Raw genomic sequence first — 144,179 nt, forward strand, 5'->3', positions numbered from 1 at the left:
ATGTATTAAATACATTTATATGATTGCTAAAAATTGTCAATTGGGTGTACATGTATTAAATACACCACCATGATTGTCCATTTAGTACTAATTCTACTTTTCTTAAGTATTCAGGATAAGGTTTACTTTGTGAAAGTGCAAGGATGTGTCAATCAAACGCGTCCCGAAATTCGTAGTTTTAATAATTTCCAGATAGAATTTTTATTATATTTCCGTGTTAGATCATAATAAATCAATGAATAGAATTTAAAACATGATTGTGACGTAAACTTTTTGTTTGTGTTGTCCATTCTATAGCTTAATGTTGAGCTAACTCCCCAAACAATCCATTAAGTTACCTGTAAGTGTCCATTCTTTTTAAGTCACCTGTAAGTGTCCATTCTTGAGAAGAAGTCGAAAATGTGAAAAGTTTACAGACAGATGGACAGCTAGACAGACGGACGCCAGACAAAATGTGATCAGAAAAATCACAAAATTTCTTATGTTTTCTCAGTAATGTGAATATTAGACATATCACTGTGGAAATCTGTTATTGAAAATTGATCAATAAAGAAAAACAAAAACATTGTACATGTCCAAGCATTTGAAAAAAATCTGAACTTCCTACACAAATACAAGCTCGCTTTTTTCTACTAAAATTTGGTGTTATAAGCACTTGGTATTTTTATTGTAAGACTGAGATTTGAAAAACTTTTTCAGTTCAATATTTTAAATTTTTATATCAGTCTTTAACAATTTGTTACTTATATTAAAACAATGTAAATTTCGTTACTTTTAAGCCCCATGGACCACAAAGTAAGCTATATCCGTAAATTCATTTTATCAGGTTTTATTATAACCATAAAATTTTACAAGGATTTGTTAAGAATTCTAGTGGGGATCCTGAAAAACTTCGTAATGTCCGAGTTTGTACTAAAGAAGTTTTACTGTATTGCTAAAAGGAAGCAGTTATATTATTGCTACAGGAACCAGTTATTTTTATATGTAAATCCTACCTCAGTTTTCCTTCCAAGACCCAAGTCTGATCACAGATCTAATGACAGAGTTCCCAAACTTTGTCCACAAAGAGAGAATATGTGAAAAATCCTCAAATCCAGGGCCCTTAACTCTAGGCAGGTGCTCCATCAAGTGACATATATCTGGCAACTTATAAATTTCCTAATCAACACAATTGTCCTCCTTTAATGACTTGTCTTGCAAAGAGATCAACCTCATCTCTGAGAGAAATTGTTTAAACCAGGATTCAAGCCCTGACACCCCAAACACAAGGTGCTCTTTCAAACTATCTGACCATTGTTGAAATGGATTGCCTGAGGCCACAATCCCTCAATTCATACTGACAAGCCTTCCAGCTGAATGATTGTCAATTCCTGGGAATTCTCATCACACCAAATAAGCGAGAAAGATGCTGCAGATCAGAAAAAAAAAATTGAACCCAGCATCCTGAATGACAGTGATATTTTCTTTCAGACCAAGTGAACCTCCTCAACAGCCACATAAGTACAGCAGAGTTATCTTTCCTAAAGTCTTTGGAGATCAAAAAGTAAAAAAATATACCTTTGCCACGCACACATTAAAGGGAAAAACAGGAGGTTGGTTATAGACTCAAGCTGAATGTAACACTCTAACAGTATTGCTATTTTCACCCCACTCCCTCGGATTAAAGGAGGGGGTGGGTGGGTTATTACCTACTCACTCTATTACTCTCTCTCATTAAGGCTATTTAGGGGTTTGCTAACAGTACATATCCATACAGCACTGTTCCTGTACTAATCTGTCCCTTTCTTAAACCTCCAAACTTAACTTTAAGTACAACAAAAAACTTAGAGGTGCATGGTTTATAACAAATTTATTGTTCTGCATTTTTGCTATGATACCCGCATCAAGCTATAAGCTAGCTTTAGTGTATAGCAACACATCAAGCTATTTATGTACAAAAAAACAGAAAACATGTCTGCATTGTAAAGATACTTGCATGGAAATGTCCGTTACATTTCTCTAATTAAGATAAACATATTTAATGAACCAAACACTTTAAGGGCATACACAGAGGATACTTCTTAATAAAGTAATACACCTCACGACATACAAACAAATCCATACAACTTCTCCTTCTCATCAATAAACACAAATACACAAAATTAATCAGATATAAACACAATCACGCTTGGCTAGCACTGAATTGTCACAGGATTTCATAAAAATTCAAAGACGGAAAATCCTACAGCAATATGAACACATGTGAATATATATATTCATATATATACATACATTATCACAAGTCTGTGTATATCTACAATACACAAAAAAATAGGGTTATAGTCATCTAGGATCCAGAATAATGGTAGGATATTTATGCCTCTATTCACACAATCTGTCAGGGTACACACAAGTCAGCTTAATTTTTTTATCACATTTAACAGAAAACTTTGTCATTTAAAATAACCATAACATTTTACAGAGCTCTCAATAATGATGTAGCTATATAAATGTAAAGACTCAGTGGATTTCTTTGTCAAATAAAGTTAATGTTACAGGTAGTGAATCAGGACCTAAAATGAATTCCAGTCTGACCATCACAGAGTTAAACACCTTAACATGTATTAATAATGAAGAGCACTGGACTGTATTTGTTTATTTTATATTGGTCAGAAATAAAAGTGACCTACCGGTAATAATCTGGGTCAGCCAATATCCTCTTTACTGAAACTTGAAATCAAATCTTTCAATTCCAAATATTTGTAAAAGTTGTCAGAGAAAAATAATTAATATTGTCTGGACTGTCCTACACACCATTTGAAACTGTTACTGTAAAAGTTCCTTTAGGATCTGTTTCATGAGGATCATACTAAAACTTAAAAGAGCTGGATTGATTGAACCTTCAATTTTAAGATATGGATCTGTTGGGTTTTATCTATTTGTAATAACATTAAGAGTGTGTGGAAGGACTCTCTTCAGTCTTGTGACTGGTACCATATACAGTTCCAATGGAACATTTAAACTCAACACACTACATTCTACTTCTGTTCCATACCTCTACCTTTCAAAGAAGTTAACTCCTTGCAAATCAAACCTCAGATTGAATTTGAAAGTGTGTTCTGAGTGAGAAATTTTAATTAAACTTAATTAGGACATTGTCAATGGACTGACTACTATCCAGAGGGTGGGGAGAAATCCGACTATTAAAATGTCTAAATATATAACAAGGACTTAATTTTGACCTCCATAATGACTACAGTCGTCTGACCCAGACCTTTGACCTCTGCATTAACTATCAATGGCCACAAGACAGAACCTTTGACCTCTGTAATGACCATTAGTGTTCTGAAGATACATGTTTGACCTTCAGTGATCTGAGGACAGACTTTTGACCTCCATAATGACCATCAGTGATCTGAGGACAGACTTTTGACCTCTGTAATGACTAACATAGGTGTCTCTTCCTCTCCATCTTCCAGGTTGTATATCGTTGGTTTGGATTTGGGGCTCTCAGAGGAGACTATTTTACCCGTGTTTGACATAGGTACCTCCACTACTGGGTTTGAGTTCAGTCTGTAAACAGTCATCTTCCCAGAGTCATCATATTCGTCAGCAATAATCACTTTCTCATCCTCACTGTCCATGTTGTTCAGGGCTTCACTTTTCAGAGTTGGAGAATTATTGACAACTTTACCCTCCTGTGGAGAGTAATTCCCAAGATAATCTCCTTTCTTGAACAAACTAGGAAGGTCACCAATTTCAAAACTAAAATCATCACTCATGTTAACCTCATGGATCTGCTTTCGACGATTTTTTTCTTCACGTCTCATCAAATCTTCGCAGATTTCATGTTCTTCCTCTGCATAGTCTATGTATATGTCGGGACGGCTGGATATGTTCTCTTTGGACCTGGCTAGCTCCTGACTTTTAGCCATTGATCTGACCTGCTCTGAGGACACCATTTGTATTGGTACTGGTCCATTCAAGTTGGATGCCAGGGCAGATCCTGGTGCTCTGGAGAGGAAACCAGGCCTAGTAAATGGCGAGTTTAACCGGACTGAACCTGGAACATTACCAGATGATCCAGTGGCGGCTCGACGCTCCATGGCTCGCTTTTTCAGTATGGCCGGCATGTTCTGGAAAATTTTCTTGCAGACCTTGGAGATCTTATCTAGGTGAGCTTGTAGAACCATCCAAGACATTCCTCTATCTTGTATGATAAACTCTGAAATAATTGTTTAAATCTTAAAAACTCACGCAATTTTTCCAAAGTTTTGTACAACTGTTCAACGTCGATGCACAAGTAATAGATAAGCAACAAAAATTTCCTACTTTCTTTTTTTAAAAACTGCACACGAAAACACATGCCATAACAATGTTTGTTATACAGCCTAACAGTTGACAACAGATTGTAGACTCTTAAGTCATGAATTAAATGATTGTATCTAACCTCTCAGACTCTTAAGTCATGAATTAACCGACGTAGCTAACCTTTCAGACTCTTTAGTTATGAATTAATCAATTGTAGCTGACTTTTATACTCTTAAGTCATGACTTAACACTTTGTAGCGAACCCTTCCAACTCTTTAGTCCTGTCTTAACAGATTATAGCTTACCTTTCAGACTCTTTAGTTATGACTTAACAGGTATAACTAACCTTTCAGACTCTTTAGTCATGACTTAACACATTGCAGCTAGCCCTTTCAACTCCTTACTTGTGTCTTAACAGATTATAGCTTACCTTTCAGACTCTTTAGTTTTGACTGAAGCTGTGCATTCCGTGCCTGAGTTGAGTGCTTATCATTCGTCATCAGACGACTGATTTTCTCCATGTGTTCGATCTTTTCTTTAGCCTGTCAAAGAACAAAACTCAAATTACCAGATAAACACTTTTTGGTTGATATTTTGAGGTGCTGCTTGGGAATTTAGAAATGGTTAGTACAAATCATGGAAAAATAGATAAACTTTTCAAATAATTTATGAAACTATGTTCCCCTGTACCTGTTTGACACAATGGTTTCTGAGTTGTACTTGACTGAAGACCCATACTTTACCTAATTGAGGAGTTATATTTTGGCATAAGTATCGCTGTTGACCATATTTTACCTCATTGAGGAGTTGCACTTTGGTTTAAGAATAACTAAGGATCTATTTTAAACCTTATTGAGGAGGAACACTTAAAGTTAGGAATGGTTGAGGACCTATACTTTACCTTATTGAGGAGTTGCAAATTGAGTTCAGTATGGTATTAAGAAACTTAACCTTATTAAGGATTTCTCTTGGGCTCGCTGTAGTTAGGTCCTATAATTTAAATTATTGAGGAGTTGCACTTTGGGTTTTGGTATGGTTGAGGACCTATATATATTTTACCTTACTGAGGAGCTGCACTTTGGGCTCAGTGTGGTTAAGGACCTATCTTTTACCTTATTGAGTAAGTGTACTTTGGACTCAGCATGATTTAGGACCTATACTTTACCTTATTGAGGAGCTGCACTTTGGGCTCAGTGTGGTTGAGTACCTATACTTTACCCTATTGAGGAGTTGCACTTTGAGCTCAGTATGGCTGAGGACCTATACTTTACCTTATTGAGGAGCTGCACTTTGGGTTCAGTGTGGTTGAGGACCTGTACTATACCTTATTGAGGAGCTGCACTTTGGGTTCAGTGTGGTTGAGAACCTATACTTTACCTTATTGAGTAGCTGTACTTTGGGCTCAGTGTGATTGAGGACCTGTACTATACCTTATTGAGGAGCTGAACTTTGGGCTCAGTGTGGTTGAGTACCTATACTTTACCTTATTATCTTCTTGTGGAGTTGCACTTTGGGCTCAGTATGGTTGAGGACCTACACTTTACCTTATTGAGGAGCTATTCTTTGGGCTTGGTGTGGTTGAGGACCTATACTTTACCTTATTGAGGAGCTGTACTTCGGGTTCGATGTGGTTGAGGACCTATACTTTACCTTATTGAGGAGCTGTACTTTGGGCTCGGTGTGGTTGAGGATTTGTGAGTACTTGGTATCATCTTTGTCCTCTCCATACATTGACTCAGCCAAGGCTTTAAAGGAAATCCTCATTTCCTCACGACGCTGCTTTTCCCTGTCAACAAAATATCCATAGGATAAGGCATATGCAAACAAATGACTTCTCAAGCAACTCAACAGACATTACATATCTCAAACCATCAAAACAAGAGGTGCTAGTGAAACATGACACCCAAACATTAATTTAAACTAAGACTGTCTCCACCATTAAATGTGTTATGTATATCATCCCTCATTTGAACAAAGAAATTTAAGTGTCCTTTTTCAAATTTGTTCAAGCTTATTATATAAAATTTAATTTAAAAAAAATTGATTTCTGTTATGCTTTGCTATATATTCAAAGGTAAGAAGTGACGGAGGTTTTTTTTCTTTTCTTTTTATTTTTTTATTTTTTTCATTTTTTTATTTTTTTATTAAAGTTACATCTAAGTAGAAGAGAGAAAAACGGACCTTGTTTTCTTCATCTGAATTTTTCTGGTTTTGGGGTCTGACAGCACACCCTAAAAGTAAAATAGAAAATCTCTTAGTAAAATGTTTTGTCTCGTCATTCATGAAAGATAAAAATATATGGGTGGATAAATAACTGACAAACAGAAAACATTTAATACTGTGAAACCTTGATAACCTAAAATGTTGACAATCAGAAACCTTGACCTTCACCAAGAATCTGAGATCTGGATTAAATGTCACATTGGATTCTAATCCAAAAGCAAATTCAAGAGAATATACATATCATTTAAACTCTATCAAGTACTTGAAATGTTCTCCTACAGAGAGCTGACAATTCTCACCTCTTTGAAGTGGAAATCATCTTTGAGAACATTGGAGATGGTCTTGTGGTTACTTTTACGTTTAGCGTGGGGTTTCTTGTTGATACAGTGGACATTGCAGTTCGGGTTGAAGAACTCCCACCTATTGTCCGACTGCTTCCTCAGGAGTTTGTTCATGTTGACGTCTGTCTCTGTCTCGATGTCTATCTCTTCCTGTGAAATATTTAACACAGCAATTATGGTAAAAATCTCCTGTTAGATATTTAACACAGCCATTACAGTAAAAATTGGCTATAAGGAAGTCAGAGGGATGTCAAATTTTGCTTCCTTATAAGCCAGATTCTTTATACCAATATCAGAACATAGTACCAAGTCTTCTACTGGATTCTTATACAGAAACTTATAGCTGAAATTTCCTTATCAGCTAAATTATTATAAACAGTTTTACTGTATTTTTTTGTTTTATTTATGGAATAATCTCAATTAATTTAATTATTACTTTAATGTTAACATACACAGTATATGAAACACTGAAAGGGGATTCTTTCCTTCACCATGGAACTTAGTCAATAAAAAATTCAATGAAGATATTCTATTTGTATATATTAATAAAAAATTCAATAAAGGTTTTCTATTTGCATGTATTAAGTCTAGGCTTACATCTGAGGAGTTGATAATTTCCACACAGTCCTCATTAGGGATAATAACTGCCATATCATCTGTGTCCTCCACTGTCATACACAGGTCCTCCTCACTCTCCTCAGCCTTCTCCTCGGTCCTCAATTTTTTGTTACCCTCAACTTCCTCCTGGGATAGTCTGCGCTTCACCGATAGCCCCCATTCCTTCTCTTCAGAGGTCACTCCAGTGTCTGTATCGACAGCAGCCCCTGCCTCACCGGCCTCGTTTTTGGATTTGTCCAGATGATTTGGAGTCACGTTATCTGATGCAACAGATGTGTTTCCTGATGGTTTTTTCACAGGTGAATCCAAAATATAGATAACCTCTGGTTCAGAAGGTTTTTCTGTGTTCTGTTCTACATCACTTTTGTTAACTTGTTCTTCTGCCTCTGATGTCTGATCCTCCTTTGCTTTTCCTTCATCAGTTTCTGTTTTGTCTCCCCTTTCTCCCTCAGAATCTTTCTGGTCAGCCTCGATTCCTCCAACCACTGTGGCATCCGACTCATCACTCTTATCACAGCTGGAGTCCAGGTCTGCCCCAGTGTGAAGGCCCCTATTGTCCGGACTCCCACACTCACTCTCAGATTCCACTTCCTGTGTCTTCTCCTTGTCCTCCCGATTTGAATCTTTAAGCTCCTCATCTCCGTTTATAGGATTACCTGAATTATCTGATCCAGTGGTTTTTGATTCTTCATCTTCTTTACTGCCTATAATACTTTCTTTATCAGTGGTGGAGGATGGAGTCTCCTCCTTTTTGGCTTTGGTGTCTTCTTTAACAACATCTGCTGTAATGTCTCTGTATTTACTATAAGTCTCTTTAATGGCATCAGAGAGGAGAATCTTAGCCAGAACACTCTCACTCTCTTTCACATGAGTTCCTCCTTCTGTGGATTTTTTATCCTCACTTTCACTGGTTTTTAATTTCTTTCTCTCCTCCTCTCTCTCATCATCAAGCTTTCGCTTTACAGAAACACTTTCCACATTTGATTGCTGAGGTACTTCCTCCATTTCCTTGCTGACTTCAGTACTGCTGCAATCTTCGATGACTTTACTGTTTGTGTCCTCTACCCTTTTGTTCTGGTCATTTCTCGGGTTATCACATGCCTTAAGCTTGTTCAGCAGCTTAAGATTCTGCTCATCACTGGAAACAAGCAGAATCTGATCTCCGAGTTTGGGCAGCAGTGGCCCCTGAACTTTCTCTGACATGGCCGGTACTGTACTCTGAGTGACTGTAGTGGACGCATTAGAGACATGAGCTATGTTGGTTGTGGTGGTGGACACATCCGACAGAGTATACACATTCGTTGGATTCTTTATCCCACTCACAGTTTCTGCCTGGGTCCCTGAATTCACTACAGGCGAGCTCTTTAGGACTGAGGTCATAGGACTTGGTTTCCCATACACTGGTCCAGTAAAAGGAACAAGATGGATGACTGGTTTTCCATCCTTATCCAGAATGGAGGACTGGATGATCTTCATCTGTGGCAGAACCTTTGGGATACTAGAGGGAGATGTGAAGGGGCCGAGTAATGTGACAGGGGAAGACTTGGGACCCAGAACACAAACTTTCTCTTGAACCTGAGTCATACTGAGGCTGGCAGGAGGTCGAAGGTCATGAACCTGCATAGTGTTGTTACTTACAGGCACTTTAGTTTCAGTGGAAGAAAGAACAGGTGTTGCTAGATATAATGGTTTGGCTACTACTGGTGAAGAGGAAGCTACTGTTTTGTTTTGGAGGACAGAGTGAAGAGAGACTAGGGTGGACTTGCTGACCACTGACTGGCTAGATTGTCCAGGGGACTGTTTTATCACTGATATGGATGTTACTGGTTTATCGGTGGTGACTGATGTGGTTGCAGTAATCACTGAGGTAGCAGTAACATTAATGGGGTTAGACGTTGGATGAGTTTGACTAGGAACCACTGAGGAGGTGATTATTGCACCAAGTCTGGAGAAGACCTCACTTCCTTTCACTAATGTTGAGATAATGGGAGTACTGCCTATTGGTTTCTCAGAACTCATCACTATTGTAGGAGTGGATGAGGATGTTACATAGTTCATCATTGATTTTAATGTGTGGACAGAAGGCGATCCAATGCTTGATATCACAGAGATTGAAGATTCTTGATTTTTAATGTTGCTAATTCTTGTTGATGGTACGGATGTCAGGGATGAAGTAGTGGTAGACTGAGAAGCTGTGGATGACACTGTAATGGAGTGTGATACTGTAGGGACAGCTGGAAGGACTTTGGTTACCGTCACGGTCTGGGGGGTTACCAGTCTGGCTCCACTGCTCTGTATGGTTGTTGATGAGGTGAATATCTGTAATGGGCTGTGAAGCTGTGAAGGCTTCATCTGAGTCATTTGTTGGGTAGAGATGGGGTGAAGGTGAGATCTGTCAGTGGGCGAGTTTCCATCCTTGTTGACGATGGAGCGGTTGTTGATCTGAAGTCGACTGAAGCCAGATATTCCTGTCACACCGAGACTAGATTTGTTCATTTCTCCATCACTTACAGGAGCATTCACAGGCTGTGGGGGCTTGTTTGTAATGTTTACTTTGTCTGGCAGTGAGCTTGATGTATTCTTGTTCTTTACTGTACTATCTAATGGAAGAGCCTTAAACAGTTTAGGAAAATTCAAATCCCTAGCTGAAATTCTAACTCGGATGGAGAATATTGCAGACGGCATGTTGTTCCTGACTTCAGGTGGAATGGTGGCAGGCTTGCTTGACTTAGGGAGGAATTCAATCTCAAACTCCCCGATGTGTATGAGGCAGGGCTGGGGGTAGCTATCAGCCTGACCCTCTGGCTGGTTTTTGTGGTGGATATGCCTTGAGATCCTGGAGAGTATTTTCTGTTTGTGAGGTTCCCAGTTGCTGTTGGAGAGGATTTCTAACAGTTTGACAGAATCCCCTTCTGTTGGGGGTTTGTTGCTCTTTAGGCACACCCACTGTGTTTGCCAGACAGTGTCAGTCTGAAAAGGTAAAGAAAATCAATAAAGATAATATGTTAGGCCATCCTTTAAGCATGAAACTTTGATTTACAAGACATGAATTTCAAAATAGCAGAAGAGGGCTAATAAACGTTCACAGCTAAAACAAATTTAATATAGAACCAATCTAGCTCAATCCTAGGGCTCAACACTTAAACTAAGGGAAATGGGAAAAAGAAAAGAAAAGGATGTATTCAGAATTTCTAAAGAATTGACCTAAAGAAGAGATAAATTTCCTGGAAAATAGTTACATTTTAATTCAATGTTTGTTGGTTATTTTCTAATGTGAATTTGTCTAAATGTTTCAAATTTGCATTTTGAACCTAAAATTTATCATTTGCAATTTCATAATTAACATTCAAAGATGGCTAAAACAGCATTTCCCCAGTCAAAGCACCAATTTTTGCATGAATTTTGGCCTAGAAGTCCTCCAAGGCAGACCTGCCCCTAAATCAAATTACTATATTTGATAGGTTGTGATATAAGGAGAAATCTAAATTAAAAAAATAGAAGTTGTTAAGGGCATCCATGCCCTGGAGTCGAAAGAACCCCTCTTCTGACATACTGTACAACCTATCACTTCTATTCTACGCTTCTTACATGTAGTATCCTAATATTTAGATAAAGCCTTGAAATCATCAACTGACAAGATTTGATGATCCTTGTCCTTATAGTTAGCAAAATATCAAAGTTTTCACAAAACATAATTTTAGGTCAACTTTGAAGTGACCTTGAGACCATGCCCTTTGACCCAGGGTGATCTGATCCACAATATGCATTGGTCTGATGTTTATGTGTCCAGTGCTTCTTGAGGGGGAAATTTTTGTAGTAACTATTACTTTTGTTTCGATTTCCCAAATTATCTCCCCTTGTTTAAGAGTCACATCCCTATTTTTAGTATAAATGAAGGCCCTTCAACCAAGAACACTCATGACAAATTTGACAAAAATTGGCCGAGGATTCTTGAGATATGGCCCATATACCAAAAAGTTGATGTACACCGCATAAATGGCCATACCATTATCTCTTCAATTCTTAGGCACCATCAGAGCTAATAATCAGGCAGATGGTCATGACCTTTATCAAATTTCATAGTCTTTTGATTGAAATAATTGCTTAATATGTATTAGAAAAGCAACATGGGATTTGAAATATTTTTTCAAAAATTTTCATTTACAGAATTTTTCTAAACCTGAACCTAATTTTGTTGAACTCAAGTTAAAATTGAAAGATAATTCTAAAAGGACTGGTTACAGACAAAAAGACAGATAAACACCTTAAAATCATATATGCTCTTCTGATTTCTAACTAATACAGCCAAAATTGAGCTCAATGCACATCAGTATGAATGGACTTCCTAACAGATGGACAAACAGACAGGATAAACAAAATCTATATAGTAGGGATGTCAAAATATTTATTTTCCTTAGTCGATCATTCGATTGCATTATTCGAACGATAGTCGAATATTCGGAACATTTTCTGAAAACAAAATTTTATTTCATACTTCATTGGTACATACTCAGAAACCTTTTTACTTAAATCTATTTAAAAAGTAACATCAAAATTAATGCAATGTAACGTGTGGATAGCATGATTCTATGAAATAAATTTAGAAACCTAATTCTCCAAAATTTATTATTTTCCCCGTAAATAGAATTCATAAATCGGCCTGTGCATGCAGTCGTTTTTTATTTAGTAAGCATTAAAAAATTGCCAGCCGATATTTTTAAAGCTTATTATGAAATAAAATGGAGGGGGGGAGGGGGGCTATCAAAATGTCCTCAAACAGTTTAAAATGTAAGCGCATTCTTTTAATAATTATCGATGTATCAAAACAGGTTTATTCCTTGCATTTGAGCAAACTTAAAATAACAAAAGATAATTGGTACATGGTATAAGATCAAGTCCAATTAATAATTTTACAAACAAAGCCCATTATATTGGTTGGTAATTTATTACAAAAACAACACAGGCAGTAACTGACAATTACTTCTCGAAGTAGTGAAGCACTTTTAATTGCTGTACTTTCTATACGTACATGGAAAATCTACCATTTTTTGTTGAGGAAAATCATCGACTGTCTTTGAGAAAAAAAACTGTTTCTCATTTTTTTTTTTTTTTTATGAGAATTCCATTCTATCACTCATTTATTGCATTTATTTAGTTAAAATAATATTCGAATGTCGTTTCATTATTCGATCGTCGGTCCATTCGACTGACAGTTGAATAGTCGACTATTTGTTGACATCCCTACTATATAGAGATATATCCATTCATTCCAGTGGCCAGATAAACAAATCTATAACCTCTGTAGGAATTCTTTGAGGTGTTAATAACATGTTGACTTACTTTTGGTTCTCAGTGAGTCTGTGTTGTAGTGTTTGTTATAACAGGATGACTTGCTATTGGTTTTCTGTGAGTCTGTGTTGTAGTGACTTACTTTTGGTTTTCCTGTGAGTCTGTGTTGTAGTGACTTACTATTGGTTTTCCTGTGAGTCTGTGTTGTATTGACTTACTATTGGTTTTCCTGTGAGTCTGTGTTGAAGTGACTTACTATTGGTTTTCTGTGAGTCTGTGTTGTACTGACTTACTATTGGTTTTCTGCGAGTCTGTGTTGTAGTGACTTACTATTGGTTTTCTGTGAGTCTGTGTTGTAGTGACTTACTATTGGTTTTCCTGTGAGTCTGTGTTGTAGTGACTTACTATTGGTTTTCCTGTGAGTCTGTGTTGAAGTGACTTATTATTGGTTTCCCTGTGAGTCTGTGTTATAGTGACTTACTATTGGTTTTCTGCGAGTCTGTGTTGTAGTGACTTACTATTGGTTTTCTGTGAGTCTGTGTTGTAGTGACTTACTATTGGTTTTCTGTGAGTCTGTGTTGTAGTGACTTACTATTGGTTTTCCTGTGAGTCTGTGTTGAAGTGACTTTCTATTGGTTTTCCTGTGAGTCTGTGTTGTAGTGACTTACTATTGGTATCCCTGTGAGTCTGTGTTGTAGTGACTTACTATTGGTTTTCTGTGAGTCTGTGTTGTAGTGACTTACTATTGGTTTTCCTGTGAGTCTGTGTTGTAGTGACTTACTATTGGTTTTCCTGTGAGTCTGTGTTGTAGTGACTTATTATTGGTTTCCCTGTGAGTCTGTGTTATAGTGACTTACTATTGGTTTTCTGCGAGTCTGTGTTGTAGTGACTTACTATTGGTTTTCTGTGAGTCTGTGTTGTAGTGACTTACTATTGGTTTTCTGTGAGTCTGTGTTGTAGTGACTTACTATTGGTTTTCCTGTGAGTCTGTGTTGAAGTGACTTTCTATTGGTTTTCCTGTGAGTCTGTGTTGTAGTGACTTACTATTGGTATCCCTGTGAGTCTGTGTTGTAGTGACTTACTATTGGTTTTCTGTGAGTCTGTGTTGTAGTGACTTACTATTGGTTTTCCTGTGAGTCTGTGTTGTAGTGACTTACTATTGGTTTTCTGTGAGTCTGTGTTGTAGTGACTTACTATTGGTTTTCCTGTGAGTCTGTGTTGTAGTGACTTACTATTGGTTTTCCTGTGAGTCTGTGTTGTAGTGACTTACTTTTGGTTTTCCTGTAAGTCTGTGTTGTAGTGACTTACTATTGGTTTTCTGTGAGTCTGTGTTGTAGTGTGTGTAATAACATGCTGACTTACTATCTGTTTTCTGTGAGTCTGTGTTGTAGTGACTTACTATTGGTTTTCTGTGAGTCTGTGTTGTAGTGTGTGTAATAACACCATGACTTACTATTGGTTTTCCTGTGAGTCTGTGTTGTAGTGACTTACTATTGGTTTCCTGTGAGTCTGTGTTGTAGTGACTTACTATTGGTTTTCCTGTGAGTCTGTGTTGTAGTGACTTACTATTGGTTTTCCTGTGAGTCTGTGTTGTAGTGACTTACTATTGGTTTTCCTGTGAGTCTGTGTTATAGTGACTTAACACTGGTTTCCCTGTGAGTCTGTGTTATAGTGACTTACTATTGGTTTTCTGTGAGTCTGTGTTGTAGTGACTTACTATTGGTTTTCTGTGAGTCTGTGTTGTAGTGTGTGTAATAACATGCTGACTTACTATTGGTTTCTGTGAGTCTGTGTTGTAGTGACTTACTATTGGTTTTCTGCGAGTCTGTGTTGTAGTGACTTACTATTGGTTTTCTGTGAGTCTGTGTTGTAGTGACTTACTATTGGTTTTCCTGTGAGTCTGTGTTGAAGTGACTTTCTATTGGTTTTCCTGTGAGTCTGTGTTGTAGTGACTTACTATTGGTATCCCTGTGAGTCTGTGTTGTAGTGACTTACTATTGGTTTTCTGTGAGTCTGTGTTGTAGTGTGTTTAATAACACCATGACTTACTATTGGTTTTCCTGTGAGTCTGTGTTGTAGTGACTTACTATTGGTTTCCTGTGAGTCTGTGTTGTAGTGACTTACTATTGGTTTTCCTGTGAGTCTGTGTTGTAGTGACTTACTATTGGTTTCCTGTGAGTCTGTGTTGTAGTGACTTACTATTGGTTTTCTGTGAGTCTGTGTTGTAGTGTGTGTAATAACACGATGACTGACTATTGGTTTCCCTGTGAGTCTGTGTTGTAGTGAATTATTATTGGTTTTCTGTGAGTCTGTGTTGTAGTGACTTACTATTGGTTTTCTGTGAGTCTGTGTTGTAGTGTGTGTAATAACACCATGACTTACGATTGATTTCCAAGTGAATCTGTGTTGTAGTGACTTCCTATTGGTTTTCTGTGAGTCTGTGTTGTAGTGACTTACTATTGGTTTTCCTGTGAGTCTGTGTTATAGTGACTTAACACTGGTTTCCCTGTGAGTCTGTGTTATAGTGACTTACTATTGGTTTTCTGTGAGTCTGTGTTGTAGTGACTTACTATTGGTTTTCTGTGAGTCTGTGTTGTAGTGTGTGTAATAACATGCTGACTTACTATTGGTTTCTGTGAGTCTGTGTTGTAGTGACTTACTATTGGTTTTCTGCGAGTCTGTGTTGTAGTGACTTACTATTGGTTTTCTGTGAGTCTGTGTTGTAGTGACTTACTATTGGTTTTCCTGTGAGACTGTGTTGAAGTGACTTTCTATTGGTTTTCCTGTGAGTCTGTGCTGTAGTGACTTACTTTTGGTTTTCTGTGAGTCTGTGTTGTAGTGACTTACTATTGGTTTTCCTGTGAGTCTGTGTTGTAGTGACTTACTATTGGTTTTCCTGTGAGTCTGTGTTGTAGTGACTTACTTTTGGTTTTCCTGTGAGTCTGTGTTGTAGTGACTTACTTACTATTGGTTTTCTGTGAGTATGTGTTGTAGTGACTTACTATTGGTTTTCCTGTGAGTCTGTGTTGTAGTGACTTACTATTGGTTTTCCTGTGAGTCTGTGTTGTAGTGACTTACTATTGGTTTCCTGTGAGTCTGTGTTGTAGTGACTTACTATTGTTTTTCCTGTGAGTCTGTGTTGTAGTGACTTACTATTGGTTTTCTGTGAGTCTGTGTTGTAGTGTGTGTAATAACACCATGACTTACTACTGGTTTTCCTGTGAGTCTGTGTTGTATTGACTTACTATTGGTTTTCCTGTGAGTCTGTGTTGTAGTGACTTACTTTTGGTTTTCCTGTGAGTCTGTGTTGTAGTGACTTACTATTGGTTTTCTGTGAGTCTGTGTTGTAGTGACTTACTATTGGTTTTCCTGTGAGTCTGTGTTGTAGTGACTTACTATGGGTTTTCTGTGAGTCTGTGTTGTAGTGACTTACTATTGGTTTTCCTGTGAGTCTGTGTTGTAGTGACTTACTATTGGTATCCCTGTGAGTCTGTGTTGTAGTGACTTACTATTGGTTTTCTGTGAGTCTGTGTTGTAGTGACTTACTATTGGTTTTCCTGTGAGTCTGTGTTGTAGTGACTTACTATTGGTTTCCTGTGAGTCTGTGTTGTAGTGACTTACTATTGTTTTTCCTGTGAGTCTGTGTTGTAGTGACTTACTATTGGTTTTCTGTGAGTCTGTGTTGTAGTGTGTGCAATAACACCATGACTTACTACTGGTTTTCCTGTGAGTCTGTGTTGTATTGACTTACTATTGGTTTTCCTGTGAGTCTGTGTTGTAGTGACTTACTTTTGGTTTTCCTGTGAGTCTGTGTTGTAGTGACTTACTATTGGTTTTCTGTGAGTCTGTGTTGTAGTGACTTACTATTGGTTTTCCTGTGAGTCTGTGTTGTAGTGACTTACTATGGGTTTTCTGTGAGTCTGTGTTGTAGTGACTTACTATTGGTTTTCCTGTGAGTCTGTGTTGTAGTGACTTACTATTGGTATCCCTGTGAGTCTGTGTTGTAGTGACTTACTATTGGTTTTCTGTGAGTCTGTGTTGTAGTGACTTACTATTGGTTTTCCTGTGAGTCTGTGTTGTAGTGTGTGTAATAACACCATGTCTTACTATTGGTTTTCCTGTGAGTTTATGTTGTAGTGTGTGTAATAACACGACTTACTATTGGTTTTCCTGTGAGTCTGTGTTGTAGTGCAGACAGTCCACTACTGGCCATCTGACCGCCACCCTGGGAGGGACACTGGGAGGAGACGGCCCGGCTCTGGACATGCTCCTTACCACATGTACACTTCTTAGGGTGATATCTGTCAAAATACAACTCTAATTAGTATAGACCTAATTTTTAGCACTTTGTTTTATATCTGCTGCAAGTTGAACATTACAGTCTGACATCTGAAAACTAACATTGAACTTTTGAATGTCAGTCCTTCTCTTTATATTTAAAAGCCATTTAAAAATCTTCAGCAATGTCATAATTAGTTGACTTGTGTTATTGTAATTTACTAATAGTTAATATTCAAGTAAGTATGCAGCATGAGAACAACTCACTTCTCCCTTCCCAGAATCCACTAGTTTTTGACCTACATTTGTGAATATCCTTACCCCCTTGTGTACTGGGCATCCACTCTGGCACAAGACACTACCTCCTGTATATCCTCAGCCTCCGAGTCGGACTCAAACAGCGCCATCTCACTGTCATCCACAGTCTTCTTTGACTGAGGCTGAAATTGTAAAAGATTCTACTATAACAAAAAAACAAAATAAGAACTTTTTTGAGACAAATTTTTACATTGCTTAAGGTTCTTACTGGTCAATTCAAATGATTTTAAAAATCTTTGATAAATGTAACCTGAAAACAATTTCGTACAAACAAGAAGTCTGTGAGCCAATGCTCACTAATAATACCCCCGCTCTGATGTGAATACACATGTTCAGTTTTGGACAGACACTGTGATAATCAGGAAGTTGACACTGGATTTGTACAAAAAAATTTCCAACATATGGCATGCCTAAACAAAGAGTGTGCTAAAATTTCAAGCATCTGTGATGAGTAGTTGCTGAGAAAACTGCCGCCCAAATTTGTTATGTATGGTACGGACAGGTGCACGGATAAACAGGAAGTTGACATTGGATTCATACAGAAATGAATCCCACCATATGGCATGCCTAATCAAAGAGTGTGCTAAAATTTCAAGCACCTGCAATGAGTAGTTGCTGAGAAATCTGCGACCAAAATTTGATATGTATGGTATGGACAGACGCACGATAAACAGGAGGTTGACATCAGATTCGTACAGAAATAAATCCCAACATATGGCATACCTGAACAAAGAGTGTGCTAAAATTTCAAGCATCTGTAATGAGTAGTTGCTGAGAAATCTAACCAAAATTTGCTACAGACAGAAGGACACACAAGGGTAAAACAGTATACCCCCTCTCCTTCAGAGCAGGGGTATAATAATTATTTTCATTCCATTAAAAAATACAGTATGTCACTGTTGAAAATGTAACTACATAGTTCTAATTGTAACGGAAACCATTACAGATGTTCCCCAAATGGCTCCCTATTCCCTACAAGCTTCATCTAATTAGGCAATTCTTTCATTTAATGTATCTAGACTAGACTTATCTACACTTTATTTTTCAAAGTATTTTATTGGAAAACCTATAAGTATTAGCCAATGTGATTTCAGCGATGTGCATGCATATGTTTTCTACATTTCGCACATATCTTCTTAAAGAGACTTACAATATATACATATGTGTTAGTGTAAATCTCAAATCTCATGTAAATAAGAGATGTTTGTGAAACACTTATGCCCCCCCCCCCCCCCAATAATTGGAATTTTTCTAAGTCCAAGGGGCATATCTCTGTCAAAAATTGCTTGATCATACCCAAAACAGAACCTGACCTAGATGTTTTTATGATAAATCTGTATACCAAATTTCATTTCAGTATGTGCACCCTCTGCAAAGAAAATGAACGGAAACTGTTGGCGCACCAACCAGACCAATCGACAGACAGACAGACAGCAGCCAAGCAATATGCCCTCCCCTCTTTGAAGGGGGGCATAAATATGGCTATTTAAATTTTTAGCCAATCAAATTGCAGTACATGTGCATGCATGATATTTCAAGAAATCTACATCATATGGTAGAGTCTTATAATATTTTAAATTGCAAAGTCTTTCATTGAAAAACAATTAAAGAAGTTGAGATTTTTGTGGCAGCCAATTAGAGCAACAAACATTCAACAAGAAGTCTGTGAGCCAGTGCTCACTAGTAATACCCCCGCTTTGATGTGAATGTACACAAGTTCAGCTATGGACAGATGCACGGATAAACAGGAAGTTGACATCGGATTCATACAAAAATTAATCCCACCATATGGCATGCCTAAACAAAGAATGTGCTAAAATTTCAAGCATCTGCAATCAGTAGTTGCTGAGAAAAATGCGACCAAAATTTGTTATATATGGTACGAACAGACACACGGATAAACAGGAAGTTGACATTGGATTCGTACAAAAATGATTCCCACCATATGGCATGCCTAAACAAAGAGTATGCTAAAATTTCAAGCATCTGCAATCAGTACTTGCTTAGAAAAAAGGGGCCAAAATTTGTTATGTATGGTACGGACAGACGCATGGATAAACAGGAAATTGACATCAGATTCGTACAAAAAGTATTTTCATCATATGACGTGCCTAAACAAAGAATGTGCTAAAATTTCAAGCATCTGCAATCAGAGTTGCTGAGAAAACTGCGACCAAAATTTGTTATGTATGGTACGGACAGACGCATGGATAAACAGGAAGTTGACATCAGATTCGTACAAAAATTAATCCCACCATATGGCATGCCTCAACAAAGTGTGTGTAAAATTTCAAGCATCTGCGATGAGTAGTTGCTGAGAAAACTGTGACCAAAATTTTTTTACGGACAGACAGACACACACACAGACAGACAGACGGACACAGACAGACAAACAGACAGACACACAAGGGTAAAACAGTATACCCCCCTCTCCTTCAGAGCGGGGGTATAATTATATAAAATTTCCCAAAAGTTTGGTCCTTTGAAGTTCTTTTAATACTCTGCAGTAAATATATAGGTGCATAAATCTGTAGATTATGTATAAATCAGTAAATATATACATTGTATTTATTTATCAGTAGATGTACATGTATATACAAATTAGTACATGTACATATTATACACTTATCCAACAGCTGTGAGTGGGATAGCTCTTTATCATATCCATAACCAGTGTTTGAAACTCACGGTAATCTAGTGAAAATTGTCAGCCCTGCCAAAACTCTACTAGCCCGAGAAAAAATAAGTCTTTTACACAATTGTTTTAGCGATAATTTGAATGGGGCACGATCACCACAACTTCCATCCCAAATCTATAGGCTGTCAAATTCTACCCCTTTGCTTGTTACACTTAGCTACCGATACTATTAGTTGATTTGAGAGACATTTATCAAATATATGAATTTTAATTTATGGCAAATTTCAACACACGTGCAAATCTTTTTGTCCGCAGCAAAATTTGTGAATCTCGGGTGATCGGGTGCACAGTTATTTCAAACACTGCCATAACAGGAACTTTTCCCTGAGGGATTGCCCGAAAGGAATAGTTTCTTGTCATGGTTTGAAGAAAGAGCTATCCCACTCACAGCAAATAGATAAGCATTTTATTATACCAATTTCTATTATAATTTCTGAGGGTTGGATAGCACATTCATACCCCCCGGGGATAAGTTTTGTGGGACTCTTCAGTGTTGGAGAAGTCGCCAACCAATCATATTGCAGGATATCAAAATCCAATATTGGAGTCAAAAGTTGAATTAAAATTTCCTGAGGGATGTATAGCACAAACTAAACCCCATGGTATAGCTTTGCTTTATGTGAAAATTTTCAGACTACAACAGTTATTTTACCATCTTAAGTTTAAAAAGTTTGAATAGAAAACATTTTAACAGAAATATAATAAATGTTTACATAGACCAGACCTTCAAGGCCACTGCAGCTTTACGGTACATTTCTGTCTGGATGGGTGTCGGTTTAATCTTAGGTTGAGGGATAGAGATAGTGACCGGTCCAGTCATAGGAAGACCTGGGTTGGGGACCAGGGCCAAGGTCACCTGAGGTTTTCTTGGAGGGAGCGGTGCAGCGGTGCTCACTTCTGTCTGGGGAATATTCATTACTGCAACAATAAAAAAATTAAGATTTTTATAATAAATGTTGTGCTTTTTTTTATTTAAGGCAGTTTTGTTTTGATCATGACATTTATAATTTGGTGTGCATATATAATTTAACAGACAAAATATCCCTAACCAAACATAACCTACCACTTATCAAATCCTTTTCTCACAATAAATATCCATAACCATTAGAGTATATAAATAAATAGTATCAGCTGCAGGTTAAAGACACAGGGTTTTTTTTATTAAAATCCTACTGTGGTTCTCAGAGATCAATGATGGGTTGTCTAATGACAAAAACAAAATGCTGGCATAAACATAACAAAGTTTTGCCATACAAATTTTCAATTTCATTTTCTAATCAGATCCTTGAAGTATCAGATTTTAATGAGGCAAGTTGAATTTTACTTAGTGCTTCATATTTCACTGTTGCTCAAAAAAGGCTTACTTTGGTGAATATATTCAGACAAAAGACTCAAGGATAACCCTGGGACACTTCTTGCCCGTTTTTTTTTAATAAGTGTTCAATGGTAAAATTAGGACACCTCTTACCCTGTTGTTTTGGTACGTGTTCTATGGTAAAATTAGGACACTACTTACCCTGTTGTTTTGGTACGTGTTTTATGGTAAAATTACCCTGTTGTTTTGGTACGTGTTCTATGGTAAAATTAGGACATCTCTTACCCTGTTGTTTTGGTACGTGTTTTATGGTAAAATTAGGACAACCCTTACCCTGTGTTTTGGTACGTGTTCTATGATAAAATTAGGACATCTCTTACCCTGTTTTTTTGGTACGTGTTTTATGGTAAAATTAGGACATCTCTTACCCCGTGTTTTTGGTGTGTGTTCTATGGTAAAATTAGGACAACCCTTACCCTGTTGTTTTGGTACGTGTTCTACGGTAAAATTAGGAGTTTGGTTTTCATTGGAATCCTACAAATAACAAAACTTTAATTTAGAAGTCAACACATTTATACATTCATCATGTACAGTCAAATCTCGCAGTCTCAAACTTGATGGGACCTAAAAACAAGAGGCCCAGGGGCCACATCGCTCACCTGAGCACTGTGGCCAGGAAAAAAGGAAAAATCAGTTTAGTATTGAAAAGCTTAAACGCATAAATGGTCCCAACCTACCCCTAAAAGGGAGTGGGGGGTGGGGTATGACTTGAACAAAATTAAATCTACACTGCTTACATAATTTTTTGACTGTGACTTTTTTCTCTACAAGTTTGAACTTTCACTGTGGCCCCACCCTACCTCTGGAGGTCATGATTTGAACAAATTTGAATCTACACTATCTGAGGATGCTTCCATATAAATATTACAAACCGTGGCTTTGCTGTTCTTGAGATTTTTAAAGGTTTTTCTTATATATTCCTATATAAAACTTTGAACATTCATTGTGGCCCCACCCTACCCCCGGGGGTCATGATTTAAACAAACTTGAATCTACACTACCTGAAGATGCTTTCAAAAAAATATATCCAATCAAAGCTTTGCTGTTCTTGAGAAGAAGATTTTTGAAGATTTTTCCTATGTACACCTATGTTAAACTTTGATCATCCATTGTGGCCCCACCCTTACCCTGGGGGTCATGATTTGAACAAACTTGAATCTACACCACCTGAGGATGCTTCCAATATAAATATGACCAATCATAGCTTTGCTGTTCTTGAGAAGAAGATTTTTCCTATATATTCCTATGTAAAACTTTGATCGTCCATTGTGGCCCCACCCTACCCCTGGGGGTCATGACTTGAATAAACTTGAATCTATATCACCTCAGGATGCTTCCAAATAAATATGACAAATCACAGCTTTGCTGTTCTTGAGAAGAAGATTCTTGAAGATTTTTCCTATATACGCCATGAAAACTTTGATTGTCCATTGTAGCCCCACCCTACCCCCAGGGGTCATAATTGGAACAAATTTGAATCTACACCACCTGCAGATGCTTCTATATAAATTTGACCAATCATGGCTTTGCTGTTCTTGAGAAGAAGATTTTTGAAGATTTTTCCTATATTCTCCTATGTTAAACTTTAATTTTCGTCCATTGTGGCCCCACCCTACCCCCTGATGGTCATGATTTGAACAAACTTGAACCCACACCACCTGAGGATGCTTTCAAATAAATATTACCAATCATTACTTTGCTATTCTTGAGAAGAAGATTTTTGAAGATTTTTCCTATATATTTCTATGTAAAACTTTGATCGTCCATTGAGGCCCCACCCTACCCCCGGGGGTCATGATTTGAACAAATTTGAATCTACACCACCCGAGGATGCTTCCATATAAATACGACCAATCATAGCTTTGCTGTTCTTGAGAAGAAGATTTTTGAAGATTTTTCCTGTATATTCCTATGTAAAACTTTGATCGTCCATTGTGGCCCCACCCTACCCCCCGGGGTCATGATTTGAACAAATTTGAATCTACACTACCTGACAATAATTCCATATGAGTTTCATCTTTCCTGGCCCATTGGTTCTTGAGAAGAAGATTTTTAAATAATGCCATTAATTTTTTGCTTTTTCATAATTATCTCCCCTTTGAATAGGGAGTGGCCCTTCATTTGAACAAACTTGAATCCCCTTTACCCAAGGATACTTTGTGCCAAGTTTGATTGAAATTGGCCCAGTGGTTCTGGAGAAGAAGATGAAAATGTGAAAAGTTTACGACGACGACAACGACAGACAACGGACAAATTTTGATCAGAAAAGCTCACTTGAGCCTTTGGCTCAGGTGAGCTAAAAACTTAGAGATATCCAAATGTTCAAGAAACTAGGGTATATACAATAAGAAAATTATGAAAATGGTGGTTTGGACTTTCAAATTACTTCAACAAATCCATGGTATTCGAGACATTGGAGGTGAACAAACCAAAGTTCACCTGTATTACAAATGGCTGCAGCTCATCTGAACAATTTAGTCTTCTAAAGTTTATTATGAAAATAATAATGACAAAAATTTGAGTCCTGCTGCTCATGATCAAAAACAATAAAAATTTTACGCTGGAACCTTTTTTTTAATACCAATGATAGATACAACCATGCAATGAATTTTCAAACAAAATAAATTTCTCTCACTCAGCATACCTGCTTCTTCCGTGTTCTCGTTTTCTGAGACTCAAATTTTTCACTAGCCTCGTAAACCAGCATGGCTTTACGGCTGACTGCATCCAGATTCTTGGCAAGTCGGTATGTTGATTTTCTCTGAGGTATGACTCTGAAAATTTCAAATCACAACTTACACTGCAAAATCAACAAGGAGATTGAGAACAGGGAAATATTATACAATACAGTACTATTACCCACTACATCAATACTATTGGACTCAGTAGTAAACCTACAAAGAGTACTATTACCCACTACATCAGTATTACAGGACTCGGTAGTAAACCTACATAGAGTACTATTACCCATTACATCAGTATTATTGGACTCAGTAGTAAACCTACATAGAGTACTATTACCCACTACATCAGTATTATTAGACTCGGTAGTAAACCTACATAGAGTACTATTACCCACTACATCAGTATTATTGGACTCAGTAGTAAACCTACATAGAGTACTATTACCCATTACATCAGTATTATTGGACTCAGTAGTAAACCTACATAGAGTACTATTACCCACTACATCAGTATTATTGGACTCGGTAGTAAACCTACATAGAGTACTATTACCCACTACATCAGTATTATTGGACTCAGTAGTAAACCTACATAGAGTACTATTACCCATTACATCAGTATTATTGGACTCAGTAGTAAACCTACATAGAGTACTATTACCCATTACATCAGTATTATTAGACTCGGTAGTAAACCTACATAGAGTACTATTACCCACTACATCAGTATTATTGGACTCAGTAGTAAACCTACATAGAGTACTATTACCCACTACATCAGTATTATTGGACTCAGTAGTAAACCTACATAGAGTACTATTACCCATTACATCAGTATTATTGGACTCAGTAGTAAACCTACATAGAGTACTATTACCCACTACATCAGTATTATTGGACTCAGTAGTAAACCTACATAGAGTACTATTACCCACTACATCAGTATTACAGGACTCGGTAGTAAACCTACACAGAGTACTATTACCCACTACATCAGTATTATTGGACTCAGTAGTAAACCTACATAGAGTACTATTATATAAATAGTGCACGTTTTTGAGGGTAACAGTTGAAATTGACACCCCAAGGAAAACCATTGTCAACCGACGCGTCAGCGGAGGTTGACAATGGTTTTCCGAGGGGTGTCAATTTCAACTGTTACCCTCAAAAACGTGCACTATTTATTTTATTATACTGAATGTCTTATTGATTTCGGATGTCTTAAAAAAAATTCGGAGATCGTCGTTAAGTTCACGCTTAGAAAGCTTTCAAACTCCCCGCTTCTATTTTTCTCAATAAGAAAGCTTCGGAAAAGATTTACCAACCTCTCTATTGTTTGTTTGCTATTCAAAAAGTCCTTTATCATCTAAAGTTTGCACTCGCAAGGATGTTTCGTCTGTCGTTTGTTGTTTTCAAGTAAGCTACATCGGACGCAAGCTTTTATTGAAGTCGTTTATTCGGCTTCTTTCAAACGCACAACCGACGTTTTGAGAATTCTACGGTGAATCGTACGCGCATGATTTGAACGCATGTGATATTTTTGTAATGTTACCCGTTGTCAAGTGTGTTGCTAACGCTGAGGGTAACATTACGGATTGTTAAATGCGTCTAAACCAATCAGATTTTAGTATTTAACATGAAAGTATAATAATACCCATTACATCAATATATAGGGACACAAACTCGGTAGTAAACCTACTGGGCTTTCTTCCCGGGCTTCTTTATCTGCCCGTCCTCCTGAGAGACCGGCTGACTATCCTCAGAGTTCCCTCCACTCTCCACCTTCTCTCCCGTAGAGCTTGACCTACTAGTCCGTCGCCTAGCAACAGGGTCACAGGTACACTCTATCATACACTCAGGTTTTCCACAGTGATGCTTGCTGACCTTGTCAAGGTTATCGTCACAGATACAGCCCAGTCGACAGTACTCCTTGGTACATTTCTTCTCCATGTTACTCAGGTCTGTAGTCTCTGGTGATCCACCGGAAAATTTACATAGGTGACAGATACAACCATAGCGACAACCTAAAAAAAGGTCATACAAGGTCATCACCATAGCAACTCCCTAGTGATAGCAATTGATTATAGGATTAACACAAAGGAAGAAGTTGTCATGCACTGATCACCGTGTATCACAGAGGAAAACCATCACACTTCACAGAACACAGTTATAATTACCATACAAACATCTTATATAACATTGAAATGATTGCTTCATAAAACAGGAAATGGAAACCAAGGGTACCAGTAGCTTTGGACAGGAACCAGAGAATTCCATTTTTATCATTAAACAAAATTCTTCTCATTATAAAAAGTATTTATATGGTTTTGTTCTTAAAATTATCCTAATATGTATTTTAAAAGACATATTTCAGGGTTATTCTGTAAAAATCTGATAAATAAAGTTTATATAGTCTGGACTATGCATGACTAACTACAAACTAATAGTGTGTGTGACTAAAGTTCAGTGAAGTTTCTGATTGAAATGTAAGCAACAGAAGAACATACCGCTATTGTACAACACCAAAGACTCATCTGCAATCAGAAGGGCAAATAATGCAGCAATCAAAGTTTATATTAATTAGTACAAGTCTTATATGTGAAAGAATGCTCCTAAATGCAGCAATTATTATAAGCTGAACATGCTAGCAACTCAAAAAAAAAAAAAAAAAAAAAAAAAAATCCACAAATACAGTTAAATTTTCTCTTTGTTGCTCCAGAATCTACACTTCAAATATATTTCATTTACTTTATCTGATCAAGTAAAAAATTCCAAAGTGCATTTCAATTTTTTGGACACCACCACAAAGTCAAAGAGCAGATATATATATAAATGCCACATTAGTACCAAATTTATAACTCTAAACAAACTTTCCTTTGCGACCTCTGCACAAGCAGTGAAAAATAGTTTTGAAATGTTGCCATGAACCAAATTATTATTCTTTCACCTTCAACTAAAAGAGACCTTTTGGGACAAAGGAATTGTGAGAGAAAAATCCCTACTTATATATTATACTACAAAAACTGCAAACGAAAGGAGACAAAAGGAAAGTTGGTTTAAGTACGTCAGGAACTTTGTTCACAGCAGGACTTCATAAATTTAGTTTACATATATGCTATATGAATTCCTATAACATTTAGTTGAGATACATCTCCTTAAATCTTTTTCATGTACACATCAAATGACTGTTGTATCTAAAGCCAGCTTATGCATCAGAAAAGATGAGGTGCACTGAAAAACTAACTAAAGCAGCTACAAATGAATCCCATATTTCATTACAAATATGACAAATAAAACTCTACAGTGAGAATGACAGTCAGTGTTAGTAGTGAAGGAAGAAACAAAGACTGGTGTTAGACACCTCTTACCTGGTTTATCACACATCTTGTCAAACTCCTCCCTGATTTCATTCTCCTCTGGCCTCCTATCTTTAGCCTTATCCTCTGCCTTCTCCTTGGCACCACCTTTGCTCTGCTTGTCAATCTCTGGATCCACCACTTCCTTTTTGATGGATTTGACAGCCTTGGGTTTCTTCTTTGTCTTCACAACAAACTTAGGATGGAGAGCAGACAATGCAGCATTAGCCATGCTACTGTTCAGTGTGATGATACAGAAGTAGTTTTTCTTCCTCTTCCTTTTCTTTTTGGATGGTGTATCCAATGACCCTTCTGTGGTTGTATCTCCATCTTTGTCTCCCTCCTCTGTGGGTGGGGGAGTTGGAGGTGGGGGTGGGGGCAATTTTTTTGGACTCTCTGGTTTCAACATACTTCTTAGCCTTTGTCCTCCAAGCTTCTTCAAAATATCGATATCTTCATTGTTTAGCTTTAGTTTCATCATTAGGTACTTCTTGTATTTCTCCCTTAGCTTTTTGTCCCTGAGTTTTTGTTTTTCAGTGTCTAAGATTTCATACCCCATTTCCACAAGTTCCTGACCAAAACTGTTCTCTCCATCCTGATTCTCCTCTCCCCCTTCCATGCCCTCCTCTTCTTCTGTGTGTGAAGTCAGGTCGACCTTCTCCATTCTGCTAGGATCACCTTTAGACATCCCCTTTCTGATTGTGAATACTAGATTCTTTCTCCTTTTCTTCTTCAGGTCCAGTCCCATCTGTTTGAGTTGCTCTGGATCGTGGTTCCTCAGAAGTCTCTCCTCGGTTCTCCAGTGTAACTTTCCTTTACTTGCTTTCATCTCTAGGGCTTCTCCATCAGGGCCAAACTTGTTTTTCCATCCCTTGATTTGGGTGATGTCTGATGTCTTCTTGGGAGTCTTACCTCGGACACTGCCAGGACTTTCCTGTTCCTTTGCCATCAGCTCTAGAATCAGCTCTCTCTTGAAAACTCTCTGATACTTCAGCAGTACTAGATGCATTCCCTGCAGACTCTGGTTGATCTTATACTGCTCCTTCAGAGCTTTTAACCTTGCATCCTTCTTCTGGTGAACACTATTCCTAATCTGATTCTGCTTCACTCTCAAATTCTTCATTCTAGCCATTCCTAATAAAATGCTCTCATTCCTGCCTATTTTTGTCTTTTTTTCCACCTTCACATGTGCATTTAGTGCTTCCTCATTAGCAAAGGAAGTGAATAAGACACCATCCACTTCATCAAATGAGGGCTCACATTGCTCGATCATCCCAGAGAACTCATCATATCGTTCTGGCATCTCTGTCACCTCCTCAAGCTCATCCTCTGAGTCCACGAGTCGTTCCTCTGAGTCAGTCCTCTTGATGGGTCGACTGAGCTTGACTTTTCTGTTGGTTTTTGTGTCAAGGTACTCATCCAAAACATTACTGGTGAAGGCAGACATGACATCCTGTACCTCTGTCTCAATAGTGCTCAGAACACTTAGAGGCGTGGGTTCCTTTGTGACTCGCTGGGTGGAAGTCCTAGGTACAGGGCGAGAGGAGCTCGACTTTCCATCTGGAGGAGATAATTGATTTGAGTCAGACTCTACATCCATTAACATTTGATGCTCGTCTACTGTATCCATCACCACCTCATAGTCTGAGCTCCCCTTGGTGCTATTGTGATCTCTTCTATCTTCTTTGCTGCCTGGAGATGCTCTGTTCACCAGTGACGGAGTGGACTTGGAGGGGCTTTTGATGACTTCTGATTGTTTTTTAGGACTATCACATTTATCGCTGCTCTCTGATTGTTTATTAGGACTCTCTTCCAAAGGAATGCCCAATTTCACCTGAATTTTTTCGATCACAGATTTCTCACTCTGTAATGAGAGAGACAAATTTTCGTTTGCCTTTGGAGAGACATCTCTAATATCACTATGGGCTTTTGCATCAGAACTAGATTTGTCACTTTCCGCCTTTTCTTCGTGTTTTTCTGAGCTTTCTTTCTGTCCTTTGATGTTATTTGGAGATGGGTAATCTGTCATAATCATATCAAAAATGTTACGTCTTTCCTGTGTGTCAATCATAAGTGGAACACTAGGATCAAAAGAACTGGTAGATTCTGTCGTCACTTTTCCATCCAATCTCCCGACATTCCTGATTTTGACGTGTTTCTCCTCCTTCCCAGAGGTGTCTACAGTTTTTGACGACACAGATGAAGGATGGTCACATGCTGAATCCTTCATGGTACCTTTATCTGCTAGAGAGTTCTTCTTGATTTTGATGTTTGACAAAATGGATTCCAGTTTAGCAGAAGATGGTTTTGTAGAGGTCTCTTCACTGATACTTGGTTTTGCTTTTTCTCTGGATGGTGACTTTGAGGTATGTTTTGGTGACACTTTTAAGAAGTCAGCAGAGAAGAAATCATCCACAATTTCCAGGCTTTGTGAGTTGTTGTCCACCTTCTCACTGTCTGGTTTGGAATCACTTTCATTTTTCTCATTTGAATCTTCCTTATTGGTGTCATCTTCCTCTGCCTTCAAAAGAACTTCATCAGCAAATGTAGGAAAAGTATCTGTATTAATATTGTCTTTGACTTTTGCTATCAATGAAAACAAGTCCAGAGACCTAGAACTGTTGCTGTCCACAAAATTCAGAATATCTGTGTCCTCAGATTTGGATTTACTTGAGGTTGGAGAACCTGTCGTCTCGTTTACAGATTCTAACACTTCCGGGGAGGATTTTGCTGAAGCTTTTTTCCCTTTTTCTGGAGTTTTCCTGGGTTTCTTTGGAGTTCCTGCCTTCCTCCCCTTCTTTGTCTCTTTAGTTTTCTCTACTGCGTCTTCCTCTTTGTTCTCTGTGTTACCTGTTTCCTCTATACCCTCGTCAAACTGTAGGGCTCTGATTGCTCCTGATTTTGGACTTTTGACTTTTTCTGCTCCTGACTTAGGACTTTTGACTTTTTCTGCACTTGACTTTGGACCTTTAACTTTGTCTGCTCCTGACTTTGGACTTTTGACTTTCTGAACTTTCTCTCCCTTCTTCTTTTCAGATTTCTCCACAGATTTGGGTTTTAATTTTTCTGAGACAACGCCGTCAGATTTCTTCTTCCTCTTCTTTTTTGGTTTTTCTGATGACTTCACAGATTCAGTTTCCATGTCATCCACCACACCATTAGTGAGTGGTGGGTTCATGGAGCTCTGTGCTAATAGAGATAATGGCTGCCCTTTTTGTTCATTGTCCATGACTTGAGTTTTTTCTATCACACTTTTATTTGTCTGACCTTTATTAGTCAGTAAAGAGTAGAGCTGTGAGGTCTGGCATTCACTGGATTTCTTTACTTTCTCCGGAGAATCGTGTTCTGTGGGACTTTCATCTGGAACCCCCGATGCTCCCTCTTTTTCTGCACTCCCTTTTGGAGACCGGCTCCGCCTTGGCGATTTTAATGGCAAGAGAAGAATATCATCAGAGTACCTTACGTTTGGGGCCCTGATTCTTCTACCCAATTCTTTAGAAGGTGAAAGACTTGATGGACTGTCCATTGGTTTACTCTCTCTATCTGAAGAAGAGATAGAACATCCTGAATTCTGTAGATGTGAAGAATTAGCACTGTCATTGTGGTTTGTGTAGATGTGTAACTCTTTTCCCTCTCCTGGGCTGGTCAGGCCAGTCAGAGAGAGATTCAGTGAAGATTTCCTGCTACAGGAGTCTGGAGATGGTGTATAAGAGGTAGAAATGGTTTCAATGTCTGTTGTACTAGGATCAATTTTCACCTTGGGTTTCTTTCTTTTAATTATCTGTTTCTCTGGGGTGCTATTTGTGTAGTCTCCAATAAGAGCCCCCTCCATTGACTTTGTGTTCTTTTTAGAAGGTGACCCTTTTCCTTTCTTTTTTCCTTGTTTGATGTCCTGTGTTTCAGACTTATTAATGCCATCACAGGCCAGTGCTGGGTCACTGTCTGGTTTTTTCTTTGACGATTGTTTCCCTGGAGATGACCTTGGACTCTGCCCATCTAAAACTTTCTTTTTTCCTTTGGGTTTTGGCTTTCCTGTTGAAGATGTGTTCTGTTTAACAGGGGTATCACAATAAAGATCAACACATCCTTCCTCGGCTTTCTCCATAGAAGAGTCTTTGTAAACTTTCTCTACTGGGGATTTCCTCTGCAGCCTCTTTTTCAGTTCCTCTTCAAAATTTTCTTGGAGCTGCTTTTGAATGTCTGATTGTGAATGATTCATTAGTTTATTCACATGTGAAAGTTTCACTGCTGTTATATGAATCGGTAAGGTTCTGAACACATCTTCGAGACAAACCAGCAGGGTTTTACAAGTCTTTTCCTTCGGTAGAGTTTTTAAAGCTTCACCCACACTAGGAAACACTGAGACTCTGTGATGGTCAGTATTCACACAGTTGTGGGAGCCACAGTGTACAAGGTTTTCATGGAATTTCAGATGGTGGGTTTTATGCTCGTGAGGCAGTTCCTGGTTTGTTGATTGTGGTGTAGTGGATTTCGGTTTTGATCCGTTTTGTTGCACACCATTCCTACTTGGTTCCAGTTTTATGACGGACAATAATGGTCTGTCAGTGTTACCCACCCTTTTCCCACACAAATCTGAAATAAAGAATTAAAAATAATATCATGTTACTTAACGGTTTCCATTCAAATCTCAAAATTTCAGTGAGCAAGGTATTTCAATGTTATTAACCTATATATATCCTTTTTTACACATGTCTACTTGAGCTTGACTTATCACTATGGGGCTCTATACTCTACAAAAATAAACAACTATCTAGTAACATTGAATGGAACTGTATCTGAGAGTGAAACTCATATGTATACCAATTTTTCAAATTTCTATTTTCCTTAACAAATTAATGTACTTGATTTACTTTTAAAAAAAAGTCCTAAATCTGAAGGTTTATTTGCCTTGAAATTCCCAGCCAAAGACAGAATCTTATTATTTTATCCCCCAGCCACTGACAGAATCTTATTTTATCTCCCAGCCACTGACAGAATCATACTGAGAATCAACTGTATAGGTTTTTTTTTTCCGAGCTATTTTTAACAGCTTTATAACTTTTATAGCAAGATAGTGATTCAACTTTATATCTCACTGTACTGAGATAGGTATTCAACTTTATATTTTCTGTACTGAGATAGTGATTCAACTTTATATTTTCTGTACTGAGATAGGTATTCAACTGAGATAGTGATTCAACTTTATATTTTCTGTACTGAGATAGGCATTCAACTTTATATTTTCTGTACTGAGTTAAGTATTCAACTGAGAGAGTGATTCAACTTTATATTTTCTGTACTGAGATAGGTATTCAACTTTATATTTTCTGTACTGAGATAGGTATTTAACTTTATATTTTCTGTACTGAGTTAAGTATTCAACTGAGATAGTGATTCAACTTTATATTTTCTGTACTGAGTTAAGTATTCAACTGAGAGAGTGATTCAACTTTATATTTTCTGTACTGAGATAGGTATTCAACTTTATATTTTCTGTACTGAGATAGTGATTCAACTTTATATTTTCTGTACTGAGTTAAGTATTCAACTGAGATAGTGATTCAACTTTATATTTTCTGTACTGAGATAGGTATTCAACTTTATATTTTCTGTACTGAGATAGTGATTCAACTTTATATTTTCTGTACTGAGATAGGTATTCAACTTTATATTTTCTGTACTGAGATAGGTATTCAACTTTATATTTTCTGTACTGAGATAGGCATTCAACTTTATATTTTCTGTACTGAGATAGGCATTCAACTTTATATTTTCTGTACTGAGATAGGCATTCAACTTTATATTTTCTGTACTGAGATAGTGATTCAACTTTATATTTTCTGTACTGAGATAAGTATTCAACTGAGATAGTGATTCAACTTTATATTTTCTGTACTGAGATAGGCATTCAACTTTATATTTTCTGTACTGAGATAGTGATTCAACTTTATATTTTCTGTACTGAGATAGTGATTCAACTTTATATTTTCTGTACTGAGATAGGTATTCAACTGAGATAGTGATTCAACTTTATATTTTCTGTACTGAGATAGTGATTCAACTTTATATTTTCTGTACTGAGATAGGTATTCAACTGAGATAGTGATTCAACTTTATATTTTCTGTACTGAGATAGTGATTCAACTTTATATCTCACTGTACTGAGATAGTGATTCAACTTTATATTTTCTGTACTGAGATAGTGATTCAACTTTATATTTTCTGTACTGAGATAGGCATTCAACTTTATATTTTCTGTACTGAGTTAAGTATTCAACTGAGATAGTGATTCAACTTTATATTTTCTGTACTGAGTTAAGTATTCAACTGAGATAGTGATTCAACTTTATATTTTCTGTACTGAGTTAAGTATTCAACTGAGAGAGTGATTCAACTTTATATTTTCTGTACTGAGGTAGGCATTCAACTTTATATTTTCTGTACTGAGATAGTGATTCAACTTTATATTTTCAGTACTGAGTTAAGTATTCAACTGAGAGAGTGATTCAACTTTATATTTTCTGTACTGAGATAGGTATTCAACTGAGATAGTGATTCAACTTTATATCTCACTGTACTGAGATAGGTATTCAACTTTATATTTTCTGTACTGAGATAGGTATTCAACTTTATACTTTCTGTGGGAGATAACGTTTTACCTTTATTTTTTAGTGTAAAGTATTTTAGTATATCATTTATATTTTCTGTACTGATTAAAGGGTTTACCTTTTATAACTTTGTAAGGAAGTAATGGATTACCTGTGTATTTTCTGCACTGATTAAGGGGTTTCACTCGTAGAGGAAAGGTCAAGCCATGCCTCTTAGAGGCTTGAGCCATACTTTGAAGGATTCTGTTTTCTCCATGTTTTTTCTAGATTCTGTTCACCTGTCAAGTGAAAGTATTGCATGTACTCTCTTATTCTCAAAAAATCAGTTCTTTTGCGAAAAGTGTATTTTTTTTTTTACTTAATGAGTTGACAATTACATATTTCATTCGAATTAAACTAAAAAAACAAAAAACTAAAAACAAAAATGCCAATACAGTTGAACTTTGGTATCTCAAACACTGATATCTCAAATACCATGGATATGTCGATGTGATTTGGAAGTCCCAACCATTTATTATTCAAGTATTTTACCCTTGATATCTTGAATCCTCTGATATCTCGAAGTTTTATCAAGATAACAAGGTTTGACTGTACTTGAAAACATGTTTGCATGCATCAAGTTTTTTCTCCATCTGTCTTATCTGCTCCTTATTTTGAAACTTGATTCCTTAAATTTCCTATTTTTTCTAGAGGGCAGTGATTATGATGATGAGAAATACTGTGAAATTAGTAATTTACACTGAGTTATTTACAGGGGGAGGGGTATTTTTGATGGGGTTTTTTTTTATGAGAAGACACAGAAAAATTCATGTCTTCCATAAAATGGTACAAAATTTCAAACTACAGTTCCATATGTTTCTTCAACTATAAGAGTCCTCACAACAAACATCTTTTCCTCACATCCCAATAAAAATTTGACCTCATGAAAATGAGTGATTTTATGATATGTAAAATAATTAATTACAAAAAATGAGAATATTTTCATTTTAATTTGATAATTTGTGCCCTTGTTTTCTCTACAGTATTCTTCATAAATTCTTTAATATTACAATTAAAAAAAAAAACCATTCAATCTGACAACCCCACCACCATCTATTATGGTCTCATGGGCCATAAATCAGGCTTTTTGGACAAATTGTAGCCCTGTGCCTTTCCTAATGCTTTTTCTTTTTTTTTTTTAATTTTATATACATATTCCCATATATTAAACTTTGAAACCCTTTTTTGGTCCCATCTCTGCCCCCTGGGCCATCATCTGAAGTTGAATCTATTCACCACATGAAGAAAATGTACACTGAAGTTTGGCAATGTTCAGCCTTGTAGTTCTTTAGAAGAATTTAATGATTTTTCATCTGTACACATAAATAGCTACCTTTAACTTGTGTATACATGTACATGTTTATTCCAGTAGATAAATGCATAAAGCAAGCAAAATACCCCCCCCCCCCTCCCCAATACAAAACAAACAACAACAAAATTATATAACCTGAAATGTTAGATCTATCCAAAAGATTAATTATCACTAAACTACTGCATGCACTACTCATTTAGTACCTATAAGATGCCATTAACATTCAATCAAACTGTTTTTACCCGAAGGACTAAAACACAATAAAAAAAATTCAGGGCAATAAAGATGAAATATTTCTGTTGCTTAAAAAGACATACTCTACCATTGAGGAAGTGGATTTCAGAGTTTGTATTTTCCTATTTATAGTCAAACATTTTTAATTTACTTCCTTCATTGAACCTTCTTTTTAAAATTTAAATCTATCAGACTGATAATTAAACACTACTTCATTTAAGCATGTTTTGTCTTGCAAATCTTTGGAATTTTGTTTTTAGCTTGATTACATTTAATGGAATAATTGTATTTCAAAAAAAGTTTAAACATTATGTGTTAAAAAACATATGTTGGTATTTGTAAATCAAGATAAAATCAGATGTTTCTAGAATAAAGTAAAATATAAGTTTAAAGTCTATGCTATATAATAACCTATATATCAGCACTGGCACTGTGTAGCTGACTGTCCACTATTAACAAGATTCAGTCATCAGTAATGCATAAAACCTAATGAGAGCAATGGTTCAAATTTTTTAAATGTCATTTTCACAAATTTTTTAATTCAAAGTTGCTTATTAACAGACCTCAATATCATTAGGGATGATTTGCTTCTTGGAGAGTATCAATGCCTACCAGTGTGTATGTAAAACAATAAATCTCAAGTTATTAAGCTGACAATATCTTCCTTTGTCTATTTTCTATGTTGTTTGACCCTTGACCTTTGACTCAATGACCTCCAAATCTACAAGGTCATAGAGAGAGAACCATTGTATGAAGTTTGATGTCTGCCAAGAAAGGTAATCTCAAGATATTCATCAAACAATAAATTCTTAATGTCTGGTTTGACCCTTGACCTTTGATCTTCTACTTCAAAATCAATAGGGGTCATCTACTTCCTAGGGGGAACCAATGTATAAGTATGATGTCCTATCAAGCAAAGGGTTCTGAATATATTGAATAGAGAATTTACAGTGGTACGTAATCTATTCCTCAAAGGGTACCATAGTACCAAGTTTGATGTCTGTCAAACAAAGTTCTCAAGATATTGAATGGACAATACCTTCCTGTCTAGAGAAGTTTGACCTGTGACCTGTGACCTTGTGACCTCAATTTGGACAGTGGTTGTCTACAGTAAAATACATTTCTTTGTTACATCCGTTAACTTTATATATTTTAAAACTACAGGGAAAGAAGATCACTTCGCTTTAAGGGTGAATTCATTTTAGGGGCATTTGGTATAATCATGTTTTACTGTCCCCCCTGAATGTACCAAGTTTGATGTCTGTCTAACAAAAGATTCTCAAGATATTGAGTGGACAACACTTCGTCTACAGACTGACATACCCACCAACTGACAGATGTAAAGCAATGTGCCCTGAAATCTCTTTAGTCTTAACTCTTGTCTGCCATTATTGTAGATAAAATGTCACCAAGGGGCAATTCTGGTAGTAGAATGGTATTAACTCCGTCTTAGTTTTAGTATGAATGCAATATAATCATCGATAGCAAAGACCAAAAAGAAATCTACAGCTGCATTATAATAACTAACATTAACTTATCTATTAATTAATCATTTCATGATCGATCTGTGAAGAAATCGCAGATTTTCCAGAAGCAAATGAAATCAACTGATTAATTAATGTACACAAGTACATATTACATTAATTACTGTATATATAACATACATGTACATCAAAAGAAAATGTTCTAAATTGTGACTGTAAAACCTCCAAGTGATCCTCCCAGAAGTTGTAGAGAGACAGTTTAATAACTTACACATTTGTAAACTCAGTAGTTTAAATCACTTGTTTATACTGCCATGGCATTGATAGCTGACTTCTTTTATGCATCATGTACATAGTGCCTTTACCTAAATAAAAAACTCCCATCACTTATCCCCTCCCACTCCCCACCCCTATTCTAAATAAGTGTTTCAACAGCATATTTACATTGTGTTTATAAGAATTCTGATGTGCTGGACATTTTCTTTTTTAAGGGTTGAACTATGAATTTAGGATTAGTAATCTGAGGTTTTTCTCTGTATGGTTATGTGATGGTGCTGGCATAATTATAACATACATGTTACTGAATAATGAATATGGATCTATTTACAACTTCAGCAGTGTTACACTGAGTTAAGATCATGCCAGTCATCTAACAATGAACAGGATGAGTGATTTTGTTTCACTTTCAGACTTAAACCATACATCTTTGATTTTCAAGGCACCAAACTAAATAGGGCATAATGGGTTTTTTTCCCCATTGAGGAAACTTGAAATAAGCAATGACTCTGATAACAGGAAGAATTTAACTGTATAAACCAGCATGCCAAGAAATTCACATCTCTAGGGTTGGGAAATTCAGAGCTCAAATGACCATATGAACCTGTGTTAGAAATTCACAGCTCCATTGACCATATGAACCTGCTAAATACAGTAAAAAATCTGCCATCCAAAGAAAGACAACCGTGTCCTAGTTCTATACTTAATCTTATAAAACTTAGATACTTATCATATTACACCCCCCACCCCCCAAAGCAAGAGAGATGATGTCTTGATTTTAAAACTAAACATGTTGGGGACATGGTCAAGTGGTCATTTGATGAATAACCTTTGACCCTGGCATTTTTCTCAAGTTCAAAGTGGTCTTCAACATGAACTTAAAATAGTTTATAATGCGTTTTAATCTTGGATCACAAGGGGATTTCTCTTTATTTCAGAAAGAACAGTTTCTTTAAAAAGTCAGATTATTTCTCAATTTGAGACGTAACACATAATAGGACAATTTCTCCTACTTCATTTGGTTCCACTTCCACATTTTAAACATAGGTAATCAAAGATTACGAAGCTCACCTCGACGAAGGTTATCTTTAAGTAAGGCAACATATTTTTTTTTATTTAGTGTACATCCCAAGATCAATGTCCATGCAAGTTTGGTTTAAGTACGACTTATAGTTACTTGGAAATAGACCTGTTCAAAAAAAGTTTATCCTGTTTACTAATCAAGAAAATTTTGGTTAGTTCCAACATCCAAAGTAAGTCTGGAAGTTTTCATCCTTAGATGCACCATCTATGCAAGTTTGATCATAACAGGCCATAATGTTATATAGCTACTCCAAAAAAATTATCCTGGTCACTCATCTGGAAAATGTAGGTCAGATTCAGAATCTAAAGCAAGTCTGGAAGTGACCATGCCTAGCTACATCATCCATGTATTTGGTTAAAATATGGCTAAAATTCACTCATGTAGAAAATCTAGGTCGAATCCAGCATCCGAAGCAAGTGTGGTAGTGTCCATCCCTAGATGCATCATCAATGCAAGTTTGTTCAAGGTAGAGCTTATAGTTACAAAAACTTTAACCTGGTCACTCATCTGGAAAATCTAGGTCAGATCCAGCATCTGAAGCAAGTGTGGTAGTGTCCATCCCTAAGATCCATCATCCATGCGAGTTTGGTCCAGGTAGGGCTTATAGTTACTTGGGAATGGACTTGCTCCTAAAACTTTAACCGGGACGCCGACGCTAACGCCAACACCAACACCGATGCTGGGGGTATAGCATAAGCTCATCTCGACTTTGTCGAGGTTAGCTAAAAATGTTGACTCCTCTTTATATATCCCATGTCATGCAGATTTTTTTTAAAAATTAAAGCATTGTAAAATAACTCTTCTATACAGTATGTGATGTGTCTATAGTATGTGATATGCCAAATACTGGATGCAAAACATTTCTGTGGGAAGGGGAGGGGGGTCAGTGTCAGAAGCTCCTGGCCTGGTTCATACAAAAAAAAGATCTGAGAGATAAGTTTGAATGAATGAGAAACTTACAAATTTGGCAAATTTCTAAGTTCTAAAAAATTCGGTTTCCCCACTCTCCTCATATCTATCAAATAAAAGGTTCAATTTCCCTTCTTAAAGTTTTTAAGTTTGAATAGCTTTCAAATTAGTTTATTGACAGATTCAATATCAATGTATCATTGATTTATGATTTAGAATTCTTTGATACATTATATTGATACATTACAATTATTTAACAAGGTCCATGGGCTACATTGCTCACCTGAGCACTTTGGCAAGACCAGTTCAATAGTACTTAAAAATTTAAATATATAACCCCCTCCCCCCTTTAGCATGATTTGAACAAACTTCAAACTACACTACCTGACAATGCTTCCATATAAATATGACCAATCATGGCTTTGCTGTACTTGAAAAGAAGATTTTTTAAAGATTTTTCCAATATATTCCTAGGTAAAACTTTGGTCCTCCATTTTGGCTCCACCCTACCCACGTGGGTCATGATTTGAAAAAAACTTGAATCTACGTTACCTGAAGATGCTTTCATTTAAATATGACTAATCATGGCTTTGCTGTTCTTGAGATGATTTTTCGAAATTTTTTCCTACATATTCCTGTGTAAAACTTTGATTACCTTATGTGGCCCCATCCTAGCCCCGGGGGTCCCCATTTGAACAAACTTAAATCTACACTACCTGAGGATGCTTCCACATCAAATATGACTGTTAATGGCTTTGCTATTCTTGAGAAGATTTTTAAAGATTTTTCCTATATATACCTATGTAAAACTTTGATTGCCTATTGTGGCCCCTCCCTACCCCTAGGGGGGGGGGGGGAGGGGGGTCATAATTTGAACAAACTTGAATCTATACTACCTGAGGATGCCTCTACATCAAATATGACTAATAATGGCTTTGCTTTTCTTGAGAAGATTTTTAAAGATATTTTCCCTATCTATTCCTAAGCAAAACTTTGATTGCCTAGTGTGGCCCCACTCTAGCCCAAGGGATCCTGATTTGAATAAACTTGAATCTACACTATTTTATGAAGTTGTCACATAAGTCTCATCCCTTCTGACCTGTGGTTATGAGAAGAAAAATTTTATAAGATGCCATTAAATTTTTATAATTCTGAATTATCTCCCATTAAAAGAGGGTATGACCCTTCATGTGAACAAACTTAAATCCTCTTCACCCAAGGATGCTTTGTGGTAAGTTTGGTTGAAATTGGCCCAGTGGCTCTGGAGAAGATGAAAATGTAAAAAGTTTGCAGATGACGACGCCGGACACTCTTCGATCAGAGAAGCTCACTTGAACCTTCAGCTCAGGTGAGCTCAAAACTTGACTGAAATTGTATATTATATGATCAAGTACATGTTTGAAGAATATATTCTCCAAGTCAAATTATCCTTGGCAAATGTACCTGCAAAAGTCTATTATGGCTACTTAATGCTAAAAAGCAACTAAATCTAAATATTATTTAGGTTATTTTTGAAAACATGTATAATTAATTAAAAAAAATAATAATAAAGGAGAAAATTTTAAAAAGAATTTTGCATAAAATAGAAATGTTTTGCTCAAGTTCATGTATTGTTTGAATTCAGTCTCTAATGTGTTAAATATAAAATGCCCACCAATTGCATCAATAAATTGATTTTTTTTTTTCATTAGTTTAATGATGTACATATCAAATCTTTAAAAATCTCATTTATGACAGACAATTTTCAATGATATCAAAATCATTGCTTTTCAGACAGACAAACAGACAAGGACGGAGTACTTCTACTTCCTTAGTGGACAAACACACAGACAAGTACCAGTGCTGCTTTCTTAGGACACACACAGTCAAGAACCAGTTTGTTTTTCTAGATGTTGTTTAAACCTTATTCGAAGAATAATAATATATTATTATATATATCATTATAATGAAGAATCAAAATTTAAATGATGCAAAAGTACTATGTGGTCTAACTTTATTTTATGCTTTTCTTGAAAAGCTAAAGATTTGATCTTATGTTTTATTAATAACTACATTACCTTTCATTAATTGTTAGATCTATATCAGTGAGAAATAAAATTATCTTTTATTTAAGAACAAGGAAAGATACCTTACACTGACATTTTAAAAAAAATGTCCTATTTGTTTGACACAACTTTTAATTTAAAAAAGTTTTACACTTAAAACATATCATTCAATGTTTCCCCCCTTCAAATTGTTAATCTAAGAATTAACACACTAATATAATTAAATAAATTCAATTCAAATAACAAGTTGTTACCTTCATTTAATCTGCATAAAAAACAATGACGAAATCTTCACTATTATATAATAAAATCATATTGAGTCTCCATCCACTTTTAAATTAATGAAAAATTGAGTAAGAGTCATATTTAATGTAGAGGAAGCATGATCAATCACAATACATAAAACATAATTAAGACACATATATCCAGATTCATTTAGAAAGGACAAAAGGACACAGGTTATCAATCATATTGCAATGATTATGTTTAATGGCTGCTAATTTCATGTGTGAATGAAAACAACAGAAATTAAAAGAAATGGAATGCACATGTAATGTTCAATTGATGAAGGAAGACAAAATGTAAGTTTTTAATAAATTATTTTATTAAGTATTTTTATATTTAAACATAGCTTACATATATATGCAAGTTAATGTGCTAAAACTTGAAGGATTTTCAGAAGAAAAATAAACAAAAACCCACTTCAATGTTAATAATGTAATCAAGGGCAAATGAAGGTCTATATACTAATGTAGTATCATGATTCCAAAAAATATTCATTTGATATTACCAAATTAGCTGTTTTCTTGCATTTGTCTTTCCATTTTTACAGCTTAATCTATTTTCAGATAGATATGCCAGTCCCCTATTACTTCGCGGGTTGTATGGACACGTGATTCAATATGCAACAATGATACGCACTTTAGGATTTAACATTTTCATAACACAAGATAAATCGTTTTATTTCGTATCAAAACTTTCGAAATTACAAACAAATCTATAATATTTTGATAATTAAATATCTTCTCTTTCTTTTTGCAAAATTTCAAGTCTCTGCGTGCCCTAGAAGTGGTGAAAATCGTTTAAAATATTTAGGACCGTATTGATGCATAAACGCGCCCCGATATCGTCTGTTGCTAGTGATTTCTATTCGCTTTAAATAACAGGTTTGTAGTCTTTTCTATTTGAGCTTCTAGTGTTTCGTTATTTTTCAAATACACGAGAAAAGCATAAAGCAAACATAGTACGTAAAAGCAAAGGTGCAAAGACGGTCGCAATAATTAAATAAGGAGGAAATGTATGTCCCTACTAAACTTACTTTTTTTCCGCCATCTTGTATAGAGAGAATGTGTAGCGCATTGCAGCATGGGTAAACCGAACTGGGTTCGCAAGAACACGTGGCTCATCACATGACCCGCTGAAGTAAAAATAACTTCGTTAATCATAACAAAGGTACAAGTTACTAGGAAATCTGGTTTTATTTACAAATAAAAACAAATCTACTCATCAAATGAGATTGATTTATAGATAATATCATGCTATAATCCTTATATTATTGAATCCTGCGTTTATGTTACGGTTAGCGATCAATAGATGTCGTTATTTGAAGAAATTTACGTCGATATTGGTTCGCATTAGTTTAGCAGTTCACTGCGTGACCTATATAAAGTCTGGGCTGCTTTCTCAATCTGTGACATCTTGTGTATGCAATGTATACAACATATTGAGCAGCATTACTTAACTTTTCTTAATATTACTGTATGCTTGCAAATGTTTTTTGTAAATTTTGCATACATGCATGTAACAACTAAAAACACGTGCATTCAAACAGTTCAATAGACGAATATATATACAAGTCAGTTCTGGACAGGGTCTAATAATAGATTTACTGGGTGTGCATTTTTATCTAATTAGGGTCTGCATAAAATACCGATCTAAACCAGTATCACACGCTACAAGCCAAGCACTAGTTATACATACTTCAATGTAATATGACAATGCATGTTTTATCGTAGAAAATTTGAGAAAATTGAAAGGGAGAGAAAGAATGGCAGAAAGAAAAAGTACATCCTGTTATTTGTCTCGGGCTATGAGTATCCGGATTTACTACAACTATGTACAGAACAGTAAAGGCTTGACTATATATACTACACTTTATACATATATGATAAACATAGTTCTTGATTAAATGGACGACAGCTATATATTGCATTATGTAAACTAATCTCTATGGACTTGTACATGTACAGGGGCGTAGCTGCCTATACGCAAATACGCAAGTGCGTACACATCATTTTCAAAAAAAAAAAAAAAAAAAAAAAGGAGAGAGGGGGAGTATTCGAAGAAAAAATCTCCGTTCTGTACCATCCAACAAATATCTGTGTTTGTGTCATACTGTTTCGTTTGAATTTTATCACAATTATATAATAAAATTTGAATGCCTTTATTGAATCATTGCCAAATCCGAATAAATCATCCATTAATTTTTAATTGTTCTTTAATACACTGATTATTTTTTTTAAAGATCTCTTAGAAATTAAATTTCTAACACATGGTTGAATGCTCTGATCTACTAGTATATGATTTATATAACGATATTTTTTGTTAAAAATTAACTTTTAGTATACATGTACGTGTTTTTGAACGTTAAAAAAGAGTATATGATACCAATATATCGGTTAAATATTAAGCCTAACGACATGTACAATAAGATTCCAAGGAAGTATTAATTTTGCGTTAAAACAATAAATATTAATATAATGTCTTTTATTTTATAAACAAAAGCTAAATGACAATATTTATATTTTGCAAGAAAATGAATGAAATATTTGGTAAAACTCGGAGCTTCTGGGCCCTCACCAGCAGGCAAGTAGTATAGGGGGGCAGGGGGTGGCCTGCCCCTACTTATTTCCATACCTAACCTATTACTATTGAAAATGTTTATTGAAAGGGTGGTCCCCCCTTTTGTTGTAGTATAGTTAAATCATGGCAATTTGGTAATGTATTAATAAAATTTTGATTTCTGAAAGTTGGACCCCCTTCCGTTCTCTGCGTACACTTTATTTCCATGCTGGCTACGCGCCTGATGTATGTCTTTACTTATGATCCTTGATCCCCCTCTCTCTCCCATAGGCTTTCTCTCTCTCGATCGATCGATCGATCGACCGTTCAAAACGCAATGAACTTAACAGAATTTAATCGCATTTTTTCTTGTTAAAAGTAAGAAATATATCTGGCTATTTTTATGTGTGTGAAATACAGAAAAATTAGAAATCTTGTTTTTTATTTACATTTGAAATTTTGTACATGTGTTTTGGACTTGTTCAACTTGACAAGAATACACAGATGCATGCAGTTAAATATTGTTTGTTGTGGATATATATATATATATATATATATATATATAAAGCACATTTTACAACAACTCTTAAACTAACATAACTGCCCTAAGTGAAGAAATATTAATATAGAAAGCACAAAGAAATTCACTTTTATAAGGATACCCACTTCCGCCCCAGCCCGGGGTTGAACTCTCGACCTACGGAATCTGTCTCCTAGCAGTACAGGAACAGCGCGCTAGACCGCTCGGCTATCTACACGGTCATTGAGAATGGAAGTGAGATACAGTTATTTGGACATTAGTTTTATCAGAGGATCGTTACCAATACACGTTGTACTGTGTTGTAAAGTGAATTTCTTTGTGCTTTCTATATTAATATTTCTTCACTTAGGGCAGTTATGTTAGTTTAAGAGTTGTTGTAAAATGTGCTTTATAAATAAAATTAATTTCATTACAACGTGTATTGGTAACGATCCTCTGATAAAACTAATGTCCAAATAACTGTATCTCACTTCCATTCTCAATGACCGTGTAGTGTAGGACAGCGCCGCGAGAATTCCATCGACATCGAAAGCAAGTTTTTTGACTTGCCTAGATAGCCGAGCGGTCTAGCGCGCTGTTCCTGTACTGCTAGGAGACAGATTCCGCAGGTCGAGAGTTCAACCCCGGGCTGGGGCGGAAGTGGGTATCCTTATAAAAGTGAATTTCTTTGTGCTTTCTATATATATATATATATATCAAATAAGATCACTGCACATTCCCTATCCACGGGCACTTCTTAGGCAAAATAAGATCCCAACGGGACCAAGGAGAGAGAAATGTGGAGTTCCGGTCTTCCGGACAAGGATTTTACACAGAGAGGTTTTTCGACCTTGACTTTGATGCAGAGTATTGGATCAAGGTTAATGCACACTACCTACGGGTATTATATGGGTGAAGTTAAAGCCAGTTAAGACCAAGGGGTGAGAAAATATCTCCAGAAAAAGATTTTACAAAGATATTTTCTGTACTTGACCTTTCATCTGGAAAATAGGTTCAAGGTCACCATACATCCTTTACCCATGGACACTCTATGGGCGAAGTTTGAGTCTGATTGGCCAAGGGGAGAGAAAATATACTCTGAACAAGGATTTTTTATGCAAGGAAATTTTATGACCTTGATCCTTCATCTAAAAAAAAAATGGTTTAAGTTCACTGCACACCCTCTACCCACGGACACTCTATGGATGAAGTATGAGCTCAACTGGTCCGAGGGGAGGGAAAATATTCATGGGAGAATTTTACACAAGAGGTTCTTGACCTTTGATTGATTCAAGGTGGTTGCATACCCTCTACCCATGGACACAAGATGGGTAAAGTTGGAGCCTGAATGGGCCAAGGGGGAGTAAAAATATACGGCAGACGAAGATTTTTGTGCAAAGAGAATTTCTGACCTTAACCCTTTATCTAGAAAATTGGTTCAAGGGCAAGGGGAGAGAAAATATGCACCGGACAAGAATTTTACACAAGAGGTTTTTCGACTTTGATCTTTGATTGGAAAATTGGTTCAAGGTCATTGCATACCTACTACCCACTGGACACTCTATCGATGAAGTTTGAGTCTAAATGTGGGGGGGGGGGGGGGGAGGGGGAGAGAAAATGTACTCTAGCTGGACAAGAATTTTTTATGAAAAAAAAATTCTGACCTTGACCCTTTCAGAAATTGGTTTCTCTTCACTGCACACCTTCTATCAACGGACACTCTCTGGGTGAAGTACAAGTACGAGTCCAATTGGCCTAAGGGGAGAGAAAATTTAATCCAGATAAGGATTTTACACAGAGAGATTTTTCGATCTTGACCTTTGATCTAGAAAATTGATTCAAAGTAACTGCACACCCTTTTCCCATGGTCAATGGGCATGGTGAAGTGTAAACCTAGCTGGACAAAGGGGGGGGGGGGGCATACTCCGGACAAATTAAATCGGACGAAAGGATAGACTGATCACTATCGGACACTATCGGGGCCCTTATCAACATGATTGCAACAAAGACTCTTCACAAAATTTAAAAATCGATGAACATATATTCAGGTCTCTGTGTGTTCTAGAATTGTAAAAAGGAGCAGTATTTTGATTTTTGAAACATTTTGATTCTATCATTATTAACAACAACCGTTTATTGAATAAGATTTTATAAGTCCACGAATAGAAATGTATATATCTTTATGTACTTAAACATTATATTAAAATCAAGTATTTCATCAGGAGTAGTACTTTGGAAAAAAAAATGTTAAAGGCAGACTGTTAAAGGGGGGGGGGGGATGTACACTTTAATAATTGTGGAAGCTCCTCTTGTCAGTCTAGGACAGACAGAGCTAAACGAAATGTCACCTTAATATTGTTACACCATTAAACCTCCTCAATTTTATTTGTTTTTTTTTCTTACGTAGGCAAAGAATATAAATAATTTTATTTGATTTCAGTACTGCAAAGAATTCATACCAGATCCTAACCCTTCTTATGGTTTTCAATAGTCTTCAAATTGATATACCATTTTTCTGCGATTGCAAAACTTAACTTGGAATTAAATGGGCTTAATATTCCTAATAAATCCAGGAGGACCCCTTTTCTTTGAAAAGAAAAAAAAATATTTTAAAAATACAATATATTCATATGAATGTAAAATATGCATACAGTATATTCATATGAATGTAAAATATGCATAACACTTGGAAGCTTGACAGCATTGATTTTTGTTCGCATGCAAGCATCAAGATTACCAAAAATGTGCTGATTTCTCTTCCACAAAATTGTCGATTATCGTTTTAAATTTTTATAGAAATTTTCATTCCTATTCGTTGATTCGATATAGTCCTTTGAAATCGAAATGAAAGATTCTACAAAGTCCGACACATCTGTTTCAAATTTGGATATTTTACTAGAAAAAGAGGCTATTAATGATAACTAATAACCGAACTTTATGATAAACAAAATGACTTCCACTTTTCTATCGTCAACTTCCCTTACTTATGCAGCAATATACCCTTATCACCTGCATACGGGGTTCATATCGCTCAGTTGATTCGATAAGTGAGAGCATGCTCTATGTACGAACAATTTCTAAAATGAGACAAGCTATTGACAAATAAGTTGATGAAACAAGAATATCAACAGTCTCGTTTAAAGTCAGCATTTCGCAATTCTATGCTCGATACAATGACCTTGTCAGTAAATACAATCTATCATTTAGTCGAATGTTGACTTACGTTTTTCATACAAATTGTTAGGCCATCATTTTCACACTGAATTGTCTACGGATTTTTCCGTTTGCCCCATCATGACAATGGGCACATGGCAGGTGTGACCGGTCGACAGGGGATGCTTACTCCTCCATGGCGCCTGATTCCACCTCTGATGTTTTCAGAGGTCCGTGTTTTCTCTGCTCCCGATTTGTATTAATTATTTCAATGGACGTTTGAGCTTGATTAGTGTTCGTTATTTTCACTTTTTATTTTAGCTTAAAGGATAAGCCGTTGAAATAACTGACTAGTTTGCAAAGTTCCAGAATATAATCACTTCTCAGGCATTCATTAACATGCAGACAAAACTATCGTTATATTTTTGACGAATCCTGTGCTTTTAAATCTTGGGATTCATGTCAATCATATGTACATATATAAGTAATACTTTACTTGTATGTCCTTGAGCTCATGTTCTTTGGCATGAACATGTTAAAATCGCATTTTTTTTCTTTCGAACTCTTATTTCATAAATCTATTTCTGAACAGCTTTTGTAACAGTCAAAAACACCGGGAAAATTTACATAGACTGAACAAGAGACGAGACCATCAAAAGCAGTTTTACTGGCAAAATAAACAAGATGACAAATACACAGTCCATTGATCCTTTCTGCATAATAAGACACACAATAAAGAATTCAATAAAAAATAATTTTGGGGCTTAAATACTTTGTTACAAATAAATTAAGTCATGGATATACATTAGCTGGCATATACACAGCCTTTAATAAGTAAATTCCCACGCTTATAGTCATATAATGCGGGCCACACGAAAAAGTTGATTTTTTTGGCTGCGGTGTGGTCACATGACCACCATAGCTTGTGTTTTTCATCATCAAATTCGTGGTCGTCAACAGACAGCCACATAGGAGGGTGCTGAATAACCATTTGCCAAGTGACCTTTGCGCACCGATTCATGAATTTCTGGACCACCTTGTTTTCGTGTGGGTGTCGTTGTACAAATTCCGTAAATTCTAATGTCAGCTTTTCGCACATCATCTGAAAAAACATTACATTTAATATTAAAAAAAACATAAATAGTCTATTTATCGGTAACAACTATGCAGTTAAAAATTTTGGCTCCAATCTACTAAGAACTAACAAGTTAACATTATCATTTGTACATTAATATGGACAGGATATTTCGCTTACGCCAAAAATGACGTCAGAGTCAATGTCATCAAAGTGTTGCCTGAGCTGATGTCCAATGCTGTCTGTTATGTCGTCTGGTAGTCTGCTCTTCCCACTTCGCTCCCTTTCCAAATTATCGGTGATCTGAAAAACACATTTTATACTCGTACTGGAACTGCGTGCAATTCAACATGATCAAATACTTCTTATTTCTATAACATTCAATTTTTTTTTCAAACATATCTTCATCGATATACTAGTATATCGGGATAGTTAATCCCCTTTGTTAAAGAATGCAAATCTGAAAATATATATATATTTTTTTACAGACAAATAGTTAACACCCTTAATTTATTACAGATCGAATCTAATTGATATAAGCCTAACAGATCTGATAAAACGGCAGTTCTGATAATTAATGATGCTTACCACCAATGTAGGCTTTCTTAGAAGTTCTGCGATGGTGGCTTTCAGGGCATCGTACACATCCTTACAACTTTGAAAAGCTGCCTACAATAATTGGAGAATTTTAATGTATAGATTAGGATTGCTGAAAAATACTTAAACATGTTTTACTCTGTATACTGGACACTGATCAAACAAAAGAAATATTTGAATAACTGTTTTACCATGACGCATGCGCAGAGGAATTGTACTATATCCTCCTCTTCGAAGTCGGTGATTTCCTCTAGCGTCTCCTTGGCGTCCACCCATTCCTGGCTCTCTAGCGTATTGTACAGCTGGGCGATATTGGAGGGCCGACATTTCTCACTGATATTCTCCACGTGTCGATTATCTGTACGACCTATCAACGGCATCGACTTAGCTAACCTAAAATAAGTAATTAGTGAGAATGCTTAAATAACATACATAAGAGATAAAACATATCCTTTTGCATCTCAAAGAAATTCATATTACTATTAAATAAATAGGTACTGTACGTTTGCTTGAGATTCTCGCTTTCCTTCTTCGCCAGTTTAAGCTCATCCTCCATTTGCCGATAGTCCTTCAGGACCGTTTCCATGGATCTTTGGGTCGTTTCCAGGGCAATCTTGGCTCGCTTGTATTCGTCCTGCACGTTGAGCGCCACGGAGTCCATCTGTTTGATTTGTGTTTCAAGTTTTTCAACCTTGGCCTTGAGTGCTTCATTTTCCTTCTTTGTTTTGTGGAGATCTGCGATGATGACGTCCCCTGGGCCCTGAGAAGGTTTGGGGGGAATGCTCGGTCGGTCATCAGATGGCTTGCCTACCTGTTTCCGGAGTTCCTCGTTTTCACGCTTCAGTTCATCCAATTTAACCCAGAGCTGGCCCATGCCCCCGGCAGCCCTTGACCCCCTGGGAGTGCTCGTAACATTGCTCGTCGCTCGCTGATTCTCTGATATCAAACTTTCAATCAATAATTTGGCTTTCTCAAGCAAATGCCTGGTTTGAGGATCTCTCTTTTTCAGCATAAACACATTAGAAAGCCCATCACAGAAGTTCTTGGCGTCTGCGAGCAAGTCTTTCTTTTTAGACTCAACAGCCATTGTTCTTGCATAAATTAATTCTGCAAAAAAGAAAACCACTCGGACATTAGCATAGCAACACTAGGATGGCATTAGATCGCGAGCACCAGGAAATGTAGAACGTTTAATGGGCACAAAAAATCAATAGAAAAAATACTTCAAAATCTCAGCGACAGAAGCTTAGGACTACTAAGGCCTAAAACCCTCCTCCTTTATCCCCCCCAAAACAATTAGATTCAGCAATTTACCTGTATTTTGCACTGTACACAACAATAACATTACACATTTTCAAAAAATGATTTTGCATTATTTATTATTCCGAAGACTAGTTTTCAACATTACTGAGTATTGATTTCCGTAGCAACAAAATTTATACAGATGTAATTTATTCATTTAATGAAAAAGTAACCAGGATAAATAGCACAAAAAACTGTACCTTTCAAATAAATCTGTTAACTCGTAATTTCCTCATTCCTCTCCCCCTGTAAGCCTGGGTGTTTTGCGTCCTTGGGTATTATATCGCTTTTGATGACAAAAATTTGGCGTATTGTCTTTGGGACACCATTTCAAACTCACGTGTGATTCATGCTATTGATTTGGCTGTGTGTCTGGCATCCTTACCGTATTGACTCCACAGCACAACTCCATACCTTAATTCTATCGATCCCATGACTTAACAAAGGAAAATTGATGCTACTCGCTCCAGGAATTCGGTCCATAAGCATCACTGCAAAACGAATTTGCATTACGTTCAGTGTCAGGATATGCAACAAACGTACAGGTAGTATTCCCATCTCCAGAAACGGACTGTTCTGATTGTGTTGGCAAATCAACTACTGATTCAAATTTCGAACAAAAAGAAACCAAATTGCAGCCAAAATGGCGGACGAAGAAACCAAACCCACCGCTACCAAGCACAAGATTTCCGAGTCCAGTAACGAAGAGATCTGTCCAGACACCGCCGCGTCCGCAAGTCCAGAGGAGGAGTCCTACAAAATCATCGCCGCCATCGACTTCGGAACCACCTTCAGCGGGTACGCCTACGCTCTGACGTCTAACAAGGAGACCATTTACACCAATCGAAACTGGGGACAGACGCAGGGATTCCTTCTACAGAAAACACCCACGTGTCTTCTATTGAAACCCAATGGCGAGTTTGCAGCTTTTGGATTCGAAGCCGTATCCAAATACAGCGATCTGACTGAGGAAGAGGCAGCAGAACATTATTACTTTGACCGTTTCAAAATGAAACTGTATGATAACAAGGTAAGATCCTGTGGTTTAACTCTAGATTTTGGTTGATTTCCGATGTGAAGGATTCTTTTAACCTTAACACTGTATATAGTAACAAACCACTTACTGACCAGAGGTAACATAAACCTGATTAAGATTAATTCAACCACATTAGATATAAATTCAACCACATTAGATATAAATTCAACCAATTCAACCACATTAGATATAAATTCAACCACATTAGACATAAATTCAACCACATTAGATATAAATTCAACCACATTAGATATAAATTCAACAACATGTAATATAAATTCAACCACATTAGATATAAATTCAACCACATTAGATATAAATTCAACAACATTAGATATAAATTCAACAACATGTAATATAAATTCAACCACATTTGATATAAATTCGAAATAATGAGAAATCTTTCTCATTCATGAAAGCTATTATTTCAGATTCTGAGTACGGAGATAGTCGTTCAGGACGTGAACGGCAAGGAACAACTGGCAGTGGACGTATTCAGTCAATCGTTGCTCTTTATGAAGGGGCACCTGTTACGTCAGCTGGCGGGAGCTATGGGTTACGAACCGGACGCCAAGACTATTAGATGGGTCATAACTGTGCCAGCAATCTGGGACGAAAATGCTAAACAGTTTATGAGAGAAGCGGCTTACAAGGTGTGTCCAGCCATTTGATCTCAAAATCAACCGTCAATTACGCAATTACAAGTAAATACAACTGTTTTAATGTTGTTCCAGAAAATCTCAAATACACATGCAGGTATTTAGATAAACGTCTAGCATGTCAAGACACTTGTGATGTACCAAGAAAAAAAGAATGTTACACAATAACTAGATGTACACAATCGATATAAGCCATGACTTATCGCTGTAATTTTAGGGAGAACTGATAGACAATACCCATAGTAACCAACTGCTGATCGCCCTTGAACCCGAGGCTGCGTCCTTGACCTGCAGAACCATTCAGGCCAACAACTTTGTAGACAACATGGATAATCAGACGCCCAAACCAACATTTGAACCAGGAACCAAATACATAGTAGTCGACGCCGGAGGTTGGTAGAATTTACAAAAAAGTGAAAGTTAACTAGATTGATAGAAAGACTGAAATTAATCTTGTTTTTTTCTCCGACAGGTGGGACGATAGATATTGTTGCACACAAGGTGAGGAAGGACGGTAAAATTCGCGAGCTCTTCCGCGCCACGGGAGGTGCGTGGGGTGGTACCGTAATAGACCAACAGTTTATTAACCTCTTGTTTCGAATCTTTGGGGAGGAATTCATTAATGCTTTTCATTCCCAGTTCCCAAAAGACTATGTGGAATTGCTGCAAGATTTTGAAATCAAGAAACGCGGCGAGAGTGAGAGCGTGAGAGTTTCCCTTCCCTACAACTTCTGCAATTTTTCCCACGAAGGAAAATCAGTGCAAGACTGTATAAAACACTACTCAGAAAAATCGGGCCCATCAGTGAAGTTTTCTTCAGGGAAACTAGTGTTATCCTCCGAAACAGTCGACTCTCTTTTTAAAGACCCCCTTGACCAAATCAACGATCACATTGAGAACTTATTAAAACGTCCCAAACTCCGCGACCTTAACTACATTTTTCTTGTGGGAGGGTTTGCGGAGTCTGCAAAGCTACAGTCTTCCATCAAGAAAGCGTTCAGTGATAGAGTTACCGTTCTTGTGCCTGAAGAAGCGAGTTTGGCGGTTGTGAAAGGCGCCGTGGCATTCGGCTGCGATCCCAGCTCCATCTGTCAGAGGATATGTCGTTACACATACGGAGTTGGATCCTACCTGCCATTTGAGGACGGCAAGCATCGAGATGATCTGAAAGTCGTCTCAGATGAATTAGTGTTGTGTAAAAACATACTGCAGGTGTGGGCAGAGAGTGGCGAGGTTATCGGACATAATGAAGTTTGGCGGGAAACCTACACACCCATCATCACCAATCAGAGAGGGATCATATTCGAGTTTTTCAAGTCGGCGAAGAAGAACGTCCAGTACACAGACGAGGATAGCGTAGAGAAGTGTGGCTGTCTAGTGGTAGAAATGCCCGACATGACGGGGGACAAAGAGCGTGCAGTCGACCTTGAGGTCATTTTTGGCGGGACAGAGATCAAGGTCGTAGGATACGATCACACTAGCAAAACTCATCGGGAGACCTATATAGACTTCCTTACTGCTTGACACAAAGATCAGTAGACGATGTGAGCATACCAGTATCAACATGAAAACCCAAGTATAACCGGTATCAACTCAAGCCTCAAGTGTATCAAATAAGTGCTTATTCATCAATGCTTACACCAAATGTGTTCATCCTCAGCTGCTGCTTTTACTTTAAGTCAGCATTACATTCCACGAAGTAATTCACTGCCCTCTCCTTGTGAATCTTGTAATTATAGCTTTATTTGAATAAAAAATAAACAAAATATATAAATTTATTTTTTATTAGCAAAAAAATATAATATGCTTTGACAGTACTTGAAAACAGTCACAAGTTGTCCTAGCGATTTAAATGTGAATTAGCAGATACACAGATATTTGTGTAGTATATGGTTAATTGGTTACAGAAACGAAAAGTACAGAAAGCTAGTGCTGAAAATTTCACAGAATTTCAGTAGAGTGACCTCCCCTTGCCAATGAGGCAAAAACTTGGCTTCAAATGATTTGAGCAAAACATTTAACTGAGAGAGAAAACAAAAACAGGCAACTGCATGGAACTCAACATTAAAAATGTAACTAATAACTCCAACAAAAATATTTAACCAGAGAACATTCAACATTTGCTGCTACACTGTGACAATGTGAGGCTGATTCCTGTCACCAAGACAATGTATTGCTGTGTATTATAATCTGACTAGACAATTCTAATGCAAAGACTGTAACTAGAAACATGGTTATACAGATACGGAAGACGAGTGATTGAAAATTTACAGGACATAATTAACAGCACTACATATACTGGGCTTTCTACAGACTGTAATTCTAGCTAAACATTTCACAAGCTGCAATTCAGATTTAGATCATTGCACAACTCAAAATATCTTCACCTAAAATTGCACTTCTGTGTTAAAACATTGAGTAGTTGAAATAATAAAGGTTCAAAAATACTTAAACATTTATCAATATTTCACATTTCAGAGACCATCAGTTAAGATTTCCCCTGAATAACTATGTAACATTATAATTTGTTTGGACGAATGTATTTGTACTTGTTCTAGAGTCAAGTTTGAGAGATTCTGGTTGATTATGTCAATATCTGTATATACAGAGTTATCTTTCCTACTCCTTGTTAAATACAGTCTAATTTAGAGATAAAATCCAAGGCACAGAACCAGATCTAAGCTTTCATACAGGTCACATCAATTCTTACAACTTCTCACAAATTAGAAATTTCTGGAGAAAAAACAAAACTGTAACAGTAGAAGCACATTGATAGTTAACAATGAAAAGATTTTTAAACAAAAAAAATATCAATATCATATTAACACTTGTAATATTTTATAAAAGTTATATCATTTTCAAACCTACAATACTTCATGCATTCATCAGTTATTCACAGTCGTAAACAGAGTTGGTCATGTGATCACTAGTGATAAGCTACGTGCAATTTCCTGTTCTACGCAGCAAAGCCATGGCCTCCCTCTGGGATCTTCTTTACTTGTCACCTGATGCTTTCTCTAGTGCAATATCTGGAGAGAGAAAAAGTTTAACATGCATAGGAATGCCACAACAGATTACCATTTATTACTCTTGTTGTAACTGCTTCTTATAATATATATTAAATTTAAAGCAAAATAAAATCAGTTTGTTTCAAACCATCACCCAATATAATGATGAAGAGTTCTCATTTTTGGTCACCTATTCCTTCTATAATCACACAGACCTATACCCCTCATTTTGGCTCTGTCACATTTTCTGTCTCTGTCTGTCAATATGGTCCCTTCTGAATCTTTATATGTTAATATTTCCATTTCTACTTGTTTTCTCTGTGATAACTCTTTGAAAGTTGAGTTGATTTCTTGATCATTCCACCAGAATGCAAATTTCGCCAAGCGAAAGATCAGGAGCTAAGAAGGCCTAATATGCATGTAATTCTCGTGCGGCTGTCTATGTGTCTGACACAAGGAGGCCTAATATGCATGTAATTCACGTGCGGCTGTCTTTGTGTTTGACGTCAGTGGGCGGGGACTATTGAAATTGACGTAAGGCCTCGTGTAATTTAAATCTATTAATCTACATTTTTAAAATCTAAATTTACAATTTTATTTCACAATGAAATTGAAATATAAGGAATCACTGTCTAGTTAGTAGAGTATGCCAGGGAAATCAACGATAGTTGAAAACGTGGGATAATTTATGCATAACGAGCTTCGCCCATTATGCAAAATATCCCACATTTCCAACTATTGTTGATGCTCTGGCATACTCTACTAACTAGACAGTGATTCCTTAAATATGCATCCCATCATCTGAATGTATATGTCTGTTTTTGCCGTGTGTCTGTTTGTCACAATAATTATCCTAATTTGAATTGTCTATGTCTGTTTTTTGTCTGTCTTTCTGAGACAATATTTATTCTCTACAGTGTATTTAATTTTTGTCTGTGCATTGGTGTCCGTGACAATATTTACCTCTATTTAGATTGTCTGTCTTTGTTTTATTGTCTGTGTGTCTGTCTGTGTCAATATTTATTCTCTATTTACCTTGTCTATGTCTGTTTTTGTCTGTGTGTCAATATTTACCCTCTATTTAGTTTGTCTCTCTTTTATTGTGTGTATTTCTGTCTGTGACAATATTTACCCTCTATTAAGCTTGTCTATGTTTGTCTGTATGTGTGTGACAATATTTACCTTCTTTGGATGGTAACCTTGCTCTAACCTCAGTCTCTGCATGCTTTAAATCATCCTTCTTGAAATTTTCAATGCCTTTTTTATGCTCTTCTAATTTCTTCTCCATTTCAATTGCTGCAAAAGAACATAAAATAAAAATTTTCACTTATGAAATACATTATATTCAATTACAAGGAGAGAAAAGCTGAACATAGCAATGTAATGTTATGTGGCACTTAAAGGCTAGCACATGCATGTTACTGCATAAGGCAAGAGGAAAATGGTGAATTTATGGGTGTAAACCAGTATCATCAAGAAGGACCACAACCAATTTTGAGATTACCATGGAATATTATACGCTGATCATTGTGATTTCTGGAGTATTTTTACATAAACAATCAAACCTCATCATCTTGAACTTGATGGGACCAAGAAAAACTTTGGAGAAATCTGAGGATTTGAGATATCAATTTTAGAATACATAAAGAAATGGTGGTTGGAACATTCATCTCACTTAAATATATCCATAGTATTTGAGATATCAAAGTTAAAGATACTGAAGTTCAACTGTATTCAGGGATTTATCAGTACCTTCTCACGGGCCGAAATTCGGCCCCATTCCCAATTGAAAATGAGTTCAATTTTTCCCATTATGGCAGTATTTTTTCCCAATTGGTGAACAATGCTTTTATATTTAATCATCTTGGAAAAAAACTCAGTAAAATTGTCATATTGTCTGTAATTTTCCTCTATTTATCTCATTTAGCTAGTCATAAGACTGTTAGTAAACATTGCCGACTTTAATCCGAATTTCCTCCGTTTTTCTGAAAATGGTGATACTGTGTTATAATATAGATTTATTAAGTTTTGTCCACCTATTCAATTTATCTATGACAGACCTGGGGTCAATTACTTTGAAATGTAATGAATTAAATTATAATTATTTTGGAATTTTTACCATTATAATTACCATTACCATTACTCTCATTCAGAAAAGTAATTAATTAAATTACTTTGTTAATGTAATGAATTACATTACACATTACATTTTATAAGAGAAAAACATAAATTTTATGATCACACAATTTATATCCATAAATTAACTTTCTCACACTTTGTGCCCGGTTAAAATGCTTTCACTCAGGTCTGTAAGTCAGAGTGGTATTTGGATTTTGGATTCATTTATCATGTAGTTTACCAATCTACAGTTGACAAAGCAGTTGACAAAGAAAGTGGATCAGTGTTGTAGTTTTGTTCAGTCTCTGCATGATGTTAGTTCTTTTTTTTTTTAAATAAGTGATAAACATTTCATACCTTATGCTTTATGTAAAGTGATATTTAATCAACAGATAATTCTATAATTGTAAAACGAGTATGTATTAATAATTTAATTAATTTGCACTCATAATTAGCTGAGCAGGCATAATCAATGAAGATATAAATTTAACACAATCAAAGGTGATAATTACTGGTACCTAGATGTAGGGTTTGAAGTTAGAGGTGACTCTCAAGCTACCAAAAATGAATGATGGACAATATCAATACATGTATTTACATTTGGCCTTAGTTTCCATTTGTGTCTTTGAGTAGATCATAATGATCTTTTATCCTGCTTTCCAAGTCCATTTTACCAGAATGAACTTTGTGGAAAAAAAAAACCAAAACTCAAGTTGAAAAATATAGTCTGTATCTTAATTGGTAGTCATAGTATAGTACATATATTAATGTCACTTGTTTTGTGGCTATCTTTGAAACCTTATGATTTCTTTCAATATTTTTTTTCTGGCTCTCTTCAATTGATTTTAAAACTGTCTTGTCAAGAAGTTTTCTACTAAAACAATTATTTAGTATATTGTCTATCAATCACCATTGAATAAACATTTTTAAAAAATGGTAAGATATAGGATTTTAATTTTTAGACTTTAACATTATCAGTAATAAAAAAAAAAAACTCTCAATGGCTGTGCTTTGTTTAAGATTCAGAAATAAAAAGATATTAAAATACAAAATGTAATTGAAAAGTAATGGTCATTACTGACATATTTTTGAAAGTAATGCATTACAGTACAATTACTTGTAATTGAAAGATGGATCCATTGTACACCCAATTACTTTAAAAAAAATGTAATGATTACAATGAATTACCATTACACATTACCATTACCCCAAGGTCTGATCTATGAGTGAATGGTAAGAAATGTAAGCATATATTTCAGATAGAAAAATATATTTTCAATGCATTTTTACATATTAATTAAAAGGGGACTTTGAGAAAATGTGTACTTACTATAATTTTTTGCAGAGGTTTATAATCTCCAGAAACAGATTTTAATCACCTAAATTGAAATCTCATACACACACATACAACAAGTACATGTACTAATCCTAAGAGGTATAAATACTTTATACTCAGTGAAGTCAAATTTAGTTTTATTAGTCTATTATTGATAATTGATCTTGTATATGATGAAGTTAGATCATATTTAATTGTCTGTTTGGTTGCCCAAAATTAGAGTTCATGTTGAAATGTTAAATGAATTAATACACCTGAATACACATGATGTTAGCAAGATTTTAAAGTTTTTCCCAATTTCAGCAAATAGTAGTGATGGGAATCGGTAAGAATTTAATTACTGTTACTAACTAATTATTGAATATAATAATCAGGCTTTTACAAAATCTATCAATTTGGTTACTGTAAAAGCAGAAATATTTGATGGGGATCAAATTTCAATTATTTCGTTTTTAACAATTCTAAACGAAATTAAATCCCACGAAATTTTTGTTCGACTATATATTGAATAGAGCTTCTTTCGAAACAACAAAATTTAAAGCCAACAAAACCTTTTTTGAATGACAAATCAACGAAATTTTATCCTCACGAAAATTTGTGCTTCTACAGTAATTAAATGGTAAGAATGGGTAACTGACTACTTTCTGTATATTATGTATTTGTTGTTTATTTTGCTGAAAAAGAATAAAAGGATATCATCTGAGTGTTTTATTGAGTGTGTATCTGCTTTTCTTTAATTTTTCTTCATACGTTGTACAGATATAAAACTTATATCCATACCCGGGAACATGATTTGTTTCCCGGGTAAGGATACAATTGTCTGTCTGTCTGCACCATTATGATACACAAACAAGTTAATAGATAAGTTGAGGCTGGAATATTTGGCTTAAAAACTATTACGCTTGTAAAAAAAAAAATGAATAAAAATGAAAAATAGAAAATAAAAATTTTGTAATCGAGCGCTTGGATTATGCCAGCAATCGGCTGATTTTTGATTATAATCGATGATTAGAACACCACTAGCAAATAGCCGATAATATTTTCCCAATTCCCTAAAAATGGCTTTCCCAAAATAGGATGATAAATCCCTGGTATTCAATACAGCTATAATTCATGGTGCAATACTTTTTTTCATTTCAACAATAAAAAGTTCTAAGTTGAGGGGGAGTACATAATCTAAAATCAAACCTTCTGGAGGGGGGAGGGGATTTTTCTCTTTTGTTTCTGTATGTGAGAGCTGGGATTTGTCAAACTCTGATATTTCAGATCGGAGTTCTACTTCTTGCTTTTCCTGTCCAATAACTGTACAAATAGAGAGAGGTTGACATGCATCATAAAGCAAGCAAAGAACTGATAAAACAATAATAACAGGCAGAAAGAAATTATACAAAAACATTCAACCAAACACTTATAGATAACATATATCAGCAAAAAAATAAATAAATAAAATTAAATTAAAAATAGAAAAAATCTCAAGACTGCATTATAAATGATTTTTAAGAACTATACAATGCAACACAAAATAATGAACAAGGTGCCCTTATTTACCACAAGCAGATTTTAGTTTCATCATGCGACAACTTGTTAATGAGTTTATAAATCTACATAAAAAGCAAACAGTGTGTCCATTATGTCATATTATAGCACAACTATAGATGGTTACTTGTCATTATCAGTGCAAAATATCAACTGTTCAAGACAGAGATTTTTTATTAAGTCATTGATTAAAATAATTTCAAAGAAGGAAATTAGTGAAAAATCAAAAAGAAAATGATGCATTTATACTTTCATTTCAGTGAATGTTTATTGCTGGCAAAGTCAAAACATTAGAGATTATCAGTGATTAGTGTTTGGAGTTTTTAGACTCGAGTGAGCTCGACACAATGCCAGCATGCAAACCTTCGACTGGAGGTAGTGGATTTTTTTCTTGAGTTTCGATGGGAGCTAGCTGAGCTTTGTCAAACTCAGTGATCGACAAGCGAAACTCTTTTTCCCTCTTTTCTTGGCCGATAACTAATAAACACAAACAACATGCAACTTTTAAGTTTTCATCTTCAATATGAACACATTCAATAACAACATGATTATGCTATGATTATGACAGGGCTTATTTTGACATCATTTATTCATTGAAATTTTTTAAATAAAATTTTCTATTATGTTTTAAATCATTTTACTGTAGTAAATCATTATGAATCTGCAATTGAAAGACTGCTTTTAATGGGCATTTAAATGCTTAAAGAAAAACAGTAGCTGAACCCAGGATTTAATAAACAAATATGTGTTTTGGGATTCAAGAAATAGTTAAACATTGCTCATTACTTTTGGAAAATATACATGTGTATGTACACTTGTAGAACAAACTTGATTTTAAAAATAGACAACAGTATATATGTATTATAGATATGTATCAAATATACAAGGAAACTAGAAACTGAAGCACACACATACAGGGTACAAAATTCCACAAGGAAATCTTTTCAATGATGAAAGTCTATGTCATATAACCTAAAACGCACCTGTTTAAAACCTAATATCTAGGAAGTTTTATTTCTAAATCGTGTTATTCTTTTTGGGATTTTGTCAACTGTTGCACTTAAAACTGGGTTTTCCTACCCAATACGTCAACAATCTAACATTTTTATTCTTGAGTTTGAAATATAAAGAAATTCAAACAAAATAATGCAGTATATAATTACATGATGTGTGTTATTTAATATATTTGTGTACTATAGATATGATGCTGTACATTACTATATATGCTGTTTGTAACATTACTATATATGCTGTTTGTAACTTTATATATTTAGTTATCATATAAAACATGGAGGTCTTAACCTCTCCCATAGACTGTCATAGGACACAATCTCACCTAGCTTAAGAATCTCTACTAGGAAGTCATAATTGTAAGATTCCTTTGGTACTTTTCTACTGAACTCCTAAACAAATTGTTCACCTACTGGCATATTAATTTCAATAAATTGTAAATCAGGCAAAATATTTCATTACCCTGCTTACTGGATTACATGTATCAATCAATATATATTTAACGAGGTTGAACTCTGACCTCTATGTCCAAGACTATGATATGCAATATTTAAGCCAACTTGCGTGGTGTCTAACTAATATGTATTTGATGTTTATGAACACCAATCCCTATGTGTAAGATTTAAGCCTAGGGTATGCAACATTTAAGCCAGTGTATAGAGTCTAATTGATACTATGTGATAATTATGAATTTGAACCTGTGGCATCGGGTAGCGGGTTTTTCTCCTCTGTTTGTACGTGCTTTAGGTTGCCTTTTTCAAACTCCGTCAGAGATTTCCTAATGTTTACTTCTCTCTTCTCCTGCTGGATGACTGAAAAATAGAAGACAGAATTTATTGTTAAGGTCACACTAGAACTAGCAGATAAATCCGTAATAAATGGTGGTCTACAATGCAAAATTGTATATAGTAAAATCAATAGGGGAAAAAAAAAACCTGAACATTGATAACACACTAAATCACAGATGATGTAAAACTGATAACTTTAAATGTAGGGTCTCAATTCTGAAAAACATATCAATAAAACACAGGATTATTATTTATCATCATTAATGCATAGATTTTACATAAATAGAATTTACCATGACCTAGAAACATGTTTACATCAAAATTCTCTGCACTTTAAAATATTTTTATCTCTTGATTAAATCTAAATCTGCATGCCTTATAATATATGGATATAAAAATAAATAGTCAGGTTCAGACTTTGTTTATCATAGCAATATACATATATTTATGTTTCTTTTATTATTTGTACATCTGTATAGCTAATAAATTATAGATTACAATTTATTGACGTTTAATAGACAAGTGTATAGTGATATATCAGGACTCTAAGACAGAATACTATTTATTGCCGCCACATTCACTAACGCTCGGGTTTCTTAATCACCTTAGACCTCAATACATTATTGTTGGTCGTGTAGTGATGTCATCCTTATAACAAATCACTTCCTATCCTAGCTGACTTTTCTTAAGTGAATGAAATGACAAACTCTATAAGCCTATAGATGTCTCATCTCCACCACAAACTGGTTACGTGTTACAAAATATCCATACAATCATCTACCAGGAGGACATTCACCATCCATCTTAACAAAGTACAACCACAAATGCAAAAATGATTTTGTTTGAAATATACATAAATGCCCATGTTTACCTGGGCTGAAAAGATTTGAAGATATACCTAACAGCTCTGAAATACAGGTATTACAATTCAGTGGTGATTAGGAAGATTCATTTTTTTCACTGGTACCTAACAATTTCAATACATTAATAAGAAAGAAAACACCATAATCTTGATGTTTTTTTCCCTCTCCATTTCATAAATTATATATGTTTGGGATAGTTATAGTCTATAGATAAAAAAGGAATGTAACAGCTTTACCTATAACTAGAGTATATAACTTTATCCTGAATTTGCAAATTAATCAGTATTGGAATGGGTGTAACTATATATATTACACATTGTAGAACCAATTTGAAATATTATAATTAATATCATTATTATATTGGAGTTTCAGTCCTGTCACTTACTTATATATGCATCTAGATGCAGGAGAGCCATTAAATATGTACATGTATGTACATGTATCAGTCCCTAACATTTTAAAAAGAAATAAGGAAGACAAATTAAAGGACAATTGTCCTACAAAAAGAGCAGCATTGCAGAATCTGTGCTCATATAACAAATTTCTGCAAGTTTGCAATCTGTAAGAGTACACCTTGCTACATCATAGATTGTTCTTCCTGATTTTAACACATTCAAAAACAAGGAAAATCAAAAATAAATTAATAAGGAAGGTACAAGGAACTACACCAATGTAATATTCAAGTCAAAAATGCACAGAGTATGTTAAATCTAATATAAAATATCAAAAAATAAAAATTAAAAAAATTGTATGTAAAGCAAGTATAACAAAATAAAAATGAATTGTAATAAAAGTATACAAAAGAAAAAAGAAAAAAAAAAAAGAATTTCTATTGTCTAATTCTGAGTGAAAGAAACCATGTATTTTTACTACCGTGTGTCAAATCTCCATTGTAATATTTTACAATCAATTTTTTTATGATTCTGCTAATTTCATAAACCTTGAAACTATAGATCTATATACTGGTAGGTAAAGAGAAGTGCAAGTTCAAAAAGATTAATGTTCTGAGAGTGTCGGAGATTTGATAGAGAGGTTGCGGCCAGCATGCGTCAGATGGAAGCTACCTTCAGGGCTGGGTAGGGAGATTTTCTCCTCTGTGTTCGCTCTGCGTAACCTGGACTTTGGGAAGTTCTCAATTCCCTCTTTTACTTCTTTTTCTCTTTTTTCGATTGCTATGGCTACATTAGGAAATTGTCACATCAACCAATAGTTAACCAATTAGAAATAATGTTCTACTTAAGATAATGTTATACATCAGACATACTATTATAATGAAATATGAAAAAAATATCAATACTTGAAGTCATACCGGTACTACAAAAAATACTTTATGTACTTTGTCACTTGCAATTCTATTTGTGAAGCAGATGTGGTAGATTTAAGAAAGCAATGAAGCCAAGAGGATGAGGTAGGACTACAATACAATATAGAGATGCTTTGTTTTCCTTTTACTTTTTAATATAGGCCATATCCTTCCTTCTAAGTGTAGCATTGAATTCAGGATCAGTACAAGTACCTTAACAAGCCGGTATTAGTCTATATGATCTATGTATCAGCTTAGCTTTATAATCCTACTTATACCTTACATACTTAGCGTAGTTATAGGGTCACTGACCAAGTTGTTGTCTTATCCTACAGATAATCATAGTTGATTGACTGATCAAGAAAATCGGTGAAAACCCTAAAACTCTGTGTAGAGATCATAAATGGACTGGTCTGATCTGGACTTGTTCAAATAAAGGCCTGCAATTTTATACCCCATAAACCTAGAAATAGTCAAATATTGAGGGAAAGTCTGTATTTGGTAAACAAGTTTATCATCTACGCTATCACTGAGTTAAACTCCTATATCTGGCATTGAGTGTAACGACTCCTTGTTTATACACTATCCTACAAGTCTGAAACATGTCTGATAGATCCTTATGGCTAATTGGATTATAGAAAAATGTTCCATGCAGTTTATGTCTGGACCAACATTTCATCTGATTGTGATACATTAACATCTCATGGGATACTCAAAGAACAGCTAGGATTTTAAAAGAAAACTTTGCATCATGTTACATAGTGACTATATTTTCCACGATTTTAAGAATACACAATTTTTTGTACGTTTACTAAGAGCCAACTTCTGATTCATGAATTCTGACACAGTTTTTTTTTTTATTTTTTAGTTGCAAGTCCGAATAGATACCCGAACTTTCTCTAGAAAGTGCAGGTATAATAAACCATGTACTGTGTATAATGTGCAATGTGGATGCACACAAATCATCCTGCACACACTGTTGTGACTGGTGATAGGGGTACAATTGGGACTGAATACTATCTCTAGTGTGTGTACCTCTTGGTTTGTTTGTATCATCTTCTTCTGGGAAGGTTTTTTTTTTTGGGGGGGGGGGGGGGGATGAGTTAAACTTAACGTCTTGGTCAGGGAGGGATTTTTATTAAGAAAGTTTACCATTTCGGTCAAGGGTGGGGGGAGGGTTGTACCTCTTGGTTTGTTTTTTTGTGGCATTGTTGTGAATGGGCAGTAGGGGTAATTGACATAATGTAGTGTTGGCTGGGGAGGGGTTCTCATCAAGGGTGGGGGGAGGGTTGTACCTCTTGGTTTGTTTTTTTGTGGCATTGTTGTCTGGGGAATGGGCAGTAGGGGTGATTGAGTTTATGTAGTGTTGGCTGGGGAGGGGTTCTCATTAAGAAATCTTACCTTTTTGATCAGGAAGAGGGTTTTTCTCCTCAGTTTCCTGGTGCTTCAATTTGTCCTTGTCAAACTGTTCTATCCCACTCTTGAGTTCCTCCTCTGTCTTCTCCTGAGCAATAGCTGTAAATAAAACAGCTGATTAAAATCACAGGTAAAACATGATGTCATTAACGGGTAATCCAAATTACAGGTAAAATACAGATAAAATACAAGTACGCAACAGAAACTTACAACTCAGGTATCATATAAGTACTACCTGACTATAAATGAGAAAAACAGCCGACGCCAAAAAAAAGAGATGTGTTAATGGAACACTAATGCCCCTGTATGGCAGCTCATGGCAAGGTTACAATTTTTCAAAAATAGATCAAACTCCAAGGTCAGAGTCATGAGCTCAAAAAGGTTGGTAACAAAAGAAAGATCTTGTCTCAAGGAATAAACAAGTGAAATGTGAAAGCCCTAGCACCAACCATTCAAAAGTCATGGCCAAGGTTAAAGTTTTTGTGGACAGATGGACAGACCAAAAACTACTGGTATGTGCCCCCCATCTCTCTTTATGGGGGCATAAAAAAAAGGGGATGGATGGGGTGGGGGAGGAGAACATGCTTAAGATAACATCAACCAATGAATGCAATTGATAAATCTACCTCTTTCTAAAATGAACTGCATTGTTATCAATGATTCATAAAAGACAAAAATATTTCAAGCATATTCAGAGCTAATTTTTTTGTTGATTTTAAATAAAAGATTTTTCTATTTGATTCTCTACATTCATGCTGATGTTTTTTAACCTTTAAATACTGATAGATATGGGATTTGCTGTTTATCATTTTCTCCAATAGACAGTAAATTTTAATCTAACAGCTGTTACAGAACATTGACTGTATCATGCTGTCAACAACTTGTTACATTTAATATTTGCAGCTACTTAACTTACAAGAGCCAGAATGGATTCCATAATTCATATTTTTATCAGCATGGTGCTTTATTTAAACAAAAATCATAATGTATCTGGTGCTTAGAGGACTCTTATTAGCAGATGTTGAATAAAACAGGTTTTATGGTTTTGTTCAGTAAAAATAAGTCGGTGTACTCCTGGACAATTCTTTACTGAAATGATATGTTCTATGGTCACTCTGCAGTACAATCTCTATACCAGAGGACTGTATCAAAAATACAAGAAACCATCAAAAAGATTTCAACAACTTTCTATCATCATGATCTCATAAATAATATTACTTAATGTGGTCAAATATTTTTACTTGTGCAGAATTTATATGCATAAAAACTATCTGGTTTATTCCTTCTTTTTATGTCTTTCTCCTATCAATCATGCAACTCTTTCTCTCTTGTGTGTATGTATATTGTATTACATGTATATGACTATATATACATGTAAATGTATACACTGTACTTTCTTTTTGCCCCATGAGGGTCCTTAATTGGTAAATAAACAAACTGAAATTGAAATTGTGGTCAAGGTCCTTAACATTTCTTTAATTTTTTTTTTTATCTATGCATTTTTTTTTCTTGACCTTGACAAGGATTCTACAGATCCCTTTTCTCTGTCCCTCCCTTATCAAAGTGTTCTCTGTAAAGTCTGTAGATAGAAAAGGCTTCAATCACATCAAATGTAGATAGACAGACAGACAGCATTAACATAGGTCACCTGCATTTTGATGAAGACCATGATCATATACTATTGCACACCCACAAGAGGGAAACGACTGCACGTAACCAACTAAATTGATGATCTGTTCAACACTTAGAATTAGTAAATTTGTTCCCATATGTAATATAATGTTCTGGAAAGAATATGTTAATATCAGTCAATGACACTTGAAAATTACAAAATAAAAAGTATAAAAAGCTCAAGTAATCTTTTATGCAAAGAACACCCCCCTTGAGTTAGTTTTAATGGATTATTAATAATGAATGACTTCTATATAATATTTACTTATCAACACTTGTGAACTTATTAGTGTCAATATCTGACTGTACAGAACTAATGAATTTGTTAGTGTCACCTGAGTTGAACTTACAACACTAGTGAACTTGTTAGTGTTTATCTCTGGGTTTACAGCACTAGTGGACTTGTTAGTGTTTAACTCTTGGTGGATACCACTAGTGGACTTATTAGTGTTTAACTCTGGGTCTATAACACTAGTGGAATTGTTAGTGTTTAACTCTGGGTGTACAACTCTATTGGACTTGTTAGTGTTTAACTCTGGGTGTACAATTCTATTGGACTTGTTAGTGTTTAACTCTGGGTGTACAACACTAGTGAACTTGTTAGTGTTTATTTCTGGGTGTACAACACTAGTATACTTGTTCATGAGCATCTTGAAGGTTGTTACTAAGAGTGTAAAACACAAGGTTATCTTGTTAGTTTTTCCTCTGTGTACAACACTTATACACTCTTTTATTGAAATAAAACCTACTGCTGGTATCTGGAAGGACTACTTTTTCCAGTGGTTCCGTGGGTCGAAGTTCACTTTTGAGAAACTCACTAATGCTATTCAGATGTCGTTCTCGATTTTTTTCTTCTAGAAGCACTGCAAAGAATTTCGCCATGCAAGCAAGATATGAAAGCTTGAAAAGCAAAGCTTGTGTAAATACTTAATTGAAAATAAGAACAATCATTTAAAACATGCATACATGCTGACTTTATTTATATTTCCATTAATGTTTTAATAAAGTTTCCCAATTAAAATAGTTTTAATTTTTCTTTTCATTAAATGCTAATTGAGTGTTTGTGACAGAAAGAAATCCCTTTTTCATTATAAACATCACTGCATAACAGAAACAAGGCACTCAAGCACTGAAACTCTGTCCAATGTCCAGGGAAGCCTGCGGAATCATCAATGTTCATGGAGGACAATTGTTCCTGGATTTCATGGGTCATCCCCAAAAACAGCAACTTTGTATCATTTCACTGAATCTTTTGTATATATATGAGATTCCCATGAAATAACATCCCCAAGAACAAGTTAAAATTTTGATTATCTACCATCTTCGCTAGCCAAGGGTTGTTGATCCACTACTCTCCTCACAAATCCTTGGCATACGGTGCTATTAAATTTTTTTTTTTCCTCGAGTTGTGATTGGAGTTGATTGACATCGTTCGAACAATCAGCGAACTGCTTTTGTAAATGATGATATTTGCCTTTGTGATATATCTTGATTCTTTAGTCTCGGGAATGAAAAACACAAGTAAACAACAATTCATAAGATAACATGCTACTCTATAAATAGATATGGTGTCATCCAATCTTATGCTGATGTACAAATATTGTGATCAGGAATCTTATTGTAGATGTAGATTTGTACGATAAATAACAAATCAACACTGATCGATATCTTCTTGTTAATTATTCTTTAAAAACTGAAATTTTCAAATACGCCTTTTATTTTTGTCGATGACGCAATTTGTGCGTATGTTGGAAGATTCGAGATCACGTGTCCTAAACAATCCCAACTTTTGACTGCACCGTATGCCAAGGGTTTGTGAGGAGAGTAGCGGATCAGAAATCCTTGGCTAGCGAAGATGATTATCTACAAACACTGACCCCTACAAATTATAATGATTCCACAGTGGTGCTTTTTCATGTACAGTAATACCGGTACTTGTTGGTACTTGGATATAAAGAATTCTTGCTTAACATAAGGAATACTTTTCAATTCCCCATGTATTCCCCAATACAAACTTGAGAGAAAAATTGTTCATTAAGAACCCAGTTTTACTGGAAATGAAAAAGTGAAAATGAAATATTAATTACATCCCATCTTCAACTTAACTGTGGAAAAAAATCACTGTTTTAAGAAAGTCTTACAGGGGGATTGAACGTGACGAACATCATGTTTTATCCTCTTTTTTTCTCTTTAACATATTTTCTAGTAAAGTTCAAAGTATAAAACTCATACAATTAACAGAGAGTCAGTATACATTTACATATATAATTAAGCTCTCCGATAACATTCTTAACACTCTACACATATAAACTTCTATATGTGTTTACAAGGAACCTTAATCATAGAAATCAAACTGTTGTCCCCCCGATATTCCCTCTAAGCAAGTGTTACTATAGTTATAAATCAAACTCATTTTCTGACAAGGTCCATTTTGGTCTTTTCTAATGCTTGTTTTACCAACAATTAATGATTTTTTTTTTCTTAATTTTAAATTCGCTCAGATATCTTTGTATAAATAAACATTTGGATTCTTTCCAAGTTTTTAAAATAAGCGAGCTTTCATTGATACAAATGATAAAAGTTAAAACCAAATAAGGGCAGTGAACTCTGTACAAAAACATCCAGGCAATTACGCATTTTCCTAAAACAGCCTTAAGCAGTCTCTTCCTAATTGTTCAAATTCCAGGAGAATTTGTACTGATTACAACATTCTAGTCAAGAAAATCTGCTTTTTATAAGAACATAACTTGAACAGTGTTAAGACACTATAAAGAACATGTTAAAATGTTTAGGTAATACACTTGAAAGAACAAGGAAAGAAAAATATAGCTTAGAAGGGTTAAGTTTATTAGTTTAAGGAAATACATGGTCTGAATATACTTTAAGTTTTCTCAGTAACATAGAGCTGAGTACTACAAAGATAGAAAATCCTTTCTAGTACAGATGAGAATGTGCAGGCAGTGATAAAGTTCTATGTGTCTGGCTAAAGATGTGGAGAAAAGTCTCCTGTAAAAAGTCTGAGATATAACACACTACACAGTGTGAGATTAAAATCCATCACTCCAGAATACAAAACTGTTAGTTGTCACGCCTAAACTCACTACTGGGGACTGAACTCACTACTCGAGTCCGGGAGCATGACTCGCTCCCTGGTGCGAGTCCGGTGAAGCTGAAGCGAGTCAAATGTCTCCACGTGCTGAAGAAGTTCTTCATGACATTTCTCCTGCTGCAAGTCTACAGAAACAGCTTATAGCTTACTACACACACTCATTAGCAATGTACTGTACCTCTCTCAATAGCAATGTAGCTACATGTCTACAGAGATTAATACACACTCAATAGCAATATACTGTAGCTATATGTCTACAGAGATTAATACACACTCAATAGCAATGGACTGTAGCTATATGTCTACAGAGATTAATACACACTCATTAGCAATGGACTGTAGCTTCTAGTCTACAGAGACAGCTTGTAAGCTTGCTATACACTCAATAGCAATGTACTGTAGCTAAATGCTACATAATCACAACAAACCCAGTCTCATACTCATAGTTTAATACTGCTAATAGAAGATAGAGCTATAACTTACTTATAGACAATAGAATTTCAAGCTTTTAGCAACAAAATTACAAAAAACAAAATTCCACAGTGCTAAAGCTTATTTTAATAAATTTACTAAACAATTCAAGAGCAGTCATAGCTAACTTCTATAAAATCACTACCCAAAAAGCTAGCTAATAGTGAATAACAGTAGACCACTGCAGATCTGTAGCTCACCAGTCTCACAAAAACTACAAGAAGTTCTAAAATAACCCAGTCTTCTACCTAAATTTCTGTATCATAACATGTACCAGCTTCCTGTGCTTGCTACAGAATTTTTTTTATATTCAGACCCATTAGTTTAAAAACATTACTGCTCCTTCATTTAACTTTTCTAATCACTCACTATTCAATTATGACATATATAACATGTTTCAGTGAGCAGGCTGTATAGATGTAAACATGTATGCCCTATCTGCTCTAATCTGTGTAAAATATTTAACATTTAAAAAAAAAAAATAATAATTCCGAATTTTCTTCTTTATTATCATTGCCATGTTCCACGGTTGTATTTTTTTCGATCTCTTTTTTGACAGCTTACTATGGTAAGGATATATAAAATAAGATTTATGTCCTTGAAATTTTGCAGTTCGTGAGGCATAAAATGATTGAAGGGGGTCATCCATTGTCACTAGATACTAAAGTGAACAATGAATAGATATTCTCGAGTTTCACTGTAATATACAGGTCATTTAATACAATGTTAGACACAAGGATCTTAGATATGTCTCACGCCCTTTTGCCCTAGAATTACACTCTCTAATATGAAAGCGCTGTTCATATTTGGAATAGTTTTGATGCAGTACTTCTTTACATATAGGAGGTGCCAAAGGGATAAAATATGGGTTGTAAAATGAGATTTTTTTAAACTTAAATTTAAGCTTTAACTTTGGAAAAAGTTACTTTTCAGGTGAAAACAGTTGAATATACTTGTATATAGATCTACTGAATACTCAAACTATACCTTAAATGAAGAAAATATGTTATAAAGAATGCACAGTATCATTTATATTTTGCTTCTGGTATGTTTTAAATTTTCAAGTTGTTTCCTCAGTGAGACAATTCTTTTTTTCATACTGAATCTGTGTATTAAACAACATTAATAATCCACATTTTACAGATGTGTAACCACAATGGGAGCAATTAAAGATATCAGGCACTGAGTGGGCAGATATAAACAGTAAACCACAGCAGGGTCGGGGAATTTAAAACTTATCTCTGTCGAGACTCCTCAATAAACGATCTGTTGTAGAAAGACCAAGGTTATGCCTGTAGTAATCATAATTCATAATCAATACAAAACTGTACCAGGAATGTTTACAATTAATAAACATACAGGGAAATATGAATCTCCCAAATTTGAGTAAAACTGAAATTGTTAGGTTAAAAAATCTTTATAATTTCCTTAATATTTTCTTCCCCGTTTCTTTCATAGAAAAACAATTGATCTGTTTTCCTGTTCTATAAAGTGGTTAGGTTTCTATCTTACTAACCCATCAACCCCCAGATCTTCTCTGAGTGTTACTTTGTGGTATGACAGTCTATTATCTTATCAACCCATCATCCCCCAATCTTCCCTGAGTGGGTTACTTTGTGGTATGACAGTCTATTATCTTACTAACTCATCAACTTCCCAATCTTCTCTGAGTGGGTTACTTTGTGGAATGACAGTCTATTATCTTATCAACCCATCATCCCCCAATCTTCCCTGAGATGGTTACTTTGTGGTATGACAGTCTATTATCTTACTAACTCATCATCCCCCAATCTTCCCTGAGTGGGTTACTTTGTGGTATGACAGTCTATTATCTTACTAACTCATCATCCCCCAATCTTCCCTGAGTGGGTTACTTTGTGGTATGACAGTCTATTACCTTACTAACCCATCATCCCCCTATCTTCCCTGAGTGGGTTACTTTGTGGTATGACAGTCTATTATCTTACTAACTCATCAACTTCCCAATCTTCCCTGAGTGGGTTACTTTGTGGAATGACAGTCTATTATCTTATTAACCCATTATTCCCCAATCTTCCCTGGGTGGGTTACTTTGTGGTATGACAGTCTATTATCTTATTAACCCATTATTCCCCAATCTTCCCTGAGTGGGTTACTTTGTGGTATGACAGCCCATTATCTTACTAACTCATCAACTTCCCAATCTTCCCTGAGTGGGTTACTTTGTGGTTTGACAGTCCATTATCTTACTAACTCATCAACTTCCCAATCTTCCCTGAGTGGGTTACTTTGTGGTATGACAGTCTATTATCTTATTAACCCATCATCCCCCAATCTTCCCTGTGTGGGTTACTTTGTGGTATGACAGTCTATTATCTTACTAACTCGTCACCCCCCCCCCCCCCCCAATTTTCCCTGAGTGGGTTACTTTGTGGTATGACAGTCTATTATCTTACTAACCCATAATCCCCCAATCTTCCCTGAGTGGGTTACTTTGTTGTATGACAGTCTATTATCTTACTAACTCATCATCCCCTTCCCTGAGTGGGTTACTTTGTGGTATGACAGTCTATTATCTTACTAACTCATCATCCCCCAATCTTCCCTGAGTGGGTTACTTTGTGGTATGACAGTCTATTATCTTACTAACTCATCATCCCCCAATCTTCCCTGAGTGGGTTACTTTGTGGTATGACAGTCTATTATCTTACTAACTCATCATCCCCCAATCTTCCCTGAGATGGTTACTTTGTGGTATGACAGTCTATTATCTTACTAACTCATCATCCCCCAATCTTCCCTGAGTGGGTTACTTTGTGGTATGACAGTCTATTATCTTACTAACTCATCATCCCCCAATCTTCTCTGAGTGGGTTACTTTGTGGTATGACAGTCTATTATCTTATTCACTTGTCATCCCCCAATCTTCCCTATGATGTACTAGGACCCCATTGTGACTGACAGCAGGAAATCATCCAAATCTGCTTAAGTTCAGAATTAGTTTAGCAGTATTGAACTCAATATAGAAAGTTCAACTGAGAAATCTTGAAACCTCTTGATACAATTTTTAACATTGTTATATTTATAATCCACTTATGTCTTGATGTCATGCATCCTCTTACATTATTATGTTTTAATAATTCCTAGTCTCAGTATTAAATTGATCTGATAATTAATCAAAATTCATTTTTTCTTGGTCATCATAAGCTTTATTTAATGAATGGACACTCAATGACGGAGTTCTGATGTATCTGTAGAGCTATTCTCTTCAGACAAGTGTCAGGCTTGGATGTAAGCCTGTCCACTAATCTCTAAAGAGAATATAGAGCTAGTCCTGCATCACTTTCTATTGTTTACTGCTAATGTATGAATGAACTTTTTGTTGTGGCACTGGACATAGGCCCCTTAAGGTCCTCTTGCCTGGTCAGTACAGAAGAGCTCCATGTTGACAGAACATGTGCCAATCTGTGCTTTATACAATAACAACAACTCGAATCAGTCATAGACCAGCACTGAACATATATCTGGCCAGGTAAAACTGTTTATCTGGTGAGAGAGTAATTAACAATCACATGTACACCTGGATGACACAACGGACCAACCTCCTGTCAGACAGGTGAGATTCTATAGAGACAGTCCAATGTTCCTGATTCAGGTGGGAAAAGTCCCAATCAAAATAACCCCCACTCTCAATGCAAATTTCTAATTATAATGCTAGCATGCAATCCCCAATTAAAGCCCATCAAACATTCTCCAACATTTGTAATTTCTCAATCATGACATCTCTCTCCACCCCCTTAATACTGTTACATAATCACAAACTCCCTGCAAGCATTGTGCAAGACTAAGTAATGAAGATAAACTCGGGTTTAACAAACAACAACCTTGTAAGTTTGTACATGAATCAGAGAGAACATTTCTCAATCTGATATGCCTTCTCCATCATCTAATGCACAGACACTTGTCTTTTAGTTGATCTAATGCACAGACACTTGTTGCCTTAATAGATTTTATAAACAGTCTTCCACTATGAGGATCTGTCACCAAACGAAAAAAATATTTGTATTACAGCTCTCCAAGGATTGATTGGTTAACATAAGGTTACATGGCATAATGACAAATAAAAACTTTTAGTAAGATACTTAGATGTAACACTGTACTGTGGCAAATCCTTACCTTCAGCGGAGGGCAGAGGGTTCTTTTCCTCTGTTTTTACGTGGGTAAGTTGATGTTCTGCTCGCACATCTTTCAACAGTTCAGGGGCCACTTTACTTGCCATTTTTCAATTCAAGCTGACAAAAAACAATGCAAAAGAATTGAAAAGTTTTTACTCAGCAAATCCTGCTACAATAACTTCCCGTCGAATCTCAGTGAGATGAACACTGATTTTCATAAACTCACAACTTTTTGTATGAGAAATACTTCCTTGCGGTAAATCAAATTGTATTTGTCACGTCACACTAAAATAATCCAACTTTTGACAGCAGATGTATATCATGATTACATACCTAAATGTACACAGTCTATGATTCATAATCAATACACATTTAATGCACAAGGAAAATACTAAATATATGTCTGCATGAGATTAAATACGCTACGAACACCTACAACAAAAGTATTCATATTATACAATGAAATAAAATTCAAGCAAATAAAATACACTGAAATTATATTTCAAATATTAAAAAGCAAAAAGTACAATTACTTACTATTAATGTAAAAGTAGAAAATACACTCCGAAACACAACCTTGTTTTAAAAGATTATTTAAGTTTAAAGGAATGCAACAAAACAACACAACACACACAAGGGGAGGCAGTTAAATCTGGAGAACGTTGTTTACTGTCCACAGACTCTGACAGGATGTGGGTCGCGAACCCAGGTGAGTCAATGGGGCACACCACAGGGGAATTTAACCACATGTAGTACATCCTCCGACTTTAAAGGACAAGTAATCACACATCTGCCTAATTATGTCTGTCAACCCACACAATTATACAAGTTTAAATGCTCATTGCCAGATCTACTGTACGTTCAAGGCTAGTTGTCTCTGTTCTGTCTATGGAGTTAGCCTCAGTTGACAAATATCAGTGAGGGACTCTGTGTTTTAGGGATGGGGTCTGAGTCAACAAAAAGTAATACAACACATGCACCTTATCTCTGATTTAACACCGTGCACCTCTGGCCTAGTTTGGCAGCTCTTTATACTAAAATTTTCAATGGAATTTGAAAGATCAAATAACATGTCAATATAATTTGACTTCTTTTATATTTTTTTGTTTAATTAGATTATTCATTTTGTTAATCAAATTATTTAAAAAAAACAACAAAATACCATACTCACAGATCTCAATCAAACCCAAACTGATACCCCAAAGTTTGTGGGAGGGACCAGATTAAGTGTTGATGGAGATCAGATCATCCCAGAGATGTTAATTAGTAATTTTTAGAGACCCCCATTAAACATTTGTACTTGTATTTAAAAACTACACCTCTGGCCTAGTTTGGAAGCTCATTATACTACTGGGTAAAATTTTTTGATGGAGTTTGAAACATCAAATAACATGTCATTATAATTCAACTTCTTTTAATATACTTTTTTGTATATCAAATAGATCATTTTGTTAATAAAATCATTTTCAAATGAACAAAATACCATACTCATAGATCTTAATTAAACCCAAACTGATGTCTCAAAGTTTGTGAGAAGGACCAAAGTAAGTGTTGAGAAGATCCCATAGATGTTATTAAATTAGTACATTTTAGAGACCCCCACTAAAACATTTGTACTTGTATTTAAAAACTAGCAAGTGGTATACTGTTTGATTGTAATAAATTGTTCACAGGCAAAATAAATTTTTGAATACAACTTGAAGACAGTCAAGAAGAGATTAAGACTCTGGGGCTTTCAATGAAGGGTGCTACTTTTACATGACTAAGTACCTAGATGTAGTAGTACATGTAGTAGTGTTAGTAACATGAAGTACTAGAGTTGACTGCGAGGAAATCAGCAGTGACGAGGTCACTTCCTCAAGGAAATCGACCAGTTCCTGGAAATATATACTATAACCTAAAAACTATATACATGTACAAACCTACAGGGAAAACTTATATCTCAGATTTTATTTTCATTTTTACTCAACCAGGCACATACATTGACAATTTAGCCACATTGTACATAATAGGAAATAAATGATGGACTTTGAAATCAGTCTGAATTTTATATCTATAGGCATAACTGAACTGACAAAATCTCAATATGAACTTCAGATTCAATAAACCCTCATGTAAAAAGACTCAGAGCCTTTCACTTTATTTTCACCTGTAAATGAAATATAGTTCTTTTCCCTACATGATAAAATTATAAAATGTGCTAATTTCTTAAAAAATTATTCATTAAGACGAATCATTAAGAGTACATTGTACTTCATCTGAGTCATAATATAGATGTTAAAGTCAGATCGATATTTTGAAAGAAGTTTGATTACTTCTATAAACTAAGTGCTAATTTTATAAAACTACTGATAAGATACTGCCTTCTTTTCCCTGTGACAAATTAAAATGCCAGCATCTAGTGACTGAGGTAAAATAAAAATGTAAACTTGGAATGTCAAAAGTTTAATGTACCTTAGACAGACAAAAATTTCATGCAAGGGTGTACCTGCATACTTTGTTACATAGCTGACCGAAAAAGAAAATATTCTTGATGAGAAATAAAAACAAAACAAAATCCTAACATGGGTAGTTCTTTTTCATATTTAACATCAGACCTCTGAAATCACTATGTCAGGAATAAATTTATCCCAATTCCACGCAAAAAATTTTCTAGTTAGTGTGCATCCTCAGATTGATATTTATGCAAGTTTGGCTTAAGTAGGACTTCCACTTACTTGGGACTGGTTCTGCTCCAAAACATCTAACCTGTTCACTCATCCAGAAAATGTAGGAGAGATCCAGCATCGGAAGCAAATCTGGTAGTATACATGCCTAGTTGCATCATCCATGCAAGTTTAATCATAACAGGCCATATAGTTAAAGAGCTACTCCAAAAAACAGTACCCTGGTCATGCATCTAGAAAATGTAGGTCAGATCCAGGATCAAAAGCAAGTCCGTTAAAATGCATCCTTAGATACATCATCTATGCAAGCTTGGTCCAGGTAATGCTTATAGTTACTTGGGAATGGGTCTACTCCAAAAACTTTAACCTGGTCATCTGGAAAATGAAGATCAGATCCAGCATCTGAAGCAAGTGTGGTAGTGTCCATCCCTAGATGCATCATCCATGCAAGTTTGGTATAGGCAGGATGGACAGTTAATTAAGAATGGACCTGCTCCAAAAACTGTATTTTGTTCACGAATCTAGAAAATGTAGGTCAGATCCAGCATTCAAAGTTAGTCTGGTAGAATGCATCCCTAGATACATCAATGCAAGATTGGTCAAGGTACTGCTTATAGTTACTTGGAAATGGACCTGCTCCAAAAACTTTAACCTCATGGTCACTCATCTGGAAAATCTAGGTCATATCTAACATCTGAAGCAAATCTGGTAGTATCCATCCATACATGCATCATCCTGATTTCATGCAAGGTTGGCCCAGGTAGAGCCTTGATCTGTTAACTCATCCGAAAATGTAGGTCAGATCCAGCATCAGGGATTTATCAATCCTATTTTAACTACCAGTAAACAGTACCTTTTCTCTTTGGAAAAAATGTCAAAAATTCCCCTTTAAGTTATGAAAAATTTCCTGATTAAACAAACATGTAACATTTAAAATTTATTATACTTTCATGTTAAATACTAAAATCTGATTGGTTTAGATGCAGTTAACAATCCGTAATGTCACCCTCAGCATTAGCAACACACTTGACAACGGGTAACACAACGAAAATGTTACATGCGTGCAAATCATGCACGTATGGTTTACCGTATAATTCTCAAAATGTCCGTTGTGCATTTGAAAGAAGACAAATAAACTTGACGTCAATAAAAGCTTGCATCCGATGTAACTTACTTGAAAACAACAAACAACAGACGAAACATTCTTGCGAGTGCAGAAATAAGGAAACTTTAGATGATAAAGGACTCTTTGAGTATCAAACAAACAATAAAGAGGTCGGTAAATGTTTTTCAAAGCTTTCTTATTGAGAAAAATAGAAGCAGGGAATTTGAAAGCTTTCTAAACGTGAATGTACAGACGAACTTTTTTTTTGCTGACATCCTAAATCAATAAGTCATTCAGTATAATAAAATAAATGGTGCCTGTTTGGGAGGGTAACAGTTGAAATTGACATCCCTCAGAAAACTACTGTCAACCTCCGCTGACGCGTCAGTTGACAATGGTTTTCCTTGGGGTGTCAATTTCAACTGTTACCCTCCAAAACAGGCACCATTTATACAATATTAATTTATGATAGTCTAGAAATAACCCCAGATTAGCTCTCAGGATGCAGATTTTGCAACATTTATCTGAAAATTTCCATGGGGACATGCCCCTGGACTCCCATATATAGTATATTCACACCTCCATCACTTAATGTCTTTCAACAGTTCTCATTTTCCCCCATTACATGAAAAGGGTAGTCAAAAAAATCCCCAAGCATCCAGAGCAAGTCTGGTAGTATCCATCCTGAGATGCATCATCCATGTAAGTTTGGTCCAGATAGGGCTTGAAGTTAATTGGGAATGGACCTACTCCAAAAACTTAAACCTGATCACTCATCTGGAAAATGTACCGGTAGGTCTTCCCAGCATCCAAAGCAAGTCTGATAGTGTCCATCATTAGATGGATCATCCATGCAAGTTTGGTCCAGGTAGGGCTTATAGTTACTTGAATGAACTTTAACTCCAGGGATGCCAAAGCTAATGCCAACTCCGATGCCAATGCCAGGGGCATAGCATATCTCGACCTTGTTGAGGTGAGATAAAAAGGGTAAAAATAACAGTTTATGCTAATGTCAGTCAGTCAATATTATTACAAAACAGTTAATGAAATTTTATCAAGTTACTGACAAATCTTTCAAATATGTGTAAAAATGCTGAGTAACTGTCAAAGGCATTATAATGAATAGATATCTGCATAAACTGCCTTTCAGTTAGAAACAGCTTCTGTTTGAAAATGTTGATGTCTGATATGAAATTACACATCCAATACTAAATTGTATCTTAATAATGGTAAACTCAAATGAGTTATTTTTTGGTCACAGTGAGTTACCTCTCTTAGCTTTTCCCATCATTTGTAACTCAAACAAGTTATCTTTCCAAAATAGTTTCAATAAAATGATAACTTGTTCAAGTTATTTAGTGTCATTTCCCCCAAACTTCACACCCCGTGCACCAAAGGCGTTTGCTTGTGCATCAAGACAAAAACAAAAGTTTGGTTAAATTTAAACCTTGCTCAATCCAGAAAAATTGTCCAAAATCTTGGGAACACTGGGAAAAATTACTTATTTAATGATAAAAACTTGACCAAAACAATGTAAATAAAACTTCAAAATAAGAAGTAAAATGCTATTTGTCTCCACCCCCTCACCAATTTTCAAATGGAGTCTGTGCACTTCATCTTGTATTACATAATGGAATCCCAAAATGCAATTACATTTGGCAGGAAATTCCAAAAACCCCAAGAAATCTATGTCCAAGTAGGACATAAAAGTAACTTATATAAGTTATCATTAAAAAAAAAATTGTGTGTGTACAATAACTTACAAATTATTTTTCAAATAACCTGTTTCCATTAGGCCCCTGACTAATGACACAAAAAGTGATACAGGTTTACCCAACTAATGTCTATTTTTCAGAAAGTCGCTGATGATTTGAATTTCACTATATCCTTTACAATGCGGATAGTTAATTATTGTCTGTACATTGTACTGTTTTATTATGTGTAATGTTCCAGTAGGTTAAAGACCAAAAAATCTCTAAACCTAGCTGCACCTGCCATCAAGTCTCTGATGTGGAACTTATTTTAACTGTACTTTCTTAGTCCAAGTACTGCTATTGTGGCTACAGTTCTACAGACAAGTACTGCTATTGTGGCTATAGACAAGTACTGCTATTGTGGCTACAGTTCTACAGACAAGTACTGCTATTGTGGCTACAGTTCTACAGACAAGTACTGCTATTGTGGCTATAGACAAGTACTGCTATTGTGGCTATAGACAAATACTGCTATTGTGGCTATAGACAAATACTGCTATTGTGGCTACAGTTCTACAGACAAGTACTGCTATTGTGGCTATAGACAAATACTGCTATTGTGGCTACAGTTCTAGATCTACAGACAAGTACTGCTACTGTGGCTAAAGTTCTACAGACAAGTACTGCTATTGTGGCTACAGTTCTACAGACATGTACTGCTATCGTGACTATAGACAAGTACTGCTATTGTGGCTACAGATGTACTGCTATTGTGGCTACAGACAAGTACTGCTATTGTGGTTACAGACAAGTACCGTACTGCTATTGTGGCTACAGAGAAGACAAAAAGGAAAGGACCAAGCTATACAGTGGAAAAATTCTGTGCTCATCTCTCATCTGGTCATGCTCATTGTAAATGAAAATTTTTTTTTTCATTAGCTAATGTACCATCCTCGTTAAATGTGTCTCTGTTCATGACATCCATCTTTTTTTGTCAGCATGTCAGTGGAAATATCCTGATGTTATTTACTTAGCCAGGATTATCCAAAGTCAATGGAATTTCCCCTAGAACATGTTGATGGAGTAGTTGCAAGGCAAATAAACAAATTCCACTCATGAAAGTAAACAAATATAAGCAATATCTGAACAATATAGGTAAAATTCTTACCCAGCTTGACTCATTACGCTCATAGGATATAGGTTTTTCATGGAGGGACCAAGGAAAATTTATAGTAATAAAATGTTAACCTTCATCAGATATTTTTTTCCAATTTTTAAACACAGAATATGCTTATTTCCACAAGATGTTTTTCAAAAGTAGGTCAAACTCAAAGGTCAAGGTCATGAGGTCAAAAAATGTTGATACCCAAAGAATGATTTTGTAACAAGGAATATACTTTTGAAATATGAAAGCACTAGCACCAACTGTTCAGATGTTATGGACAAGCTTAAATTTTTCAAAAGTAGGTCAAACTCTAAGGTCAAGGTCATGAGGTCGAAATTGTTGGTATCCAGAGAAAGGTCTTGTCACAAAGAATACACAGGTGAAATATGAAAGCCCAAGCACCATCCATTCAAAAGTTATGGGCAAGGAAAGTTTTTGCAGACAGACACACAGACCAAAAAATCTCCTATTACAGTCATAAAAACAATTTATTGCAGATATTTTTCAAATAGTCTTATTATCATAATGCATACACAAGCTGGAAGTCAAGATGTGTTAAAATCACCATACTAAAACAGAATGTCAAAAAATGTCACTATCTACATGTACTGTATGTGGTTTTTGGAGACATCTAGATAACATCAACAATTTCTAACCAGAGGGAGTTATACCAGCTTTACTATCATCTCCAAAGTTGTCCCTGTCTCACAAATATAAGAGACACAGAAATTATTTAAGCAAAATAGTTCCATACAAAATATATTGATGTAGTAGTGTATATTTTCAGTGTAATGTTGATACAAGAAACACATTTTTATATTTACATTTGCTGTGTTTTCTACTAAGCCAACTGTGAAATTGATTTGAAAACCATTTTTGTGTATACTCACGCGTAGAAATATACACGGAGAAACTTGTGCTAAAGTGACATCACAATGAGGCTACAGAGACGTTAATAAAAATATGAAGATATAGGGCAGTGAGAAATTCAAACATTGAGTATATTTTTGGTGCATTTAAACACGTAAAATGTAAATATAAGGAATGTTTTTAAGTTTAGTGTGAGTTATTGGTGTGTAAACCACACAGACTTGCATGTAGGCTTACTTTTCATGAAGCCCTAGCACGCTTCATGAAATATACCTACGTGACAAGTCTGTGTGATTTACACACCAATAACTCACACAAAACTTAAAAACATTAATTAAAGTGTTTATTTAAAGAAAAAAATTACCCTATATTAACACTGAGATTATTGTAATTTAGACAGTAACAGAGGTGTGATTGAAGCCTGTGAAACCCTCTGGCAAGACACTGCAAAAAATAAATGTTAATCATCATATCTTAGTCTCCTTCCAACTTCCATTTTCAGCCATAAATCTGCGTCATTTCAACTTAATTTTTTCAACGTTGAAATGTCTGTTGGGATGTCCAGTGCAGACTCTTTTATAATTTTTTTAAAGTGTACCCAGAATTGTGTTGTTCTTGGACTTTAATGTTATATATCTCCGTCTAAAAGTAATATGTAACCTTTAAGAAAATAAATTTCTGTACAAAGCCTTTTTATTCGAGTACACATTTTCGTAAATCCCGCTCGCGGCGCGGGTAATGTCTTTTTTCACGGAACACGTCAATAATAAAATCTAGTGCTTTTGTGCACATGGGAATAACAAAGCTTTGCGTCAGAAATATAATTTGCTCGCTGCAAAAACATATGTCAATGGTTAAAAAATCCTTTTCAAGGAAATTTTCATGACATTACCTTCAGCTTATTTTTCCGTAAAATTTCTTCCTGTCCAACGCACTTCCTACATGCGCCTCGCTCACGCTGCTGATCAATGTCACTTGAAGGCTTTGACTGCTTGCCCCGCGAAATTTTCAATGCGAAGATACATGTATACACTCTACCATCGGCTCATACATTCAGTCTGAGAGAGTAACGAACGACAACTCTGCATGGGAGATTGGCGAAGATAACCTGAGTCAAGATCACCCCCTAATATTTGATGTTTCAAATAATGAATAAACCAAATTAGGCCTGTTTGTATGCCCCCGTAATCGATGATTCGGGGGCATATAGTTTTTGCTCTGTCCGTCCGTCTGTCTGTTTGTCCGCAAAACTAACTTGCCCATAACTTTTGATTACTTGGAGCTTTCATATTTCACATGAAAATTTCTTCTGACAAGACCTTTTTGGGGTACCAACATATTTGACCTCTTGACCTTGGTGTTTAACCCACTTTTGCAAAATTTTACCAAACTTCAACCTTGGCCATACCTTTTGAACAGTTGATGCTAGGCCTTTCGTATTTCAAAAGCCTTCTCCTTGTGACAAGACCTTTCTTTGAGTGCCAACAATTTTGACCTTGACATTGGAGTTTGACCCACTTTTAAAATACTTTAACCTTGGTCATAACTTTTGAATGGTTGGAGCTAGGGCTTTCAGATTAAACGTGTAGGCCTATTCCATATGACAAGGCTTTCCCTTGGGTACCAAAAATTTAGACCTTTTGACCTTGACCTTTATAATCTAACCCACTTTTGGAAAACTCTAACATTGGCCATAACATTTGAATGGTTGATGCTTCATGCGACAATCAAAATAAAAAGGAGCTAGAGATTAGAGTTTGATTTTAATCAGACTGTTTCTTTCAGCACCAACAATTTTGACCTTGGAGTTTGACCTACTTTTGAAAAACTCTATAACCTTGGCAATAACTTTTACACAGTTGGTGCTAGGGCTTTCATATTTCACAAGTGTATTTCTGAAGACAAGACGTTCCCTTGGATACCATTAATTTAGACCTTGACGTTTGATTTTGACCTACTTTTGAAAAACTTTAACCTTGGTAATAACTTTTGAATGGTTGTGCTAGGGCTTTCATATTTCACAGATGTACATATTCCTAATTTGACAAGACCTTTCTTTGGGTACCAACATTTTTTATCTCTTGACCTTGACCTTAGAGTTTGACTTGCATTTGAGAAAGTTTAACCTTTGCTGTGATTGAGCTGCCATACAGGGGCATCAGTGTTTCACAAAAACACCTTGGTTTTTTTTTCAATTTTCATTTGAAACCATCTTCATTTCATAGCATGAATCAAAGATCTACATGAATAACTTCTTGTAATATATATAAACATGTGAATGAAAGTATAATTATACCTGTTATTCAGTGATGACATTTAAAAAAAAAACAAGATGTGTTTGTGAAACAGCAAAGGTTAAACTTTCTCAAATGCAAATCAAATATGTTGCTACCCAAAGTAAGGTCTTGTCTCTACTCTCTAGGAATAAACCTGTAAAATATGAAAGCCCTAGCAGCAACCATTGAATAGATATGGAAAAGGTTAAAGTTTTTTTCAAAAGTATGTCAAATATCAAGGTCAGGGTCAAAATGAATGGTGCTCAAGGAAAGACCTTTTCCCAAGAAATGCGCAGGTGAAATATGAAAACTGAAGCACCAATCATCAAAAGTTATGATCAAGGTTAAAGTTTTCCAAAAGTAGGTCAAACTCCAAGGTCAAAGTTGTTGGTATCCAAAGAAAGGTCTTGTCACAAGGATTACACATGTGAAGTATGAAAGCACTAGAACCAACCGTTCAAAAGTTATGGCCAAGGTTAAAGTTTTTCAAAAATAGGTCAAACTCCTAGGTCAAGGTCAAAAAGGTCAAAGTTGTTGGTATCCAAAGGAAGGTCTTGTCACAAGGATTAAACAGGTGAAGTATGAAAGCCCTGGCACCAATTGTTCAAAAGTTATGGGTAAGGTTAAAGATTGGTGAAATTTTGCAAAACTGGGTCAAACTCCAAGGTCAAATATGGTGGTACCCAAAGAAAGGTCTTGTCACAAGGAATACATATGTGAAATATGAAAGCCACAGTACCAACCAATCAAAAGTTATGGGCAAGGTTAAAGTTTTTGCAGACAAACAGACGGACGGACAGACAGGGCAAAAACTGTATATCCCCGAATCTTCAATACAGGGGCATAAAAACCTATGTTGCACACAAAATCTTCCATAATTTGACCCACCTTTCTCCAGTTTTTAAGGGCAGACAACTCTTTCTAAAAAATTTTCACATGTAAAAATGAGAATAAACTTCATTCAAAATATATGCCATAATTATCACCCCTAATTTCAGCAACAGACTACAGCTGTATTTTTATCATGCCCCCGTATCGAAGATTTGGGGGTATATAGTTTTTGCCCTGTCCGTCCGTCTGTCTGTCTGTCCGCAAAAACTTTAACATTGCCCATAACTTTTGATTGGTTGGAGCTATGGCTTTCTTATTTCACATGTGTATTCCTTATGACAAGACCTTTCTTTGGGTACCACCATATTTGACCTTGACCTTGGAGTTTGACCCAGTTTTGCAAAATTTTTCCGAACTTTAACCTTAGCCATAACTTTTGAATGGCTGGTGCTAGGGCTTTCATATTTCATATGTGTTATCCTTGTGACAAGACCTTTCTCTGGATACCAACAACTTTGACCTTGACCTACATGTTTGACCTACTTTTGAAAAACTTTAACATTGGCCATATCTTTTGAATGGTAGGTGCTAAGGCTTTCATTTTTTCACATATGAAATCCTTGTGACAAGACATTCCTTTGGATACCAACAACTTTGACCCTTTGACCTTGGAGTTTGACCTACTTTTGGAAATCTTTAACCGTGGCCATAACTTTTGAACAGTTGGTGCAAGGGCTTTCATTTTTCACATGTGTAATCCTTGTGACGAGCCCTTCTTTTAGATACCAACAATTATAGCCCATTGACCTTGACCTTGGAGTTTGACCTACTTTTGAAAAACTTTAACCTTGGCCATGTCTTTTAAACGGTCATTGCTAGGGCTTTCATATTTCACATGTTGATTTCTTTTGAGAAGGCCTTTCCTTTGGCACCATTAATTTTGACCTTGACCTTGATGTTTGACTTACTTTTGAAAAACTTCAACCTTTTTCTTATCTTTTCAATGGTTGCTGCTAGGGCTTTCACCATTCACAGGTATATTCCTCGGTACAAGACCTTTACTTTGGGTACCAGCATATTTGATTTGCATTTGAGAAAGTTTAACCTATAAGTTGCCATATGGGGGCATCAGTGTTTCACGAACACATCTTGTTTATAATATGATCATAGTGAAAATTAAGGCTAAAATTGAACATTCTAGAAATCATATCAAATTCTTAAAAAAAATACTAATATCATACTCCCCTCCCCTTAAATAGGTTGGGGTATTTCATGATGGAATGTTACTTGTGGGTAGCCATCCCTTCTCTGCAATGCCTCTTACACCACTAAATGTAATTTAATGAATCTTTCACTGTATCGATCATCTTTATTACAAGTTTAAAAGGAAAGAAGAAAAATATACGACTGACCAGACAGGGATTCGACCCCGGGCCCCCTGAATCACTAGTCTACCAACTGAGCTATCTGGCCATCTGCAATCAAACTAGCCTCAGCACCCCATTCCTCCCTCCTTAAAGGACTTCGTTCCCAGTGACAACAACCCTGGCAGGGCTTTCACCTGTCACTTCCAGGGCATGTCAAGGCACCAAATGCAACTTGAAAGGAGAAAAATGCAATGAACCCAGGCTCCCTGAATCTCTAGTCAGGTGCTCTATCTGTCCACCAGCAATCGAATCTGGTCTGGTTCATTGCATTTTCTCCTTTAGTTACATATTTGGTGCCATGCCTTTCCTGTTACACAAAAGTTTGTGCATCCTCCCTTGTAACAAAGTATGTGTCAGGGTATATGGTTATTCAAACTCTAATCTCACTCATTACACAATTTTATGTCATAAAAAAGTTTTAGGCCTGTACACCTGCATTGCACACTTTCACTGGGATAGCAAATATTTACTGGAATACCTTGCAGTTCAGCAGAGCTGCCCTCAGCTTGGCCTAGGGTCTCTGACCATATGTAGAAAACTGTACTCATCAAGACTCCCTTAAGTCATACCAGCTGTACTCATCAGACTCCCTTAAGGTCATCCCGACATTTTTAAGTTTCTATGCTAGAAAACAGCAGCCTATACATTCTGCTGTTTCCTAGATACAGGAAGGGCACTAACCCTTTTTTTCATGGCAACTTCACATGGGTAACCTATGTTCCAGTTTCTCATTACTTTAATGAAAACAAGCAGTATCAGGTTTAATATTTTTATCAGACATAAACAAAAAAAATTCAATGGCTCCTGCATACATCATTTCATTAATACCTCTCTCTCTCTGCATCTTCTTACTACTTCTCTATGGAAGACAAGCTTTGACTATTAAATTTACTTGCCATAAAAAAGATTCAACATTCACTCAGCACAACATGGCAGCCATTTCATTTCTGCACATTAGGTTTATGAATTTTTATAGTACTCAAACATCAATTCTAACACTTTCAGATGCATAATTGTTCACTCACTCATCACATCTTAAATAATCAAAACAGGAATATAATTTCTAAAATTGTGATAAAAAAGAAAATCATTCCTTTAAATCTAGAACTAAAATCAAGCCAAGAAAAACCATTGATTAACAAGAACAGATCAACATACAGCTTCAGGAGATGTTAACCGACTCTCCGAACACAATGGATACATGCACCATAAATACACACAGGAAATAAATACTTGTCATTACATTGTCTCTATGCAAAGATACAGTGGGTATCCTCGTACAATGATCACACGAGTAATTTACAGTATGCTATACATAATCTGAAGTCAATGTAGCGGGGGGGTATAGCTCTCTGTTACACAAAGCACTATTACATTAGTTCTGGGGGGCAGTGTCACGTTACTTTGATGAGACACACAGATGAGGGGGATCATGAGGTCATTCTATGTTTGGAGGTGTCCACGATGTGACTGGGATCTTCTCCATTAACGTACTTCTGCCACATCTTTCTGTACAACACCTCCATGTTCCGGGCGTAGGTTTTACAGTTAAACAGGGGGCTTGTTATCCTTGCTTTCCAAACCTTAGCTCTCATTGCCTTTAAGCTGCAATAGGAAATTCCAACAAGTGTTAGGGAATTGAAATTTTACTAAATGCTACATATTTGTTTTTGCCTTTAATCCCCAAAAAGGTGAAAATTGGTTTACAATTACACTGCTAGAAAACTTACTAAGCTTTATCTGTGCCAAGTTTTGAGGCGATTCTGATGTAATCCTCACTTGTCCTCGCTACAAGTTCAGGACAGCCAAGCGTGGTCAGCTGCGAGGAAGCAACTCGGGAAGCCAGAGTCTCTCCTATAAATAATGAAATCTTTAATGTTTTCATATATTGATCCTCCATTACAAGCTGCAATGCTTAAAATGGTAGAAATGTCTCACCTAATAGTGTGACCATGGGAGTTCCTGCCCATAGGACATCCATGCCTGTTGTGTGGCCGTTACAGAGGGGCGTGTCCAGACAAACATCCGCTAACTGTCCTCGTCTTACATGCTCCTCCTACATAAAGTAGGCATCAATAGATTAATATAACAAAAATCCAATGATTATCTTCATCCCCATAATCCCATGTAAAATACACTTAAACTAATCCATACCATTGAAATTTATTTATTTCTATGTGAAATGTAATTTTGATAAATTTATTCTATCATTCTGAAAATTCAATTGAAGGCCATGAATTGATTCACAAAATTTTGCGAAAAAATGGACAAAAGTGAAATAATCTTTTCTTTAAATAAAGCTGAATAAATCCCTATGCAAGTGTTAAGAATGTCACAAGCTCTGTATGAAATGATGGACACCATACCTTAGGTGCTACTGGAGAAAATATGATTCGGCCGGCAGAGAGTCCAGCATTAGCCGCAGTCTGTAAAACATTGGTTTCCCCCACAGCTGGGAATCTAAGTAGCCACAGCACACCATCAGGCACCTGCTTTAAGATTTCTATCCACATGTGTAAAGTCTGTGGATCAATCTTATACAGCTGATTAAAGTTACAGTAAACGACAGCGTCCTCCGGCAGTCCGTACTGGGACCGAGCACTGATAATGATGTTCTGTGGCACCTCCTCCCCTGTAGCAGCTTTGTTGTTTGTCTAGTAATATTGAGCAAAATAAGATTAACATCACTACAAACAAAATTCTCCTAAATTAATACCATCACACAATTTCATTAATTGTCAACACTATCTACAGAGTATTTCATCTGTATTAATGATTAGTTTGCAATAAAACAAGTATCCTTGAACATATAACACTGTGCTTGAGATAAATACCTGGTTGGTGGTGACGCCATTTTGGATGATGACATCATTGATACATGAGTGTGAGAGGCCTGTCTGGGTCATTGTCTGTATAATTGGTTGTACAGGGAGAGACATGAAGTCAAAGGTCACCTGGGCGGGGCTTCCATCATTGTTATCAGTGGTCTCTCCATGTTCAGCAGTGTATGTTATAGACTGCAATAAGGATAAGCATGTTTATCAGTACACTTGAAACAAATTTCTTACTGCACAACAAATTTCCAAGATTCAAGTCGCACTTGCATAAATTCAAATCATTGAAATTTTGTATACTTATATGAACTATGACATAATCTACATATACTGACCTTGAGCTGGCCGCTCTGTTTAAGAGGTTCGAGGTTGACCCCGTTCAGAATAATGTTGTTGTCCGACACTTTTCCGTCTACTTCAATCAGAAGCTTCTCCTTCAGATGAGGAAACATTTGCATGTGGTCTCCTATAAAGAAGGTGTGGGCCATAAAGGCCAGGTTTTCTGAGTACTGATCAGCTAAGTTCAGGGGGGAGGTCACCTCATCAGTCAAGATGTAATCCATAAAAGTAGCACCACTGGTTCCAGGGTAACCTAACCACATCACCTACAAATCAAGCACACATTTACATGACATTAAAATCTGCATTAATTGGTACAATGTTAAAGGAAAAAATAGGGTTCTATGATATATAGCACTCTTTTCAAGTTAATTCACACTTTAATAATTCTTTTATTAACCATGACAAAACTCCAGGGAAGAATATATTTAATCTTGGATGACTGGGATAATGGCTATACTGACCTGAATGGGGGCAGGTCGGAGAGCAAACAGTTCATTTCTGGCTCCCTTTGTGTACCCATTCATGTTCACCAGGATGTTGATTCCATCAGCGTAGATTCTGTCCGCTGCCTTGCCATTACAGGGGATCTGGGACAGGTCTATACAATGTTCAGCCTCCGCATTGATTTTGGCACGGAAGGTGGTTCCATCATCAGGACTCAGGGAATAGCAGAAAATCTGTGATAGAGAATCAATGCTATATGCACCTGTATGTCTAATAAAGAAATAAAGACCTTGTGAAACTGAGCGATGTAGAATGACTATTTCTTGTGAACCTGTATATTTACCTCTACATTGTCTCTGTTGTGGAACCCTGGGATACTCTGCATCAGGTGAGAGGTGGGGTGATTTCCAAAGTCAGAACTAACATAACCAATCCGCAGCCTTCCCTTGGGTTCCTTCAGATCCCGGGGATGGTCATATGGAGGTTTGTGTAAAACATTTATCTGTATGAGAAAGGATACATTTAAACACTACTAACAAAATATTTCTTAAGTAATACATATAATTTATATTATCAATATCTTGTTGAGATTTTCACAAGATATTAACCCCTTCCTTATGTTTTAAAATCATTACCCCTACCCGAATTCGAATCTCTGAATGGTGAAATTACCTTTTCCAGACACAGGTTAGCATGCCTGGCTGCTATGGCCTTCCTCATTTTGTGAGACAATGGGTAGAGCATGCTGTGATGAGGGTGGACCGAGGGCAGGCGATTCTTAGCCAGCTGATCCTTCACAATGTGAACAAGTCGCTTCATCCGTGAGCTATAGTCAGTCCAGTCACACACAATCTGTGAAACACAATCAACTTCAAACTTACTGTTTATTGATTAACTATTCAGATTTATTGTATACATTCAATAAAGTATAAATTCATGGTATTAGCTAGCCTTACCCAAAATAATGTGTTCTGTGACCTACCTGGAGACAATGTGCCAAATTACAGTAGGCATCAGGAAAATCAGGCTTCAACTTTAGGGCTGTTCTGTAGGATGCAATGGCCTCTGGGATGTTACCAGAATCCTTGAATACACACAATATAAACATTTCAGTGATTCTAAAACATACAACTTATGAACCACCTACTCATATCTACTTCTGACACTTCATTGCCTTTCCCTGTATGTACCTTGTGAATGGATGCCAGATTGCTGTGGGCATCAGCAAAGGCAGGGTTAATCTGTATGGCTCTCGTGTAACACTGAAGGGCCCCCTGTATGTCCTGCATCTCTTTTAAGGTGTTTCCCATGTTAGAGTATGCATCAGCAAATGTGGGAGAAATCCTAAAAGGCAAAGAAATTTGTTGCAAACAGGAAATTTAAACAGCACATCTGCTTTTGAGAAAGCAACACAAGTTTTTGAACAATGCTGAATGCCCACCTGATTGCCTCTTTGTAATGCATGAGGGCTTCATGGAGTTTGCCCTGCTGTTGTAGCACACTGGCAAGATTAGAATGGGCTACAGCAAACTCTGGATATACCTACAAAGAAAGTCAGCCTTTATCAATTCATTTCTGACCTTATTTCTTCGATGTATTCAATCTCCCTAGTAATTAAACGAGTCAGAGGGACCAACCTCTAAAGCCTTGAGGTAGAGTCTGACAGCTTCTTCTGTATTGCCCTGCTCCCTCTTGATGTTGGCCAGATTGTTGAGGGAATCAGCATGTGTAGGGCTCAGTTTTAGGGCTGTGTTATAGCACTCCTCAGCCTCCACCACCTGACAAAATACATTATAACCACAGCATATATTTACATCCTGTGAAATCTTCAGTTTCTAATATTTGTGACACTTTCACTTCAATAGAAAGAGAAAGTTTATCATCAACATTGAAAACTGACGTGAAAATACCTCAAATTTGACTGGACATGTACTATGAAGCTTTCTGCACTATAGGTTTGAGTTGAATTTTTTTTTTTCAGAATTAAAGTAAAACATAACTTTAAGTAGAGGGGATAGAGAATGTTCCCTTATTTATAGTCTAGCTGTAAACAGTACATACCTTGCCCTTCTCTTTCAGTGCATTAGCCAGATTACAGTAAGCATCAGGGAAGTTTGGCTGCAGTTCTATGGCACGTTTGTAGGTGTCTATGGCAAGGTCAATCAATCTGAGGAACAAATCAATGTTCATTTAATACACAATAAAAAAATAATATTCTGTTGATTCTGAGCTGATTTTAAGAGATACAGATGTACTGATCATGGGATGTTAACAAATAAAGATGTAGACGTTGGTACAGATAATAAGACCTACCCCTGTTCATAATACACACAAGCCAGGTTTCCGTGTACCACGGCATGATTGGGACTCAGATTTAGTGCCCTCAGGTAAGCTGCTACAGCTCTGTCAAATATTCTAGCTTCTTTCAGTACATTTCCTAGGTTTATGTACGCATCCAGAAAGTTGGGATCTAGAGCAACAGCCTGTAATAGGAGAGAAACAGAGTATAATTACTGCTGCATTGAAACTGGCTTCACAAATCATCAAGTTTCAAATAGCTTTTTATTACAATCTTTTCTTCAATATCTACCTTTTCAAAGTGATGGATTGCTAACCAAATTTCTCCTTGTGCATTGAAAACACATCCCAAGTTACTCCATGCCACAGCAAAATTTGGCTGTGTCTCAATAGCTTTTAAATAACAAGTCTAAATAAAAGAGAAAATATTCAAAGTTAAAAGAGTGAAAAATATACTTGTTCAGCGCAACAGCATGCGCAGCAGGAGCGAACAACGCGCAAGTTCCTACAACCCATCTGAACAAAAAATAATGATTCCTGACATCTGCTTGTCATGACTATCAAGTTAAGCAACTTAACCTTTAATCATCGACTTAAAACCAGCCTTTGATAGATTTCAAGTATCTATAAATAATTAGTATAATGTCAAACTGAGATCAGAAACCATTTCTTTGAAGCAGTCATGACTACTGGACATATGACACTTCTACTCTCATTATTAATCATTCCCATAAACTCTGCCCAAGTTTGTCAACTGTTGGTTAAGTCTGGACTACTTCAAATCAAACAAGTTGTAATCGAACAACCCTTCTGACAAGTCTGCCTTGCATAATGTTATTAAATTTTTCAACCATTTACAAGAAAACAATTACTTTTGATCTTATTTTGTGACATGTCTGTCAGAAGGCTGTGTTCCGCTAGCGACCGCAGCGACAGGATCGGGGCGCGCGCAGCACTGGGTAATGGTAGAGATGGATTTTTTTAAATAGAGAAAATTTATAATTTAGATTTTTTTTCTTTTTTTTGTTCTGAAAAAGATGTCAATTTTGTTAGCACTGAGATTTTTTTTTCCAGATTTTACAGGATTTTTATTTGAGACTACATACACATGTAGCATACAATACCTCCAATTACCACTAGAACATCAAATTTTTCTGGCAATAATTACCATATAGAGTCATACCAGTTGTAGCATTTACTGCAGACATCCCCAGGAAGGAGGCGAGGCACCTCGTATACTATTACAGAAATTATAAAGAAAATGCTCAGATTAATACCAAAATAAGTAGAAATTAGTAACAAAAGAAAAACCATGTTATATCAAAATAAAACAAGATTCAATTATACATCAATATTTCTTATTCTCTTTTTTGGTGAAGATCTCAAATTCTTCACATATTTTTATCTATGCATATATTTGATTCCTAGCTAGTCCAACTCTAAAAATTTGTTTCCTCATGAAATTCTTCAAATTAAAAGCTAAAACACTGAAGACACAAATGACTTTCTACATAAAATTTGCAATATAAATACATTTCAAAACATTTCAATATTCTGGATGGTTTAGGATTATTCTTGGAACATCTTGACAGACCATGAGACACAGAAAGAGCAAGAAGAATGGGGGCTTGTATTGAAATGTTTTGCTTCTTCATGTTGGTTGCCTCTTATCGCCAGCTGCATTCAATAGCTAAGAAGATAAATATCACATTGAATTATAGTATCAGATATTTTTGCAGATATTCTGCTTCAAACTTTGTCAGTCATTGCATGGTGATCAATATATATTTTTCAATGAGAGTCATATCTTCTGAACTAATCACACATCTAAATGGAAAGAAAATTGACAAAAAAGGCTTTCATTTTGCAAATTATTTGCCACTGAAAATTGTATTTTATTTCTATTTTCTTCCTCATCTTAATCCACAGATGCAGGTTCTTATACAGCCTAAAACTTGAAAAATTAACATTTTGGGCTATTTGCAAAATGAAATGACTTCAACATTTCCTCTATGAGAGGTTTACGAATGAAAGTCATTTGTATCTACATGTCAAAAAGAAAACACAGAGAGAACCAAGGCATCTGATCAGCTGTAGAGTTCCTATTTATAGCACTGATGCAATCACTACCTTTGCCTCGTCCAGTCTTCCCAGAGCCTTCAGAAGATTTCCCAAGTCACTCCGCACACAGTAGAGATCCTGGAAAAACAAAATCATTTATTACATAAGGTCTCGAGACAAATATACTGGGTTATAATGTAGAGCTGTGACATAAACAAACATACTAGGTAGTACTGAACTGACATATGAACAAACATACTGGGTTGTACTGTAGAGCTGTGACATAGGCCTGTACGGCTTGCTCCATGTCTCCCGCTGCTACGAGGGCAGCTGCCAGGTTGATGTAGCCATCTATAAAGTCTGGCTTTAGTCTGACAGCGTGTCTGTAATTTTCAAGTGCTTCCTGAAGTTGTCCTCGCTCCTTGAATACATTTCCTAGATTGGAGTACGCTTCTGCTAGCATAGGGTTTTGTTTGATGGCAAGCTGGCTAAAGTATGCTGACCTATATCACAAGGACAGAAATTTAGTGCCATTATCAACCTTAGTAGACATTTTCTTTCAATTTGAGGAATATATTATAACACCAAATACCTTCATATAACTTTCAATGCATTTCAAATTCCTTAACCATTACAAAATGATTTTTTGATTAAATTAATTTAAGATTGATGCTTCTCTATCATACCTTTCTAGTCGCCTGCACATAAGGCTAAATTAATTTAAGATTGATGCTTCTCTATCGTACCTTTCTAGTCGCCTGCACATAAGGCTAAATTAATTTAAGATTGATGCTTCTCTATCGTACCTTTCTAGTCGCCTGCACATAAGGCTAAATTAATTTAAGATTGATGCTTCTCTATCGTACCTTTCTAGTCGCCTGCACATAAGGCTAAATTAATTTAAGATTGATGCTTCTCTATTGTACCTTTCTAGTCGCCTGCACTGGAAGTGTATGGAGCTGAGGAGGAGCAAGACCCCCGTGTTCTCTGGTTCCTGTCTCCACAGCTGCATACAGTGTTGCTCCGAGTTGTCATAATCCCCGGCCTGATACTCTTGATGGGCCAGCTCAGCCAAACCTACAAATTATCACATACTTTATCATTAACAAATAAGAGAGCAATTTCCTATATCCTGCTATAGAAATGAAAAATACCAAAAGATTATATTATTTTGCTGTTGAATCTTTACGGTGAATGTGTTTGGGAGATCAAAAATCAATACTTCTCCTTTCTTGAGAGAGGGGGAGGGGAGGGTGATGGATGTTAATCATGATTTTAATTATCCTTTGCAACCTAAATAAAAACAGGTTAGGGACAATTCCAGTACAGTCAGATCATCTCACTAAATGCATTGCAGCTTTCCATTCATGCAGAGAAAGTAATGATCACAGCTGTGTGCTGAAATCATGTGAAAAGAAATACAATGGTGAGGAGGACCTAATTCAAGTGATGCTTCAATATTGTTGGAGATGGGGCTGTTTAAAAGCAATAGCATCATATCTACTGAATTCTCATGTCTCGTAAGTTAGATCCACAAAATAAAAGTTGTAAAAGGTAAGCCTGGCCTTTCAAAATGTGCTGGTACCCAGTACTTTTACTCAACTGAAATCATGAATGTACTGCCCAAAATATTTGCTTTGTCTCTCCCCCACACGTCACAATATAAAAGCGGGGGGTTGGAGTCTGAGGAATCTCGGATTAAGGGGACCTGTTGCTGTAGTTCCCAACTAACATAGTGGGGCATGCCAATATCATCAATTCTAGCATGTCCAGATCAATTATATAGAAGCATCAAACATAATCACAACTCATACTGATTTATGTTTATTTACATATTGTTAATCCCTTACAAGCACGTGTCAAAAACATTTCTGGGGACACCAACAAACAGCAATATAGGGGCTAATTGGAGATTTTATTACAGAGATAAACTGTCCCATCCCGTTTCATTTCTCCCTCATTGCTATGTACATATGGTGGACCTAAATTTTGGTTTTCATTGGTACAGTGCTTTTTGCGCAATAAATTGTCATCAAGATCTTCAGAGTATATCTGTGGCACAACAAACAGAACTACAGTATTATCCTTACGCCAAGCAAGCACAAAGCATTGTGTGAACAAAATACTTACAAAGCAACTCACAGAATGACTAAACCAGTAAAACAGTGAAAACGGTACCTGTTGTGTCTGTGATTTGGGCCATAGTTGGCATTTCCTTTGTGGAAAATGGCGACCACAATAATCTTCTGCGTTGTTGTCGGTTTCCTCACAAGAAAATGAGCAACCTAGTGTGTTTATGCTACCTACAACAATCGGAAAGAGGTATTCCTTTTGCAAAACACATAAATATAAATAAGTTTCCTTTAAATTACAATTTTATCAAGGTTTTCCCTTCTGTGCACATGCTGTGACCCACCTTCTTCGAGGACACGAAGTCATGAATATTCAAATCGTATGACGTCAAACAATCCGATTATCGCTTTGGATCTGGCCTGGTAATATTTCATTTATGTACTATTTTATCAATATTTGCATAAACGATGTCCCATGCTAAATTATTACATCTATTCATATGCGGATAAAACTGTTTATTTTCAAAAAAGAAGGAATATTTACTGGCTTCGATCCGGAAAGATTCAATGACGTAATAATCACATGATGAATCTTTCCATATTGCCCTGTGCGCAAAGGCGAACAAGAAATGGGCGGATCTCAAGGAGGTATAACGCACATCATTTGATCCGCTCGCTATATCGCTACCTGTGTATTGTGTCAGTTAAAGCCTTGTCCCTCTCTTTGCCAACTGAAGGATTATTATATGACAGGAGTGGATTGGAGCCATACGTTGAGAAGAGGAAAATTGTTAGGTTTTTTTTAAGCTCAAGGTCTAGTAAATGAGTTTAGTCTGTCTTTTGGTGCTAAATCCATTATGACATCATAATTTAAATTTTATTTTTCCCGTATTTTACGGCTAGATAACAGAATTAAGTAGAAAATGACACATTTTCATGGAATTCAATTTGAAATCATTTCTAAAAAAGGAACCCCGATACCTATATTCAATTTAATATCATTTTAAAGAAGAGGTCAAGAAGATATGAAAAACCATTTATGAGAGACTGCAGGCAATATTGATACATTTTGTTTGTCTGAGATGGAGAAAACTCCCATTTTTTTAAAACCTGATTTTGTTCATTTTTCATTGAAAAGGGCAGTTTAAAATATGTTTTTTTTCGTTGCGTTTATCTAAAAATTATGCCCCGATACACCTCAATTTATTTAGCTACAATTGTAAAAGATTATTAAAGGAATTTGTTTCTCAAATTTGAGAAATCTGTAGGCACTCTTCATTTACTAGATCTTGACCTTAAGGACTCTCTATACACAACCACTTAAACCGTGGACCCCCCCCCCCCCAACTAATGAATATAAGTTTTTATTTTCTCGAAAATATGTGATTTCTCCGTCAATTCCATCTGTATGTCATTCTGTGTTCTTTTGTTAAGGTTTAAAAATTGGCCATATACAGTTTAATAAAAAATACACAAGGTTAGCAAACAAAAATTATAAACAAAAGAAGGATTCACACATTCAGAATGAATGTTCGCAGGGACCTCATACTAACAGGATAGGCAACTTTTTAACATCAAGAACATTTATTCTATTATATGGAATGGTACAGAAGACATTGTTTATCTGTATTTATCAAATATAGCCCCCCCCCCCTTTATTATAAGTCCAGTGGTTAAAAAATTCATTGATATTTACGTGTTAGTATTTATTCACAAATTAAGTAAGAGAACAACATTGTTTCCTGTGGATCAAACTGGCCTACACTCAAGCACTAGAATATGCCTTTATTTAACAGTGGAATAATAAATCAACAACGATATAAAGGCTTAAGCTCATAACATATTTACGTTACCGATATTTACGTTACTATGAATTAAAATTAAATTCTAAGGCTGTTTGAACAGATTTGCGGGTGAATCTTCATTATTTTAAAAACTGAGAAATACACTATTTCTTACAATGGCACTGGGGAGGAGGGGGGGGGGGGGCAAAGTGCAGAGATGCAAATGGAAGTGCAAAGGTGAAAATGTTTTACTTAATATCTTTTGCATCAGTGTGATTTGAAAATTGAATTGACATAATATTATTCACAAGTAGAATTGAATGTTTCCATCTTGAGCAATTGGTTAATTTTATACAGTTTTAGTGCAAAGCTTTAACGTTACCATTCGTAACGTAAATCTGAAACAAAAAGTTCTTAGAGTTTATTTTGCTGCTTGTTTGAACTGATAGTGTATCGTCAACTAAAAATGGTTATAAACTTAAATTGTATACCGTACTAAACATTTATAATATAAGAGGGCAAATTTTTACTAATGAAATTGCAGTTCTTTTAGAAAAAATTGGTAAAATGATATGATTGTGTCATACAACGCCTACAAATGTTAATCATATATCAATTATAATATAATTATTTATAATTTTATAATGATATTAACTAAAGTATAATTATAATACATATAAGAAGCTAGATTCGATAATTAAATTAAAAAAAGTGCTTCTTGAATAGGGACTTCAGATGTATTCACGATATCATAATCAATATTTACTTTATTAAGCTTTTTTTTTTAAATCTGGATTAATAAGCTTTAAATAACACAACAGAAAGAGACAATCTTCAGGCAACTCAGTATTATGTTACTTCTCCATATCATTATTCGTAGGAAATATAGTTCCGGAGAATTGACACTGTATTTAGAGAAGGGGGGGGGGGGGAGGTGTACCACATCAGGTAAAAAAAAAGACGGCTGTGGATGTTGGGTGCCCCAAGATATTAACGGGTCGAAATTGAATCTATTCCCATTTTATTGCTTGCAAGAAATATTAAATTGTTGTGATAGAGTGATATTTTAATTTATTTTATTAAGTGAATATTATATTATATAGTTCAGTGACTTAATATTCACGTGTATATATTTTATTTTTAGCATCGCGCAGCATTTCGTTTTCACGGAGTTTTGCGCTCACCGTTAATAAAATTAATAAAATATTACAACTTCATTTGGTTTTAATCTTTACTTATGTTCTAGAAGTTCTTACTTATCCTGAGGGTATGTAATGTTATTGGTCAGTTTTAATAACCAAGCTTGCGATTGGTTAGGGACGTTTTTCCCGCCGATCTCTTTGTGTATCGGTCAGACATCTATAGACCATTGAGAAAGTGAGATGAGTATTTTTGGTCATCATTATATACAATATTAATATTGAGACGAGACCTCAGGACAGAGACTGTAAGTTGACTTCTATTTCTTTTATCTATACTAATTCTTATTCTATACTTTCCGATAATTCATCGTCTTTGATTTTTAATGTAATTTTGTGAAGATATACTGAGTTCAACTTTATCATTATTAAATGAAGCTTAAAGTATAAATTCTTTGAGTATGTAAATAAAATATCAATTATGCAGAAGTGTATATAGAATATAATTATTGTTTAATAGGAGTCTATATATCAAGACCCGTTATTTTTATCGGGTGGCCATTGTTTGAGCCTTGATCCACAATCAGGTATACCTACAATTATTTTCTATTTATTGTGTATATATTATTGCAAATAGATTTGTGAACTATTCATTTTATTTGTAATAGTTCTATTTGGAATAGTTCGATTTATATTCTCGTTTTCAAGACGTCGATGTAAGGGAAATAACTCTTACTTTTCCATGTATTTATTTCAATGCTCAGTATAATGTGTAATACTTTTATGATCGATTATTATAAAGTAATTCATGCCTAAATTTATGAATATCATTATAAATGTAATATGGTTGTTTGTTTTCTAAATACTTATAATTTGTTATTGATATTTTCAGGGCTTTATTGATGTATTTATTTATTCAACATGACAAAATAAAATGATCGAACCTTAGACGCAGGAGTTCTTCTTTAACACCATAAGAAAACCCTGTTACATTGTGATCCTAATTTTTCCCATTAAATTTTTTGCTTAGACATAGAAGGTATATGCCTATGCTTTAATGGTACTAAAAATTCAATTCAAGTTATATGTAGACTGTATATTGCTCCATAAAATACTTGTAACATGCAATTGTAATTATTGACAAACTAGTATTTTCTTGGGGGGTGTATTTTGTTTTGTTTTTGAGTTTTATCGATAAAGTTTTAACAAGCAATTAAGCAATTTGAATTAACAGATTAAATGATGGAAAGGGGGGGGGGTGTCATAAATTGTTTTCTCTCAGATAAATCTTTTGTTTCCTTTCGTTTCAATTATGGCCCATCAACATCACATATTTTTTCTTGGTGTAAAATTAGCTTTCTAATAGCGTTCATTTCGAATGAGGTCAACAAAACATAGCATGAAGTATGAAATTCAGATTGTGATTTTTAATAACTTTACACTTACAAGTTTCATATCTCAATTCACAAAATTTGTTGACTTTTCCACAGACCGATTTGGCACTATAAATTGAGAATGCGTGATTTATTCACCCATCTCCTGTTCATGCTTCCTGGTCCCCCCACATACAAAGGACATGAAAGCTTGTTTCAGATGCTCATATATGTACATTTTGTATGCAGTATTATCTGCTTATAGCAGGGGTGTCATTGGATAGCATCCAACTCATTGTTGCCAGGATTAGAACATTAATCACCATGGACAGCAGAAGAGACAGAAATGACGTCATCATGATATCTATACAGATGGGACTGTTGTGCATGATTTTTTTTCTTTTTTTTTTTTAGAGGTAATATGCATTGTTATTTTCAAATCATAGAGATGATCATGATGTGTGCAATTGTAACTGGAACACCTTATTTATCTTTAACTGAAGTGCATTAAAATCTTCATTGTTTTTTCTATGGAGATAAAAATATGCATTATAATCTTCAAATCATACAACTGATGTGCTTCATAATTAAATTGCTCTGTAGAGTTGATCCGATCCAATATTTTCAAATTCATAAAACTAGTTGTAGAGACATCTAACATCGGTTTGTATATTTCACATATCAAAGAAATTTTTTTTCAATTACTAGTAAATTGTAAGAGAAACTGCATAGCTGATATTTGGGCGTGGTGGGAGTGCATCAAAAGGTCGCACTGTAGAACTGACATGTAGCAATGGTTGTACTGTAGGACTCAGTCGTGGAAGCAGAACTGTTGGTTCTACTGGTTGAACTGTAGAACTTAGACGTGGACGTCTATCTATGGGTTGAACTGTAGAACTGAAATGAGATCGTAAATCTACAATACCTACATCAACAATCTGACCTGTTGTTTCTGCGCGGATTTGATCCATGCTTGTCCTTTCTACCGATCAGCTTAATGGTGACCAATATTTTCTGTGATCAGTTAGTTTACTCCACCCTTTTCCAAAAGTTAACAACTATATGGTACGTAAGAGTAACACACTACGTGAATATTTTCTTTCCTCCAATTTACTTAAGTTTAGGAACCAGGCTAGTTTCGATTTCAGTGGGGTTCTAGTCAACTCGTAACCTACCCGACTCGTTAACAAGTCAGCTCGAACCCATTACCATGATTATACATAAGCTCGATTGATGAATTCATAGACTCTGTCTACGAGTTAACTCCTTCATATAACAAAATGATAATATTTATGTTACATTAAAAGTTTAAATCTAAAGTTTAGATAAGTAAGTTTAAACTTTAGATTTAAACTTTTAATGTAACATTTAACTAAATGATATTTCGATATTTTGAATGCACATTGGTATTCTGGAATATTTATTCATTTGTATAAATGAAGATTTGTTGAATAAAAACCCCAAACAATACAATTTGTCATTAATGACTTAGAACCTTGAAGGAAACAGAATTATACTCATTCAGTCATTGCAAAATTCCCATCGTTCCAACAGGGACGCACAGCATTCTTTTCTAAAGTAAGGACCAGCCTCCCCCCCCCCCCAAAAAAAAAAAAACAACGAAAAAAGCCTGAAAACACTTAAAGTTGAAAAACCTATTTCGGGAAGGAGGTGTCAAGTTACCCCCCCCCCCCCGCGCCCTGAGTTTTATGCAAGAAAACTGCAAGTTATAACAGCTGACATTAAATCTATTGATTTATTTCGTACGGAAATCTTTATGTTAATACATAAAGTCAACTCGTATCCACATACATGTACGAGGTAGGTTACGATTCAAAGAACTACGCACGGTAACTCCCGATTCCCGCCTACATTTTACAACCATTTAATTCAATATTGATGACAATTTGGCCATAAAATCTTTGTTTAATACAAAGAACAGTTCAATGGTAATTGATTAATTATTTTAATTCCAGTGCTAAATAGTAAAATATCCCTAATTCCAGCTCTTGAAATAAGGGGGGGGGGGTAGACGATATTTTCCACTGAAATCGGGCTATAAAGCATCACCATATTCTGAAATAGTCTTGGATATGAATAAATGTTTCTTAAATCTTTTCTTATGTTTTATGCATATAAAATTAAGCATATATATTAGTAAAATATAATGTTTCACTTGTAAAGCACTTGGAAATTGCTGAAAAAATAAGCATTTTTGTCGTTTTTTGTATATAAACATATGTTCCCCCCCGTGAAACACAAAAAGCTTTGGTATGAATTTGTGAAATGACAGTCCATATTACCCGTAAAAAGGAATTTTTGTTTCACGGGGGGAAAAGATGTTTTAAAAATATATTCCGTTTTCCGTTGATTTCTATATAGTGAAAAACACGAGTTTTAACAAAATTTTAGAGTTATCTCTCGTTGTTTTCCCAAAGAAGTAATGTTTTATGAAAATCCATATAAATATCAATATAAATATTAAAAATCTTTCGAATATCTTAACTTTTGAAAATTGACTTGGAGGTAGGCGGGAGAACAATACTATCGTTCGCAGTTCTTTTGCCTTTGCCCAGGGTACAATTTGAATTCGGGAGACCCGGGTTCGGTAATTCTCGTTCGCCACGCCGCGTCAAACCTAGGTAGTGAATGTTCCTAATTCGCAAAGCGCCCGGCACTAGAAGTGAAAATCACGACCGGGTCTTTAGGAGTTGGCACGATCAAGAACTCTTACTGCTCAATGGCCCTAAGTGCCGATATGGTGACGTCTCTATATGAGTGAAAAATTCTCGAATGGGACGTAAAACAACACTCATAACCCCGGGCCTTGGTTATATTTGACTTTGCCGGTTGCTTACGATCGAGTTGACGTGTTGGGTTCGAGTTAGGGTGTATCGCCTCCGGGTATAATTAATCGGGGTAAACACACACACACACACAATAATATGTTTATAACTGTCATTTTCAATGAAAAATAAAGAAAATCAATCTGGAATGTTTCCAGATTGCCTATACAGTCTCTCAGAAAACGATAATTTTTATGTTCTTGACTTCTTAAACATAATTTTAAATTGAATGCCGAGAAAAGACTCATTCTACATAAACTCAAAAATGTAAGTATATATGGTATCATTTTTAAACATTTATTTAAGAGATGAATTTAATTTTTGAGAATTCATGATGACATGAACTACGACGCTTCACGCTGGCATATGTCATATCAGGCGTGAAGCGTTGTATAGTTCATATACCTCTGAATTCCCAAAAATTAAATTCATATCTTATATTTACATTATTTTTCTGATACTTGCCACATATTTTTGTCATTCAACGATCATTAAAAAAAATGACTTCAATCACATCACAATGGATATATATATATATATATATATATATATATATATATATATATATATATATATATATATATATATATATATATATATATATATATATATATTTACTCATCCCACGGTAGTTCATGAGAACATGAACTTTTTCTAATTTGCCAAGAATCTTAAGGAAAAATATTTGGAAATGTAAATATTGAGATGTAAATACGGGTTGATACGTAATCAAATCTACCATATAAAGCCCGAATGGCTTGACTTAGCTGCAATAATATAGCCCCCTCCGATTTTTTTTAATCTGACATTTTCAGGAGAGGGCTACTATTCCACTGCATCTCCGTAATGGTGCAAATATATTTTTTTTTAGATACGGCCGACTGTTGGCAAAATAAATTATTTTTACATTCAACTTACTTCCAATAAGACGGAATTTTTATTCACCATCAATATAGCCCTTTATACGCGAAAAGCATGTAAAATAAATCTGCGTGTCTCCTCAGCAGCCATGACAGTTCTCGCGTGAAATTTAGCTTGAAATTTAGAATCACTTGATAAAGTAAATGTCGGTGTTGATAAATTTTTATGTTGTATGGTATCACTAACCATCGATAAATAAAAGCATTCCATGTGATATTTTTTCATAAACAGCGATATTTATGCTTAAAATAAGGGACATCCTAAATAGATCCGATTCCTAGATCCCGAATTCTCATTAGTTGTCAAAAATAAAATCAATCAAGGCCAGTAAACATGGCGGATAGATTCAATGGATCGTTCTGTATATTTTTGGATAAATTCATGTCTTGCATGACTAAATTTTATGAGTTCAGGTAAGATATGTTAATAAATTAAAATAGTCACTTACTGAAAATTTGAGCCGAAATCAGTGCGTGAGTGAATCACTCCCGTACTTGCACCATTACGAAGATCCTAAGGAGTTGTAGCCTTCCCCCACCCCCCAAAAAAATCTGAGAGGGCTACATTATTGCAGCTAGGCTTGACTTTTTGGGATTTGATCACATGACCAACCCAATATACATCCTGATAAAAACTGAGAATTATTGCCTTATTTCTTAAATGCATTTACTTAATTAAGATATGGCGCCATAATTAATTTAAAAATTTTTATTCTCGTACTTTACAGCTAGAATGTTATTATGTTGAAGAAAGGCGCTTTAATTCATGGAAATTCAATCTGAAATCTCTGAAAGGTAATCCCGATACCTATTCAATTTAATATTATTTTAAAGTAGAGGACAAGAACATATACAAATGACCGTTTTCCGAGATACTGTAGGCAATCTGGATACATTTGTTTGATATATAAAAATCCCCATATCTAAAACTGATTTTCTTTTTCACTGACAGTTTAAATGTTTTGTTCGTTCTGTTTATCCGACGGGGTTCTCATTAGGTTTGTTACTGTTTGTCTACAGAAATATATCAGATTGATCATATGGAGATTTTCAAGGTTCTTGGATCATTGATATTATGTTGAACCATAGACCTAAGTCTATGGTTGAACTCATTATTAGAATAAGAGGACTGTCAACTCGTAATGTAACCCATGAGATTTCGGGGTTCAAGTTGACATGGGTTATGATTTGACTTGATACCGGATCGGCGATTGCACATTTTGGTGCAATAACCACAGCGCATCTACTCGGGACTCTCCGGTGAGCACAGATTTGATCTCTCAATCGTTACTGGAAAACCCCCGAGACTTTACTTCGTAATTACTCGGCCATTTCCGCAACCATGATGTGAATTTATTATGGTGGCATATTTCTGCCACCACTTGTCAAATGTCAGATGTTTATGTTGTCAGATATTTATGTAACCCCTGTTTTCCCCAGTAAACAAGGATTTCTTGGGTTCTTTTGGAGGATTTATTTATTTTTTTTTTACATATTCAACATAAATAAACCCTGTAACAAAGAATATTAAAATCAATGCATGGCATAAACAAATATTAACAAGTAAATTTTAAAATTATATCTCTGGTCGTAATATTACACTGAACTTTCATTTCACATAATCTTTATAATTACTTACTTTATCCAGAAATAATAGAATATTACTGATATTACCAAAATATTACAAAATATGAAAAGAAATCATTACATACTTCCGATTTAGAAATTATGAATTATAAACAAAAAAAAATCAACGAATATAACTTTCAGTAACCAGAAATGAGATAAATGTATAAAAAGAGAAAATAACATGAAACAGAATTTCATGCAAATAATAAACACACATATACCCTTACCTCACATGAGGTGTAAAGGTCAAAACGTAAAATACTGCAAGGCGATGAATAATTGCATGTTTCCCTGTATAATATATATATTAGGATTTATACTTTTTTATTCTGTGTAAATAATTTTACTCAATTACTAAAATAAAGGTGTTATGAGAATTTAACGAGATTATTTAATCCTGCTCACTCTGTCGTTTTCTCATTTAAGACTATGAAAATAATAATCTGAATTATGATAAAAATGCAAATATTAAAGCTGTAATTTAAGCAACATAACATTAGACTATATTTAAAAGTTTTAACTGACTGCACTCTCACGCAATACACGTTCACGCCAAGCTTATAAGGTTATTAAATGAAATATAGGCAAATTAATATATATACTAAGTAATAAGCAAGAATACTAATAAAACAAACCTTAAATCCAAAGACCCAAACTCTAAGTTGACTAAATAAAGAAAATCTGAATGAACTTCAAAATCTGCCTCGCCCGGGAAACAACCAGCACGCGAATGAACTCACAAAACAAGATAACCAATAAGAAATCAAAACAACTTTAACAAGTCACCCGTGTCGAAAGGCCTAGCTAAATATAGCAGTTAAAACACAGACTGATTCGTATTTCTTTCAATAAGTATTTATTTTATTTGTTATTTATTTAACTGAGATAAATTCACACATACACATAATAATATTTACATATACACAAAATACACATTTTCTAAATATATACAGGATATCACATTTATATCAACTTGTCAAGATCTTTATGTCGACTTGGACAATAATCATCATGAATAGGAACTCGGTATTGCTTGGTGACCTCCCTCCCCCGCCCCCCCCCCCCAACTGAAATTGCTTCCCACGGGCCTGGATAGACAACATACTCTTTCTAAAATTCGAAGTCCTACGATCTATACGGAGAAATGCTATATACACTTTATGCATGAATTAATGATCATGTGACCGTTAAATAAAAAAAAAAAAAAAAAAAAGGCATATAGCAACTGTTCCTTCGCCAAGCGCTCGGCACTTTGAAGCATATGGGCTTGTCTTCCGGATTGTTGAATGTAAAATAAATTAACAAAATTTTGAATCTACTTTAAATTCACTTAAAAGTTGTTAAAATAAAGATTCTGACACTTTCAGTCAAGAAAAACCACGTTTTAACTGGTTCTGATCAATACATAGGGCTCACGGCGGGCGTGAACGGTCCGCAGGGGATGCTTACTCCTTCTAGGCACCCGATCCTTGTATTGATCAGACATACGGAGTACTCTGTAGTCAAATTTAGTATAAAAGCACTGACCTAACAAATGGTACCAAACAGTCAGACGACAAAATGACCTAACACTAGGTTGTATTTACAAACAAGGACGTATTATAAAGACCGTAACATTTGCAAAAAAGTTGACTTTAAAAGGGATTGTTAAAATCCTTGTCTGGTGTTCCCAGGGATGCGTGTTTTTGCCCTGTTCACGATTCGATTTGTTTATTGAATTTATGAAATTGATCACTGTTCGTTATCTTCACATTTTACATTAGCTGAAACGATGTGCGTGAAATAATTATCACACCGTGATCTTTTAAAGGAGGTGTGTATACCACGAGAGACGGTTGTTTTTGTCGCTGATACCACTTTCTAATATTTCGTATCTTTCGAGAGTTCTTGAAAAGTTTGGTTTAAAATATGGCAAGCTTCGGTGCGCTTCCCAAATTTTAAAAATAAAAATAAAATTTAGTGCTTTACATTTCCAAAGGTGCAAGTAAAAATAGCTTGATTAATTTTAATCAAGCAAACGAGCCCTGAAGACTTGAAGGCTCTGAGATGTGGCTACGTCAGGGGACAGAGCTTTCCAATCCCTGATGGTCCTGGGATAAAATGATTCTTTCTGAACTTCGGTGTTACTGGATGGAACTTGGAAGGAATGTTCTCCCATTTTACGGCTAAGTCTAGTTTATCAGTTGTTTCGATTTAATTAACTAGCCCATTTCTAATCTCTTTCTTCTCTCCTCCAGAGATTGCCAATTTAGGGTGTTCAGCATATCTCTAACCGATGAGGTGTTGTGATATCGGTTGGTCACATATCTAGCTGCACGGAGTTGGACCATCTCGATTATATATATATATCCTCTTTCAAGTACGGGTCCCAGGTAGTACTAGCATATTCTAGGGTAGGTCTTACAAGTGACTTTCTCTTTGATGTTTGCGTTTCAGTTACGTTTTAGGAAGCTAATGGTATTGTTAGCTTTCTTGCAGATATTGGATATATGTTGGTTCCATTACAGATCTGATGTAATTGATACATCTAGATATTTTGCTGTTGTTACATGTTTAAGTTGATGACCATGAAGGTTGTAATTCTTCATAATGGGTTGCTTTTTCCTAGATATAGTGAGTATATACATTGCATTTTTCTGGATGAAAACTCATTTTCCAAGTCTCTTCCCATGCTGCAAGTTGGTCGAGGTTTTGTTGTAGATAGGTTGCATCGATGTCTGATGTTATTGTTAGATATTTGTGAACCTAATATGGACAGTCGAATTCTGTTTAACACCCAAACTCAATAAATTGGTGCAATTCAAGATATTTTTTCTTCAAAAATCGACTTTTGATTATCCATCTGCTAACAACATTTTCGGATAGATTAACATATCAAGTTTGTATTCCCAAAGATTTTTCAAGTTAAGTTCATTGGTTAAGAAATTACGTCAAATTGAAATAAAGGTGTATTGTTGATCATTATTTGCTGAGAAACAAGCGTTACGTATTATATAATAGTTTTCCTTGAAGATTTTAGGATGAAACAATATAGAATATAATAAATCCTCAATGTCAAAAGCAAATCAGTCTATTTACTTTCGTGATAAGACAAAAAAGCTCAACTGTCATAATGTATTTTATGAATTAATGCAGTCAAATTGTCGTATTATATTTTTTCTTCAAATGAATTTGACACATCTCTAAAATTTTATATTTCAAATATGCCTCAAGAAAAATCAAAACTGCCCAGCGCAAATGGGAGTTCTAAATGAATAGAGGATGCATTTATAGAAACGTTAAATAAAATGTTGTTCATGAATTGTGATCTTGTTTTTATTTACACTTTCAAATGCAACAACGTTCGTATGTAACGAATGTTTCATGAGAAGTAATATTTACTGTTTTTAAGATTAATTCCAACAAAATGGACCAATTCATGAGATGTAATTTCTGTTCTACTTGTGCCATTATATTGAAAATGTCAAAAGAAATCATAATTTGAACTGCGTCATTTATATCATTGTAGACGTTGATTTTAATAACAACGAAGACTGGATTCAATTAATATAGATCTATTGCATATTCCATATGTACAGGTCATGTTATGTGTAGTTCTGTAAATAAAATATTAGCAGCTCCATACTATGCTGTCTTCACAACATTGTTTTTCTACCAATACCACAGATGACAATGAATGGACGCAGATGCTCAACATTGATGAAAATAATTTAACTAGGAATCAAATTCGAGAAGGACAGAAATTAATCAACAAATATTCAGACATCTTTTCAAAATCTGACACAGATATTGCTAACTTGTGTAACATCTGTTGAACTGTAGCATCTGGACCAAGCTGCATAATGGCTTTACTAGCTTCACTTCTGAGTGAGCGTCTTATGGCATGTCCTATCGTTGCTTCACTATATTGCGATTTAATCAAACACTCCACCTCATAGTGCCATATGTCATAGTTGTCCTCTTTCCTTCCATCTCCCATGAACACTGATATTTTCGGAACAAAATTTGAATTCTGAATAGTTGTTGTTTTGGTGGTAGATGTTGTTGCTGTTGAGCTTGTGGTGCTACTATCTGTTTCTGTTTTCACAGGCATATTTGCAACGAAGTCTCTCATCCAATCTGTAAAGTCCTGAGTAGTGTCTGCTTTAGGTTTGACCTTTAATTCCTTGAATGCTTTTGCAATATTTTCGAGTTCCTCTGTTGTTAAATCATCCGACATGTTTGTTGTTTTCTTGTAGATACTTAAGTAAACTTATAATCTAACTCTAATTGCTAAACTAACTATAGTACTAATGATAATTAAATAACTAACAAACTAACTTAACTATACCTGAAAAAAAAAATATAAGAATTATCCTGAAAAAAAAATATGTGTGATTTAAAGTCTAACTTATCTACATAATTCAAATCAAATCTCTTAACTAAGAATTTCTAAACTAAATAGCAAACCTCTTTAATTGTAGCTGTAGTCTTCGGATAGTAACGTCAAAATGCACGAAATAACGCGAAGTGCAAACAATATAAATAGCAAATGTCAAATAATAATATGGGATCAAAAATATTTTCAAATTCAGTAATGCTCAATGGTTCACACCAGTATATTCAATCTGAATCAAGTGGTTTGAAGAAGCAATCAATTACAGACAACCTTCTGCAATAATGTACCTACACATGTAGATCTTTTAACTACAGACAATTCTTTTGATCAGATGAAAATATGACTAACTTTAACCACAGACTCAAGGTCTCAATATCAACTGACAACAACAAACATTTTGATCAGATAAGCGTGGTAGGTCTTACTGTCATAAAGGTTTTGTCAATTAATAAAGTTTAGTGGTTAATATTTTACCTTAACCTCTTGTTAATCTGAAATCTCTCACACTCCCTGATCTGTGACTCTTTCTTCAAGGATATGCTCAATCAGTGTCAAAAAATGGAGGTACACACAATGATGGTGATGAATAAGGTGATGTCAATGCAAAATAAATAAATAAACATATGAATAAATAGCATGTATCAAGACAAGCACAAGTGTAAAAGATTTACAAGACTGTCAAGAGATCAGCTGATTGACAATGCACAAAATAATTCAATTAAATGTCAAATAAATATTAATTGTTCAATTCACAAAAGTGATCAATATCACCGTAATTGAATGTTCAGAAAATGTCTTTCTTAAAGTTCATTCACAGTCAAGTTCCTCGCTGCACGTAAAAATTAAAATAATTTTACCGACACATGTTTACATGGAAGCCATGATGGTTGGAATATTCTGCAGTCCGAACCCGATGATATGCGACACCAATCTTGGTCTTGGCGGATCCAACAGGCACGTGACTACTTTCCCGCCCTGGATACGTAACTGTTAGTGGTCAATGGTGGTGTCGCCCCACGTTGGGCGCCATTTGTAGACGTTGATTTTAATAACAACGAAGACTGGATTCAATTAATATAGATCTATTGCATATTCCATATGTACAGGTCATGTTATGTGTAGTTCTGTAAATAAAATATTTAACAAATAATTCACAGACAAACAAACATACACAAACATCACACAAAACACTGAATTTTCTGGCTAAGGGAAATAACTCCATTTTCCTCATAACTTTAAGGATCATCATAAAATAATCATTTCAAGCATTATATTATGCAATTCATTATCATAAAATAATTTACTTTTCACTATAAAGATATCCATTCATAGTATTCAAATGAAATTCTATTTACAACACAAATAGACATCACAATATACACAAACTTCACTAAACACAAAGCTTACCAAATATATGGTATATGAACCTGATCTTCTTGATTCTTAATTTCTCAGTCAGTCATAACTATAATAAATTATCACATAAAGTAAGTCTGACTGATTATTGGCAAAATATATTTAAAACTCATAAAAAATAATATTTTACAGTAATCTCATTCACATAACTTTCATACATCATGCTCATAATTAATAATGTTAAAATGTTAATAAACTGACCTGTTTAGTATATTTAAATTGTCCATATAAAGTCCATAAGGTCTGGTATACAAAATACACTGCTCATTCTAAGGATCTTTTTTGAATGTCTAAAAAAATTACTACAATAGTGAGCTTCTCACCAGAGTAGCCAATCAAATACCTGGGTTCACCCATGCATGAATAGCATGCTTGACTTAATGGGACACACTATGGAAAAGCCTTAGTGTAATAAATATATACAAACGCTCTTACTTATAACTATTTAAAGTATGGAAATACATTATGGACAAAAATTAAAAACAATAAGTCAATGCTGTATTTTTATTAGATAATATCTTTATTAATAAAAACACACGGTCACATCATCGTGTCATATTTTCCTTGAACTGTACTATATGTACAAACGGATAAGAGATATATGTAAAATTGTCTGTATAGACGTTTTAACAGAACCTAAAATAATGTAAATAACAATTTTTCTGATGACTTTTAGCTTGAAATCATTTAACCATCAATGGAAACTTCCTTCGTATTTCTGCTTGGGTCAATGCCAAAGTTCAACTAAAATAAAATTCTGAAACGTACGTTACTTAACATAAAATGCGAGTTTAACAGTATCAAAATTATAAGAGAGAAACAAAAAACCCTGATGTAGATTCAGAATAGAATCTCAAGCCTTTGTTTAATCAATATCATACGATTCAATCTAAAAATTTCTTTCAAAATAATTTCAATTAATGTTTTTCTTCAGAATTAATGTGTGTGTTCAATAATGCGTCTTTAGAATCAGTTTATATTAAAATTTATGCAACTTAAGCTTAAAATGATACAAATCAATCAATAAAGTTTACATTCGAACAATTAGTCATGAAAGAAATTCTGTAAATATTGTTGCAGTTTTGATATATGTTTTGTTAAAAATTTCGTAACATTCGTTACCTTCGGTAACGAATGTTTCAACCACTTTCAGGACTAATAGAGGACATTCAGGTGCAGATTGATACTGGTTGCGTAGTTGTTGTCGGTCGTTATATATAAATATTAACAGTTACATACTAATTCATTCCATTTGATTCATTGTTATTGCATTCTAGAAAACAAACTCACCAACACTGCCTAGACTTCAGAAGAAAATCATAAAAAGGCAGTACCGTACTCCGGATGTCAAACTTTGAATACTGGCGCAAAATATTTGACTACGTATATGTGCAGAAGATGTTTGAACTCATAAATCATTCTTTTTTAAGAGGTTTGGTAACGAATGTTTCGGTAACGGTTGTTTCATTTAATCATTTTCTCTTAAATAGTAAGCTAACAATAAGACATTGTTAAATCATGGTTGGAGCATGGAATACAGTTGTTGGATAGAAGAAAAAGTATCACATGTTTAACTATGATATCATTCTATTTCATCTATTAAACTAATACAACGAATGTTTCATGCCTATCCATACGCATGTAAAATAGGAAGATAGAATGTAATTTCAAAAAATTGGTAACATATACAAGGCTTTGTACCATTTATTTTTAATTTTCAAGAAGTTTACTTCAAAATAAAACGTATTCCAATCTTACAGGCATACAATACCGAATACACATACTATATTTAATGTCACAGTCCGTTTTTATTTTGTTTCTGGCGACATTGGGATATCAAATCAAAGTTTGGTAATATATTTGTGATTATGCTCAATAATTTATTAAAAGCATTTTACAAATAAATGTTTTGAAGACATATGCTATCTAATTAAAGATTCAACTGTTATTTGTACAAAAAATAGCCATTTAAGTGTAATTATTCGATGTTGGCGACAGTAACGTACGTTTCAAAAAATCACTTTATGCCAAATAAAATATCTCAATATGATTTGTTCACTTCATTTTTATATTTTTGCCTTAAAGGTTACATATTCATGCATTCATTCAAAAAGTATTTTCTTTGACATTTCATTATTTTTTTACCCTTAACCCCCAGCGACATCATTTGCACCATTTTGTTGAGCTTGAGTGTTAAACTGATAAATACACCCCGCACCCCACCCCTTATATATATATATATATATATATATATATATATATATATATATATATATATATATATATATATATATATATATATGTTTATTCACCAATCAAGGGCCCTCAGGGGGCATATACAATTATATATTAGGGATGTCAAATCGGTCAATATTTGATAATCGGTTACTCGGACGATTTTCCGATCGAGTACCCGGGTACTCGGAAAAAGTGTTTATACATGTAAAAGTTTGAGACCTGTTTACCACATCGATGTTTTCTTTCGTTTATAACATGCTATAATGCATGTACAATTTGTACATAAACATCGAGCCCAACGAAAACGATTTTTTTTGGTACTTAATTTATTTATCAAACAAACACAAAAGACATGATCAAATAATACACCAATAATTACAAATGCGTTACAGTTCTTATTTATGAAGACTATTTGGTCAACGGAAGAGAAGGACGCAACTTTGTAATGATAAGATTAGCGAGAGAGAATATCTTTGGGAACAGTGGGAATGGACTCTGTAGTGATCGCGAGTCGTATCCCAGATAGCATGCATACGTTGGGACAATGTTGGTCCAACGTAACACACTCTGTTGGCCCAACGTTGGCAAACAACGTTGGCGCAATGTCTAAGTGCACTGTGGCCCTTTGTTGGCCCAACATGTTGGCGCAATGTTGGCCCAACATAGTAATGTAATCATGTAATTGTAGGGCCAACATTGGGCCAACAATGTGTATCGCATTGTAACCGAAAGGCCAACGTTGGGCCAACGTTGTAAAAGTACATGTATATAAGGCCTACATGTATATAGTAATTGTATCTCCAACATCGGACCGACGTTGGACACGCATTCAACTTACGTGGTAAATGATTGGCTTTCAATCATAGAAGTACAACACAATTCCTGTATTTGTTTTAATTTCCATCATTCAATACAATGAATTTAATCAATGTTAGAAAATCAACTTGTTCCTCTTACTAATGTTTTAGAGAATTCAGGTCACTTTCATTAAGAAATCTAAATTATTGAATGCAATCAGCGGGGGAAAGGGATAGTTCAAATGTTTTTTGATTTTTTCCCAAGTATTTTCCACATCACTATTAATAATAATCACTTCTAAATTTCTCTAGTATAGGAATCCACTGTTTCAAACTTGTAGAATGTAGGAATGTGAATTAATTGTGCATTTTCTCCTGTCCATATATCACATTTGAATTGTCCATTTCTTTTTCCTGTCCATGCGATTGTTGTTTTTTTTATGATAGATCCATGTCTTTCAGGAAAATACTTTTACATCAAAGGCCATATGACACAGAGGATTTTTTCTCTGCCAGTTGCTATGAATGTTAAAAATACCAAACCATTAAATAAAGTATTTTTCTTACAAACAGATTAGTAAATATAAATGAACATTTTGAAACAAGTGTTATTTTTTAATAACTTCTTCAATAATTTTTACATTGTATGTAAGTTAAGTTTTAACAAAACATAAAATTCTATCAATCACACATAACAATTTTACTTACAATTCAAGGGCTAAAATAATCCATTTTCTCTTTTTTGAGTAACAAAGTATGCTTTGTTCCAGTGCGGGCGTGATAAGAAAATGACCGCTCTGAGTTTGCAAGATCTGATTAAGATGCTCGTCTCCTAGGTAACCGGCCAGTCCCCTGCTGAGCAAGTGAATTTCACCACTGACCTAATTATTTGGAGTTCTTAAACACAACACTTTAGTTCCAAGATGCTAAATATAGAATCTACAACTCTATTTATTGTGTGGAATTAAACTTCTACTTGCAGTTTTCGTACATTATTATAATCTTTAATATGATTTGATTGCTATTTTTCATAACTTGGATTCTGGTAGTATTTTTTCATTTCAATTTAAAACAAAATTAAGTGAGTAATTAAAAAGATATCTTCTCTTTTAACAGCCAGTTTATTATAATAAAATTTTGAAACTGAAATGCACCTCGGTTTGGCCAGCATTACATTCCCAGCACATAGTGACCATGTTCATGCTAACATTGGGCCAACGCTGGACCAACATAGCTGTTACCAGCTTAAATAACCATGCATCTTTTTAATGGCTTAGTAAACATTGGGCCTACAATGACCCAACGTAATACTCCCAATTTATATGCACATCGTCCTATAGTTCGCAGTACGACGATGAGACAACGTTGGACCAATGTAGAGAAAACGCATGTAACACTGGCCGAACATATACTGTATGAAAGTTGTTAAGGTTGCATATACAAACGTTGGGCCAACGCTGGGCCAACTTTAGAATCCCAACTTCCGTAGAAAGTATAGCTGAAAGCAGTGGCTTAATGTTGGACCAACGTTGGGCAAACGTAAGAATCCCAACATGGTTGGCTACTTAAGAAAAGATTGACATGGTAACATTGGTCCAACGTTGGTCCAACGTTGTCTAGCCAACGCCAACCATCGGCCAACTGTACAACCATTTACCAACGTTGGCCCAACATAGTCATGCTATCTGGGATATTATTTACGTTTGCAAAAGCTTTCTTTGTGATAACTCTGAAAGTTAAGCATGTTAATTTCTCGATATTTACAACTCCACCCGTTATGCATAAATTATTCCATGTTTCCAACTGCCGTTGATGCCCTGGTATGCACAGCAAACTAAAAAGTGATTCCTTTAATATATGGTTGTTTCCACCCTGTGCGCTTTTAAAAATTTTTTAATCTTCGATTATTTATAAATATTTATTCACTTTGAACTGTCTGGTGAATCGGTAGCGGTATTTCTATGTATGTCCGATTTCGTTTCCGTATGCTAATTGAATAATCATAAAATAATTAATAGATCATAATTAAACGATGTTCATTGAAAACAAATAATGAAAGCCATCTCAAAAATTAGGGTCACAAGAGGTGAGAACGGCTGTGTACAGTGTCCAGTGATTAATTACTGTATATACACGAACACAGCCACAGGCGATAACGGGTATTAACTGGTGTAGGTGACAGTAATTACTGTATAGACATGGACAATGCATATTTAAATCACATATTTTGGTAAGTTTTTAATAAATATATGCACTTTGAAATATGAAAAAAAATATACATCCGAGTAACCGAGTACCGATTTTAGTATTCGATACTCGGACGTTCGAGCGAGTACCCGGTTAACCGGGTACTCGTTGACATCCCTAATATATATATATATATATATATATATATATATATATATATATATATATAATATTGAGCTGGTAATTTCCAACTTTAAAGTTGCTTTTCCAACTTTAAAGTTCGTAATTCCAACTTTAATCAGGGCTTTTCCATTTTCAAAGTTGACTTTAAAGTTGGTAATTTTTAACTTTAATCTTGGCTTTTTCAACTTTAATTTGAGCTCTTCTAGCCCTTTACATTATCTTTTTTTCCTTTATTTAAATTCTTACGAACTTTATTTAAACAAAATTAATACACTGCAATAGATTGGTGAGCAATTAATCTGTGTCAATTTTTTACCTTAACCTTCCCTATGACTTAATATATAAATTCAAACTTTTAATTAAAAAAATAAAATAAAAAAAAATTATGTATGCAGGTATCAAGTGCAAAGTTTTGTTGCTGAAAATCTTATCCGGCTAGAAAAAGATACTCAGATTGTATAAATAAAAAGAATATATCTCAACATCTGTATGACCCCTCCCCCCCCCCCAATTAAAAAAGGACATAGTTAAAAAAATAACACTTTTTAAAAAGCACATTAAGTCGATGAAAAAATGGCCCCTGCATCAATACTGTTAATGTTGCCTACTTCTTTTACCACGTCCACATTACCCAGTCCCTGTCAGACATTCACTTCCGGTTTAGAAGATGGACGTGGAAGATGAAAATATTCTTGCAGGGATTTTTAAAGATTCTTTCCCAGAAAACTGGCAAGAAAACTCTGACTTTTTGCAGTACCTGAGTGAGTTAAGTTCATATGGAGTCCAAAAACTGTCACTTGAGCCCGATCATCTGGCTGAAGAAAAGAACGAGATACTGCAAGCCACGCAGAACCTGGCTTTCCAACACTATAAAACATTCATAGAGACGGCTGAATGCTCAAGGGACATTTTTAAAGATTTTCAAATTGTAGAGAAACATGTTGGAAACTTACTGGAAAAGTTGCCAAATTTCAGTGAGGAATGCAATGGTGTTATGCAGAAAGCCCAAGAAATTAATGCCAGTCGGCGGATGAATAATCTCACCCTTCAGCGACACACACAACTGCTAGAAATCCTGGAGATGCCACAACTGATGGACACGTGTGTAAGAAACGGTTATTATGAAGAAGCACTGGAACTTGCAGCTCATGTCAAACGGCTGGAGAAAAAACATGGCAGTATTTCCATCATAGGCACGATAGTAACGGAGGTGAAGGGTTCCACGCAGCTAATGCTGAAACAACTAATTCAACAGTTGCGAACCAACATTCAGCTCCCAGCTTGCTTACGTGTGATTGGTTACATTAGACGAATGGATGTCTTTACAGAAACAGAGCTAAGAATTAAGTTTCTTCAAGCAAGAAGTACTTGGTTTCAAGGAATACTGAACTCAATTTCCAGAGAAGATCCATATGTGCACATAACAAAAACAATAGAAGCCAGTCGTGTACATCTGTTTGACATCATAACGCAGTACAGGGCCATTTTTTCTGATGATGACCCACTCCTCAGTACGAAGAAGGATGACACTGTAAGTGAAGCATCTTTATTTCATGGATGGGTGGTTCACAAAATCTCTGAATTCTTGGCAATATTAGAACAGGATCTAATGATAGGAGTAGGTGAAAGACTAGACTCAGTTTTAGGGCAGTGCATGTACTTTGGATTGTCTTTTAGTCGAGTTGGAGCTGATTTTCGAGGTTTGCTTGCTCCAATATTCCAGCATGCTGCTGTCATGGGATTCAAAAACACAATGAAGGAAGCTAATAAAAGATTTGAGTTGGACATGCAGTCTTACAATCTGCTAGCGCAGACAAGTACTGTGGGCTCAGTTCCATACATTGCACAAGGGAATGAACTCTACCCTCCAGCAATCCTTTTAGATTACTCCCCTTTGGCTGTGTACTGTAACCATGTTTTGAGTGGTTTTAATGAACTGCGACTATGTGCTCCAATATCTGTCGCTCACGAGGTAGCTGAAGCTCTACAGAATTCTCTTCTGGAAGTGAACAATGTCATTCTGTCTTTTCACAGAGCTGAGGAGGCGACATTTGATAAACGGGAGCAGGAGAAATTCACCAAATTCTGTGACGTATACGGAGAGACTCTCTTACCCTATCTACAAAAATGTCTTCAGGCTTTATTTCCCCCTCAGCAGTTGTCTGCCCTTCTTGGTGTTCCTGTAAATTTACTTGATTTAAAAACTGTTCTCCACAGAATCACACATCTGATGCCAGAAAAGGAGCAACCAGAGATTACAGATAAATCCAAGTCAGAAGAGTCGACCGAACAGAAATCTCAAGATTCACTCACGACTGTTAACCAAACACCTGAACAGGAGAGTATTCAACTGGGGGAGTCTAGAGATACCAAGGCCATAGAAACAGACTCTAATCCACAGGGGGAGTCTAGAGAGACCAAGGCCATAGAAACAGACTCTAATCCACAGGGGGAGTCTAGAGAGACCAAGGCCATAGAAATAGACTCTAATCCACAGGGAGGACCTGTCCACCCCAAAATAGTCCTCCAGACCCCAAACTCTGATAAAGAAGCTGTAGACTCGGATACAGAGCTACCAAGTAAAGTCGTCTTCACCACTAGTAGCTGTGAACATAGTGAACACAGTGATGTAGAGTGATGTTGAAAGAATATTTATATGTTATAGAATTTTTGTTTTGATCGTTGATTATTTTAAAAACATACTTGTAGTATTGTGTGGAACTTGTAAAAAAAAATGCATTTGATACTGAAAAATGCAACAATCTTTAAACATTAAAATTATTAATATTTTTGTGAAGTCAAATGTAAGAATTATATATTATACTGGGGTAATGATAATTGGCCATGTTATTTCATTAAAATTTATAGACTTATTAAGTTATTGCATATTTTGTTCTATTTATTTTCAATAAAATGTAATGATAAAGTTGTCTTCAAGTAACCTCTTACATACTACATGTACTGGACTCACTCTGAGGTGGACCCAAGAAAAGAGAGTCTAGACCAATCAGAGAGCATGCACAACACTCCAGGACCTGATCATTTAATAAAATTAAATTCTACCCCACTAGAATTATTAAACATTATTAGACTTATATTAAAAAATAACGGAATGCACCAATTTAATCCGTGTTTTTCCACGTGTTAGTCAAGTGAGCTTATCCCTGCTTTGAAATTTGTATCAGTATAAAAAAATCAGTTCAGAAGTATATCATAGAGGGAATTAATAAGACCCCAGTCCTTTTTTGCGCAGGCCTGGCTTTAACTGTGATAATTATAACTGGCTGACAATAAGATGGTTGAAGTTAATTTTTTTAAGAAGACCTCTATATTTGGCCACAAGCTTGGTTATTCTTTAAAAATGTTTCATTTGATTTGGATCGTAAACAACCTACTGTGTTTAGAATAAAATGTTTTTTTTAGCGAAAGCTTTTCCAAATAGCTAATCAAAGAAGGACAATCCAATGTTTCTTTAAAAGTGAAAGTAGAGTTACGCAGCTTTGTTTTGTATGAAACGATCATGTGATTGACACAGTGATCATTGACTAAGCCAAATTGGCCAAAGGATGCTAAGTACTTAGTGCAGTTTGGACCAGCAGCGGACAAACATGACGTGATAAAATTAGGATTGAAACCAGAGTCGCCCTAACGGTAAGCTACAAATTAGAAAGGGAAAAATTAAGTAATTTTATGTAAAGGTTATTTATTGGGGCTAATATACAAATGAAGTCAAAGATAATTTTTTGAATATGAGATGAGACTTAGTCAGCGTCACATTTTTAACCATTTACTGTAATTTTTTTTTTTAAAGCTAATTGTAAAAGTTAAGAAAAAATGTTGGCCCTGTAACTCCTTTGACATTTTGTGTTTAGTTTGAATTTTTTTTTTTAATTTCTCACTTTTGGTAAAGATTAATCAATCAGTTCAGAAATTATTATCTGCCTGTTTAAAATCCAGGTACTTCAGCAGAAGATAGTATAAGTCTGTTGGAAGTGTTGAATATTTCTTCTTTTTTTTGAATATTTATAAATATACAAGAACAGTGTAATTAACATCCATAATGAATTTTTAAAATAATCTCTCCACAGTATTAAAATATGGAGGACACCTCAGAGAAGACTTGTCTCCTCTCAGAGTATGAGCCGAATCACAACCCCCAGATCACAGTAGACGTGCCACAGGGGGATGCCTCGAGGGAAATGGCCCGGAACAAACGACGGAATCTCCAGAGCTCAGTGACAGTCCTGGAATCAGTGGAGGTTCCCAATAATTCCCAGGATTACGTGTCCCACAGCTATAACAGTTCACAGGGTGAAGAGCTCCCTGACAGATTAAAAATCTCGTACGTACAATCTATAACAGTTCACAGGGCGAGGAGCTCCCCGACAGATTAAAAATCTCGTATGTAAAATTAATAACAGTTCACAGGGAGAAGAGCTCCACAACAAACTTAAAATCTCGTATGTACAATATATAATAGTTCACAGAGAGACAAGCTCCCCGACAGACTCAAAATCTTCTATGTAAAATTAATAACAGTTTACAGGGAGTCAAGCTCCCAGACAGACTCAAAATCTCATATGTACAATCTATAAGAGATCTTAGGTAGTAGATCTCCCCGACAGATTCAAAATCGTGTATGTATGATCTAAAAGAGTTAACAGGGAGAAAAAGCTCCCCAACAGATTCAAAATCTCGTATGTATGATCTAAAAGAGTTAACAGGGAGAAAAGCTCCCCGACAGACTTAAAATCTTGTATGTACGATCTAAAAACAGTTAACAGGAGAGAAAGCTCCCAGACAAACTCAAAATCTTGTGTGTACAATCTCTTGATATACACACAAAATATGTTAGAGAAATTCATGTTCCATATATATGTGCATTAATGTATGTTTAAATCAAAGTTTTGGGGCTGGAATTAAAATTTCAATTATTTCCCAATTTTGACTCAGAAGTTTGAGTTGTGGATATGTAGAAAACTGTTTTTTCTGGCTTAATAATAGTTTTTTAAAGGAATCATTATGTATTGCATGCGTAGTTTTGCAGCCGTAAAATTTTAGGAAACTAAGATAAAATTCTATTCACATGATAGAAATAAAATTTCATCGAGGTGGGGTGAATTTTCTGAATCTGTCAGTGAAATGCAAACTAGGAAGTCACTGGAGTACAGTAAGAATAATGAAATGAAGATCAATTTGTTGGAAAAAATAGAATAGCTTACTGCAGCCAAATTTTACTTTAGTGAAAAGGAAGAAACTTTCTGACATTCTAGTAATTCGTAGTGAGAATTTAACATATTGAGGAAAAATAAGAAATAAAAGTAAACTTTAAATACTGATAACATGTTATCTTAATATTAAAAATATGGATGAAGGTAAATTATGTTACACAATATTGTTTACACCCTTTTTAATTCATATTTTTAACAATTTTGTAGTTTTTAGTTCTTGTATGATTTATTCCAGGAATTTACAAAGTCTGATGCACCTTTTGAAGGGTAACATTGGGACAGGAATTCTGGCCATGCCGATAGCGGTCAGCTATGCTGGACTTTGGGTAAGGATTTAGGGGTCAAGGGTAATATTGGGACAGGAATTCTGGCCATGCCGATAGCAGTCAGCTATGCTGGACTGTGGGTAAGGATTTATTGGTCAAGAGTAATATTGGGACGGGAAGAAATTCTGAACAAGCCAATAGTGGTCAGGTATACTGGACTGAGGTTAAGGATCAAGGGTAATATTGGGATGGGGATTCTGATTATGCCGATAGTGGTCAGCTTTGCAAGACTCTGGGTAAGGATTAAAGGGTCAGTGTATGTTAACCTATACTTAGGTAACCTGTCAAGTCAAAGTTAATATTCTTTAATTTCACTTTATATCATTAAAAGAGCATTTTGGTTTGGAGATGAGTTCCTATGATGGAAAGGAGAAGATATTTAATGTGAGACTGAATAAATGACTGGAGAGTTTAATATCCCTAACATTGTTAGGTTTGCTGACTTTGTATTTGGACAATGACTTCTTGACCTCCTGGTTACTAGTAATGCTACTTCTTAAGCTTAATGTCTCAATGGCCCTATTACAAATCACAGTTTGTGTACGTTATTTTAAAGTCATCGGTTAATTTCCAGATACGTATATCAATGGAGCCTCCCCCCCCCCCCCCCCCCCAATTTTTTGGATAGTCAGTATGTTGTCAGCTTGATACCTACTTCATTGTAACTTATTAACTAATCAACCACCACACAATGATCACATAGGAAATGAGCTCTTGGCTTCATGAGTTGTTACGCACAAATGTGTATGTCTTAAACATATTGATCCCGACTGAATGTCATACATTTATGACTGGAATGAAATATAAACCAGGGACTCTGCATCAAAAGTCAGGTGCTCTAACCACTAAGCTACCCAGACCAAAATCTGAGTCTTATATATAGCTTAATCCACTACACATCATACTGGTTTTTATTATGACTTCAATACCACCTAAATTCTTCCAATATCAGTTACTGTATCATGTCTAACAATTTTTTTGAGTTAAATCTCGGAGCATCCTATGATGAACATGTCATTACCCTCTTTATTGCTCCACGTGTGAAGCATACTGATGGTGTATCATTAGTTAAAATGACTCTTAAGTGGGCAGTAAGTAGATATACAGAGTAAATGATATGCATATATTTCTGTCTTCAAAATTTAACTACAGTAAAATCTCGTAATCTCAAACTTGATGACTAATTTAACATATGCCGGACTCTGAGGACATATGCCCAAGGGCACCTTGCTTTGATATAAATTTATTACATTTTTAACAGTGAAATACCGTAATTTATCTAGTGAATAAAATGTGATATTTTTAAAGGTTTTATTTTTCATAATGAAAATAACAAGTTTACAGAAAAGTACTCTCTTTTTCTTCCCTTTAGGAAAGTCTCAATATAGGTAGTGAAATAAACCATCCTGACTAAAAAAGCCAAGTTTCTCCAAATTGTTTTACAATTCATAATTACATGTACCATATTCACTGTGTTCTGAACAGACAGCTAATAAGCAAAAGTGTTGTCAAATCGGACGATTTTTAGTAACCGGTTAATCGCTTACTTTTCTGATCAAGTAACCGGTTATTTGGATGGTTTTTCTTTAGACCTCAAAACATCCTTTTCCGTGGTATATATTACTCAATCGTAACTGAAATACATTTTGTATATGTAACGTCATTACCGTTTCTATATAAATCCTATCATTTGTATACCTGTATATTTAAAACAAAAATGCACTGCTTATGAACAAATTCACAGTAAAAAATATCTTCTAAATAATTTTTTCTCGTACATCCCATAATAGTTTACAATTAGTTGTCTTATTCTAAAATGCATTATAATAGCAATCGATCCTTTTTTTTTTAAAAAACTTATTACCTACTTTGCAGTATTTTTAGCTCACCTGAACTGAAAGCTCAAGTAAGCTTTTCTGATCACCCGTTGTCCGTCGTCCATCCGTCTGTAAACATTTCACATTTTCAACTTCTTCTCAAGAACCACTGGGCCAATTTTAATTAAATTTAGTACAAAGTATTCTTGGGTGAAGGGGAGTTTAAATTGTTAAAATAAAGGGCCAAGTCCCCTAACAAGGGGAGATAATCAAGAAAAGACAAAATTAGGGTGGGGTCATTAAAAAATCTTCTTCTCAAAAACTACTGGGCCAAAAAAACTGAAACTTATGTGGAATCATCCTGGGATAGTGTAGATTCTAAATTGTTAAAATCATGATCCCCGTGGTAGGGCAGGGCCACAATAGGGAATCCAAGTTTAACATTGAAATATATAGGAAAAAATCTTTAAAAATCTTCTCAAGAACCACTGGGCCTTAAAAGATGAAACTTATGTGGAAGCATCCTCAAGTAGTGTAGATTCTAAATTGTTCAGATCATGACCCCTGGGGGTAGGGTGGGGCAACAATAGGTATTACAAGGGGGAAATCTGGTAAAGAACAGCATGGCCAAAGTTACTTAGTTGAGCAATGTGGCCCATGGGCCTCTTGTTGTTTTTTTCTCAGGTTGGTTCTACTGGTATTTTACTGCTGGGATTTTTAGCAACACACTGTATGCACACTCTGCTGAACTCGAGTACTCATCTACGACGGAGGTAAATTCATCTATAGTCTATATACAATGTCATATAACTTATAGACCATAATTAACACATAGTACATGTAAAACAGTAAAACATGTTTACTACAAAACATGGATATTGTGAATTTAGGGATGTATAGCGAAATTTTGTTTATCCTTGGCAAAATTCTAAATGAATCTGAGTAAAATTTTAAGGTTTTAATGAACTCTGGCTTAGCGATTTTATGGATTAGATATAGCAAGCTGATAATGTATTTTTAGGAGATTTAATTTAAGGAAATTACTAACTTTGTTCATAACAAATTTTAAATCATCTCAAAATTTAAACAACTGCACTGATGTCATTTTTCATAAATATTCATGTTTGAAATTTATGTCATAGAAAACTATAGTAATTCAATACTTTTCTGAACAAATTCAGTTCACTTGTCATACTTGAAAGAAAACATGTATATTACTAATTCTCACGATATACAGTCTATGCTTTTAAATAAATATCTTATACAGATTTAATAAATTACGGATACAGTGAAGTAAATTCACAGGTCCGCAGAACTTCACTGTAACTATGTTCTGCTGTATTAATAAAGTCGTGTAAAAACATATTAAGGAGTTTTTCTTCAAAAACAAATATGATTTATCTTCCTATGTAGGTTTTTCATGTGTATTTTCTATATAAAGCATTAATTCATGAGTTTAGTTCAAATGAATTTCCTCTTCAATACAATTAATTCAGAACCAGTCCTTAGATTTTGATTGGTATCAAATCTAGAAGAATAGATGTTATATTTTATGACAGGGAAAAGACAGCAGCACTTGACTATGCAGCTACTCTTCGGCTTAGTTTGTCCAGTGGACCAATATTCCTCAGGAGATTTGCAGGTCTGGGAAGGTGAGTCTGTGTAACTGTATCTCTTGTTTACAGATACAGTCAAACTTGTCTAATCTGGGTGTTGTGTATTCCAAAATCTTGTCTATCATGATATAAATTATTGAATTTAACTATTCAATATGTTGTGTAATCCAGAATGTTGTCAAATCCAGCCAGTTTCCATGAAAACAGTTGTTTTTTTTCGGATTAGACAAATATTGTTTGCATGAAGGTCATTTGCTAAAGTTTATCTCACATGATTTGAAAAATCTGTGTTTTTTAAAATTATAACAAAGATCAGAAATAATATTTCACTCTCAGGGAATTTGTATTTGACAATCACATATTTTAAAGATAAACATGCTATATTTGTCTTAGCTTAAGATTAACTTTTTATAATTTGATGTTTTCAGTTTTTTGATCAATATGTTTCTGATGATGACACAGTTTGGTTTTTGCTGTGTTTACCTCCTCTTTGTGGCGACCAACGTCAAACAGGTAATGACTACCACCTATTTGTGTGTGTGTGTGTGTATAAGTACATGTTTCTGCTTTGTTTATTTCCTTTTTAGCTCACCTGAGCTGAAAGCTCAAGTGAACTTTTCTGATCACCTGGTGTCTGGCGTCTGTCCATCTGTCCGACCGTCTGTAAACTTTTCACATTTTCAACTTCTTCTCAGGAACCACTAGGCAATTTTAACCAAAGTTGGTTCAAAGCATCCCTGGGTGAAGGGGATTCTAAATTATTTAAATGAAGGGCCAAGCCCCCTTCCAAGGGGAGATAATCAAGAAATGTCAAAAATAGGGTGGGGTCATTAAAAAAATCTTCTTCTTAGGAATCACTGGAGCATAAAAGCTGAAACTTTTATGAAAGCTTCCTGAGGTTGTGTAGATTTTAAGTCGTTCAAATCATTGCAAGGGAATCAAAGTTTTACATTGAAAGATAAAGGAAAAATCTGTTAAAAAAAAAATCCTCTCAAGAACCACTGGACCAGGAAAGCTGAAACTTATAACTTCCTGAGGTAGTGTAGATTCTAAATTGTTACATCATAGCCCCCAGGGGTAGGGTGGGGCCATAAAAGGGATTATATAGGGAAAAATCTTAGAAACTCTTCAAGAGCAAAATATTAATGTGAAAGCATGTTCTGGTAGTGAAGATCCATTTTTGTTCAAATTATGGCCCTTGTGTATAGGATGGGGCCACAAAAGGTAATCAAAACATGAATGTGGGGGGAAAATCTGATGCTGAACAGCAGAGCTAAAGTGACTCAGGTGAGTTTTGTGGCCCATGGGCGTCTTATTGTGGTGACCATTGTCAAACAGGCAATGAAATAACAATGTATGGAAACCTTTATCCAGTAAAAATTTCATTTAAACCAAATGGTCTTTTGAGCTTTCTGATCATTAGTTTGGTAGCCAGTTTGTATTGTTGTCAGCTAAAAAGGAGCACAATTAGTGCCCATTAGTATTCCAACAGATTGATGGAAGACCTGGCTTTCAAAGACTGGTATTGTTAATGAAAAACTCCAGCATCAAAGAAAATGTAATAAACAGAAAATTCTATGTTTTATTGTTGAGTATGGAACTTATTTCATTCATGAGACAGGAGTTTTTTTAAATATATTTTCACTTGTGTTTCGCACTCATGATAATAAAAAAAATCCTGTCCTACTGACTCGTAAAATAAGTTAAATATCAAACTAAAAAACACATATCCTCTACATGAATATCCTCTATGTATCATATTGCAAGTCTCATATATTATCCAAGTCCAAGTATGTTGAATGCTTTTGTGTTGTTATTAGTTTTGCACTGTTATTGTTTTCTTCTCCAAATAATTCTATATCAAGTCTTCAGAGTACTTAATGTACAGAGTAAATATACTTATGATCTTCCCTTTACATTTAAGCATTGAATCATTATTTTTAGCTCACCTGAGCCGAAGGCTTTTCTGATCACATTTTGTCTGTAATCCATCTGTCTGTCCATCCGTCTGTCTGTCTGTCCGTCCATCTGTAAACTTTTCACATTTTTAGACTTCTTCTCAAGAACCATAGGCCAATTTCAACCAAACTTGCCACAAAGTATCCTTGGGTGAAAGGGGTTCAAGTTTTTTTCAAATGAAGGGCCATTTTGCTCTTTCAAGGGGAGATAATAAAGAGATAATAAAGAAATAGTGAAAAATTAATAGCATCTTTTAAAAATCTTCTTCTCAAGAACCACAAAGCCAGGGAAGATGAAACTCGTGTGGAAGCATCCTCAGGTAGTGTAGATTCAAGTTTGTACAAATCATGACCCCCGGGGGTAGGGCCGGGCCACAATGGAGGATCAAAGTTTTACATAGAAATTAGGGATGTCAACGAATATTCAAGTACTCGACTATCGTTCGATCATACCGACTATCGACTAAAATTTCTTTAGTCGGTTATTCGTTTAAAATGTGTTACCTGGAAGTAATTTTAAATTCAAGGTATTAAATAAACTTGGATTTCGCTCAATTCATTTATATACAGATCAATGTTCTCGTAAGTTAAAACTCAGGGTATGGTTTAACTGTTCAAAGGAAATTATTTGTATGTCGATTTATGTTCGGCAAATATGCCTCCAAAATCTACAGTTTTGGTATACTTTAAAAGATATGTCAGGATGGAAAAACAGTTAAAAATACGTTTTCAAGGTTATGTGAAACTGAAATTGTATTCTGCAGTGGAACATCAAAAATGATGTATCATATGCCGAATCCGTCAAACATACATGTAGTAAACACATTCTTCAAGTGAAACTTTTCTTTAGTAAGTTCTCCGCAAAATGCCCCAAAAAAGCAGAGACGGAAAGAAAAATGTTGCTAGCACAAACATGATTATCAAGGATTGTCACTTATTGTTGTAAATGGAGAGGACGTTCAAGAATTGTTTGGTTTTGTAGATTCAAATTATAAAGTTTCAACCTGGAATAACATAAGATCTGATGTAAGCAACTATTCATAAAGAATAATTAAACAGCTGTTACAAAATTGTAAATACATGTAAATTGAGGGACGGTTATGAGCGTAATTAAATTGTGTTTCTGTCTGATATTAATATCATGCAGTCTTTTTAAGATTGTATTGATTATTTGCACAAAATCTCATAATTAAAATTTATCGCAAGCTCTTTCTGTTTTTATAAGAGGCACGCTTTAATTGTTTACCAGTCAAAGGTCACTGACAAGACACATACAAATGGCTTCAATTTACGGGTACATGTACTATCATTATGAAAAGAAAGGACAAATGCAAGCGTTTGATATCCTGCATTTAGATGAAATGTGCAGTAAATATTATATTAATTTTGAAGTCAAATGCATTGGATAAATGTAGATGTACAGTATTTATTGTACTACGTTTCAGAAATTCGTTGTATAATGGTGATAGCATAGGTTAAATATTGTACAACTAGTCTATAAAAGACAAGTAGTGAAAATGCTATGAAAAATTAATTTAAATTTCAACGAATATTCGACTATCGTTCGACTAAAGCCTCCGACTATTCGACTAAGCTGTCCGAATAAAATTGACATCCCTAATAGAAATATATAGGAAAAACCTTTAAAAATCTTCTTCTCAAGAACAGCAAAGCCATGATGAGTCATATTTATATGGAAGCATCCTCAGGTATTGTAGATTCAAGTTTATCCAAATCATGACCCCTGGGGGTAGGGCCGGGCCACAATGGAGGATCAAAGTTTTACATAGAAATATATAGGAAAAATCTTTAAAAATCTTCTTCTCAGGAACAGCAAATCCCTGATTGATCATATTAATGTGGAAGTATCCTCAGGTAGTATAGATTCAAGTTTGTTCAAATCATTACCCCCTGGAGTAGGGTGGGGCCACAATGGAGGATCATAGCCTGAAATAGAAATATATAGAAAGATAACTTCTGATGAAGAACTGCAAAGCCATGATTAGTCATTTTGATATGGAAGCATCCTCAGGTAGTGTAGATTCAAGGTTGCTAAAATAATGACTCCAGGGGATAGGGATGGGCCAGAATGGGGGATCGAAAATTTTACATAGGAACATATAGGAAAATATTTTCTTCTCAAAAACTGAAAATCATGTTTAGTCATTTTGATATGGAACATCCTCAGGTAGTGTAAATTAAATTTTGTTCAAATGATGACCCCCGGGGGTAGGGTGGGGCCCAATGGGGGATCGAAAGTTTTACATAAGAACATATAGAAAAAATATTTCTTCTCAAGAACAGAAAAGCTATGTTTAGTCATATTGATATGGAAGCATCCTCATGTAGTGTAGATTCACGTTTGTTCAAATGATGACCTCTGGGATAGGGGGGAGCCACAACAGGGGATCAATTTTTTACAAAGGAATATACTAGTATGGGAATTTTTTTTTTAAAATCTTCTCAAGTACAACAAAGCCATTTGTTATGTTGACATGCAAGCATCATCAGGTAGTTTAAGATTCAAGACCCCCCCCCCCCCCCCTCGGTAATCTTTTCAATACTGAACTGATTTGTGCTCTTGCCTAGCCAATGCCTAACCAATGTGCTCAGATGAGCGATGTGGCCCATGGGCCTCTTGTTTGAAAGATATAGTCTCATAGCTGCAATTGTGTGTGCGTGCAAACAAATTGAGTAACATGCGTTAGCGCATTATGAAAATTTGTTTGCACACACTGTTGCAATTATAAGGCTATATCTTTCAAAAAATAATGATTCAATGCTTATATTTACATTTTTTAACTCCTTGCCTCGACTGCAAATGTGATTTATATTTCAAAATCCCTGTATTATCCTTCGGGTAAGTTACAAATAATGGAAGATCCATTGCATCAGCTTCTGTTCAATGTGAGCATGAATTTTCATTTTCGCTTTTCCACCTCTTCATTGTTTGTGACTTCAAAAGAAAATGCATACTTTAACCTTTCGACCCCCTGTCCATGTTATTGTGTTTTGAATGCAGTAGCTTTCATCACACCTTATAAACAAAATACTTGTTGAATGTAACTATTTAACATAGTTTAACTCTTTACAGGTGCTCCACTCCTTTTGGTCAGGTGACCCCAGTCTTTCAGTGTATATCATCCTCATCGCAGCAATCCTCATTCCCTATTGCTTGATTAGGAATCTCGTACACCTCGCTCCGTTTGCAATGTTTGCCAACGTCCTAAACACAGCGGGTTTGGTGATTATCTTCCAATATATTTTCCGCAATCTGCCCGACCAGAGCACCCGACCAGCAGATAAGTCATATGAGAAACTGCCGCTGTATTTTGGGACAGCTCTGTTCACTTATGAAGGAATTGGCCTGGTAAGTGTATAATGGTGGACTTGTATACTGAAAAAAAAGATGTTCACCTGATAAAAACTTTTCAGATTTACATGAATGTTTAATACAACTCTCATATTCTGGGCAATACGTTATAATCATTTTTCTGGCATTAAAAAAAAAATAATAAAATAGTGAAATTTTATCATAAAAAGAGTTTGCAAAATAAAACAATAGATATTCTTTAAAACTCTCAAATAGAGAATAGAGATTTTCCTGATGCTTTTTAGCTCACCTGAGCTGAAAGCTCAAGTGAGCTTTTCTGATCACATTTTGTCTGTAGTCCGTCTGTCCGTCTGTCTGTAAACTTTTCACATTTTCGACTTCTTCTCCAGAACCACTGGGCCAATTTCAACCAAACTTGCCACAAAGCATCCTTGGGTGAAGGGGATTCAAGTTTGTTCAAATGAAGGGCCACGCCCTCTTTCAAGGGGAGATAATTAAGAATTAGTGAAAAATGAATAGCATCTTTAAAAAATCTTCTTCTCAAGAACCACAGGGCCAGGAAAGATGAAACTCATATGGAAGCATCCCCAGGTAGTGTAGATTCAAGTTTGTTCAAATCATGACCCCCGGGGGTAGGGCGGGGCCACAATGGAGGATCAAAGTTTTACATAGAAATATATAGGAAAAATCTTTAAAAATCTTCTTCTCAAGAACAGTAAAGCCATGATGAGTCATATTTATATGGAAGCATCCCCAGGTAGTGTAGATTCAAATTTGTTCAAATCATGGCCCCCGGGGGTAGGGCGGGGCCACAATGGAGGATCAAAGTTTTACATAGAAATATATAGGAAAAATCTTTAAAAATCTTCTTTTCAAGAACAGTAAAGCCATAAAGAGTCATATTTATATGGAAGCATCCTCAGGTAGTGTAGATTCAAGTTTGTTCAAATCATGACCCCCGGGGGTAGGGCGGGGCCACAATGGAGGATCAAAGTTTACATTGAAATATATAGGAAAAATCTTTAAAAATCTTCTTTTCAAGAACAGTAAAGCCATGAAGAGTCATATTTATATAGAAGCATCCTCAGGAAGTGTAGATTCAAGTTTGTTCAAATCATGACCCCCGGGGGTAGGGCGGGGCCACAATGGAGGATCAAAGTTTTACATAGAAATATATAGGAAAAATCTTTAAAAATCTTCTTTTCAAGAACAAAAAGCCATGAAGAGTCATATTTATATGGAAGCATCCTCAGGTAGTATAGATTCAATTTTGTTCAAATGATGACCCCCGGGGGTAGGATGGGGCCCAATGGGGGATCGAAAGTTTTACGTAAGAACATATAGAAAAAAAAATTTCTTCTCAAGAACAGAAAAGCTATGTTAGTCTTATTGATATGGAAGCATCCTCGGGTAATGTAGATTCAAGTTTGTTCAAATGATGACCCCTGAGATAGGGAGGAGCTACAATGGGGGATCAAATTTTTACAAAGGAATAAATGGGAAAATTCTTTTAAAATCTTCTCAAGTACAACAAATTCATTTGTTATATTGACATGAAAGCATCATCAGGTAGTTTAAAATTCAAGCCCCCCCCCCCCCCCATTCATTACTGAACTGATTTGTGCCTTAGTCTAGCCAGTGTGCTCAGGTTAGCGATGTGGCCCATTGGCCTCTTGTTGTAATTTTGAGCAATCATTCATTAATTACATTCAAGACTGGACATACAATTCTTTGATTTGTTAGGTTCTACCAATTGAGAACAAGATGAGGACCCCGAAGGCTTTCCTTGGGTGGAATGGAATCCTTAATCTCGGGATGATCACTATCTGTTCTCTGTACACTGCCATGGGCTGGTACGGCTACCTCAAGTTTGGGGACGACGCCAAGGGGAGTGTGACCCTGAACCTCCCCACAGATGAATTGTGAGTAGTCCTCACTGACAGACAGATGCATTTGGCATTTGTTTTGTTTTACTCTTACCCGGTAGTTTTAATTTTACAAATGATCTGGATATCGAGGTGCCTTTTAATCTCTGATGATTTATTTAAACTCCTCTTGAATCAAACCTCATCATTACTTATATTTATATCTCTGTCTTATGCATTGATTCTGGAATGTGGTTCTCTTTGTAGTCTATACCAAATGGTTCTTCTGATGTTTTCATTATCGCTGTTTATCTCATTTGCATTACAACTGTATGTCCCTATCAGAATTATCTGGCCGAAGATAGAGCCTCACCTTGTGTCTAAAAAAAAGAAGCGTGGGGGAGAATATGTTCTCAGGATTTCTCTTGTTGTCCTCACAGGTAACGCATAGATAAATATCCTGAAGGTAATAAAGAGAAAAATGTCCTCACAGGTAACATACAGATAAATGTCCTTACAGGTAACATAGAGATACATGTCCTCACAGGTAACATAGAGATAAATGTCCTCACAGGTAACATAGATAAATATCCTCACAGTTAAGATACACATTAATGTCCTCAAAGTTAACATAGATAAATATCCTCACAGTTAAGATACACATTAATGTCCTCACAGGTAACATACAGATAAATGTCCTCACAGGTAACATACAGATAAATGTCCTCACAGGTATCATAGATAAACATCCTCACAGGTAACATAGATAAATATCCTCACAGGTAACATAGAGATACATGTCCTCAAAAGTAACATACAGATAAATGCCCTTACAGGTAACATATAGAAAAATGTCCTCACAGGTAACATACAGAAAAATATCCTCACAGGTAACATACAGAAAAATGTCCTCAAAGGTAACATACAGAAAAATGTCTTCACAGGTAACTTTGATATAAATATTTTCACATGTAACATTGAGATAAATGTCTTTACAGGTAACATTCAGATAAAAAAGAGATGTGTCCACACCTTATATGATACAAGGGTTTTGATGGAAAGTAAATGAGAATAAAAAACATTGCACAATTTTTAGAAAAGAAAGTCTGATAAAGCAAAAGGAGTTCAAATTGTTTATATGTTATTAACACAAATTTTGAACACATACATTTGGGGTTTGCTCAAAAATTCAAATAGATATTAAAATGCAAGATATTTGTCTAATTTTGCACTAAATCCTGTATTATGCTTTCCTTTTTAGCTGTTGTTGCCATAGTGGTTCCTGAGTTAGACTTGCTTATCTCCCTTGTGGGGGCGCTGGCCAGTAGCTCCCTGGCTTTAGTGTTTCCTCCCCTGATAGAAATCCTGACCTTCAAAGCACCCAATGAAAAACTGTCCTTCATCATTCTCGTAAAAAACATTGTTATTATGGTGTTTGGAATTTTTGGATGTGTTGTTGGGACATGGATATCTATAGATGAAATTATCAAGAAAAGAAATTCACAGATGACGACTTTAATGCCAGTCAGTTCCACGACAGCAAATCCTACACATGATTTAACTTTGTATAACACGTTATGACAAGCGCTTCTTCACCTAGGTGTGAATTCCTCAACAATATATCTCAACAGATTGCAAACATGTTATGGTCACTTGTTGTTATGTAACGATTGAGTCCCTCAATAGAATCCAGCCCTGGTGGTAAAGTATGTCATGACCTTTTGCTCAGTAGCAGGTTTCCATTTCAATTTCTTCTTCTGGTGATACAGAATATTTAACCAAGATCTATGTGTTAATTTTTATGACTGAAGTGTCTTTGATGCTGGTTATCATGGACCAATGGTATCATCTGTTACAGTCAAGTCAGATAAGAATTATTTTGGACCAATGAAAATTTCTGTTATTTGGTACAATGCATTCATTATATTCATTTGTGTATAAGATATTTTTTTTATATTTTAGTTTTATTGTTGGGAGTTTCTATGAATTGTTATGAACATACGATTGAATTTTAATTTTTTACCAGAGTTGTTTTTTTTTAATTTATAAATAGAAAATCTCAGTGTATTTGTATTTTTATTTGACTGTGAAGTAAAAATTGTATTTTCCATCATACATTGAACATTTCATTAAGTGTATTTTCAATAGAGGGAACTTTCTAGGTTCAGAAAAATGTTAGCAAGCTATAAACTACTTGTGGCATTTGAATAATAATTGTAGAATAGTATTATACACAGTGCATTACTTTTGGTCTGAGGTTGTTTATGATATCCATATATAATCTGCAGGAATGATTTGTCTTTCTACTGTGATATATTAAGAATAAATTATATATTTTCTTTTCTTGTTTGTTGTTTATGTCACCAGTGCATGCTAGACTTTGCTGTGGAAGTCCTTTTTAGCTTACCTGAATCAAAGAGACTGCCCAACCATTGTCCAAGATGCAGATCACTTTTGTTGTAAATTTTGGGTTAAAAAGAAAAATTAAATGTAATTATGTATTTTTAACAGATACCTTACATTTATATTTATACAGTTCTGTATTATGGAGAAAAGAAATATATCGGAAAAATATTGCAATACATCATGATATTGCTGGTTTTCCAATTTCCACCAATTTCTGTAGCCAGTTGCTGTGATTTTAAGACCAAACATGCATATTATATACTTCCAGAAAATATAATAAAAAATCAATGCATGTACTTTATTTTATGTATCAAGTCGACCACCTCTGCATTATTTCAATGTATTGTTACAGCCTTATTAACTTTAAATGGGTGAATGGCATAAAAAGAAATAATGCCTTATTGGTTTGTAACAAAAATGTGTCATATAAAATTAAATGTTTTTAGCTTACCTGAGCTTTTCTGATTGAAGCCTTTGGAACTGTCGTCTGTAATACTTTTCGCATTTTCAACTTCTTCTTCAGAATCACGGGGCCATATTCAATCAAACATGCCACAGAGCATCCTTGGGTGAAGGGAATTCAAGTTTGTTCAAATGAAGGGCCACATCCCATTTCAAATTGAAAAACCAGAAGTCTCTGATGAGACTGTAGCTCTACTGGTCTGTACGTATAACAAAGTAGCACTTGGATTTGCAACATGCATTAATAAATAGAATTATGTATCTTAATGTAGTCTACTTCTGTGCCAAGTTATATTGAAATCAAACGAAAACTGTAGGAGGAGTAGCGTTTTGAAAGTATTTCACAGAAATTTCTATTTTTAGAAAAACCGAAAAAAAAAACCGAAATGCATATTATGTGTCGCAGTGTATTCTAATTGTGTGCCAAATTAGATTGAAATCAGACCAAAACTGTAGGAGGAGTAACATTTTAAAGGGATTTCACAGAAATTTCTATTTTTAGTAACCATGGGAACACTGTTCATCAAAATCAAAAACTGATGCATTAAATCATGTATCTCAGTATAGTCTTCTTGTATGCCAAATTATATTAAAAGCAGACTAAAACTGTAGGAGGAGTAGCGTTTTAAAGTAATTTCACAGAAATTTCTATTTTTGGTAACCATGGCAACACCGTTCATTGAAATCAAAAACTGATGCACTAAATTATGTATCTTAGTGTATTCTACTTGTGTGCTAAGTTATATTGAAATCAGACCAAAACTGTAGGAGGAGTAGCATTTTGAAAAATTGTTTACAGACAGACGGACGGATGACGGACACCTTACTATTGCATAAGCTCTTCTGGTCTCTGACCAGTAGAGCTAATAATGAAAGTTTGGTGGGGTTATTTATAAATCCTTCTCAAGAACCACTGGGCCAGGAAAGATGAAACTTATGTGGATGCTATTTCACATGGTGTAGATTCAAGTTTGTTCAAATCATGCCCTCCTCCCTGGAGGAAGGGTGGGGCCACAATTAGGGATCAAAGTTTTACATAAAAAATGTATAGAAACAAGAGGCCCATGGGCCACAGTGCTCACCTGAGTATCATCAGATTTTTTCCCTACATATTCTATATAAAACTTTGATTACATATTGTGGCCCCAACCCTACTTGAATCTACACTACTTGCAGATCAATGCTTCCATATAAATATGAAGAATCATGGTCTTGCTGTTATTGAGAAGAACATTTTTGAAGATCTTTCCTAACATGTAAAACTTTGATTGCCTATTGTGGCTCCACCCAACCCCATGGGTCATGATTTGAACAAAACTGAATCTACATTACCCGAGGATACATCCATATAAATATGACTGATCATGGCTTTGCTGTTCTTGAGGAGATTTTTAAAGATATCTCCTATATATTCCTATGTAGCATTTGGCTCAGATGAGCTAAAAATGCTAACAAAAGATCTTCTCAAGCAATTGTAACTGCTCAGTCAATTTTGTAATTGCAAAGTTTTTGGGTAACAGAAAAGGTCGAGTGTGATCCAACTGCTTCCCAATAACAGCAGAGCCATAATTAGCAATATCAATAGGTAAGTATCCCAAGGTAGTGCAGGTTCAAGTCTGTTCAAATCATTTCCCCTGAAGGTGGGATGGAGCCACAGCAGGGTATCAAAGAATATACATGTATAGGAAATGTTTAGAAATCTTTTCATGAAGAGCTGGGCCATGACTTGTGATACAGTGAAACTTCTAAAAACCTCCCCTCCCCCTTAAAAATGGCCCCCCTACCTATTAGGTTGAAGGCCCCAAGGAAGACTAGTGCTTGCACTAACCGGGCTACCTTTAGTTCTATAAACAATTATTATTGTCAATAACTTTGCATATAGAAATCAAAACCAAAAAATATTTTGCACTATTTTTCCCCTTTCTATTGAAAGTTATCCTGATTCTGAGAATAACAAAAACATTTCATGGGAAAAAGGGATAATAGGAGAACTGCAATGGAGTCTGGCCACTTCAAAATCCCTAGACATATACCAGGGTATGGAAGTCAATACAAGTGTGGAGGAGGACAATTTTACAGATGGTGTAGTTAGATTCTTTACTCTGCAAACCAGAAACTTCAGATAAATGCTGAAATACAACAGAACACTGGCGGTGTAATGTTTATTTATGTTTGTCTATTTCAATAATTCCTCACACATAATATATAAAATGAAACATGACATTCAGAGAAATGATTTCTGTTAAAGTGTGTATATCATTAGATCAATGAAAGACATGGTATTTTAATCAAGATGTGTTCCCCACTCCGACCCCAAAGTAAAGGTAAAGAAAGCAGTATGCATAAATAACATTTAACTCACATTTTATAGAACAATAGATAACAACCTAAGAATCCATTTCTCTCCTAAAATTTTGATAACCAGCAATACTAGAGGTCTCAACAAAATTCCCGAGAGAGTTCTTTTCCTCTTCATTTCATGGTTTTCAGATCTAAGATGGACAGTAATATTTGATATTCTTGTGTAAATAATACATTCCATTTTCTGTCTGTTGATCACTACCTATAGTCTCTGTACTGAAGTTTGTTTCATCACCTCCAGATCTTATTCTATGAGTGTAAACGTCATCCCTTCACATGTACAAACTGTTCTCCATAGTAATTAAACACTGTCAAATCAGGCTTTTTTCTTACTACATCCTCAATTAATTCATCAATTATCTGAAATCAGAGGGAAAATCCTTTCATTACACTGGACTTGTTATAAAAATCTTTGAATTGTGAAATAAAACTTTCATGATTTTGCATAAAAAAAATAAATTTATCAACCAAACTTGCATATACTTATTCATGAAAATGACAAATAAAGATACAACACAAACACTCCCTGTCAGCCTTACCCTATTGCACTGCTGTAGGTTCAGGAGGCGAAGTCTCGGCATTTCCTCAGGGACTCGTATGAAGTACGTCCCTGTAATCTTATGTAAACCAATAATGTCAAGAACCTCTAAATTCCTGTCAAAGAAGAGAGATTTAGATAGTCCTATGTGTGACACAAATAATTAAACATGTATCATAGATATAATTTATACAGCTATTACCCTATACTGTAAAAACAATATATTGTACAATATAGCCACAATAGTTCAATCATATATCGGGATACTGGAAAATATATGTACATGTACATGTACATGTATCAGGATATGTGATTAAATATAATGGTGTCTTACTTGAATTAGTAGAACAGTTTTAATGGAAAAACTGCAAATTCATTAAAATTTTTGCTAAAATAACCACCAGTATATTATTTCACAGAAAATGGTGTTACTAAAATAAGTATATATTTTTGTGTAAATGATGTTAATTATATGTTGTTTGAAACAGTCCAATAAGTGGGTGTGTATAATGATATTGACAGTACACATACTTGCAATGGTCGACAATAGAGATGACCCCTGGGTCTGTGATGTCCCAACACCAGGACAGGGCCAAATTCTGGAGAGATTGACCACAACTGTTTATAAAATAATAAAAATCTTACTTAAAGTTATTATGAAGGATGTTAAGATCAATCACAAGTTATGTAATGGACACATGTTGTGTCTGGGATTGACTTGAACAAGCAAGTAGGAAGCCTAACTTTTACATTATATACAAAATATTGACACTTGGCTATAAATGGAATTGGGAAATTTCAATTTGCAAAGTGAAGAGGATTTTTTTAAAATTCATACTATAGTGTATCTGTATTTATCCCGCTTCAAATTTGTAAATTATTGATCAGCTAAAAACCTTTCATAGTTGGGGAATATATTCCATGCAGCAATGGTTTAAAAATTCCATCACCAGCAGATCTACATAATATTTACGTAAGTACGGGTTTGACAGACTGACTCTCACCATTTGGTCATCTGGATGACGCAGTCATTGACAAACTGCGTACTCTCCGAGAAGTCGAGCTCGACCAGGTGAGACATGGATTTACAGGTAAACAGAGATAGCAGGCCTTCTGTTGTAAAGTACACACCTTTCCTCATCCTCAGGTAAACCAGGTTCTGTAGAGTCTACCATAAATCAAGCAACATGTCAAAGTACTGATATTTGTAACATGTGTATAGAATGCAGCATATATAATATATAGTATTCTGATGTACGACAAAATGACAAACTGAATAAATGTAAAAATTCTATGTACAAATTCACATATACCCACATGATATATCAGTAGCATTACCATTATGTATCTGGGTAACTAGTTAGTAATAAAACTTATACATACATGCGTGACTAGTCATTCATATTGTTTGTACCTGTGTGACTAGTCAGTAGTATATCATCTGTATGTACCTGTGTGACTAGTCAGTGGTATTACCTGTATGTACCAATGTGACTAGTCAGTAGTATAACCTGTATGTACCTTGTGACTAGTCAGTAGTATATTGTGTGACAAGTCACTAGTATATTGTGTGACTACTCAGTAGTGTATTGTATGACTACTCAGTAGTATATTGTGTCTAGTCAGTAGTATATTGTGTGACTACTCAGTAGTATATTGTGTGACTAGTCAGTAATATATTGTGTAACTACTCAGTAGTATATTGTGTGATTGGTCAGTAGTATATTGTGTGACTACTCAGTAGTATATTGTGTGACTACTCAGTAGTATATTGTGTGACTTCTCAGTAGTATATTGTGTGACTACTCAGTAGTATATTGTGTGATTGGTCAATAGTATATTGTGTGACTAGTCAGAAGTATATTGTGTGACTACTCAGTAGTATATTGTGTGACTAATCAGTAGTATATTGTGTGACTAGTCAGTAGTATATTGTGTGACTACTCAGTAGTATATTGTGTGACTACTCAGTAGTATATTGTGTGATTGGTCAGTAGTATATTGTGTAACTACTCAGTAGTATATTGTGTGACTACTCAGTAGTATATTGTGTGACTACTCAGTAGTATATTGTGTGACTTCTCAGTAGTATATTGTGTGACTACTCAGTAGTAGATTGTGTGATTGGTCAGTAGTATATTGTGTGACTAGTCAGAAGTATATTGTGTGACTACTCAGTAGTATATTGTGTGACTAATCAGTAGTATATTGTGTGACTAGTCAGTAGTATATTGTGTGACTAGTCAGTAGTATATTGTGTGACTAGACAGTAGTATATTGTGTGACTAGTCAAGAGTGTATTGTGTGACTACTCAGTAGTATATTGTGTGACTACTCAGTAGTATATTGTGTGACTAGTCAGTAGTATATTGTGTGACTACTCAGTAGTATATTGTGTGACTACTCAGTAGTATATTGTGACTAGACAGTAGCATATTGTATGAATAGTCAGTAGTATATTGTGTGACTACTTAGTAGTATATTGTGTGACTACTCAGTAGTATATTGTGTGACTACTCAGTAGTATATTGTGTGACTAGACAGTAATACATGTATATTGTGTGACTAGTCAGTAGTATATTGTGTGACTACTCAGTAGTATATTGTGTGACTGGTCAGTAGTATATTGTGTGACTACTCAGTAGTATATTGTGTGACTAGTCAGTAGTATATAGTGTGACTAGTCAGTAGTATATTGTGTGACTACTCAGTAGTATATTGTGTGACTAGTCAGTAGTATATTGTGTGACTGGTCAGTAGTATATTGTGTGACTAGACAGTAATACATGTATATTGTGTGACTAGTCAAGAATGCATTGTGTGACTACTCAGTAGTATATTGTGTGACTGGTCAGTAGTATATTGTGTGACTAGTCAGTAGTATATAGTGTGACTAGTCAGTAGTATATTGTGTGACTACTCAGTAGTATATTGTGTGACTACTCAGTAGTATATTGTGTGACTACTCAGTAGTATATTGTGTGACTACTCAGTAGTATATTGTATGACTAGTCAGTAGTATATTGTGTGACTACTCAGTAGTATATTGTGTGATTGGTCAGTATTATATTGTGTGATTGGTCAGTATTATATTGTGTGACTAGTCAGAAGTATATTGTGTGACTACTCAGTAGTATATTGTGTGACTAGTCAGTAGTATATTGTGTGACTACTCAGTAGTATATTGTGTGACTGGTCAGTAGTACATTGTGTGACTAGACAGTAATACATGTATATTGTGTGACCAGTCAGTAGTATAATGTGTGACTGGTCAGTAGTAGATTACTATTAAGTACCTGTGTGACTAGTCATTTATTCTAATGCACTTGTTTTTATTAAAGGATTTGTCAATTTGTATTACCTGTATGTATCTGAGGGTCATATTTTCTTTACCTATATTGTATCTTAGGGACTGTTCATTTTATATTACCTATATTGTACCTGAGGGACTGGTAATTTTTTATTATCTATATCATACCTGTGGGACTGGTAATTTTTTTTTTAATTCTACTTTCACACATATTACACAAATACACACAAACGTATATATAAAGAAATGTACAAGACCATATGAAATAAAGAGAAAAGGGAGACTATGTATAAAACTAGTGTGAAAGTTTACAGAGAGAGAGAGAGAGGGAGAGAGGGAGGGAGAGAGAGAGAGAGAGGATAGAGAGGAGAGAGGGAGAAAGAGATGGGAGAGGGTGCACATACTTCAAGTAAAACTCATGTAATAATTTGTGTTGAGCAAATTTTAGAGTTTTTCAACTACTTCCTGCCAGTGTCTTTCAAATTCATCATATTTACAGATTTTTAACAAGAGGAACTTTTCTACTCTAATTCTTTCGGTGATAACATTTTT

General features: G+C 35.2%; 8 protein-coding genes and 1 long non-coding RNA gene across 14 annotated transcripts in view; 3 read left to right on the forward strand and 6 right to left on the reverse strand.

The window, feature by feature from the left end:
* Positions 1-1,837: 1,837 nt before the first annotated feature.
* On the reverse strand, positions 1,838-42,841 carry LOC133174264 (uncharacterized). Its single transcript, XM_061309344.1, has 15 exons — positions 42,780-42,841; positions 34,230-34,356; positions 27,483-32,063; positions 25,814-26,138; positions 24,075-24,204; positions 21,847-21,904; positions 20,780-20,973; positions 17,361-17,479; positions 16,921-17,062; positions 7,452-10,442; positions 6,813-7,004; positions 6,472-6,521; positions 5,941-6,076; positions 4,721-4,832; positions 1,838-4,204 (listed from the first exon to the last, which is right to left on the reverse strand). Exons 2-15 carry the CDS (start codon positions 34,306-34,308, stop codon positions 3,387-3,389), a joined length of 9,927 nt encoding a protein of 3,308 aa, XP_061165328.1. The 5' UTR covers positions 34,309-34,356; positions 42,780-42,841; the 3' UTR covers positions 1,838-3,386.
* A 5,781-nt stretch (positions 42,842-48,622) lies between these two features.
* Positions 48,623-51,412, reverse strand: LOC133174269 (uncharacterized). 2 transcript variants are annotated; one of them, XM_061309351.1, is made up of 6 exons: positions 51,150-51,412; positions 50,151-50,754; positions 49,839-50,040; positions 49,639-49,719; positions 49,231-49,353; positions 48,623-49,077 (listed from the first exon to the last, which is right to left on the reverse strand). In XM_061309351.1, the coding sequence occupies exons 2-6, from the start codon at positions 50,732-50,734 to the stop codon at positions 48,781-48,783; spliced, it is 1,287 nt and encodes a 428-aa protein (XP_061165335.1). In that variant the 5' UTR covers positions 50,735-50,754; positions 51,150-51,412; the 3' UTR covers positions 48,623-48,780. The 2 variants fall into 2 exon arrangements, with proteins under 2 accessions (XP_061165335.1, XP_061165334.1); XM_061309350.1 differs by lacking the exon at positions 51,150-51,412 and having other exon boundaries at positions 50,151-51,052.
* Positions 51,413-51,524: 112 nt separating this feature from the next.
* On the forward strand, positions 51,525-54,386 carry LOC133174268 (heat shock 70 kDa protein 12A-like). Its single transcript, XM_061309349.1, has 4 exons — positions 51,525-51,979; positions 52,417-52,638; positions 52,862-53,036; positions 53,117-54,386. Exons 1-4 carry the CDS (start codon positions 51,593-51,595, stop codon positions 54,166-54,168), a joined length of 1,836 nt encoding a protein of 611 aa, XP_061165333.1. The 5' UTR covers positions 51,525-51,592; the 3' UTR covers positions 54,169-54,386.
* Positions 54,387-54,412: 26 nt separating this feature from the next.
* LOC133174270 (trichohyalin-like) lies at positions 54,413-83,839 on the reverse strand. 3 transcript variants are annotated; one of them, XM_061309354.1, is made up of 11 exons: positions 75,966-76,173; positions 75,430-75,545; positions 70,815-70,928; positions 68,444-68,557; positions 66,009-66,122; positions 64,369-64,482; positions 62,352-62,465; positions 61,006-61,119; positions 60,295-60,408; positions 56,835-56,948; positions 54,413-55,673 (listed from the first exon to the last, which is right to left on the reverse strand). In XM_061309354.1, the coding sequence occupies exons 2-11, from the start codon at positions 75,530-75,532 to the stop codon at positions 55,639-55,641; spliced, it is 1,050 nt and encodes a 349-aa protein (XP_061165338.1). In that variant the 5' UTR covers positions 75,533-75,545; positions 75,966-76,173; the 3' UTR covers positions 54,413-55,638. The 3 variants fall into 3 exon arrangements, with proteins under 3 accessions (XP_061165338.1, XP_061165337.1, XP_061165336.1); XM_061309353.1 differs by lacking the exons at positions 68,444-68,557; positions 70,815-70,928; positions 75,966-76,173 and adding an exon at positions 83,821-83,839; XM_061309352.1 differs by lacking the exons at positions 68,444-68,557; positions 70,815-70,928 and having other exon boundaries at positions 75,966-76,156.
* A 4,378-nt stretch (positions 83,840-88,217) lies between these two features.
* Positions 88,218-97,774, reverse strand: LOC133174274 (UDP-N-acetylglucosamine--peptide N-acetylglucosaminyltransferase 110 kDa subunit-like). The gene is made up of 20 exons (XM_061309360.1): positions 97,620-97,774; positions 96,368-96,518; positions 95,701-95,944; positions 95,511-95,579; positions 93,673-93,789; positions 93,396-93,565; positions 93,144-93,249; positions 92,720-92,860; positions 92,524-92,624; positions 92,273-92,426; positions 92,065-92,166; positions 91,755-91,934; positions 91,426-91,584; positions 91,100-91,315; positions 90,632-90,901; positions 90,297-90,479; positions 89,829-90,116; positions 89,401-89,518; positions 89,193-89,316; positions 88,218-89,067 (listed from the first exon to the last, which is right to left on the reverse strand). Exons 1-20 carry the CDS (start codon positions 97,651-97,653, stop codon positions 88,893-88,895), a joined length of 3,102 nt encoding a protein of 1,033 aa, XP_061165344.1. The 5' UTR covers positions 97,654-97,774; the 3' UTR covers positions 88,218-88,892.
* Positions 97,775-112,693: 14,919 nt separating this feature from the next.
* LOC133174391 (uncharacterized) lies at positions 112,694-113,481 on the reverse strand. The gene is made up of 3 exons (XR_009719130.1): positions 113,200-113,481; positions 112,990-113,047; positions 112,694-112,706 (listed from the first exon to the last, which is right to left on the reverse strand). It is a non-coding gene; the product is annotated as an uncharacterized LOC133174391 (long non-coding RNA).
* Positions 113,482-119,067: 5,586 nt separating this feature from the next.
* LOC133174117 (conserved oligomeric Golgi complex subunit 8-like) lies at positions 119,068-121,276 on the forward strand. Its single transcript, XM_061309157.1, has one exon. It carries the CDS (start codon positions 119,071-119,073, stop codon positions 121,039-121,041), a length of 1,971 nt encoding a protein of 656 aa, XP_061165141.1. The 5' UTR covers positions 119,068-119,070; the 3' UTR covers positions 121,042-121,276.
* A 679-nt stretch (positions 121,277-121,955) lies between these two features.
* LOC133174362 (neutral amino acid uniporter 4-like) lies at positions 121,956-136,572 on the forward strand. 3 transcript variants are annotated; one of them, XM_061309477.1, is made up of 10 exons: positions 121,956-122,054; positions 122,492-122,745; positions 123,870-123,960; positions 126,462-126,550; positions 127,337-127,429; positions 127,822-127,906; positions 132,446-132,721; positions 134,429-134,607; positions 134,818-134,990; positions 135,812-136,572. In XM_061309477.1, the coding sequence occupies exons 2-10, from the start codon at positions 122,501-122,503 to the stop codon at positions 136,129-136,131; spliced, it is 1,551 nt and encodes a 516-aa protein (XP_061165461.1). In that variant the 5' UTR covers positions 121,956-122,054; positions 122,492-122,500; the 3' UTR covers positions 136,132-136,572. The 3 variants fall into 3 exon arrangements, with proteins under 3 accessions (XP_061165461.1, XP_061165462.1, XP_061165463.1); XM_061309478.1 differs by lacking the exons at positions 121,956-122,054; positions 122,492-122,745 and adding an exon at positions 122,763-122,804; XM_061309479.1 differs by lacking the exons at positions 121,956-122,054; positions 122,492-122,745; positions 123,870-123,960 and adding an exon at positions 123,981-124,040.
* A 2,999-nt stretch (positions 136,573-139,571) lies between these two features.
* The window catches only part of LOC133174384 (F-box/LRR-repeat protein 2-like), a 6,672-nt gene continuing 2,064 nt past the window's right edge, over positions 139,572-144,179 (reverse strand). The window contains exons 3-6 of the mRNA XM_061309513.1: positions 141,322-141,485; positions 140,849-140,935; positions 140,319-140,433; positions 139,572-140,139 (exon numbers count right to left, since the gene is read on the reverse strand). Of these exons, the coding sequence (XP_061165497.1) occupies positions 140,044-140,139; positions 140,319-140,433; positions 140,849-140,935; positions 141,322-141,485 (462 nt within the window). The 3' untranslated portion in view covers positions 139,572-140,043. The remainder of the gene's footprint in view (positions 140,140-140,318; positions 140,434-140,848; positions 140,936-141,321; positions 141,486-144,179) is intronic.

Source organism: Saccostrea echinata, unplaced genomic scaffold (genome assembly GCF_033153115.1).
Source record: "Saccostrea echinata isolate AGI-Se365-2 ecotype Australia unplaced genomic scaffold, CSIRO_AGI_Sech_v1 ptg000057l, whole genome shotgun sequence".
Taxonomy (NCBI): domain Eukaryota; kingdom Metazoa; phylum Mollusca; class Bivalvia; order Ostreida; family Ostreidae; genus Saccostrea; species Saccostrea echinata.

What these genes read in the sequence shown, in the direction of transcription:
- LOC133174264 (XM_061309344.1), bottom strand. Translation starts at nt 34,308, where the DNA reads ATGGCTCAAGCCTCTAAGAGGCATGGCTTGACCTTTCCTCTACGAGTG. An exon ending in AAGCTGCAGTGGCCTTGAAG is followed by an intron (nt 17,480 to 20,779) that starts GTCTGGTCTATG and finishes TTACAATTTCAG; the next exon opens with CCTCAGTCAAAGAAGACTGT. An exon ending in ATGATTTCCACTTCAAAGAG is followed by an intron (nt 6,522 to 6,812) that starts GTGAGAATTGTC and finishes TTTTACTTTTAG; the next exon opens with GGTGTGCTGTCAGACCCCAA.
- LOC133174269 (XM_061309351.1), bottom strand. Translation starts at nt 50,734, where the DNA reads ATGGCTGTTGAGTCTAAAAAGAAAGACTTGCTCGCAGACGCCAAGAAC. An exon ending in AGCGAGAATCTCAAGCAAAC is followed by an intron (nt 50,041 to 50,150) that starts GTACAGTACCTA and finishes TACTTATTTTAG; the next exon opens with GTTAGCTAAGTCGATGCCGT. An exon ending in TAAGAAAGCCTACATTGGTG is followed by an intron (nt 49,354 to 49,638) that starts GTAAGCATCATT and finishes TGTGTTTTTCAG; the next exon opens with ATCACCGATAATTTGGAAAG.
- LOC133174268 (XM_061309349.1), top strand. Translation starts at nt 51,593, where the DNA reads ATGGCGGACGAAGAAACCAAACCCACCGCTACCAAGCACAAGATTTCC. An exon ending in TGAAACTGTATGATAACAAG is followed by an intron (nt 51,980 to 52,416) that starts GTAAGATCCTGT and finishes CTATTATTTCAG; the next exon opens with ATTCTGAGTACGGAGATAGT. An exon ending in TGAGAGAAGCGGCTTACAAG is followed by an intron (nt 52,639 to 52,861) that starts GTGTGTCCAGCC and finishes CTGTAATTTTAG; the next exon opens with GGAGAACTGATAGACAATAC.
- LOC133174270 (XM_061309354.1), bottom strand. Translation starts at nt 75,532, where the DNA reads ATGGCAAGTAAAGTGGCCCCTGAACTGTTGAAAGATGTGCGAGCAGAA. An exon ending in AGTCCTTCCAGATACCAGCA is followed by an intron (nt 66,123 to 68,443) that starts GTAGGTTTTATT and finishes TTTTATTTACAG; the next exon opens with CTATTGCTCAGGAGAAGACA. An exon ending in AAGGTTACCATCCAAAGAAG is followed by an intron (nt 55,674 to 56,834) that starts GTAAATATTGTC and finishes TTCTCTCTCCAG; the next exon opens with ATATTGCACTAGAGAAAGCA.
- LOC133174274 (XM_061309360.1), bottom strand. Translation starts at nt 97,653, where the DNA reads ATGCCAACTATGGCCCAAATCACAGACACAACAG. An exon ending in ATCTGGCATCCATTCACAAG is followed by an intron (nt 92,167 to 92,272) that starts GTACATACAGGG and finishes TGTGTATTCAAG; the next exon opens with GATTCTGGTAACATCCCAGA. An exon ending in TCCCATGGTCACACTATTAG is followed by an intron (nt 89,317 to 89,400) that starts GTGAGACATTTC and finishes CATTATTTATAG; the next exon opens with GAGAGACTCTGGCTTCCCGA.
- LOC133174117 (XM_061309157.1), top strand. Translation starts at nt 119,071, where the DNA reads ATGGACGTGGAAGATGAAAATATTCTTGCAGGGATTTTTAAAGATTCT.
- LOC133174362 (XM_061309477.1), top strand. Translation starts at nt 122,501, where the DNA reads ATGGAGGACACCTCAGAGAAGACTTGTCTCCTCTCAGAGTATGAGCCG. An exon ending in CCTGACAGATTAAAAATCTC is followed by an intron (nt 122,746 to 123,869) that starts GTACGTACAATC and finishes GATTTATTCCAG; the next exon opens with GAATTTACAAAGTCTGATGC. An exon ending in AACCTCCCCACAGATGAATT is followed by an intron (nt 134,608 to 134,817) that starts GTGAGTAGTCCT and finishes TTCTCTTTGTAG; the next exon opens with TCTATACCAAATGGTTCTTC.